Here is a 144,179-nt window from a genome sequence, read left to right as displayed (position 1 = left end):
ATCCCAGAAGGTGAGGAAAGAGAGAATTGAGAAGATGCAATATTTGAAAAATAACGACTAAGACTTTTCTAGCGCTAATGAAAGACACTATTTCCAGACTCTCTAGGGGAGTTAATACCAAGAAGGATAATTAAAAAACCCATAACTAGATACAGCAGAGTGAAATTAAAGAAAAAAAAAAAGGGGGTGAGAGAGAGGGAGAAGACTAGCCAGAGAACAAGTCAGATTACATTTGAAGAAAGAGAATTGGACTTAGAGTTGATTTCTGAATGGCCACAATGGTAGCCAGAAACTAACTGCCAGCAAATAATCCTACATCTGTCAAAATGACCTCCAAGATGTAAAGTCTTCATGTGCATTTTGCAATCTTAAAGTTTTGCATTTCATAAAATCCTATAAGCACAATCACCTACAAAATTATGCACAAATACATGTGACTTGAATCACTGCCTAATAAGTCCTCATGTCCTTGTAGTCTCTCATTTCTATCTTCCTCCCCACCAAATTATCACCACTCATAATTATGTAATACTAATGTCTCCATTGACACAGTTTTCCTTTATGATTGAAAAAATTAGGTTGGTTTATATTCATCATCAACAGGACATAGAATCAAGACAAAAGGATAATTTGGATAGTACAGCCCCATTTATACTTTCTCATCCATGTGCTTTTGTAAAACAGAATAACTAGGTTTATGTTTACAAGAGTGTTGTGAAAGATGTGCTTCCAAATACACTACTTGCTAGAGCCTTTGGGGAAAGCAATTTGGCAGTATGTATCGACAACCTCAAAGTGTTCATTTCCTTTGGTCTAGTGATTCCATGAGTGGGGATTCCGTCCAAGCGTCCAGGGAAGATAGAATACACAATACACACACAGTACGCAGCATCACAATACAGAAAAGTCATTATGCAAAAGGTATGATTCAGAATGTGTTTATAATAATGAAAACTTAGAAGTAACTTACAAGTCCAATAATTTAGGGGACAGTTTAAGAGAAGGTTTAGAAATTATGATTCAGTCATACAATGGACTATTTTGTAGCTATTAAAAAGGATGTTTACAGTAGTAGTAATAGAAGAAAATACTTATGATCCAAAATTAAGAGGAAAAAGCAAGCTACAAAGTTGTTTCTACAAGATGATTTTCTGCATAAAAATATTTCATGGAAACCTAAAAATGCTCTATTGGTTGCTCTTGGGTAATAATGTCATAGATGATTTTTCTTCCTCTTCTTTATTCTTTCCTATGCTTTCTAAAATATCTGCAACAAATATATATTATTTTTATTATCAGAAAATTATTTTAAAATCTAATTTTTATTTCCTAAGCTGGGTGAGGAGATGCACATGTTCATTTTATCATTTATTTTTATTCCTGCACATGTCTATAATATTTATGTAATATAACAGTTAACAAAACCAAATACAAGCAGATGACTTGTAGAGTTAGGATCTAACCATATATAATGTTACTTAACAGTCAGAAATCAAAGATGCTGTGTCTCTTGTTTTGGCCATTCACAGAGACTATAACTCACTAATAGTAAAAACCAAATGAAGCAGAATGGAGGAGAAAGAAATGTGTTATTTATAAACTAAACATTAATTTAATAGCTAAAAATTTATTTACATGTCAGGTTAAGAGTGCATCCAAATTGTCTATCTAAATAAAAATAATCTTGTGCTACATCCTAATTATAAATAATAGACTTAATAGAAGAAAAAGTTTATCTTCCCTACTTGTTAGAGATATGTCTTCTCTGAAATAAAACCACTTTCATAAATTATAATTTCAATATTATTTAAATCTCACACACACACACACACACACATATACATGTGTTTATACACTTACCAAGAATTTAGAACAGAGAGTCAAAAATGTGGAAAATACAAAGCAGAGGGAAAAGACTGAAAGATACAACGAGAAAGTCTAACATACATTTTTTAAATAACATACATTATTAGAATATATAACTATATTCTAAATTATAACTTTAAAAAATTATATAATTTTAAAATTACGTAAACATGACTTGAATGAATATGACAGTATGAACGTGGCTTGAACATTACCTGTCTAGGGGGTCCCTGAGGGTCAAGAGTGGATAATGGAGAAGGCAGTGGGAAAAAGATTTTGTTAAAAGCAAGTTCTTAGCCATGTGGATTTCTTCTATTTTATCCCCCTCCACTCAATCCTTCCTCCTCTGTGTTCTTTATCACTAAGAGTCATCCTGCTCTCTCCTTCACCTCCCACATCCAGTTACCAAGTCCTGCTGATTTTACTTTGCAAACATTTCTCAAATATGTCCCCTCTTCCTTATCCTGCTCTCATTGCCATATGGAGGTCTCGTTCCCTGCCTGGACTGTCACATTAGCCTCATGACTGGTCTCCCTGACAGCTTCCACACAGCTAGAGTGATTTATATGAGAGACATACCTGATGGCATTATTTCCAAGCATTCCTTCAGTTCCACAGATACTTAGTGAGCACTATTTAGGTACCAGGCACTGTTTTAGGTACTGAAGATACATCAGTGAATAAGACAGGTTCCTACACTCAAGGAACTTAAATTCTAATAGGAATAGTGATTGAAAGACATGCATGGACGCCCCTCTACACCCTGACCCCCCACGCTCTCCAGCATCCTATCTGTATATACCGCTCCACGCATCAGATCCTGGCATCTCCTGGCTCACGGTTTGTGTTCAAATGGCGTCCAGCTTTTTGTGGTTCAGCTTAGGCATCATTTCTTCCCTGAAAACCTTTATGAGCTTCATGTTAGGCTAAGTAGCCCTTGTCTGTGCCTCATAGCACCATGTGTATAACTCTACCATAGCACTTCCCGCAGTTTATTAAAATTAGATGTATATGTGTCTCCTTCATGAGGCTGCAAGTGGTTTGAGGAAGGAGATTTTATCGTAATCATTTTTGTACTTCCGATGCTCAACGCCAATGGAGGTAGACAAGACGGGAAGCGGGATTAGTAGGTTAAAAAGAGTTGGCTGTGATACTGGTTTAAGGTATTTAGGCTGACGGGCCAAGCGGCACAGGAAGGCTCCTTTAGGAGGGACAGTAGAAATGTTATGAGAAAGAAAGGTTGGCGCAAAAAGAAAAGAGCTTGCTCGTGGTTATAGTTGGCTCTTCCTCAACATTGGCTTGTTTATGAACATGGACACGACAAGGGTGTGAGCTTTCCTATTAACAAAGGAGGCTGCCTGTTCTAAATAGACAACACCCTGCAAAGGACAAAACCAAACTACTTCATTGTTCCATTGACCCTTGTCATTGGTCTCCTGGTCCCTGTGAGAGTTATGGGAGCAGGAAATGTGGATGCTTTGATCTGGTCATAGAGAAATCTAACCCCCATGAAAGTAAGGATGAGGTGATCCTGTCCAAATTTATATTCTCTCTTACCTTGTACTATTATTTAAACTACTTGGCTTTTAAGCTCTTTAGTAAGCAATTAAGAAGCATTAAATAATTAACCAGGAGCAGCATTAAGCCAATAATGATTATCCTCAATCCCCAAATGGAGAGAAAATTGTAATGAAAAAAATGAGTTATTTTAGTGAATGAAGAAAATAGGCAGCGCCCCCAACCACAATCACTAGTTAAGCCATTAACTGAACAAGATCCACTCTCCTTGGGCAAGGTGACATTGAATGCCAGCAAAGAACTGAATCAAATGAGCATCAACAGCACAACCAAAAGCCACAATGCAATCATAAGATGGGTGCAGGGGTGCAGGATCTGTATCCTGTTATGTTCTAAGTAGTAACAGAAAAACCCACCTTGAATATATTTAATCAATAAAAAGGATTTATGGGATCATAAAAAGAAAGATTCAGAGGTAAGGAAATGAACTAATAATCAGGGAAGGTTAACACTGTAACCGATAACTTTAAAATTCGGGCGACTTAACACAATATACATGTTTCCCCAGGACACTGTTCAGTCCAGTGTTCCTGGGCAAGCAATAGGCCTGGGAAGCTATCCTCCAAATGGTTACCCAGGCTCCTTCCATCATGGTTCTCCAGTCAGCCATCAGATAGGGAAAGAAAATGGACGACCACTCGTGAGGGGTCAGCTTGAAAAGAGAGACATCAGTTTGGCTCACATTCTGTTGGCCATATCTAATTGCAAAGGAGTGTGGGAAATTAAGTTGAGCTGTGCATCCAGGAAAAAAAAGGAAACACTGGCAAATATTTAATCACTAATTGCCAGCTGCGATGGAAGCTAACTATTTTCTAGCTTATTTCCAGAGAGAATAGAGCACCTCGGTCCCTGCATTCTAAGCAAGAGACTGAGATTCACCTTGATTGGATTGCATGAGTCACAGGCACATCCCTGAACAGATGAACTGAGCAAGGGACTGCAATGGGCTGGTGGCCTTCAGCCCCCCAGAGCCCATCTCTTGAGCTGGGAGTGGGGTCAGCTTTCCCTAAAATGTCTGGACTGCATGAGAAAGAGGTAAATATCAGGAAGAGAGTGTAAGTACTATTAGGAAACGGGAACAGATGGTGGTTAGAGAACTAACAACGTCCACTGAGGGTCCTAACTCCAGAAAAACTGGGATATCAAAAAGAGGTGCCAAGATAGCTCAAGGATCTGCAGAAAACTATGGGAGAGACGTGTGACCTGGTTACTGAAACTTGGGCTTGACAGGCACTTGGGCACTGGGAATGAAGCTAGAGCCCTGTTCCCAGCGAACCTGTGTAGGGCCGAGAGAGTAGAAAGGAACAAGGGTGGCTGTCCTTTATGCTGAGCACCTGTCCTTGGGTCCCTTAGGTTCTCTTGAGCCTGAGGACATAACTAAATCCATGGAGAAGAGTGGCCCCAGTTTAGATTAGAAGGCTACAGAGGCTGGAAATAAGAGAAGTTGGTCGGTTAACATTCCACCATCTTTCATGAATGACGTAGAGATGTATTCAAGGAAATGAGCATATACAAATTTTTTTATTTTGTGAGATCAGCCCTGTGCTAACATCTGCCAATCCTCCTCTTTTTGCTGAGGAAGACTGGCCCTGGGCTAACATCTGTGCCCATCTTCCTCCACTTTATATGGGACGCTGCCACAGCATGGCTTGCCAAGCAGTGCGTTGGTGTGCGCCCGGGATCCGAACCAGCGAACCCCGGGGCCATTGCAGCGGAGTGCGCACACTTTGCTTGTGCCACCGGCCAGCTGGCCCCTGCGCATATACAAATTTTCCCATTAAAAACACCAAAACTCTATTCATTATTCTGGAAAGATAGATTTGTTAACCTATTGTTTCTTCTGCTAGTACTTTCAGTCTGTTTATTATTTCTGGAGAATGTCTCTAATCACAAAGGAACGGATTACACCTTTTGGCCCGGCTAAAGTAAATTTATTCATCGTCCATTCTATCATGTAAGAATATAAAGAGAACTTTATTTCTAGAGTCCCACATTACTTGATCTTGTGAAATTTTTATTCATTTTTAATATTCTTTGTTTTTCAGATTCACGGCAGTTAAATGTGCTGTGCGAGACCCTCAGATTGCCACTGTCTTTTAAGTTTTATGTTTGGGACTTTGCTGTCATCGGTCCGCAGAAAGAACGTTCAGGAAATTTTCCCTATAAAGTTAAAAGTGCTTTGAAATCTAGAGCACATTCTTGAAACACCATCTTATTTTCTGGCCAAACCTGTTAGGTGAGGTTTCCCATCCTTCACTAGGATCCAGGCTGGGTGTCGACAGCCCAGGGAATTGGGAGGGAGGAACAACACACAGAAGAGGCACAGGCTTCTGGAAGAAAAGAATAGTGGAGCTTTGTTCTCTCCCCCACCACCCCAGCCAGGGGCAACTTCAAAAAGAGATCACCATCTTTTAACTCTGTCAAACCTGGAAGCTACACAGCTCAGAACAATGCACCAATTCAACAAACGTTTATTCAGGGCCTATTGTATTCCAGGCTCTGTTGTGATGTGAAGCATCCCCCAGAGAGAGGAATAAGAGTGTAAATAATTTAAACATCATTCAATAAGTATATAATGAATATTGGGACAACCACAGAATTATTTTAAAAGATGAGCTAGAATCCTATATATTGACAATGCAGGGTACCCAAGATATACAGTTGGGGGGAAAAATGTTTGCAGACAATGTCTACTATGGTTCCTGTTTTGATTGTTTTTAAAGTATAAATAATGACCAGAGTTGGATGTATGGTGGAGCTAATGAAGTTGCAGTCTCAGGAGTTCTCACTCCAACAGGTCTCTGAACTTAATTTTGTAATTTTCGTAGAGTTTCCAAAACAGCGTAAGAGTGAAGTACAAAACCTGAATCATTCTCTGATATTTATGTACACGACAAACATTACTGCCAACCTTGCTTATCTTGGGCAATCAGAGTATGGAAATTTTATACTTTTCTATCATTTAAAAAAACTGCCTCCTGCTCTTCCTTTATAGTCATCCCTTTCCTCACCCACAATCCTTGGCAACCCTCCCTGTGTTTCTACACCTTATCTCTGAGTGACATAATTCACAGGCTTTGTAAACAGAAATCCATTATTCAAATAGTAGATATTATCGCTACCCTACGTGCCAGCCAGCCCTGCCAGCCAGCTCGTAGGACACCCTCTGTCATCATCTTCCTCCAAGTTCTACTTTCCCCAGTTTTCCTACTGACTAGTATCATGACCTTCCGCTTCATTCCTTTTAAGCTCTATTCCCTTAGTCTCCATGCCGTCTCTATTTCTCTCCGACTCTGCCTATTTTCGGACAAAAAGCAAAACCAAAAAATTATATATATATGCGTTTCTAGGACAGAGACTATATTTCTTACTAGTGATGAAAGTTCTCTAGCCCAATAAATGTGTCTAAAATCTATTTAAAACTTAAGACAAATAAAAATAGCTAGTAAAATCCCTAAAACCAACAGGAATGTTTTAACTAGATTATGTGCTTTTTTGTATATGTTTCCCTTAAGGGGTAATCTTTGGTGCTCAGAGAAGTTTAGGGCTATTTATTACTGTCTAATAAGGGGATTTTTTTGGGGGCTGACCCGGTGGCGCAAGCGGTTGGGTGCGCGCTCCGCTGTGGCAGCCTGGGGTTCGCCGGTTCCAGGGTTCGCCGGTTCGGATCTCGGGCTCGCACCGACAGACTCACCGCTTGGCGAGACATGCTGCGGCGGCGTCCCATATAAAGTGGAGGAAGATGGGCATGGATGTTAGCCCAGGGCCGGTCTTCCTCAGCGAAAAGAGGAGGATTGGCAGATGTTAGCACAGGACTGATCGTCCTCACACACACACACAAAAAAAATAGTAATAATAAAATAAAATTGGCTTTTTGGATCAGCTACACTTTCTTAAGCATCTTAACATTTTTTATTTTGCATTATAAATCAAAATGCTACATTCACCCAGCAGTTCAGTAAAATTAGTAGACTGTAAACTATTTGATCATCATGGAATCAGTGCATTAATTATCTCTGGTTAAACCTCATTCATGTGAATTGAATATAAAAGAAGCATAATTTAACTATCCATTGCATTAGTTCAAATTAGGTTCAGTTGCATATAACAGTTGGCTGCTTTCTCTTGCAAAGGGATTTTTACAAGTAGGCAGTTTGGGGTTGGTGTGGCAAGGTGCCCCAAATTCCCTCAGGACTCAATCTCCTTCTGGCTGTCAGCTCTAGGATCTCTTAAGGTATGGCCCTTGTACTCATGGTCTAAGAAGGTAACTAGTGCTCCAGCCATCTTATCCATGTTCCAGGCTGGCAACAGATGAGGAGGAATAAACACATAACACTTTCTTTATAAGGAGACTTCCCCCAGAAGTACTACCCAGTACTCTTACTTACGTCTCTATGGCAAATACCTAATCATCTGACTCAGTCAACTGCAAATGAGACAAGGAAATGTCATCTTTTAACAGGACTGCAACGCACCGACCAAAAATTTGGGATCTGTTACTAAAGGAAAAGGGGATGTTAGATTGGGGGAAGAAATTTGTACTTTCTGCCACTGTCTTAACATAAATAACATCATGATTTAAAGATGTTATATCTCTTTTGAGCTATACTTTGAATTCGGTTAAAAGGTAAAGCACATAAGAATCTGATTTAAAAAAGTAAAACCTGGTTCAATCAGCAGAGTATATCATTGGAATTTAAATCGATTCAGTGTCAGCCATGCACAAATGGGCTGCATTTGGGGAGAGGTTGCTTGAAGGGATGTGGAATATTTGGGGAGCAACCACTGCTCCCTGTCTGAACAATTGTGCTTATTGAGATCTGGAAAGCGCATATCAGATCTGTGTGTTGACTGCAAAATTCAGTGCTGGAGGACAGAGAGAAGCAGGAGGAAAGATTCCTGTCCCCAAAGGCATTTCCATTTGGGCTGGGAGACAAGTTAAATAAATCCTTCAACTTTTCACGTATTCACTATACAAGAGCTCTCGATACAATAATAGAAGATAATCCACGTCAGTGTGTGATTTTTTTTTTTTTTTTTGCCAACCAAAATGGTATAGACCATAAGTACTATAAGTGATTGCATGTGGTTCTAGTGATGAGGCGGTAAGAGAAGAAAAGCTTTGAAAAGGAGTAAGGAAATCCAGGTTGCAGATTGGGAATTAACATTTGTTGAGGGCTGCTTTACGTCAGGTGCTTTACATAATCTATGGGATAAATATCATTATCTCATTTTCAGATGAGGAAGCTGAAGTTCAGACGGGTAATTTCTCATGGTTCAACAGCCAGCCAGGAGAGGGAGCAGAATTTGAACACAGGTCTATTCCAAAATCTATGCTCTTTCCACTACAGACTTCCACATGGGGGTTGCGTAAGTGCATTGTAATCCAAGCCTCACCAGCTGGGAGGTTCTGGATGAGTCACATGTATATATATTCAGATTTTACTAGCTCCAAGTCCCCATTACTCATTTAAGAATTCTAATTTCACCCAACGAATCAGTCTGCACTGCTCCGCGCACTGGCCTCTTCCACCTGGGAAAACGCCACCACTGGCCTTGACTGCTCCACGCAGACCCCCACTTCCCTCCCAACCATGATTCTTTCAGTCGTGACAGTTGAGCAGTCTCGCTGTCAGAGACTGCCCCTCCACTTCCACATTACGCTCAGTGGTTTGGGGCCACAAGGTGGGAAGTGATTCGGTGGCATAGCACGGTTGATTGGAGCATGCGTTTTGTTCACTCAAATATTTAACAAAGGCTCAATTTTATCACTATCCCTCTGTGAGAGGGAGAGGTGAGCAGGAGCTGTGAACCTGGCTCTTGCACAGACGCAGCTGTTGCTTTAGTGAGAGGAGGCAGACAATAAGCACGATAATTGCTAATTGTGGTAAATGCTGTTAAGAACATAAACAGAGCACCGTGATAGGAAATAATCACGACGTGCAGTAGGAACGGGGGTGGTAGGGATTTTTGCATCTAAAGTGTTAGAGCTTCTAATAAGATAGCTATTTCTTTGCACAAACACAGCTTTTTTCTTTTAAACTCCCCAGAGCAATCACTCATACCAGGGTAGCTGAACAGATATGGAATGGAGCGCCAGTTATGACGCCTTCCTTGGAATCGCCATTTCCCTCCAATGCCCACGCACGGCTGCAGAATCCACTTCATCCTCCCAGCCTCCTCCATCCCTCCAGATCAGTGGTTCTGAAACCCGGCTAAGTTATCAGAATTGCTAGAAGCTCTTTTAAAAACAGATTCCTGGGCCCCGCCTCTAGAAACTAGAGTTAGTTGGTTTGGGATGGGTCCCGGGCATAAATATGTTTTTAAATTTCCAGGTGATTGTAATATGTAGGCAAGGGTGCAGACCACTGTTCTAGAGCAGAGGTTCTCAAACTTGAGCATGCATCAGAATTGTCTGGAGGGATTTGTCACTGCTCTGCGGGCGAGTTTCCATTGTGTTGTCCAAGGACGTGGCCTGGTTGCCTCAGTAAACTCGCTGTGTCTCCTGATTTTATCATCTGTGGTTCTCATGCTTAGGGCAGTACTTCTCAACCTTTAGTGGACATATGAACCACCCGGGGACCTCGGTAAAATGCAGATTCTGGGTGGTTGCCAGAAGCTGGGGGGAGAGGGAAATGAGGAGTTGTTTTAATGGGTATAGTTTCAGTTTTGCAAGATGAAAAGAGTTCTGGAGATTGGTTGTACAGCAATGTGAATGCATATAACACTGCTGAACTGTATGCTTAAAAATAGCTAAGATGGTAAATTTTGTGGTATGTGTGTTTTAGCACAATTCTTTAAAAATGCACATTCAGTAGATGTGGGGCAGGGCCTGAGATTCTGCTTTTTTTTTTTATAAGCTCCCAAATAATGCCACTGTTGTTGTCCCAAGGAGCGCACTTGAAGAAGCAAGGGTTTAGGTGCATCAGGGTCACCTGGGCGACTTGACTTAATGTAGGTTCTCCATCCCCATCTCAGAGATCTGATTCAACATGTCTGACATGGGGCTCAGGTCTAGCTGCCCTGAATTCCCCACTTTGAGAAACAATCCTCCATGGGCTTCACCTCCAAAGATGAGATAGGGAGATAGATTATTTATGAATGCAAAACTGATTCTGGTATTTTATTTCTCATCTGAAATAATTCTGTGTGTTTTACAGTTCTGTAGAGTACAGTGGCCTTCCCTAGTTCAGAGGGCTAGGAATGGACAAGATCTTCAACTAGAAGAGGAGGTAGACCCCAGAATCTGATCAGCGAGCACCCCCTATGGCAGGCTGTGGGTTATGACTGTCCTGGAGCTCCTGGAATACTATGTCCCCCAGAAGATCAAACCTCAGGGCTCCACAGTGAGCTGTCCCTGACTGGGTATTCCCCAGGCCTCCTGTCCTATGACCAAACCAGCCCCCACCCCACCCCATCTCCAATTCAGAGCAAGACTCAATAACCCACCAACCCAAACTTATTCCAGGGAAGTCTGGAGAGCCCCAGAGTCATGCAAAGATATAATAGTTACTATTCATATGTATCTGCTATATGACAGGACCTTAGCCCCATCATCTCATTTAATCCTCTCAACAACCCGTGAGGCAGTCACTGTTATTATGATTTTACAGGTGAGAAAATAGAGGTTCTGCTAAGTTAGGTAACTTACCCAAAGTCACAGAGCCAGTAGGTGACAGAGCCAGCTTTGTCTGCAAGGATGCCCGGGCTCTTTACACTGCGGTGACCGGCTTTCCATGGGCCGGGAATTTGAGCCAAGAGTGAATTGGAGCTCAGGAGCACGAATTAGCAGTAGGGCTGTGATCTGTATGCTAGGAAAGAGCCCTCGGGTCAAATATGCTTCTCCAGTGCTCACTGTCCCCAGCACATAGCTCTCCGTAGGAGGATGTCTATTCAGAGTAATTCACACTGAGGGGTAAATGAGGCTTAGCTTTTCTAGCAAAAGATGAAGTTTTGAAAAGAGTAACTTGCTAACCTAAATGGGTCCGTGGTTGATAGAAAATGCAAGAGAAATTCTTTGGGTGGGGGGGAGTGTTGGGAGGTGTTGAGGGACTTTCTTCTTAGATAAGATCCTTCAAACTGAAAGGGACCCTAGGTCATCTGGTCCCAGTTTTCTTTGTTTAAAGATGAGTTTCCATAATGCAAATTGAAGTATGGACATAATTTAACATAAATTCTTCCATGTCAGTTTCCAAATTTTCTTTTTCATTTAAACCCGCCCCCCTTTTTACTCTAAACAGAAATTGAAGATGAGATGATTAGAATGTAGGTCTAAATATTTATTCAGCATTTATTGAGAACCTATTTGCCAGATTCTGGGCTCGAAATACAAAAATCAAAATAGAATGCATGACCCCAAGAAACTCCCAGTGTCCTTCATGTTGGTGCTGAAGAAGCTCAGAGGAGGAAGCAATACAATACCTGGAAGAGACGTTTTAGCTGAGCCTGAAGGATGGCAGGTGTCCCAGTTTACTAGGGCAACAAGCAGGGGCAGGAACCTTCTAGGCAGAGAGCCAGGGAAGGGCAATTGAAAACCCACAGCAAATCATTTTCCAGGGAGGCAAGGGGTGTGTGAAGAAGCGACAGGATGCAGAAGTAGACCAGCAGGCAGGGCCAGAGAGGTTTTAGGGATAAATGAAAGTGTGACTGTTAGAGGTATTAACAGAGGTGTGCAGACTGGGTCAGCTGGCCGCCACGTAGATGGCCAGACAGCACCCAGGCCTGGGACTGCGGGGGCCCGAGGAGGGAGGCTGCTGGCAGGGAAGGCAGACTCAGGAAACACTGGGACTCGCTTTCCCTTAGCCCTCATCATTGTACTTTGTAGGAACTGATCCTCCAGTCTGGGATCTTAGATTGAACAGCAACATCAGAGAAACGACCAAGGAAGATATAAGTAAGCAACTGCCAGAATTTGAATCTGAAAGGAATATTAATACCTTAACAACAAGTAGGAGAAGTATTACAGTTTATTTTTTTAAAGTATTAATGCACTCGAAGTGAAGTTTGGGTAAGTTAAAGGTTTTTTTCCCCTCCCTAGGTAACTCTGTTGGCTATTTCTGAAAGCGCTAATAATGACAACAAGGCAGGTGTAAATTCAGCACGCGGTTCAGGCCCGCCCTTGCCAGGCACTCTCCTCAGCCCTTTACGGGCATTGACTCTCCACACTGCTCCTTCCCGCTTCCTCTCAGCTATGCCAAACCTGCTGTCTCAGCAGCGTTGGACGGACTTTGCAAGCTTCCTGGCAGCCTCCGTGGGACCAGGAGGTCAAAGTGGCCTGATTCCTGTTTGCCCAAACACAGTATTTTTTTCAACCTGTTTTTCAACTGCTTATACGTAGAGAAATAGGAATTTTTCTTCCCATCACCCCTCCACCAACACACACACGCACACAAATGCAACGCAATAGCAATGACACAACATTTGGAAAAGATTTTTCAAAGTTATTTGGCTCTCAGAAGATCACTATGTCACAGGGAAAGAAAGGCCTGTGCTCCATATAGAATCACAGAGTGTTTGTTAGAGTCAACTCTGTAGTTGAAGAAACTGAAGCCCCAACAGATTAAGTAGCTTGGGTCTGGTGAGACAGCCAATTAGTGGCAAAGCTGAAACCATAAATCAAATCTAACACTTAGCGAGGGTTTTCCGTTGTACCTCTTCTTAACTCCCTCTCAAGCCATTTAGAAGAGAAGTATCTGGAGAAACAGAATGAGCAAAGTAGAGCTAATTGTTTAATAATCAATCACCTTAGTCCCTTGATTAACGATATAAATAACATCCCCTGAACGTCTTACAGGGAAAGTTTCTACCGAACCATGTTAGTTTGGTCAGGTATTTCTTCTTTGATTCCTGCAGCCAACCTAAAGAAATGGCCCAGAAGAAAGCCAAATTTCAATCTGAAAAGGCATCATAAAGGCAGAGAACTGCTGCCAATCTGAGCATTTAAGGTTCCCAAAATGGAATCAGATAATACATGTTAAGAGCATTCACAGTTCAGGAATCTAGGAATTTGCATTTACTTTACAAATATTAAGATAATATTTCTGGAAAACTGGAGCCACATCATAAGGAATATGTTTTTATATTTTATCTACATGCAGCACAAAATTCATTTCCCCATCTTCAACCTAAAATCTGTGTAGCAAACCACGCTTTGCTGAAATTACTTTGCTCTGAATCTAACCCAGTTGAAAAAAAGGTGCCTGAAGCCTCAGATGGGAAGAAATTTATCCTCTTAAAACCAGGTCTCCTGCCGGCCCCGTGGCTTAGCGGTTAAGTGCTCGAACTCCGCTACTGGCAGCCTGGGTTCGGATCCCGGGCCCGCACCAACGCACCGCTTCTCCGGCCATGCTGAGGCCGCGTCCCACATACAGCAACTAGAAGAATGTGCAACTATGACATACAACTATCTACTGGGGATTTGGGGGGGAAAAAAAAGGAGGAGGATTGGCAATAGATGTTAGCTCAGAGCCGGTCTTCCTCAGCAAAAAAGAGGAGGATTAGCATGGATGTTAGCTCAGGGCTGATCTTCCTCAAAAAAAAACAAAAAACCAGGTGTGTTGTAAACAGAGGATGCTAACACTGGAAAAGAAGGCTACCAGTCAGGGTCTTTGCATTTCGTACTCTATCCTGCCACATTCCACAAAGTGGATTTTTAGGCATTGGGAGACATGTTTCAGGATCAGAGAAAATTTAACTATTTGCCCTTTAAAATTATGATGATATGGTTTTATATATGCTGACTTGCTACCACCACCAGGATTAGATTTAGTTTTTTAATTCATCTGAATTGTGGTGCATTATAATTAACTAGTTTTTTGTTTTTGTGGGGGTTTTTTGGTTCTAAGAAGATATATATCATCTAAAGAAGAATGTCTCAGCTACTATTTGGACCCAGTTATTCCACTTCCAGGAATTCATCCTAAGGAAATATTTCAGACGGGAAAAAATGCTAATCATGCAGAGATGTTTATAAGCAACTTTATTTATGATAGCAAAAGGCAAGAATGAGCAACAATTCGACAAACTATGACAGCAATTCAGTTAGAATAATATGTAACCATTAACAACGATACAGGGCCGTGGCTTAGCGGTTAAGTGCGTGGGCTCCGCTGCTGGCGGCCCGGGTTCGGATCTGGGCCCGCACCCACGCACTGCCTCTCTGGCCATGCTGAGGCCGCATCCCACATACAGCGACTAGAAGGATGTGCAACTATGACATACAACTATTTACTGGGGCTTTGGGGAAAAAAAAGGAGGAGGATGGGCAATAGATGTTAGCTCAGAGCCGGTCTTCCTCAGCAAAAAGAGGAGGAATAGCATGGATGTTAGCTCAGGGCTGATCTTCCTCACAAAAAAAATAAATAAATAAAAATTAAAAAAAATAACAACGATACATAGAAAGCATATAAGAAGCAATCGCATGTGAGTGTTACACCTCCTATTGAACACTTTGGAGTTTACAAATTGTTTGTGTATTACATCGTCTCACTTGTTCTTCACAACAGTCTGTGAAATAGAGCAGCTCTCCCCATTTGCTGATAAGAAAACAGACTGGTAGAGCTGAAGTGGTTTGTCTAGGGTCACTCATGAAATATTCAGCACATTGACCACAAAGATTTAAAAACCACAGGAACGCAGATCAAGATTGGAAAGACCATGACAAGTTGCAAACAGTTGCTCCATTAAAACAAAGTGTTTTTCTCTCTGGGTATATGTGTGTGTGTGTCTTTTTGTAAAAATCCTTTCAAACACTGAATACTTCTAAGATTCTCCTAATCATTGAGGCTATGTTCCTCAGCTTCTTTATCAGAAGTCAGAACCTTAGATTATCTATGACATAGGGTTCCTTTGCTTTTTGCAGATCTGAGGTGGCCGAACAAGTGGTTTTTATGTCTGGTCTGCCTACTATGTCCCCAATTCTAGAACTGCTATGGCCACAGGGGAGCCTGACCCCACTCCATCTTGCTTGACACATTCAGTTATATGCCCGCTAAAGGAATTCCTCTCTCAAAATCAAGTTCTCAAGTCCTTCATGGTTGGAAGTTTCCAGAGCTACTTTCAGGAGAAGTGGCTTGTAGTAGTCAGAGTGAGTTGAGAGCTATGTGAGACAGCTTTCAGCTCGTGCTCCTGTTTTAATGACAAATCTCTCATCTCCAATGTTTTGTTCCCTCTGTTTCTCTTTGTTCTCTTTGAGTCTCAAGGTCTTTTCTGGGACATACGCCTTCTCCACTGGGAATGTTCCTTCTAATTTGAACACCTCCAAAGATGGGGCAGGCAGCGTGTAAGACAGGATGGTGATTCCCCTTGTCAACACAGAAATAGACATTCACTCTCATGGAGACCATCCCTTCTCTGTGACAGCATGAACAATTTCTGTTTAAAAATCATCTGTAAGCAATTGCCGCCTGGGTGCAACTCGATTGTAAACACCAATATAACCAGAGGAACTGAAATCCTGAAACAGTTTTCAGTTATGTGTGGGAATCCAGGATTACAGTGTGTGTGTGTGTTTCAAAATTCTCTGGTCTTACGGACTAAGAATACTTTCAAAGATCCCAGTTTGGAAAACATTGCTCTAACCCCACAGCCTTTTGGCTGCAGTCCTCTTTCTCTCCTCCTTTTCAGCATCAAGCTTCTTGGAAAAATTGTCCACTCACATTACCTCCATTTCTTTCGCTGAAGCATTCTGGCTTCAGCCCGGCCACTCCACCAAGACCGTCCTTCCAGCGACTCCTTTGGGGAAATCAGTGGGCACAGTGCAGCACTTACTTCAGCATCACCGTGCAGCCTTTTGACTCCTTTGACCTTTCCCGGCTCTTCTCATGTCTTCATAATCCAATATGTAGCGTCCCTCCTGAAGCCCCTCCATCCTTACATTTTCATGTACATTCTCCCCTGGGCCGGTCCTCGGTCAACGACAGATAGGAATTGGTGATAAATACCCTGACTCCCCACCCTTCAGGTAGGACAGCTCTCAGCTGCATATTCTTCTCTGTTTCCAAGATTTTCCCTGAGAGATTTAACCTGTTGCCCATAAGGGTGACTTGCTTGACAACATGCCTTTTTGTTTGTTTTCTTCTCCTCCCTGTTTTACCTCCTCATTTCCCTACCACTGTTTCTTGGGATCACTTCCCAAATAGACTACTTGCCTTCAAGTACTTGTCGCAAGATCTGCTTTCGGAGGAACCCCAAATAAGACATTGTATTTCTTCTTGGAAGTAGCTACTTCTTTGGGATGCCAGAGATGTAGGGCTGCTAGTCCTTCCATTGGCTGAATCCAACCAAAAGGCAGGAAACCCTGGTGACACAGTGTACAGCAGTCGGTCACTAAAAGGGTAGAGCAGGGGCCAGCCCAGTGGCGTAGCCGTTAAGCACGCATGCTCTGCTTTGGCAGCCTGAGTGTTCGCAAGTTTGGATCCTGGCTGCACACCGACGCACTGCTTGTCAAGCCATGCTGTGACGATGTCCCATATAAAGTAGAGGAAGATGGGCACGGATGTTAGCCCAGGGCCAATCTTCCTCAGCAAAAAAAAGAGTAGGATTGGCATCGGATGTTAGCTCAGGGCTGATCTTCCTCACAAAAAAATAAATAAATTAATTAAATAAAAGGGTAGAGCAGCACAGAGAAGGTTAGGGGAATGCAGCTGGAGGAAATGGGGTGCAGCAAATGGAACATAACCAGTGCAGCACCATTAGAGGCAGACATGCTGGCTCACCACAGTTCTTTGATAGAATTCTGTGTGGCCATTCAACTATGGGGGCCCCAGGACTCATTAGGTATTTCTTGATTTTTCTATAATAGATACATTTTACTTTTACAATGGGGAAAAAATTAAAGAAAATGCATATAAACACATTAAAATCATGCTTTTAAATGAAATGAGTCTTCTTTATTATAATTACACATTGTAAGTTTGTGACTCAGAATAGCCTAAAAGTTTCATTTGGTCTTCATTTGGGGTCCATTGTGATTAACCCATGACACTATAATTAAAATGGCAGAATCGCTATATAACAGTTACTGCACTGTCTCAGCTTGGGGCCCAGATGAGAAAACAAGCAAATCTAGTCTCCTAATTACACTGCTGAACAGGATCAATTACATAAGCCACGTATGGTTAGGAAAGTTCTGCTGAGGGGAGGCAATAGTAAAATATAATTTCAAGTCTAGCTCATTCTTAAATATATTTTGTTAAATTCTTCAGGATAGACAAACTTAAGAAATGTCTGGCCATAGAAGAAAAAAGGCCAACAAGAAACAATACAATGGGTATTTGTTAGAATACGTATTGCCAACCCCTTTTCTCCTCAAAAGAGTCATTCTTTCACTTTTTTTTGAAGTTTTGGTTCAACCGATGTCAGAATTCCTAGCAAGAATCAGGCAGGATTTTGCTCTTTAGATAACGGTGTGGTTTATTCTTCTGTACATGGGTGCACATTACACAATACCCACAGCAGATTTTTCTCTCCCTGTAATTATCTCCCATTAGGACACTGGAGCACAAGGAAAAATCAGGGCATTGTTAACATTTGGTCTGGACTAAATAAATGCATTTGATTTTTTTTTTTTTTTTTGTGAGGAAGATCAGCTCTGAGCTAACTTCCATGCCAATCTTCCTCTATTTGCTGAGGAAGACTGGCCCTGGGCTAACATCTGTGCCCATCTTCCACTACTTTATATGGGATGCCACCACAGCATGGCCTGACAAGTGGTGCATCGGTGCGCACCCAGGATCCGAACCCTGGGCCGCCAGCCGCGGAGTGCGAGCACTTAAGCGCTACACCACCGGGCCAGCCCCGCATTTGATTTTTTTTATTGTGGTAAAATATACATAATTGAAATTTATCATTTTAATCTTTTTTAGGTGTACAATTGATTGGCATTAACTATGTTTACAATGTTATCCAACCATCACCACTATCCATTTCCACAACTTTTTGATCTTCTCCAACTGAAACTCTGTACCCATTAAACAATAACTCCCCATTTCCTGCCCCCTCCCCCCAATCCTTGGCAACCGCCATTCTACTGTCTGTCTCTACAAAGGTGACTACTCTAGGTACTTCATATAAGAGAAATCTAAAATCTTTGCCCTTTTGTGTCTGGCTTATTTGATTTAGCATAATGTCTTCAAGGTTCATCCATGTTGGAGCACATGTCAGAATTTCATTCCTTTTTAGGGCTGAGTACTATTGTATTTATATATATGCCATATTTTGTTTATCCATTCATCTTGGGTTATCCTACCTTTTGGTTGTTGTCAATAATGCTGCATGAACGTTGGTGTACAAATATCTACTTGAGTCACCCACACAGCATGTGTGACGTGCATTTAAACCTTATTGATGGGCTGGCCCCGTGGCTTAGCGGTTAAGCGCGCGTGCTCTGCTGCTGGTGGCCCGGGTTCGGATCCCGGGCACGCACTGACACACTGCTTCTCCGGCCATGCTGAGGCTGCGTCCCACATACAGCAACTAGAAGGATGTGCAGCTATGACATACAACTATCTACTGGGGCTTTAAAGGGAAAAAAATAAATAAATAAAATCTTTAAAAAAAAAAAAGAAATATAGATAGAAAATTGGTGTAAACAAGGAGAGAGGCTTAAGGCAAAGGAAATAAAGGTGCAGCCTAATCACAGGATATAAATATCATATACCACAACCACTGTAACACATCCTGCATTTCTCCTTTTATAGATATTTGTCTTAGTTTCCTGGAACTGAACATAGGTAGGTGAAACTGGGGAGGCTGAGTTAATTTGAATGCTCTCAGAATGATTCTTAACTTGAGTGAAAATTATTTCATTTAACACTAATTTAAACTCTTCAAACTTATTCTGTGGGTTTAAGTAAACCGTTAATTTTCTTACTTAAAAGTGGACTTCGTTTCTTAAAAAAAAACACCTATTTGTGTATTCACGTAGCTGCTATCCCTGGCATCTAGGAACTTTGAGAGAGACTTTTGTTTTGGCATCAAATACTGTCAGATTTTTTTTACAACCTACACGGTTTTCTATAAACACAGCAAGCACATTCCCCCTGTCACAGGGTGAGATGAGACAAATAAAACAGACAGTCAGTTACACATCAGCCCACATGACCCCAAAAGGTGATACTTATTTTAAAAACCATATGGATGAGATGTTTAGTAGGGCAACTGTGTAGCTCAAGCAAGCTTTAACTGTTAAGTGGCTGGTACTACTCTTCGCAGCTACCAGCTCCAACTGTTGCTAGGTAACTATTTGAAATGGACATCTACCAACTATTAACTGCCATCTTACTTTTCTGCTCTATCATTCCATGAACAGATTTGTAATTCCTAAATTCAGTGTAACATCCGAAGTCCAGGAGGGAGGAGAGAAAGAGAGAGAGAGAGAGAGAGATTTCAGACTATTAGTGCCTATTTATGGAAATACTTAAAAGAAAAACAACATGCCAGTCATGAATGACTATTTTCTTAATATTTTCCTTGTTTTAGACCCCAAATTTACCACCTTCCAAACCGACATGTTAGTGTTTTCATATTGTGTTTCTTTACATTTTTAAAGGTTGTGCATCTTGGTATTTGTCCCTAATCCAGTAAGTGTGTAATTTTGATATAAAAGAAACAAAAACTAAATTTATGCTGTTGTTTGGCTCATTTAAGAAACTCTTTTGGGAGCATGATGAGTTAATGCAAAGTATGCTACGGATCAATTAGTATTCCACGCAAGGGCATAATCTTTTTGTGAGCAACAGTCCACTTTATGCAACCCTTTCATTGGCTAAAATTAGTTGCTTAAGAATGCCTTAGAATGTCTTATAAGGAGAGTTATACCATGAAAAATTATATACCTTCATTTTTTGAGGGATTGAGGAATTGGTGAACAGATAAAAGGCAAGGAGGAAAAGATACAAAGAAAATCTATTTAGTTGGGATTAGATTCATCTGTGAAAGGAAAGTCAAAATAAGAGTGAGGTAACCATGGCAGAAGTTTCTTTTTCATTCTATGTAAATTAGCTGGTATGGTGGCTCCACAATTGTGAGAAGATAGGCTTCTTCTATCTTTTTGTTCCCATTGTCCTCAACCCTTGTCTTCCACCTTGTTATGGTCCAAGATAGGTGTTCCACCGGGCATCATGTCCTATTCTACCCAGTAGGAAAGAAGAAGAGTGAAGAGAGAGGGCCACCCCTCCCTTTAAGGACACTTACTGGGAGTTCCACATTCCACTTCCAACTAGAGCACAGTGTTTACCTACAGTTTCTTTTCCCTGTAGTCTGACAGACTCCACTCATTTCCAAAGTTACTTCCGTTAACTCTTTTCCCCCTCCCCCCACAGGGAGGGTGTTTCATACATTTGTAATAGGGATAGTTTTGTCACATTCTGCATTCCAACCTGAGATTCCCTCGACCTCCTAAATGGTTTATAAATTTACATACATCAGGTTCACTCTTTGTGCCATAAATTTCCATGGGTTTTGTCACATATCATTTTAAATATTAACAAAATATATCATTTTGATATTATTTCAATAAATTATATTTAATAATTTAGTATTTTAATATCAATTTAATATAAACAATAGCAAATAATTTGCTCAGGGTTGCACAGCTGTTAAGTGGCAGAGCTAGTATTCAAACCCAGATGAGTGGGTCTCCAAAGCCTTTCCTTCCATCATGTCATTTTCTTTTTTCAAGAATCTTAAACTCTGAATCTTCTCATATGATAGGGAAAACTTTAGATTTCCCCCTGTAGAGTCACTTGCTCTTTCCCGTATATTGGCATAACACTTCCTAGATATCAGATCAGGATTGAAGAGTGGGTAGGGGAAGGGTTTGTTTTTGCAATTGCCAACTGCCACTGGATGAAAATAGCACATTGACAACTAGTTTGATAATAGATCAGTGAAGGGGCATAGACTAGTCAAAGTTGTGGATGGGGCCTCATTAATAGTCAATTGTAGAAACCCATCCCATCACCCATATTTCTTTTCCCTTGTATTAATATCTTGGATCAGTCAGCACCTATTTGCAATCTCTGCTACCTTCAGCTGCCTGACAACCAGCTGATACTTCCATCCATCCATCCCTCGCCACCTCATTACCCTGCTGGACCCTCTCACCTCACAGCTTATGATGTTCCCAATAAGGTCTCGCCTGACTTCTGCTCGTGATGGCTGATGGCTGTGGAGGCTGAAAGAAGATGGGGCCGGTGCTGTGGCAAAAGAAGGAAATGAGCATTGTGTCAAAAGGTTGTAGTCAGAGGCAGAAAACAACCTACCTTTTCAGAGAAATTCAGCTAAAATTCAAAATAAAGCCACTGTGTTTTTCTCTCTCCGGACTTGCCACTGCAATGCATTCTGTGGTAGAGAACATTAACTGTCTCCTTTTATTGATTCACCCCTTCTTGCTCAGTACCAGAACTGTTGCATAATATCAGGCTCACGGCCATCCAGAATAATGTCTTCCAGACTCTCTAGAAAACTATTCTAGTTGATCAAGTTGCCTCCCACAGGGGTACAGGTTAACAACAATCTGATACTGCTATACTTGTATACTGGAATTGAATGATTAAGTAAATGCATGGTGGATGGTGGGAGCCAACATTCCCACCGTTGGAGCAAGGGAAAGTGGCTGGAATGATCAATGTGGTAATGGATTAGATGTTAGAGACATCTGTATGAACTCATGTTTACCTTAATATAGATACAAATGGTTGCATATAGAAATATTTATGGATATATGTAAATACATATGTTACATACGTAAATACACGGGTTAGTACATACACATATAGTTCCTTTCTCTTTCAGCTGAGAAGCAAAGACACCCCAGTAACAATAAAGCATATTTATCACCCAGATCTTGATTTCTAATAAAATTCTAATCCAATAAAAGGAACTAGGGTTCCTTAGAGAAATGACTGATTCTAGCGCCGGCGCAGAAAATATACAAGATGAGCCTGGAGCATCTTGTAGAGCCAGAAATTAAGGAAGTGCTCTAAAACAGAAAAAAAAAAAAACCACAATGAAGGAGTATGTCAAAGGGACAAGGAGCCAACTGAAAGAGCTCCCAGTGGCCAAGCTGGAGAAATTTGAGCAAGAAAATTAAGAAGGATTTATTGGATTATAAACCAGAGTATTAAAAAAAATCCTTGAATCCAAACTGATGTATATGACTGAATAAGCAGAAACGTCAAATAATTTGTGTAGATACTCTGCCCTCAAGGAAGAGGACCATAATTCCCTACTCCTTGAGTGTGAGCTGTGTAGAGTAACTTCCTTCTGGAGAGTACAGAATGGAAAGAGGAAAAGAGGGCAAAGTTACTGTAAAGTTACAGAAGAGAAACCTGACAAATACCACCTCAGCTGGGGATCAAGGTTAACATCAACAGCGATAAGTCATGTTGGTAGTATAGACCCTTGACATGATGTGATGGAGATGGCATTCTAATGCTGTGGGCTTCCTCTCAAGAATACTTACCCCCAGTCTAATGAGAAAACTCTATGAACAGCAGCAGAGAACTGTCTGATGCAGCACCAGAAGATGAGAGGATGGCGCAAAAAAACCAGGCACGGTTCCACTTTGCTGCACACAGGGTCACTAGAAGTCGGAATCCACCCGACAGCACTAACAACAACGAGAAAAACATTAGACAAATCCCAATTGAGGGACATTCTGCAAAGTGACCAGTACTCCTCAAAACTGTCAAGTTCATCAAAAAGAGAGAAAGTATGAGAATCTGTCATTGTCAAGAGGTGCCTAAGAACACACGATGACTAAATGTAATGTGTTGGGGTGGGATCTTGGCACAGAAAAAGGACGTTAGGTAAAAACTAAGGAAATATGAATAAAGTGTAGATGTGACAGTATCAATATTGATACATTATTGTATCACTATATTAATTGTAACAAATGTTTCAAACTAATGGAAGATGTTAATAGGGGAAACTGGGTATGGAATATACGGGAAGTCTCTGTACTATCTTTGCAATTTTTCTGTAAATTTAAAACTGCTCTAAAATAAACCATTTATTTTTAAGACAATGATATATGAAAAGTTCTTGGCACATTGTAAACATTCAGCAAGTGTGTGTTGACCTGAACTAGTTGTATCATTGGTACAATTCCCCAAACTGAGGGAACAAATGGCTTCCCTGCCCTGGGAATTCTGTATAGTGAGCTAGCATTACGGGAATTTCTCCAAATTCCTGTGGAGTCAGTTCCACTCCTGAGAGGGCATATAGAACATGTTTTTAGAAAGAAAACAAAAACAGCCTTTTTTTTTTTTTAACATCTGGAGTCTGGAACAAATATCAACTTGAACATCAGAGGCTAGGGAGTGACATCTGAGCACAAAGCTAATGTTGAAACCAACTCACTTCACAAGAGATAACAGAGAAGCAGCGAATTGACTGATTAGTCACACCACCCTGCTCTAATTGTGATTACAAAAGCCAAACTGTTTTTATGGGCAACACCCAATGAGCCAGACTAAACAGGAGGAATTAGGGAGTGTTTACATAGGAGTGCTGAATGATGACACCAGACTCATCCTTCAGAGAACCTTCCCCAAATGCAAACCCAACAGCCTGGAGCAAAGGAGGGGAAAATAACTCTTTCAAAGAGGTTAAGTCATCAAGTGACAAGAAACCCAAGACCCATAGCCAGTGAAGGGAAGGAAGGACTCAGGAGAACAGGGTTCTGGAAGCGCCCAACAAGATGCCAAAGAGGAGCCTCTGATAGAGGCAGGGTTTCTAGTCCTGCTCTTAGAGAGCTGAGGTCATGTGTTTTTTCTTGATGATTTCTGAAAAAGCATTTCTTTTTCAGTAATTCTTTCCTCATTTGTATTTTTCTACGTTGCCTTTGTTAACAATCACAATTAAATAAGCAAGCACACCAAATAAGTACCAAATAAGAACTTGATAGAAAACAAACGAAAACTATATATGGGTGTGACTCTTCATAATGGGTTTGTTATGGAGGGATCCGAATTGTTAAAGTTAATAACTAGTGTGTTACAATAGGGTTCTGTTTTACTTTAAGCAGTAGGTATTAGAATCGGTAAAACTTTCAGACACCTAAAACTAAATTCATTTTCCTACAAGTGAGAGTGATTGATGATGAAGGCACAACATCTCCAAAATTAAAGTAGACACATTTTGAGTGAATTTTTTTTATTACTAAGAATTATTTTGGAGTGAGTTTATATCATACAAATGACCATTTTGGTCCTGTATGGCTCATGTAGCATGTCAAAATTTTGATGAATAATAATTGTATCTCACATTTTTATAGCTTGTACATTTTTTAAAAATATGGCCAGAGCCACACATACATATACATATATATATATATACACGTATGTATATATATATATTTTGTGTGTGTGAGGAAGATCAGCCCTGAGCTAACATCCATGCTAATCCTCCTCTTTTTGCTGAGGAAGACCGGCTCTGAGCTAACATCTATTGCCCATCCTCCTCCTTTTTTTCCCCAAAGCCCCAGTAGATAGTTGTATGTCATAGTTGTACGTACTTCTACTTGCTGTATGTGGGATGTGGCCTCAGCGTGGCCAGAGAAGCGGTGTGTCGGTGCGCCCCCGGGATCCGAACCTGGGCCGCCAGTAGTGGAGTGCGTGCACTTAACCACTAAGCCACAGGGCCGGCCCTAGCTTGCACATTTTAAGGAGTGTTTGATACACCTTATCCCAGTGTCTGTCACATTGACATCTTTTTCCTCTTAGACCAATTTAACTTAAGTCTTAGGTACATAAAACTAGAACTTTCTAAGAAATAACCCCAGGGTGAAGAATACCATAAGATATTAACAATATTGAAGTAGGTTAAAATATCTGGAATTACAGAGAAATCTAGAAATCATTATATCTGTGGTCCTCTGACTTTGCTCTTTCGTTGATTTCGTTCTCTGGTTGTGTCAGGAGATCCATGAACTGAGGCTCTGCTACATGAGTCTCCATCTTGGCTGCACTTTAGAAGCTTCTTCAAAAAAGCGCAATGTCCAGGCCACACCCCAGATCAAATAAATCAGTATCTCTGGAGGTACGATCCAGGTATCAGTATTTGTAAATTTTCCAGGTGATTCCAAAATGTAGCCAAATTTGAGAACCACTATCCTTATATTAAAAGGGACTTCTTGATGAAAAACAGGGTTCTGCGATCCATCTGGCAGATGGATTTTGGGGTCATATCATTTCCAGTAATGTGTGAAGAATCAAAAGTACAATTAGACTTTGAGAAAATCTTTTACAGACACTGAATAAAGGGTTCCCCGACTTTTGCAATAGATTTGGGTGGAGGAATCCATTTTAAAATTAAATGAAGGACAAGCGTAATGAAATTAATTAGTGAATTACTTGCAGACCATATATTTCTGCTAAGACAGCAACTTATTTTGTGAATTACTGGATACAGATTGAGGAATGAGTTCTTGAAAGAACATTTACAGTAACTAAGTCACCTGCTGTCATAACAAACCAATATCTTACCTAACAGCCTTTCAAATTCAGAAATAAATCAGTAAACACTTTAAAATGAGTTGTAACAAGCACAAGATATAGACAAATGACTTTGGGGAGTCAGTTGCTCAAGACTACTCAAAATTCTTCTCTAAATCTAGCTCTGACATTGACTCACTCATTGATCATTAGGGACTTAGTTTTTCTGCTTTCATTTTCCCATCGATAAAATGGAGTGTTAGCATCTGTTTCACAGAGGTATTAAAAGAATTATTTATAATTCGCTTTGAAGATGAAAATACATGTAATTATATTCCATGAGCGTTCCCATGGAAGTTGTTGAAGATATAACTGAAGTCCATTGTTCTAGCTAAAAGTTAGACTCTCTTTAACCATATGTTCCTTTTCAATTCTTTGTCCATTCATTGATTCAATAAATATTCTACTGTGACCTAGAATGTGCCAAGGCCTAGGTTATTCAGTCGTGAAAAAAAAATTCCCTGTCCTCATGAAATTACAGTCTTGTGTGGGGAACAGCCAGCCAACCAACATATACCAGGTAGTGATAAGCGCTTGGGGAGGGGTAGGAGGAGATGGGTAAAGTGATAGAGAGTTAAACAAGGTGAGTGGTTAGAGAAGGTCTCTAAGAATGGTTACAAGAAAAAGTAGGGGAAGGAGGTTCATGCAAACGTCTTAGGAGAGAGATTTCCAGAGGGAACCATAAGAGGGATGTGCTCCAGATTTTCGAGAATAATACAAATGTCTTCGCAACTGGGGTGGAGTGAGTGAGGGGATTTACTTTAAATTAACATCAATCCATGCATCGTAAGAATCAAAGCAATATACCTAGACTTCTTGTCCAAGTATATCCCAATGGTTTACAGGTCAGCACAGGAATTCCAAAAATGGAGCCCTGCACATTCTTTTCTTAGTCAAATATTTATTAGTATTCATTATTTTCTAGATTAAAAAAAAACAAATTTTGTTCTCAAGAAGCATATAGTTTAGAGAATATATACATAATTTCACTCTCAGTTTGGATGAAATGAAATTATATTACTATTAAGTTTATGTTAGTGTTTAGGCAGATTCTATGGTGATGCTATGTCATTTTTTTTTTTTTTACCTAGCAAAGTTGCATAATAAGAAAAAAGTGACTCTTCAAAAATAATGACACTGGGGGGCCGGCCTGGTGGTGTAGTGGTTAAGTTTGTGTGCTTCGCTTTGGTGGCCCAGGGTTTGCAGGTTCGGATCCCAGGTGTGGACCTATGCACCACTCGTCAAGCCATGCTGTGGCAGCATCCCACATACAAAAAATAGAGGAAGATTGGCACAGATGTTAGCTCAGGGACAGTCTTCCTCAAGCAAAAAGGGGCAGATTGGCAACAGGTATTAGCTCAGGGCCAATTTTCCTCACACACACACACAAAATAAATAATGACACTGCAATGAGACTCCAAAGGAATAATTTCTATTTTCTCTATGATCTGAAACAAGTCACTAAGTTTATTGACTAGGCTAAAAGATCATTCAGAAGAACACAGTGAATGCTTTCTGGGAGTTTATATCTTATAGAATATAATACTGACAAAGGAAAACATATTAAGATGTTTATAATCAAAATAATAAGAAAAGTTTTGAAAAATATTGAATATTTCAGGCAAACTAAAAAGTATAGGTAATAATATAATGGATAGTGCATTTTGATTAAAAATAATCTATAATCTATATTTTGATTTCATTTATGTCAGGTTAACAGCAATACATGCTTATACAGCCTTGATCTTTTTTTTTCTTTCTCTCTCTTTAAATTTAATCAACTCTTGGTCAAAACTGTTTCATCTATACCCAAATGACAGATATCATATCATTTTATCTGTAAAATTTCATTATGTACCTCTAAAAGATAGTCTTTAAAAAAAAACAAGAACAACTGAACAATACTCCTTTATATCATTCCACATCTACTCAGTGTTCAAATCTTCTTTATTGTCTCATAATTTTTTTTAGTTCGATGGATTTTTAAAATCTGTGGCAAAATACACACAACAGAAAATTTACTATTTTAATCATCTTTAAGTGTACAGTTCAGTGGCATTAGTACATTCACATTGTTGTGCAACCATCCCCACCATATTTCCAGAACTTTTTCATTTTCCTGAACTGAAACATCATATCCATTAAACCAAACTCCCAATTCCTCCCCCTTTCTCCCCCAGTAGTATGACAACCACCATTCTAGTTTCTGTCTCTATGAGTCTGACCACTCTAAGTACCTCATATAATTGGAATCATACAGAATTTGTCCTTTTGTGTCTGGCTTACTTCACTCAGCATAATGTCTTCGAGGTCCATCCATGCTGTAGAATGTGTCAGAATTTCCTTCCTATTTAAGGCTGAATAATATTTCATTGTATGTATATACCACATTTTGTTTATCCAGTTGTCTTATAATTCCTTTTAATTGTTCTATTTCAGTCTTTATTGCAAATTCGCTGAATTCTTTGGGACCAAAACCGCACAGAAAACATGTGGTAGTGATATTTTTCAAAACCCAAAGAGATGAGGAATCTAAGAATCAAATGACAGAATTTAAACCTTTTATCAGACCTTTGTAGGAGCTTTAACAATCCAAAGTTAACCACGTCAAAAATGAAAACAAACCGCTCTCCACAGTTGTGGGGCCGGGCTCCTCTTTTGTTTAGTGGCTGTGGTATCTGTCACACGGAAGCTATCATCGCAGAGCACCCAGAACCAGTGAGGTTGGCTCTGTGTGCCCAACTTGTTTGGTTGGGAAAGAGGACTGTGCTCTGTCACATTGATTCAGTGCCCCTGGCAAAGACACTGCCAGTGTTTGTTCCCAGACAGAATTTCCCAATACATCTGAAGTCAGCTTGTAGAGCAATAAGATGCTATGTGCCTGCATCATCATTAAGTCACTTCTAATGCGGTCTCTCGAAAGAATAGATAAATGTCAGACAGACCGATGTGAATAGATATTGTGTGTTATTCATGTCAAGCAGGGAATAAAAATCTGAAGATTCTGATTTCATTATACTTATTTATTTATTGATGGGGTGAGGGTCTTGGAATTACAGTTCTATGGCTTTTCCCAACTTCTTTCCAACCTACTCTAAAAAATATTATACTGGGGCCGGCTGGTGGCGTAGTGGTTAAGTTCTCACGTTCTACTTTGGCGGCCCCGGGTTTGCTGGTCCAGGGTTCGCAGGTTCAGATCCTGGGCGCGGACATACTCACCACTCACCATGCTGAGGCAGCATCCCACATAGAAGAGCTACAACTCTACAACTGTGATACACAACTGTACTGGGGCTTTGGGGAGAAAAGGAAAAAAGGGGAAGATTGGCAACAGATGTTAGCGCAGGGCCAATCTTCCTCAAAAAAAACATACTATACTAAGGTCAGTATCAGGATCATATGGTGATAATACTGTGTAAAATCATTCTTAACATACATTAATTTTTAAATATTTTAATTGGATCAACTAAACTAGCAAATTGTGTCTCGTTTCACATACTTGCAAAATTTCCATCATTGACATGAAATAGAATAGTGGCTAATTATTTTAATAACTTTTCTGCATTTTGTAGCTCTTTTGTATGCGTACATATACAAACCCCTCCTGTAGCAAAAGTCCTTATAAATGAGAGGAAGTAATAATATTCACTTCACATTGGAGTCTGGCCTCACCAATTTGAAGTCTGAGTAAACCTAACATGGTATAAAATAAAGTTCTCTAATCAGGTAAAAGCACTATCCAAAATATGCATAAATGGAGAATCATAGACCATTGATGTTGAATGGAATTTAAAATTATATAATTCGGTGGCTGAAATTTCTTTCAATTCACAAATTGAGAACCTGATGAAAGTTTTGGATCTTCTCCCCGAAAATGCATATAATTTTGCTTATAATTTCACATGTTCGTGGACTTTCTGATGCACATTGTCAGACTCCAATGTAATTCAACTCCTTCCTTTTCTGGTTGATGGAATTGAGAATCAGAGTGGCTATGTGACTCACCCATAGCCACAAAGTGAGGTAGGGTAGGAGTTCACTCTAGTTGCAAAGCGATTTTTACAACACTTGGTTATGAAACTTCTAAATAAGAGTTCACCTGACTTAGATAATTGATGTGAGAGGCACCATTGCCCAAATGTATCTCCCCACCCCGCCTCTGACTGTGCCTCAAATTCTCATATGCCTAATTCTCCTTTGGGACTCTTGGTCACCTTACCTGCCTTGACACCTTTATGCATTTGCCTACTTCTCCAACGATCAGCTCTGCAGAACAAGAGGAGGGACAAGAGAAATTTGGTGTCAAAAAAAGGGAGGTGGGGCAGAAAATTCTTTGCCAGGATTAAAGTGAAGCAAAGGCAGCATTTCCAGAACTTCATCTCTTCAAATATTTTTTTCAGCTAGAAGTAAGAGTTCTGGAAATGTTTTGTATTGTAACACTAGGCAACCATATTCCCGACATTGTTGACATGTATTTAAAAATCCCCAATTTTATGAGTTTCATACAATTAACTTGGAGAAACTGCACATGTTGGGTAAGGGTTAGATGAAGGCCAAGAAGGAAGCTTCGATTGACATTCCAGGAAAGACGGGGATTTCCTTGTGAACATATTTGCTCTCAAGCAAATCACAAATGGAAATATAGAAATATAACAATAAGTAGAGCAAGCGCTTTTTGTGATTGCTTGAACAAAATATACATTCTTTTTTGCATGATTTTCTTTTGAATTACAACTTATTCTAATGATAATGATAATATCTACTACAGAAAATTTGGAAAACAAAAAAGGAAGAAAAATTGCTGTAATTCCAGAAAGCAGAGATAACAACTACTGACAATTTGATGCATATATTTTTGGGCTTTTTTCTGTAAATGTACACACATACATACATATAGGTATGTATGTATCTATTTATATCAAAGTAAGGTGATGCTTTATATAAAGAATTGTATCTTGATATTTTCAGAAAATGTTACAACATAGGTATATTTTAAAGTTATTAAATTTTCTTGGAAAACAATTTCTAATGGCTACATAGATTCTATCATATACGCATGCCAACATTTACTTAACTGTTCGTTACTCTACTACTGAAAATCCAGGGTGTTTTCAATTTTTCCCACTAAATATCCATGTATGTAGGTCTTTGGGTGCATCTCTATTTCTTTACAACAATTCCCAGGAGTAGAACATTTCTTTAGGTTTTTGCTGCATATTATTAAATGCTCTATACAAAGTTGTACCAATATACTCCTAGCTGTAATACCTGAGAGTGCCCTTTTTTCCTATTCTCCCAATAATACTGTATGTTTAAAAATCTAAGCCAATTTAATATATTAAATGTGGTATCTTATTTTAATTTGCATTATTTTTGAGTACTTGAGGTTAAACGATTCTTTTCATGTATTTATTATCTCTTTGTATTTCTTCTAACGTAAACTGTTTTCTTTGCCTGTTTTTGTCTTATGGTATTCATCATTTGCAAACCAATTTGTAGGAATTCCTTATATATCTTGAATATAAACCCTATGTTGTAATGTACAGTCATGCATCGCTTAATGACGGGGCTACATTCTGAGAAATGTGTCGTTAGGCAATTTTGTCCTTGTGTGAACATCATAGAGTATACCGAAGGGGAACAAAATTTGCCACCTCAGAATGTGTCTCTTTAACGTGAGGATTATTTTAGGCTGGTTATTTTTAAGAAACAAAAGATTCAGAAAGTTTTGCTTGTTATCTTCCCCTCAACTGCCTAAAAGAATTCGGATAAAAATATCTGTCTCAGGGGGCCGGCCCGGTGGCGCAAGCGGTTAAGTGCGCGTGCTCCGCTGCGGGGGCCCGGGGTTCGCTGGTTCGGATCCCGGGCGCGCACCGTCGCACTGCTTGGCAAGCCATGCTGTGGCGGCGTCCCATATAAAGTGGAGGAAGATGGGCACAGATGTTAGCCCAGGGCCAGTCTTCCTCAGCAAAAAAAGAGGAGGATTGGCGGATGTTAGCACAGGGCTGATCTCCTCACAAAAAAAAAAAAAAAAAAAAAATCTGTCTCAGGAAGCAAGCTACCACCTTCGCATCACATGAACTAGGTGATAGACAGGGAGGAATCTAGAAAAGCCTGTTTGTTGGGCTCCCCTCTGTGTTCTTCTGTTTCTGTGTAGCCAAACACTTGTTTTCCAAATGTTGCTCCTTTTCACCTACCTGTGAATTGCCTTCCTTCCCTTTGAAATTTCTGACTCTTCTCACCCCCGACATCTTCTTTTGCCTTTAGCTGAGGATGGTATTTAAGATGAGGGCTTCAGCCTTTTTGGTGAGTTACTTGGTTTTCCTGGGTTTCTCCCATGTACACGTTATTAAACTTTTGTTTTTTTTCTCTTGTTAATCTGTCTCATGTCAATTTAATTCTTAGACCAGCTAGATGAACCTAGAAGGGTAGAGGAAAATTTCTTCCTCCGCTACAGTACTTACACAAACCTAGACGGTATACCCTACCACACACCTTGGCTATACGGTACTCATCGTATGGGAGCACTGTCACATACGTGGTCTGCAGTTGACCAAAATGTCATTATGTAGTGTGTGCATGTTGAAAATATTTCCCTGGTTTGTCATTTTCTTTAGCTCATGATGGCACATTTTTCCTCTAATGTATCATGCAATGTCACCTGTGTCCCCCAGCTGATTTGAACTGAACTGCTTTACAGTGGGGGCAGGCCTCCTCACATTTATATGGTGGGGTGAATGGAAGGGACACAAATGAGGGTTTTGGGAGTTAAAGCTGAAGTTCTCGAGTTGACATCCTCACCACCTCTAGTTTCTCCCAGATAGTCCCATTCTAATTGCTGAGATAATACATTTTCTCAATAAACACACAAATTTTAGTTTCAAAACTGGTTACAATACAGAATCTGGTTGTGTTGATTTGTGTTTTTTTTGTTTTGTTTTGTTTTTGGTGAGGAAGATTGTCCCTGAGCTAACATCCATGCCAATCTTCCTCTATTTTGTAGATGGGACGCCACCACAGGATGGCTTGATGAGTGGTGTGTAGGTCCACGCCTGGGATCTGAACCTGTGAATCCCGGACCGCCGAAGCAGAGAGTGCGAACTTAACCGCTACGCCACTGGCTGGCCTGATTTGTGTCTTTTTAGATGCTTTTTAGACTGATTTTGAGCATTCTTAGGTGGTTGGCTATGGTCGGAAAGGCTTCTGGTACATAACTGCGTTTTTACTGTTTTTCTCTATCTGCTTTTGGCTAGGCAACCTTGTCCTGAAGCCTCTCTCCTTCTTGCTTTCATTGCAGTTCCTTGAAAGGCTGCAAGAACTAAGCACACTTTACCATCCTCTCCTTTGTTTCCAGGACTGCCCACTTCTCGCCCCACCTGCTTTGACATAACCATTTTCTTTGACGGTCTGTAACTTGCAAACTCACTTCCAGGTTAAAATTTCTATGCTAAGAGTCTTTTAGTTTCAAGGAAGAGAAACCAATTCAAGGGTGCTCTAGCAAAAGCAGAGGATTTATTATAAGTCTTTAGGGCAGAGAAAACAGCTAAGACTCGAGAAAACTAGGCAAGAAACTAAAATGTTGGAAATCCAAGAAATATGCTTTCTTTCATATCTGCTATCATTTCACGTCTGCCTTTTTCTTTCTCGGTGGACTGGCTTTTCTTTGCTCCCAAGTGCCTCTGATAGTCTGGAGGTAGCTACCCATGGTTTCGGATTTAATCTATGGACCCACAGAAAGACTGACTTTCCCACTCTCAGTCCTAACGGGTAGCAGAGTATGTCACCCCAGAATATGCCACTTTGGCATAAGGATTATTTCGAGCTGAAGGCAATTGAGAAGAAGCAGATACAAGAAAAGCTCCTTGCTCTCCCCTATTTGGCTAAAAGCAGGACATAAATTTACAAAGGTGTCCCTCTTCCCCTCTCTACCAGGAAGGACAAAAGTTAATACCCAGAGACAACACTAGACCTTCATTGATGGAGAAGGCACTGACTTAAATGTGCATAACAACCCCTGACTCCTGCCCTTGACTGGCCCCCCACACGCCTTTCTTATGTCTTTAGCTGAAGATGCTGTATCAGCCAGAGTTCTAAGGCGCCATTTTGAATTACTCATTTTTCCCTGCATGTTTCCCATGCATACATGAGGTATACATGTTAATAAACTTCTGTTTGCTTTTCTCTTGTTAATCTGTCTTTTATTACAGAGGTCTCAGCCAAGAACTCAGAAGGATAGAGGGAAAAATAATTTTCCTCCTCTACAAACCTAAACTGCTAGGATAAGGCTCCTACAATTTTTCTAGTTTACTTTGAGGCATATTTTCATTTAATTTGTACATCATGTGAAACTTGTTATAAAAAAACTTATTCAAAAAAGCCAAAGAAAAAAGAGTAACACACTTAATAATATTCCATACTAGAACAAAACCCAAACGCCTAAGACATAAACTTAACACTCTTAGTTTTGAACATGTAAATTAAATGTTAGTATAATTGTATTCAAGAACCACCAAGACCACGGAACGATACTACCTTACAGAGGAAGAAAAGGACTTCCTCAAATTGTTCTTAAACACCTGAGGGGCCACTGTAGTTAGGGGACAAAGGAACGAAACTGAGGAGTCTGCCAGCTGCTTTATCTAGACTTGCATCAGATCTGCGCTGGGAATTTTGAAACAGTATCTTTTTAAGTTTTAAGTCTCCAAAGGTTTTGAAGACTATCTTAATCAACAATAGACGATTCTTTGTTTTTACACCCTGATGACGGCAACAGAAGCAGAGCCTTCCCAAATGATCTTGTGTGCAGGCACCCTGCACAGGGCCTTATGAAAATATTCATTGGATTAATAACGAAGTTCTGACCAACTGTCATGCTTATATTATGACACACTATATATCGTCCCTTATATTGACATGGCATTATTCCAAGGCAATTACATGGGATGAAGTGGAGGAGGTAGGAATCAGGTTTTATTCTTCTGTTTTACAGAAGAGTAAACAGAAACTCTTTTTTGCTACAAGAGTAACAAAGGAACAGGAAGAACATAAATGGTAACTTTGGCTGCCCTGTCTTTTAACAAATACATGGCTTTATTATAAGAATAATTAAAATTATAGTGCTTTGGGAAGACTTCACATTTTTGTTTGATGCTATGCTGTGCTTAATGATATGTGTTATATTATGTCACCGTAGACTTTCTTTTATTTTAGAAATACAATGTTTCACAAAGAGGATACAATATCCCTGTGTCATTTATTTAAAAGCTAGCAGTTAACTAGATTTGTTTTTTAAAATGGGAGATATTTATCAAAACTGTGTAGACAGAAGCAAGTTCTTAAACCATTTTCTCATTGATACCAAATCTCATGAACAAACTTATTACATTTCAGACTAGTAACTAAAACTCCACTACCAGGCCTCACAATTTGTGCACTGCACACAGCACCTTTGGAGGGAGGGGCCGCAAGCTGAAACCACCAGAGCTTCCCTCACCGTGCCATGGAGTGGCTAGGTCTGCTGGAGTGGTGCCCTGCTCTGCCTTTCACAAAGACACCCATAGGCACCTTTCACAAAGACATACCATATGGTGGCTCTCTGTCCATGGCTTACCTTCAAAATTAAGCACAAAAAAGGGCAGGGGGCATCCTCTCTGCTCCCCATCCTTCCTATTCCCTCCTCCTGGACATGCTTCTTCTTAAAATGCCAAGTGTGCTATAGTTAGCTTCATTTGTCATAACTATTTCACAGATGTTTTTCATTTATCTTTCACTGGAATGATTTTCCTTTTTTTTTTTCCCAGAAAGAGGATGTTTGCACCAGAACTGGGGCTGAGAATGGTGGGGGGAGGGGGGGAGGGGACTCATAGACACTGCTTCTTACAGACCCCCAGGGCAAGTTCTGGAATTCTAGGTGATGCTGCGGCACATCCGTCCGCCCTCAGCGAAATAGACTGGATCCTGCAGAATATCTTCAGCTGAAAGTACTTCCAACAGATGCTAAAAATACATTGCAGTTTATTTTTCTCAGTAGGGAGCATATGTGTTCCCACTTGACCTGGAAACACAAAGAGATGCAATGTTAAATTTAATGCTGCCCATTCCAAGATAAATTTGTTTTCTGTAGAGCAAGGGAAAGACAAAACAACAGACATATTGGTACAATTTTGCCTTTGCTCTCTGGGGGAGTCAGTGTGTCTTGAAGAATTTTTTGTGTTCCCTGCTGGTGGTTAAGCGACCACTCTCCACTTCTTAGCTAATGCTAATACGAACCAGCTCGAATTCAAATCGGACAGTGAGTCCAAGGCAGATTTATTAAATTTGGAGGAAAAGGGGTGAGGAAGTTTAATTTTTTTTACCCAAAAAAAAGATGTCAGATTCTTTGTACCTAATCTTAGCTTGCTAATTTAGATTTCCATCTTTTTTTTTTTAAATGCTCTTCTCAAAAAATGCTCCCTAATTGAAGTACAGATTTTTTTTTGATACTTGTGTTAAATCCTTTCTCTCTAAAGCAAGCAAACAAAGAAACAAACAAATCATATGCAACTTATCTACAAGTGGCATAGAAATTCTGTTTCCTGCTATAACATTTAATGACAGATGTTAAACCCAGTTCTTGCGGTGGGGGATACTGTTTGCTTAGAGCTTTTGGTTGCCCAATATGACATTCTTCAATGTTGTAAGAGCAAAGTTCACTTTTTCCTGAAGACCGGGTGTCAGCCCTGCTCTCCAGCTGGGATTTCTTCTCTACGGCTTAAAATACACAGTCAGCTGACAGTGAACTAAGACCCATTCCCCTCCACCCCACCAACCCCCCAAGAAAGAGCACAGTGATTAAAACATGAGCTTTGGACTCTGCCTTGTGTTGAGTCTGGATGCTGCCACTCAATAGCTCTGCCTTCATTTTTCTTCATCTGTAAAATGAGGATCATAATGGAAGCTACTCACAGCTATTGTGAAGATTAAATGAAATACCGAATGAGAAGCGTACGGCACAGGGCCTGAGTACATAGAAAACCTTTAATACATGTTAGCTATTGTTACTGGGCATTATCCTTGGATACCTCGGTTAGTCATGGCCAGTATCAAAGAGTTCAGATGACATGACCTCCCAGATCCCCTGTGGCTAAACTGTCCTGTTGCAATTCTTAAGGCTTTATTTCTAATCTTCTTCTTTGGAACAAGCCTAAAACCTTTTAGACGGATGTCCCTCTGTTTTCCTTTTTCTATTTTTCCCTTCATTTCCTCCACTTTTATCTCTAGCAAAACCAGAGAAAGGGGTGGCCTGATTAAAATTCTGGAAGTAAGAGTTTCTCTCACTTACCTTTAGCTAGATAGGAGGGGGCATTCTTGTTGTTATTGTTTATATAAAGCAAACTATTAGCTGGATCTAAAATTACAAGAGAGGAAAAATGTGGGAAGCCGTTTCTCTTTTATTGTTTCATGATAAAGGGGCAGCATATACTCGGCCCCTCCAGACTTCAAGGAGAGAACTAAGGAAATTTTCTCATGAAATGTAACCCAGCTCTGGGTCTCCTTTGCACTGAAGGCTTGAGTGCTAGCCAAATTTCCCCTCAAGACTAAACAGGTAGCTTCCATACTCCGAAGTTAATTAGAACCTCAAGCCCGTGAATGTCACCTCTGATAAGTTAGTAAGCATTTACTGAGTAAATGAAATCAGAACTCTTGAAAGTCTAAAGCAGCTGAAGCAAGTCAAAGGGCTGCATTTCTGAGAAGCTGCACTTTCTGAACTCCTGAAGAGCAAAAGGAGAGCAAGATCAAGGGCTCTTTTTAAGGACCAAGTAGTTTAAATAACTGTACTAGTTTCCTAGGATTGCCCTGGGTTTAAGCCCAGAATGTCTCCTATCTTGGGAAATCCTTCAGTCTGTGCACAACGGACATTTGGTTGCCCTAAAATAAAAACTTAAGTTGTGGTTGATAAAAATAAAATTCAGTGGAAAATGGTACTTATATGATTTTCCAAATTCAGCATCTTTAAGACAAATACAATAATATAAATATAAGTTGAAAAAGCATAATGACTAAATATTCTCATAAGAAGATCCATATTTAGGCAATTCCCGGCCAGTTTGTCCATGTAGTTATCGTGGTTTATTTGACAGCACTTATTCTAATTGCAAACTTGATTCCTACAAGGCACTAATTAGCCTTTATAAGGCTCTTTCTGAAAACCCAAACCTTAACATGACACCAAACATCCCAGGGGCCAAGAACGGAGAAAGTTTCCAAAGGAAGTTGCTTAACGTTTTCAATGATGGGAGGTCAAGGAAGGAGGAAGGGTGAGTGGACCTTCCAGAGAGCGATGCTGCTGGCGTGGTGGGGATGGAAGCCAGATTACTGGGCCCAAGGAGCGAACTAGTGGAGAGGAACCGACCAGCCCCACACCACTTATGCAACATATTTGACAGGGAAAGGAAGTCAAGCAATGACGCAGTAGCAAGGTCAAGAGAAAAATCTGTCGGGATGGAGGAAAGTCGAGTGTGTTGAAGGCAGAGCAAAAGAAACCAGGCGTGAAACCTTACGTGGAGCCTGTTGCGAGTCTTAGCAAGAGTGAGAGCAGAGGATCTCGGCTGGTGGGCCATTCAGACTGTGATACCAACAGGTACTGAAATGGAAGATTCTGGCCCAAGTGCCGAGGATCCTCCCCTCTAGCTAGCCACATCTTTTAAGGCCTCGCTCAAGACTCAGCTACTACTGCCGTAAATGACTCGTGCCCTAGCAGAGGGTCTGGACTCTGGGAGAAAGCCAATTGCAATCATATGGCAGCAGCCAAAATGAAAACAGTCTCAGAGTAAGAAAAACAGGATAAATGGAAAGGTTTTGGAGTGTACAGATTAGGTCCCTGACACTGGATAAACATCCAAGGCAAGAAAACTTCGAGTAATCAGAGTTCCTCTTCTCCAAACTGAGATGATTGTTTTTTGCTATTAGGAAAACCCCAACATGTGCAAGGCCACCCCTAACATGAGCAGGGCCTGGAGCAAGAGTACAAATGGAGGCCCATATACCCTATGCCTAAATATACAAATGTGCTACATCAGGCTACAAATGTGGCAATGCCCACGCCCCCTCTCATCCTAACCTGGGTTCCATCTGGCACACTGAGGAGCCTGTGGGCACACAGGGACCATTGAGCTCCACCCACACCCAGAGGCCTGGAATGTTCCCATCAGCAACCCCTGAGTGACTGAAAGACTGCCCCACCTTCCCCAACTAGGCTTGAGGCCATTTGCACTGGAATTCAGGGACTCATACCAAGCATGTTCTAGACGGTCCAGGGGACACATCCATCATACCCGTTGGCCCATGAGAAACTTTACGATAAGGGGTGGGGTGTCGCAAGACGAGAACCAGGTTGGGTGCCCAGGGCAGGATCCTTCTTGCCTGGGTTGAAGAGCCACACTAGACACAATTTCTTTTCCTGGAGTTATATTTTATCATTGCATTCTCCTGATCTGAACTCTTGGACAAGGCTTTTTATGTCAAGGCTTCCCACAATATTGACTGTAACAGTCCACAGCAGGCTGAGGGGCTCAGAAAGAATGTTCCCGAAACCCAACAAACTCATTCACACCCGGCTTTGGTGCTCTAGGGAGCAGCGAGAGGCCCCAAACGGGGTGTTCTCTGATCCTTTCCAGCTCTCTTTATCAGATAAAGCAAATTACAGATTACCTCCTGACAAAGGAAGAGCAGAGTGTTCAAAGATCTTAAGTAAAGATGGAAGTATAGTTTTCTGATGGCGTCTAAAGAGGAACTGTTTTGCACAGGTTATTTAGATGGAATGCAAATCACTTTAGGACTTCAGTTTAACCATTTAAAGTGGGGTAAGAGCTGATGCCTTCTTCTGTCTCTTTCCCCAGACTGAGGTTCAAGTTCGGGCTGGAAGGAGCTAAAGGGTGGAGGCTTTGGGGTCTGACTCAAGAATACCATGTAGGCAATGCATTCAGGGGATTAATCCCACAAGGGGAGTCAACATACCTGCCTCTACCCTTTACCTGGCTGGCTGATTGGGAAGTTGCTTACCTTGGGCCTGTTTCCTCCTCTGTGAAAAAAAGGGTCAGCCTAGATGATTTAGAATTTTTCTTGGGGTAGGGGGCCAGGGGAATCCTTGAGCAATTTGATCTCCCAGGAAGTCCTTTAGGTGAACACGGTTAGCTCTCCCTGTTAACATACCCACATTTCACCTGTGGTGTCCCAGCCTCTGGGACCCACCTGGCTCCTGGGAGCATCCTCCAGCTACAGAATGTACCACCCAGACTTGATAACCATCACTGGGGCAGATTTCCAGCCTGAGATGTTCCGTTGCTCTCTTTGAAGACACAAACTATTACTACTCAAATACTTGCACGGAACTTGGGTGCCCAAATGACAGCAACATCACGTGTGGGAGAGAGCCACAACGTGTTCAGTGGTGCATTTAACCAATTAAATTCAGTTTTGTGTCTTGGAAAACTATTGGCTTCATTAGTAAGCAATCTGGAGGCAGTGATGGAGGCGGTATCTGGAGGCTTGATAGGTTTCAAGGTTTTGGTATATTCTGAAGAAATTATTTACTTAATATAGATGTGATCTCAAAGAAACTGCTTCACACATAGACAAAATAAACCTTATAGTTGAGCACTGGGCAGTGAATTTCGCTTGAAACAGCTGTCATTTTCGTGAACCTACAGCACTACAAGAACTATACAGTTGAGGATACGGTATTTGTTTCCCGGGGTGGGTTGTGAGGATAAATGGGATACCCCAGATAGAACACCGTGCGCCCCCCCTCCCCCATTAGGCCGGCGAGAAGCCTGCTCAAAGCTTTCCCCAGGACAGCTGAGAACGTCTGTCTCAGTTGGGTCTGGCACAGAACAGGGCCTCAATAAATATTTACCAAATGAATGAAAGGTTGCCTGCTTTTCTCCGTCTTTTGTTTAGTCGCACTCTGGTTTTAAGCTCCTACAATGAAACCCAGGTCCCTGAATTCTGTCAGTTCCATTAAGGAGTGAGTGGAGGGGGAAGGGGGTAAAGAATGAGCAAGGGAAGCCAGCAGACCCGACACGTGAGGGAAGAAGAAAAAGAAATCCTTAGGGGCTTAGGGCCGACAAAGAGCCAGACGCTGGCGAACCCAAGCAGGAGCGCCCCGGAGCCCCGGAGCCGCGCCGGGACGGGCTCCCCGCGCGCCTCCCGCCGAGCGCTGCCCCCGTCGCGGGCCCGCACCGGGGCAGGCGCCCCCAACCCCGCACCCGCGCTCCTCCGCCGCTCCCGCCCCCGGGGCGGTGCCGGGAACACGCGGCGCCTCCGCCGGTCACGTGGGGCCGCTCCGCCGGGCGGCGCTGCCGCTTCCCGATCGCGCCCTGCCAGCCCCAGGGACGCGGCGCTCGCGCTCCCGCCCGAGTCCGGGGACGCGGCGACAAGGAGGCGCCGCCGCCCCCTCCTCCGGCTGCGCCCCGGCCCTGCGCCCGCACCATGCCCGCCGCGGGGCCGAGCGCCGCCCTCCTCCAGCAGCTCGCGGAGGCGACGACGCTGCGGGCCGCGGGGCCGCGGCTGCGGGGGTAGCGGGCCGGCGTCGGCACCGAGGCGGCGCGAGGCGGGCGGAGCGGGAGGAGGAGCAGCAGGCATCCTCCGCGGCGCGGCGGGCGGCGGCCCTGCTGGCTCGGCGCGCCTATGGCCCAGGAGGAAGGAGAATGCGCGCTGCACTCCCCGCCGGCCGCCGCCGCGTGCTCGGCGCCACCCGGAGCTGCTCGCGTCGCCGCCGCCCCCCAGCTGCGGGCGCCCGGCCGCTGGCTGCGCTAGGACCCCCAGCCGCCGGTCGCCGAGGGGCGGTGGGAAGGGAGGAGCGCGAGCGAGAGGGCCCCGGAGACTGGCGCCCGCCCGGGCGCAGCGCGGCATGTAGCTGCGGGCTCCCGCGCCCGCGCGAGGGTGTCGGCCCGGGGCCCCGCCATGGCTGGAAAGGACAGTGGGAACCTGAAGACGGTGAGGCTGTGGCGGGACGCCGCCCTGCGCGCCAGGAAGCTGCGGAGCAACCTGCGCCAGCTCACCCTCAGCGCGGCCGGGGCCGACCAGATCGACTCCCCCGACGCCCCCCAGCTCGTGCTGCCGGCCAACATCGGGGACATTGAGGTGCTGAACCTGGGCAACAACGGCCTGGAGGAGCTGCCCGACGGGCTGGGGTCGGCGCTGGGCAGCCTGCGCGTCCTGATCCTGCGCAGGAACCGCTTCGCCCGGCTGCCGCCGGCGGTGGCCGAGTTGGGCCACCACCTCACCGAGCTGGACGTGAGCCACAACCGGCTGACCGCCCTGGGCGCGGAGGTGGTGAGTGCCCTGCGGGAGCTGCGCAAGCTCAACCTCAGCCACAACCAGCTGCCCGCCCTGCCCGCGCAGCTGGGCGCCCTTGCCCACCTGGAGGAGCTGGATGTCAGCTTTAACAGGCTGGCGCACCTGCCCGACTCCCTGTCGTGCCTCTACCGCCTGCGCACCCTCGACGTGGACCACAACCAGCTCACTGCTTTTCCCCGGCAGCTGCTGCAGCTGGCGGCCCTGGAGGAGCTGGACGTGTCCAGCAACCGGCTGCGGGGCCTACCTGAGGATATCAGTGCCCTGCGTGCCCTCAAGATCCTCTGGCTGAGTGGGGCTGAGCTTGGCACCCTGCCCAGCGGCTTCTGTGAGCTGGCCAGCCTGGAGAGCCTCATGCTAGATAACAACGGGCTGCAGGCTCTGCCCGCCCAGTTCAGCCGTCTGCAGCGGCTCAAAATGCTCAACCTCTCCTCCAACCTCTTTGAGGAGTTCCCTGCCGCGCTGCTGCCCCTGGCTGGTCTGGAGGAGCTCTACCTTAGTCGCAACCAGCTCACCTCAGTGCCATCCCTCATCTCGGGCCTGGGCCGGCTTCTCACCCTGTGGCTGGATAATAACCGGATCCGCTACCTACCCGACTCCATCGTGGAGCTCACGGGTCTGGAGGAGCTAGTGCTGCAGGGGAACCAGATCGCCGTGCTGCCAGACAACTTTGGCCAGCTCTCCCGGGTGGGCCTGTGGAAGATCAAGGACAACCCACTGATCCAGCCCCCCTACGAGGTCTGTATGAAGGGGATTCCCTACATCGCAGCCTACCAGAAGGAGCTGGCTCATTCCCAGCCGGCAGTGCAGCCCCGCCTCAAGCTGCTCCTGATGGGCCACAAGGGTGCAGGAAAGACCTTGCTCCGCCACTGCCTCACCGAGGAGAGAGTGGAGGGAAGCCAAGGCGGAGGGGACAAGGAGAGCTACCCGCCTTCACCTCCTCCCGTGAGCAAGGGCATCGAGGTGACTAGCTGGACTGCTGATGCTTCCCGCGGCCTGCGGTTCATCGTGTATGACTTAGCTGGTGACGAAAGTTATGAGGTGATCCAGCCCTTCTTCCTCTCCCCGGGAGCCCTCTATGTGCTGGTGGTGAACTTGGCCACCTATGAGCCACTGCGCTTTCCCACCACCGTGGGCTCCTTCTTGCATCGGGTGGGGGCCCGGGTGCCTCACGCCGTGGTGTGCATTGTGGGCACGCACGCAGACCTGTGCGGTGAGCGGGAGCTGGAGGAGAAGTGTCTGGACATTCACCGCCAGATCGCCCTGCAGGAGAAGCACGACGCGGAGGGGCTGAGCCGTCTGGCCCAGGTGGTGGACGAGGCACTGGCCTGGGACTTTGAGCTGCGCTCTGCCAGCCCCCACGCAGCCTACTATGGTGTTTCGGACAAGAACCTTCGGCGGCGCAAGGCCCATTTTCAGTACTTGCTCAACCACCGGCTGCAGATTCTCTCTCCAGTGTTGCCTGTTAGCTGCAGGGACCCCCGCCAGTTACGGCGCCTGCGGGACAAACTGCTCTCGGTAGCTGAGCACCGGGAAATCTTCCCCAACTTACACAGAGTACTGCCTCGATCCTGGCAGGTGCTGGAGGAACTGCATTTCCAGCCACCTCAGGCGCAACGGCTCTGGCTAAGCTGGTGGGACTCGGCGCGCCTGGGCCTGCAGGCGGGTCTGACGGAGGACCGGCTGCAGAGTGCCCTCTCTTACCTGCACGAGAGCGGCAAGCTGCTCTACTTTGAGGACAGCCCGGCCCTCAAGGAGCACGTCTTCCACAACCTCACCCGCCTCATCGACATCCTCAATGTCTTTTTCCAGAGGGATCCTTCCTTGCTGCTGCATAAGCTGCTGCTAGGGACCAGCGGAGAGGGTGAGGGTGAGGGGGAAAGCTCCCCACTGATGGCGCTGCCCACCCCGAGCCAGGACCTGCTCCGGGCCACCCAGCTCCATCATTATGTGGAGGGCTTTCTGCTCCATGGGCTCTTGCCAGCCCATGTCATTCGGTTGCTGCTTAAGCCTCATGTCCAGGCCCAGCAGGACTTGCAGCTGCTGCTGGAGCTGCTGGAGAAAATGGGACTCTGTTACTGCCTCAATAAACCCAAGGGCAAGCCTTTGAATGGGTCCACGGCCTGGTACAAGTTCCCATGCTATGTGCAGAACGAGGTGCCCCATGCAGAGGCCTGGATTAATGGGACCAACCTGGCCGGGCAGTCTTTTGTGGCTGAGCAGCTGCAGATTGAATATAGTTTTCCCTTTACCTTCCCACCTGGGTTGTTTGCACGCTACAGTGTCCAGATCAACAGCCATGTGGTGCACAGGTCGGATGGGAAACTTCAGATCTTTGCCTATCGAGGGAAAGTTCCTGTGGTGGTGAGTTACAGACCTGCCAAGGGGGTCTTGCAGCCAGATACTCTGTCCATTGCCAGCCATGCATCATTACCAAACATATGGACGGCATGGCAAGCCATAACCCCGTTGGTGGAGGAGCTGAACGTCCTACTTCAGGAATGGCCTGGACTGCACTACACCGTGCACATTCTCTGTTCTAAGTGCCTTAAGAGAGGGTCGCCCAATCCACATGCTTTCCCAGGTAAGCGGAGAGAGGGACGTGGCACTTCTGTGGTGTGTTTTAAGATGCATTTTTTGAAGATATTTGTTTCCCATTTGACAGATTATTGGCTTAACCTTATAGCCTCCCCAGGAAAGCTTTTCAAGATAGATACGGGGAGATTTGGGGACAAGCCAAAGGCAGTAAGTATATAAGCAATATGAGATGCAGTCCCAAGAATCAGACACTCCTGATAGAAAGACTCAGAGTTCCAAAGTGGTTTCCAGACAAAACATTTTGGATCTCCCTTCCCTCTTCCCGATTTAGCCCACCTTTCATAGAAGGAAATTTCAGATGGTTGGACAGAAGATGGATCATGTCTGACGTTAGCCTCTTGCTAAGTCTGGGTTATAATGCGTGTTAGACACATCTGGAAGGGGTACTCTGAGTTTGAGATGTCTATTGTCATGTTCTTTTGTTTAAATTCAGAGTGTGATCCTAAAGTAAAAATTATTGCTGTTTTCTTCAGAAATTCCAGAGAAGAACATTTTGTAATCAGGGTAAAGACAAAAATTTCAGTCTGTAATGCATGACTAAATCCTGGGGTGGCTGTCTCACCCGGCGCACTCTAGGGCATGAAAGAGAGATTACTGAAGTCTCTGAGGGGAGTTTCCTTGGGTGTTCCCTGGCAATTTTGTGCTTTACTATTGTCTTAAGGTTTGGTTTTTGGTAAGTGTTAGGGAGTGGAGATTTTTGGAAGTACTTTGTAAGAGATGGAAGGGACCAAAAGTGACAAGAATTTTTTCTCTTTTGGGGAGTGCTTTCCAACACACTTTTTTTCCTTTCCATTTTTAAACCATTATAGATGAGTGGGAGAATTCCAGGATTAGTTGGGATTTTTTGAGCCTGGTTAATTGGTATCTTGAGTCTTTAGTTGGGAATGTGTCGATTTCTTTACTCTTTGGAGCAATTCCTTAAACAAATCTGATTTTTGTGGAGCAGGCGTGGTAAACAACATTCCAGGTGTCCTAAGGACAGACCCAATGATAGCATCATTGCCAGTTTATCCCCTCAGTCTCCCATCCCCAGGGTACACGAGCAATGATGAAATGGAAGCCTGCATGCCACTCTGATCTTTGTCCTAGTCTGAATGCGGCTCGTAATAGTATTGGGAAGGAATTGGACACCAGTATTTCCAAAGGTAACATCTTCCTGTTGCCCTAGATCTAGACTGTTTAATTCTTCAGTTTGAAAAAAGCCGCCATATTCGGTTACCAGTCAACTGAGCCATCCATTCTGTCTGATTATCTGGTGTCTTGTCACAGTCCGTGACTTGGTAGACTCTTCAGTTTGCTATATATTTGCCATTGTATTTTATTCATGAAAGCAAATACTTCTCTGTTGTGTTACTCAATTGAATAAAGTGGTTGAGAGTTACCTATTCACAGAGTAGCTTATTGAAGGAGCTACCTAAAGCCAGTTCTTAATCCAAAGGTAGAACGTTAATAAAACTGATGTTATTAACAACAAAGGGAAAGACATAGGTTATTGAACAAGTAAAGAACTGTGAGAAGAATTCCAAGAACTTTGAGAAGTAAACAATGAGGCTCGAATTTGTTTTCTAACCTCTTTATTTTTTATTTTTAACAGTCATAAATTCCACAAACAAGCTTGTCCCCAGATGCAGAAATGACCCCATTCTCTTGCTATTGTTTTGTGTATTTGTCTTTCAAAGGAGGCACACCTGGTGTGCAATCCAGGATCTGAGGAAGAGACAATTTTTTTCAACATAAAAAACAAATAAATGGTTGAAAATGGTCAGATTATCTTACATATCGAGAAGGAATAAATCATCAGTTGTTTTTATAATATAGACCGTACATTTCTGTCTTATTTATGGTCAGAGAAATAAGTTACCTTTTTTGCTTCGTTTAGGATTGTATTTCTTCCAAAAGTAGCAGAGGGCACAGAGTAGTTGAAAAAGATGGTTATAGCACATTCATTACATTAAGTAACTATGTAGGTGATGGATGTTAACTAGACTTCTTGTGGTGATCATTTCACAATATATGCACAAATATCGAATCATTATGTTGTACACCTGAAAGTAATATAATGTATGTCAAATATACCTCACTAAAAAAAAATTAAAAATAAATTAAAAAGGAAAATGGGGAAAAACACATTTTCCTCTTTCATATTTTTCTGTCATAGCCATCATTTATTAATAACTGTTATAATTCTGAAAGATTTGGGAAGGGATAAAATAATGAAACCTGAAAAGTGATGTAGGAACAGAATTACAATGTTGGGTGTTCAGTTAGTTAGGGCATACATTTAAAAATCTGTTCATCGAGTCCCTAGATTATTAAAACATATTTTAATTCAGCAGAAACCTTTGAATCTGTTGGTAGCCTTTTGTGTTTTTAAGAAGACATTTTGCTTTTTAGAGACATTAAAAAAGTTGTTTACTTAGTTTTACATGTTATTAAGCGTCAAGTTCTGTAAACTAACAATTTTTTATACAATAATGGAAAAAAACTGGAGTTTTTATTTTTTCAACTTTGGGACATTAAGATTAAATAGCAAATTAGTATCTCCTTTGATTTTATACAAAATAAACATAAAGTTGCATTAATACCTTTAAAAATTTTTTTTGTGAAAAACCTGCTTTGGCCCTGCTGTTGTCAATAGGACCTTGAGTTTTCTGGCCTGAGCTGCGCCGAGAGAGTTGGCTTAGGGAAGTATAATCCTAGATATCTCTTTTCTGATTTTGGTTTACAAAAGAAATGCAATGTTTTGGAAAACTCTTAGTCAATAACCATTTGGTTTTAAAAGTTCTTGTAAAAAAGATCTAATCACGTTGTCAGAGAGATTACCTGTTTATCATAGTTAAGATGAATGGGTTGAGTGACAGGAGATGCTTTTGGAAACCCCAGGGAGGCCTGTGATGGAGCCTAGATGCCAGGTGTGTGAGTTGGCCTGCTCTCTGTGGGTACTGACTGCACCACCAGCTTCCTAGAGCCAGGCTTCCCTCCTCGTCACTTGGCCTGATGCTCTTGTCCTAGAATAAGTTTCTTCTTGTGGGATATCTATTTATGCTTTTGTTCTTTTTTACCAGTGTGACTTCTAAAACAGCAAAGCTGAGTACTCCTGAGGTTGGATGATGTGTGGTATATTGAGTAAGACGTGAAGGCTGGGACACAAGTCTGCAGCAAGGTTCTAGTGCTTTGATATTCCATTTAAGTGGCTGAACAAATGCTGTGTGTTTTCATATTGGAAGAGTGCGTCTTAGTGTGTTGAACTTGGGTTGAATGTGGTTTTTCACTAAATATCCTACTCTCCAAATTGTTAAAGATCATTTGTACAAATAATTAGGAAGCAGGCTAAAGCAGAAGACAGAGAATTCTTATGTGGTCTTCTTTATATTTGGTCTCTTTGATTCACTCAGTTAGTTGCTCAATGCCTTCCCACGTCTGTCTCCCAAGTCGAATGCCTTTTGCCCTTGTTCAGTGTCTCGCACACTGCATACCTCTCTGAGGTTCCCAGCATATTTTACCTTGTTCTGTTGGTGTTTGTGTGTGTCATCATATCTCTTTGATTAGGTTGCTCACTTGCCTCTTCCGGGCAGGAGACATGCCGAGGCTTTGTAGCTTCTATAAGAGTCTCTCAGATGTTTGCTGACTGATTGGTCTTTTGTGAGAAACATCTTTTTTTCTTTGTTATTCACATACTCTGTCAAATTCCCAGGTGGTACACTAGTGATCATCTTGCTTAGTCCTGTGTGCCAGCTTCCCTCCCCTGTCCCCTGAATGTCCCTCTGGTGTCCCCATTGTGACCCTGTGACTGGTCTTTCCCTTGAATGGGCCCTTCATTTTGACCACTGAAGCAAAGCAAAATTCTTGCCTTATTATATCTCAGTTTTAGAGTTCCTGGAATTTGAGCGTGACCTAGTTGTTTGGATTGAATTAGTCATTATTTTTAATTTCGCAAAGGTTATTAAGTATCTTTTTAGTTTAGTTTTATTAATATCGATGCCTCTTGGCTTTTATTTTTGTGAACAGTCCTCTTTGAACTCTCTTGGGCTTTGTTTCATATCAAGATCAAAACCTTAATCATGCAGTGGGAGAAAGAAATACTGTACATGATAGAATTCAAAGACTTGAAAGGCCTTTGGAGCGTTCAAATTATTGTAAATATTAGTTGCCTCTTCTTTAAACTCTAAAATAGATCTGAAGTCCATCTCTGCACAAGTAGTTTAGAATTTCCTAGAGAAAGTATTTTTTATTTGTTAACAGACGGTATATGTCATCCTCTGCCCCCTGCTCATCTTACTCCCCAGTAAACCTCATCTGACTATTTTAGTTCTTAGGCATTTACTTCATCTTAACACCTTAAACATTTATAGGGCATACTTCACAGGGTTGTTTTGGGGTTAGGTGAGAGAATGTGTTGAGGAGAACGATGCTTCCGCCTGTGTCTGTACGGAAGTGATGGGCTTCTCCTCCATTATACGGGAGGTGGATGGGGGTGACATTAGAGTGAACATTTCTGGTTGCTTTCTCCATTCACCCATTAACTTGCTTCTCTCCAGGGGAGCCTGTTTTCTTCAAGGCCCTGGCCATCTATCCATTAGGATGCTTTTTCTTTTTTTTTTTTTAAATCCATGGGCAGGTGCTTGCCTCATCTCTTGCCCTCTCTTGTCTCCTGCAGCCTTGCTACTCGTGTGCCCCGGGGGTGGAGAGGAGAGCTGCTTTGTGCTTCCAGGCTCTGTGGAAAGCACACCAGGTCCAGTCTGCTTGGGGCAGGCCCAGCCAGGTCTCTGTTCTTTCTGGTTCAGCTGCTCTGATTGCAAAACTGGTTGCTGGGTGGTCATCAGGTTTATTACCTTCCTCTAGGGGCTAGCTACTTTCACTCTGGCGGGGAGGGATGAGGAGGCCCCATTTTGGCCTGTACTCCCCAATCCTACACTAGCTTTAATGAAACCGACCCTCTGATCCCCATTTGGCTCCTGGTGTCTGTGTAGCCGGTAGAACCCAGAGTGATTGACAGGCATCTCAGACAACCACAGAATACAGAGGATGACGTGTCTTTGTGGAACCGTAAAGACCCTCTCCTCTGTAAGGTAGGGCAGTATTACTCTACCATTATGTACTCACGTCTCTGAGTTCTGATGTTTCGTGTGCCGGCTCAACACTCCCTGGACCATGCCTGGCACAGGGCTGAGCAGATAGAAGGGGCTCAAAGCGGATTGGTTATTTTTAAAGAACTCAAGAAATTCTAGTGTTTCTTAATTGGTTCCTTGGCAAAGTGCTTTTTTGGGTTGTTTATGATGTTCTTTATCTTCAAGTGTGTACTTTAAGATAAGCGTGTATAATTTTCCCACATGATTTTTCTGGTACATATATTCCTGCCCTCTGTAGATATCTAAGTCTTACGGAAATGGGGGAGGGTGTGGGCAAGGGGCAGCTGATCAGGATGCCAAGGTGAGTGAACTGCAGGAGCTGCTGCAGAAAGCCATCTACCCCCTGACCTCACACTCGCCCTCCTTGAGGCAGTGAGCACCCCCTCCCCAAAGCCTGCTGTTCCATAGCTTGCTCTTTCTAACTAACCCCCAACCCTCCCTTGACATTGGCCTCCAGACGAGGGAAAGTGTAGATGGTGAGGAGAGTGAAGGTGTGATGGTGGCAGTGCAAGAAAGAAGACATTTTCCATGGTTCATACCAGCTGTTTGGCCTTCTTCCAAGTGCTGTTACTTTCCAGAAACTCCATACAGGGTGAAGTTGCTAGTTTGAATTCATGGAAGACCGTGGAAGAGTTGGCTGACTGTCCTGCACACAGAGGTAGTTCCGTGGGTACTACATACTATGGGTAACAACTCCCAGACACTGTTGCCAGCAGGGCTGACTTATTTGTGGAGAGGGAGGAGGAAAAATTTTTAGTTATTTTTATTTTTGGCACTGAATGCTTGAAAACATTTTCCTTTCCTCAACATAATCTCTAAGCTGAAAATACTGATGCTTTCTTAAAGAGTAAATTAGTGAAAAACCACCAGCAAATTTTGTTTTTCTTTAACTGTAGATTTACGGAAGGCAAAGAATACCAATGGAGAAAGCAAGTCGGATGGGGGGAGAATGGGAGTAGGATAGAGACACTGGGTGCTGGCGGTGGGTTCGCATGGGCATCGTGAGCCTGGAGGCCAGTTCATTGGCCTCAGGAAGGAACTTCCTGCTCTAGACAGGCAGCCCTAGGCACCCAGGCTGTTCCAGCTGTTTCCTTTGCTTTTGCAAATTGGTGCACAAGGGCACTTGGTAGAATGCAGGAGGAAAGGAAGTCCTGTCAAGACTGCTCTTAGGAGGTTCCTGTTTTATGTGGGCCTTTCTGCTTTTTGGCTGGGGTGGCTTACTGAGTCTAGCACAGCTGTCCCTTCTTCTTCTTCTTCCTCCCTTATACGGAGGTGAAATTCACATCACGTGAAATTATCCATTTTTAAGTGAACAGTTCCATGGCCTTCAGTGCATTCACGATGTGCAACCACACCTTGAGCCAAGTGCTTCTTGAGGCAAGGAACAGATTAGGTGGATGGCTTCCTTCCTGGGGTCAATGGACTGGGAGTTCTTTTGTCAGGCTCTCTGTGGCAACTCTCCTTCTAAGGCATGACAGAAGAAGAGAAGGGCTTTTTAGGTTAGGCCTCGAGATGCCGCATGTTGATGAACATCTTTTACCATGGCTGCAAAGAGAATTCTCTTACTTCGTGTTGATGAGAGAACAGAAAGTAGGACATGGGGCCTTTTGTTCTGTTCTGTGGCGTATGTGATTTTAAGGGAGGAGCTGACACATAAAGAACACATTAGAAGAGAAGCACAAATAAGTACTGTGTAATTACTATCTTCTGTAGAATGCTTGTTTTCCACATAAATTTTGAGTAGAACTCTGGAATGATTGGCAAGTTCGTGGGTGGGTATGAGGGTTACGGGGATGGGGTTGCACTGATACAAAGTTATGTCATTACCAGATTAGAGAGACAAGTGTACCATAGCTGGATTCTGTCGTCAATCACTGTTGAATACCTGCTCTATGCAGAAGTCTGTACTGAACCAGGAGTTTTAGGAGAATAAAATAAAATACATGCCTTGCCCGTGGGGAGCTGAGTTGGGCTTTTGGTTGATGTAGTTGTTGATTCTTGTAATAATGTGGAATCTCACCACATATGGAGAAATTCATTTGCGTGCTTGAGGAATTACTGAAAAAAACCCTGGCTTTTGATTTTCCCAGAAAAAAATATGATCATACTGAGAAAAACCAGCTACAACTTTGAATTTGCTTGACGTAGATGAGTCGGTGGAAAGTAAAGCCGAAGTCATTCTTTTCAGTTGATTTTCAGATTGGATCATTTGTTTGCAAGACATCTCGGGCAGATCTTGAGAGGATGCTGAAAAAGGAAAATGCGTTGTATCTGAGGATTTCTAAAAACTTCCCAAATGAATCAGCCTTTTTGAGGGGGAAAAAATGCCTCCTCTTAAGGAATCTTTACATTTCTCAGTCATTTCTGGATTTGCTTCCTTTTTGGGAGGGATTAAAGTCATCAGTGATTTATGAACACCGACGACTGTGTGAACGGTGACTCCAGAGATGGTATAAATTAAATTGGATACTGTCATAATAAAAATATGTGGCTACTACTTATAGATTTCTTTGTTGAAAGACACTTTGTTGGCGTGGTTTTCTATTCTTAGCATATTAAAAAGTTAGTTGAGAGAATTAAAGAGTTAATTTTCTTAGATCCTCCCCATTGCTAAAATGAAGCATATGATGTTAACATTGTATTAATACCGTGTTACAGTAGGAGTGGATTTTGGGGTAGTAGAACAAGCCTCCCTTTTCTCTTTTTTTTTTTTTTTAAAGAGGGAGTTTAGGGGGCCGACCCCGTGGCTTAGCGGTTAAGTGCACATGCTCCGCTACTGGCGGCCCGGGTTCGGATCCCGGGCGCGCACTGACACACCGCTTCTCCGGCCATGCTGAGGCGGCGTCCCACATACAGCAACTAGAAGGATGTGCAACTATGACATACAACTATCTACTGGGGCCTTGGGGAGAAAAAGGGAAAAAAAGGGAAAAAAAGGAGGAGGACTGGCAATAGATGTTAGCTCAGGGCTGATCTTCCTCAGCAAAAAGAGGAGGATTGGCATGGATGTTAGCTCAGGGCTGATCTTCCTCACAAAAAAAAAAAAAAGAGAGAAAGTTAAAAAAAAAGGTAATGGAGAGAGAAAATATAAAATTAGAAAAATGATATTTCTCTCATATATTGTTGTTTGACTTACCAATTTTATTCTTGTTTCAGTGAGATTCTTATTTGCTTCTTATGGGGGATCTCATTTAATCTTCCCAGCAACACTAGGGGGTAGGTATTGTCATTGTCCTTGTTTTCAGGGGGAGAAATTGAGGTTCAGAAAGTTAAGTGAATTCCCCAGAGTTAGAGCACTCTGGGGTATCAGCCCCGATCCTCTGCTCCTCCCTATGGTCCCGTCCTGCCTCTCAAGGTTAAGTAGCCCACTGCTTTCCAACAGACACAAACTCACTTCTTCCTCCCTCTTTCCAAGTGTCCATTCCGTGTCACTGAGGGCTGGGGACTGTGGTCAGTGTTGGGTCTACAAGGCTGATAATGCATGGGACCTGCCCACACGGAGACCAGTGGAGGTCACTGTCAGGTGCAAGGGGAGATGGGGTCTGAGAGAGGGGTTCCCGAAAGGGCCACCCTGCAGCTGAGTGGTAAAAGGTGATTTGCAGTTAACCTCATGGAGAAGTGGGGAAGGGTATTTTAAATTAGAATGGCATTTAAAAAGAAAGAGGATACAGATAGTTCAGCATGCCATGCCTGGGGTGGGTGTGTGTGCAGAAAAGCATTTAGCAGCTGTAATAAGGAAGAGGCGTCTTTATTTAAGTTACATTTAAGGACTGGTATAAGTTTGCTAGTGACTACTGCTGGCCCATAAACTGGAGTTTTGGAAGTGTTGCCCTCGCCTGCTCCTTTTTCATCAGGCAGGGCTCTGGTTGAGACCGTGCAGGAGATTTACGACTGGGAGAACGGAAGGGTAGTTTCAAATGATTTGCTGAGACTTGTAATCAAGTTATTGTCGGGCTGACAGAACACCTGTCCCGTAGATCCATGTCTAAGTGTGCCGCTGGTCACTTTCTCCATGTCTGAGAACCGACAGAAAAGGAGTGTTGGTTATTCTAACAGCCAGATGGTCGCATGCCTCTGTAATCCCCAGGAATGTACCCGAGAACATCGATTTTCCTTCCCCTAAATCTTACCATAACAGATCCTGCGATAAAGGCCAACTTGGTTGTAATACAGTTAACATTTTATTGTGCGCTGTTTCACTGTCTTTACTTTGTGCATTTTTTGTGACATCACAGACTGACTGAAAATACTGATTTTTATTAATTTTGCACTAATGGAGTGCCATATTTTATATATTTCATTTGTGTGGACACCACTTACACTATGACAGTGTTTTCTTGCATCTTTCATCAGATCAGCGCTCGAGTTTTGTCTTCCGCTTGTCTCTCAATTCATCAAAATCTACTTAGTTACATTTTAATTGAAATCCAAGGGGGTGCAAGATATTTTTAAATTTTACTTTATATTTTGTTTATATTTACTTTATATTTTGACTTGAAACACTTGGAATTTGGTGTGACATTTTACAATGGAAGCATTATGATATTATAGTGGTTAGTTGCCAGGGCTCTTGAGGTGGACTCCTGGGTTCAAATCCCTGTTCCACCACTTGGTAGCTGTGTGACTTCGGGCATCATCATAGTTTCTATCTCATAGGGTGGTTCTGAGGATTGAGTTAGTACATGTAAAATGCTAGAAGAATGCCTGACACATGGCAAGAGCCCAATACATGTTAGCTGCTGCCGCTGTTACTCCAATTATTCCAGAAAGCACAAGTCTGAACACATATTTGGAAATCTGTTAAGCTTATGGATAAAACTCTTCTTTTTTCATAGAAGGAGGGTAATACAGTGTGATCATTCTTCATAAACACCTTATGCTCTTTTAAAAATGCTTTTTCCCCCTTATTAAAACATATATTAATTTGGAGGGTAAAAGAAAAAAAAGAAAAAACCATTCAGCTGATATTTAACATAATTACACATTTCACCCTCTTTCTTTTCAATTTTTCCCCCTTGAGCTTAGGTTTATTGAACTATATAGTCATAATCATATTGTATAAATAATTTAAATATTTTTTTTAACCTAAGTATTGTGAATATTAGTTTCATGGTATTAGTATCTACAATGTAATTATAAATGCTTGCAGATGAGTACATCAAGGGGATTTTTACCTTTATTTATTTAACCATTAGACACTTAAGTTGTTACAAGTTTTTGTTGTTATGAGTAATTCTGTGATGACTATATTTATAAAAGCTCTTTCTTATTTGGGCAGTGATTTCTGAAGTGGAATCATTAAGTCAAAAGCAAAGAATGTCTGAGGTCCAATACATGTTTGCATTGCTTTCCATGTGGAGGACACAGTTCATATACCTAGCTGCAGAGGATGCAAGATTGATTTCACTGTATTTCCTCAGCACTGGGTATCATCTCACAATTAATGGAAAACAATATCTCCCTGATGGTTCAAAATTTTAATTAGTGAACATGAATGTTTTCCTCTATGAGTGTTACCTAATTGTGTTTCTTCTTTTGTGAATTTTCTCATCATGTCTTTTGGCATCATCTTAGTGGTATTTTTTTTTTTAATCACAGTGATTTCTTTTAATCATGGAGTTCAGTTTATAACACTTTATGTATTAGAGAAAACCTTTTGTCTATCGTACTTAAGTCATTTATTTTCTAACTGGTTTGCCTTTTTGATGTTTGAAAAACTTTTGATGTTTCGAAGTTTTAAATTTCATTTGATACAATGTATCGATAGCTTCCTTTGTGATTAAATGAAATACCATTATTTTCTAAATACAGAGAAGTAACAGGAAGAATCACATAGTGAACCATAATTTTTCTACCCATGTAACCTCTACTGACAATAAAAAAGTAATATCTGTATGTGGATGGTATATCGAAAAGCAAAAGCCCCTCTCTCATAGCCCCCTCCCCGGGTCTCTTTCTCCTCTGTAAAATATTTCTTGTGATTTCTTTCAAGGAAAAGAAAACATATATTTGCATATATTTTAACCTGAAAGAGATCGTGCTATACTCATTGTTCTGTACCTTGCTTTTTGTCACTTAAAATATATTTTGCAGATGCTTCTATATGAGCAGTTACAAACCTACAAACCTGTACACACACACACACACACACACACACACACACAGCATAATTTCTACCATTGGATGTTCTGTTTAGTTAGTTCTATATTGACAGACTTTTGATTCTTTCCAGATTGTTTTATAGACTTTAAGTAAGTTTTCCACCTTCCAGAATTTTGAAAAATACTCAATTTTATTTCCTCAGGATTGGTAATCCCTCTTTGTGCCCAGAACACTGTTGAGAGGCAGTTAGAAAAAGACAAATCTTTGAGTCAAAATGATGGGACTTAAAAAGGGGCTTGGGGGTTATAAAAGCTCAACTTTGTGATTTAAAATAAGGATAATCTTTTTAATTGACTTTTGTGATGCATATTAGAATACCATTGTTTTCAGCATAATTATGCCTTTCACAGCTTCATTCATCCATTCTAATGTGATGTAATATTTAGACGTAGCAATAATTACAAATCTTACATGTCTGCAAATAAATATACCACTGATCAAAACAAGACAGTGGCAGCAAGAATAATGCTGTGTCCATGTGAGAGATTAATGAAAAATAATTGATAATGAACTGTATCACATTGACTCAAAACATTGCTTCTGCCTTTCTACCTCAATGATCATCTAAAGGGAAATCCCCCTGTGCCAGTGGGGCGGTTTTCATTTCTGTCGTAGAACCAGCCCCAGAGTTCCACACTATTGTATTTTCTGGACCTAAGCTTGGTGTGTCATGCACAGGAAATATGCCTTGGATGTTTCATCCTGGTACCAGCAGGGGGTTAAAATTTAAGAGATTATTTGCAGTATTTGCTCTTGTGTGTGTGTGATGAATAAAGAATGGGTCTACCCCAGCACTCTAAAATGTGTTTGACCTATAAAAACAGTAAACAGTTAAATCCTCTTAGAGTTGCTTTTGTGTTTAAAAGATACTGAATTGTATATATTTTTTAAAGCTAACAAAATCACCAGTCAGGGTCTTGGAAAAAGGGTTTTTTCACAGGGCTCATTGAAGTGTTTGGTCTTTAAAATCCTCCATCTCATATTAAATGTCCGAATCAGGGCAGAGGGTTTGGAGGAAAAGAGCGTGCCACGTTTTCTGAACGTGCTATTAAAAATATATATTCTCTAGGATGCTCTTGACTCCCCTTAGCCGCATATCAGCATGGCATAGCTGTGGTGTCTTGATTCAGGGGGCTTGCTGCTCATGAACTGCATGGGAAAGACCTAAAAAGAGAAATGTGAATTTTCCAGAAGAACACTATGATGCCAAGAATAGCTCACTGGTCTGCTGCGAGCTGGGCTGTTTTGTGCGCAGGGTACAGTAACAAAAATTGGGATGCACAGCCCCTGTAGGATACATCTGTCCCCTTCGCTGCCACTGCTCACCCCCAGATGGCTCCTGAGTGGTGTGGCCCTGATTGTTCCCCTCTCTCGACTGGGGCAGGTGTTCTTTTGATTTGTTTCTTTTATTAAGCTTCTGCAACTAGTATGCCTTTTCCCCTCCCCAAGAAAAACATACATGTGCCCGCCCTCTGGTTACCAAGTAATGTAATGTGCATTCTTCCTGGTTGCTACATTGTTTCCATCTTTTTCTTGGTGTAGGGAGAAGGAAAATTCACTTGTTTTCTGTTTGGTCATTTCAGGCATTTGCCTTCGAGGCTGTTGGGCCAGGCTTTACCGCGGCCAGACAGAACCTGTCAGGTCTGTGTTAGCTTCTCATCCTCTTCTTGAAAACTATTGCTGCGTCCGAGCCATGTCTGTGTGCATCATCAGACACGGTGCAGCATCATAAGCTCACCCAAATAGCAAGGATGATTGCATCTTGTTGATTACCAGGGCTGTTAAAATTCTCTCTTGCTGAGCCAAAAAAACAGGTGACTGTTTCCAGGAACTGATAAACTGCTGCACACCCGGCCCCAGGTGTTCCCCGTGAAGGTTGGAGTATTGATGCCATTCCTTTTTACAGTTCGTAAGTCTTCTGATTCATTGTGCCATTTGTGATTTGAGACATGTTAATTTGTGGGAGGATTTCCATTGGAATCAGAATCCGCTGTAAACCAGGAGGAAGAATCTGGAATGAGAATGGTGTACACTGTTCTTTGTTAGAAAAGAATCCTGGTCCTTCGGTTGTAGACAAATATTTGCTTTTGAAGAATCTGGTGGTGTGTTGGTGGCTTTATTCCCATCCATGCACAAACACATGCTCTCTTGCCTTCTAAGGATGCAGGTGCACGTGTTATGCAGAAAATGTTATAATGCTTGGAATCTGGGTGTCTGCTCTTAAAGTATGAACAATTTTCTGCTTCATCTTCCTCCTCCTCTGACTTAGCTCATTTCTGTAATGGGATAAATCTTCACCCCAAGGATTCTACACAGTTTCCTGTGGAGGGTGACACAGGACAGGTGTCCCTTTGGCTGCAGCTGGAGATGAGTACTGCCATGCAGCTTTCCTACTTTATGCTGAACCAGCATCAGAGAAAGAGGCCTTACATCTTTTATCTTTCCAAGCCAGTGGATTAGAGAGTAAAGAAGTCTGGACCTCTGTGAAGCCACCCTGACCCTCGGTTTCTTCATCTGTAAATGAGGAGAAATAATTCTGACAAACGGTTCCTAAGCATTTGCTCCTGCTGTCACAGCCTCCTTAGATGTTGTGAGGATTAAATGAATTAATGGATGCCAGGTGTCCAGAGTAGTTTTTACCCTATAGTAAGTGCTCAGTAAATGTTGGCTCATGATCTCTGTTTCCAGGTTAGGGACACTTAAGACACAGGAGGGGTGGGTAACTTGGCCAGGAGCACACAGTACATGGCAGGGCCCAGGATCTTCTTCTCCTGAACCTGTGCTCTTTGTCACCACCCTATACTGCGTCTCAGGAAATGGATAGCTTTCTGCCTGTCAAAAATGAGAGTTGTTTGAATGGAAAACAGAATAGCGTGTGTGGAACTCTATTGTGGCGGACCACCAACATTCACTGGGAACCTGCAATGGCAAGGCATTGGGCGGGTCGTGGGGAGTCGGACGTGAACAGGCTCTGATCCCTGGAAGCTGTAGGGAAGGGGAGCCAGCAGTAAATGTACAGTTACAGTGCTGTGTAACAAATGCCCAGAGGAAAAGATCTCCAGAGTCCGGGAGGTCTTTTACCAGGTGGGTGGGCTTGGATGGGTGGGAGCAGGTCTCCAGCCAGGCCATTGAAGTGGAGTAGGGGAGTAGAGGAAGCGGGTGGTACAAATTATGGTACGGGGAGCCAACTGTTTTACTTAACCGGGCACATCCCATGTACATATTTTTTAGCCTATCTACCTGATCAGCTAAAAATTTTTTCACCAGAACAGAACTCTTGGTGGCTCAATATAAAGCTAAAATATTTTTATTTGACATGACGATTTTTTTTTCCTAGGGTGAGAGGGAAATATTGACGAGTCCAATGGGGATGTTTTACGTTTTGTAAAACTTTCGTACAGCATTTACGTTTTGTAAGACTGCTAAGAGCAACAGCACGGAAGATGGGCTTGAAGGGAGTGAAAATGAAGTCGGGGGGCTGCTTTGGGGTGATTCAGCCAGTCAGTGATACAGGCCCCCAGGAAGGTCCTTGGGAATGGAGGAGACAGTCCAGGGTGTTACTGGGGGAGGTGGCGTCCTGGGCCCCTCCGCCTGGCTGTGAGATCTTGGACATGCCAGGGAACCTCTCTGGGCTTCAGTTTCCTCCTGGATGAGGCGGAAGGTATGTCTCTTTGATTTGGGTGTAGGGGATGGGATGACTTAACCACTGTGGGAAGACAACTAAGGCATTTATTTTTAAAACAGAAAGCAGAAGTGATTTGTTAAGATTAATTTCCACAGGACTGATGTACGTTGCCTGCTGACTTAATTGGTTTATTAGGGTTGTTTAGGTACTCTCATATGATGGATACCAAGTGAATTCTGGAAGATTTATAGTCTTACCTTTGTAAGTAATGTCATTTGCAGCAGACTCAAGTTCCCCATTTGTTCTTAAATTTGGAAGGGTCATGTAGAAATAAGAGACTTTATAAATATCCAGTAATCTTTCACCACTTTAAAATATTGAAAGGATAAATGATGTGGATGGCGGCTTGGTTTGCATCATGAATTATGTATGCAATGTGCCCTGGAGTTCTTTATGGCTGTGCATAACGAATCATCTTTTGTTCTAGCTGATTTTCAGTGGTGGTGCTTGTAAAAGAAGAGGTCAGAGCGGATGCATTAAAGAGATCTGTTTGGTGCAGGATGATCGTTTTTTTGCCGGCCTATTCTGTTAGTTGCTTTTGTCTGTGCTTTGTTTATTCATTATCAAATTGGTCCACAGTAGGGTAGGAACCAGGACAGTGGGAGGAGAAGCCCCTGGCGTGTTGACAGCTGCGGCTCGGGCTAAGGACAGAGTGTAGAGCGGACACCTTATCTTGGTTCGCTGCGCTTCTAAAGCCGCTCTTCTTGGCACCCCCCTCCTCCTCACCGCACCCTCTTTCAATTCCTCAAGGCAGTGGGCCCCACGAAGGTCTTCATGCTCTGTGTAAAAAGCAGATTAAGCCTTAAACTACTTTTTAACCTAATAATAATAAAATAAAATAAATGGGAATAAATGATTAAGAACCTGCCCATGATCGTTTCTTCCACTAATTTTCTCTAGACTCTAGATGCAATTAGAGAGGATTAAAAAACATGAAACACAGCAGAGAATTAGTTTATGCTTTTTCTTTCCTCCCTCCTCCCCCTCAGCAAGAGTCATTTAGGATCTGAGTAAGATATCAAAGGTACTGTTTAAATTTCCCACATGAAGTCATGATGACTCTAAGTGGAAGCCAGTTGGAGCATTGTGTATTTTAGCCATTCGTAATTTCTTTCTATAGTGAAAGTGGCTACTTATTTGTGCGAGTCAAGCTCCCAGACACAGGTGTTGTGCCTGGCTCATCTGGAATTCATTAGAAAGGGCCTACGCATGTATTTCGTTGTGGGGTGGTGAGCTGTCTCATCTTTCAGGAACTCAGATGATCGTTTGTGGGATGATCCAAGGCAAGCATCTGAATAGTTGGGAGTGGCCCCAGATTGAGGCTGGAGCCTCAGGTTTACTGGCCACCTCTGGAAATGCACATCCACTGAGGCTTGTTCCGATGTGTTAGTCAGAGTCCCTTCCAATTTATAGTCAGTTGAAAAATGGTGGGGCTCTCCTTCTCAGTGGCTCGTTATGGTTTTTAGCTCATACTAGATTTAAAAAATCTTTGCAAAAAAAATCATTTAACTCAGTTTATCTGTATTATTAACTAGAAGACATGACATGGTAACTCATGCAATATAGAGAAATGGGATAACATCCAGAGGTAACACATAGATAGCTGTTTGTCAGGATGTTTATTCGCTTAATCCTATGTGCATTCAGCAGGAATTTACTGAGGCCTTCCAGCCAGGTACGGGCGCCGTGGGAGATCCAGCAGGAATCACCCTCAGAGCCTGTCCTCAAGGACCTTGGTCTTTCTAGAAAGGGAGATAAGGCTTGTGCACAGCTGCAGTACATTGTACAATGAATCTTGACAAAGCGCCGTGAGAGTTCAGAGGAGAAGAGACTCCTTCCAACTGGGTGGGTCGTGGAGAAACTGGAATTGCGCTTAGTGGTGGGAAAGGCATATTGTGAATAAAGGACAGAGTTAAAATGGTCTTTTTTTTTTTCCTAGAGAAATCATCAAATCCCTGGGCCTTTAACTAAAAAAGTCTAGTGATTCACAACTTTGGAATTACCATTAGCCCATTCTCACGTAATAATACTTTGCATTGCTTTTAAAATCTTGGGGTTGAATTAATAATAATAGAGTAGAAACATTGTTTAAAAAAATTTTTCTATGTAACACATAAGGAGGCACATATGTCTCTCCTTTTATTTTTACGCTATTTTAGAAACTTTTTTTTTTTGCTGTCTTAGGAACGATTAAAAGCATACTTTCAATACTGTGAGATTATACTTTTAGCTTGTGCTATAAAAATGTAACAGAAAGTTTATATGGTGAAGAATTTTGTGGGTCTCCCTACGCTCCTCACCAATGTGATTTTAGTAAAACCATAGCCTTTGTTTTATTGCGTTCTCTGCCAGCACAGACTTGAGGAGCTCAGTCTATCTGCTTTACTATCTTGTTTCCTTCCGTCTGAAGGTCTGTTTTGTTGCCCCTCCTCTATTACACTAATGCATCTTAGTAATACAGGAAATACTGTGACTATATCATGTGTAGCTGAACTACCGGTATGCTGAAAGTAGGTCATATCAAGCCACCTCTCTCTCTGTCTCTCTCTCTCTTTCTTTTCTTTTTGGCCCAGTGTCACCTTTTAAATTTATAATTTTTTGCAAATGATGGAATTATACCTTTAAAATTGTCTCGTATCAGATATATATCTGCTCATTCTCTACAGAAGGCTTTATACAAGTAAACTGTACTTTCTTGACTCATGAATTCATATCAAGATTTTATTTTAGGATTCCTCAAGGTAATTGCTTGTTAGGGTAGCTCGCAAGACCAGAGAGATCCAACAGTAAGATGAACATTTTCCATCACATTAACACCCTTCTGTCTTCCGCAGAAAATAAATGAAGCAATCACTGGGAAGGATGTGTCAGAGATTGGAGAAAGAGAAGAGAATCTGGCCATTTAGTATCAGTGACCCTTTTTACCAGCTCTAAGACTGATCTTTACTAGGTAGCCATAGCTCCCTCTTCTAAGTCCTCATTTACATGCCTGAGTTTATCTTCTGAAAAAACCATGATCAGTTAGGGAGAGCACTAGGGGCAGGTAAGGTGCCTGCTGAGGGGCTGGTACTCGACTGGGTGAAGAGGAGCTCTCCTAGGTTCCCTGGCTCTTGTTCTCTCTGCTTCCTGCTTAGAGAAAACAAATAATAAAACCACTGCAGCGAGGAGTAAAGCTTTCCCAAAACTGACAGCCAAGTCCCGGGGGACCCAGCGTTGGGCATCTTCATCATCACCTCATTTGAGGTTGGCACTGTTTGGTGCTTTTCTGTGCACAGTGAGTGAGGAGGGGTGTGGAGGACGTCTCTTCTGTTGTAGGAATAATCTCTGTCCTCATTATTCTGTCTTCCCCAGGAAAATAATAGGACATCAACTGTTTTATAGAAACCAGACTTCTGGCCTTTTTGGACTATGAAAATTAAATTCGTCTAAGATACTGAAGGTCAGATTTGGAAACAAAAACTAGTAGGACTAAGGGCTGTATGGTTTAATATTGGTAACTCGATTTTTATAATAATTAGTAGGAGTTTCAGAGAAGTTGTAGACAGCTCACCTTTGACAGCCTAAGATTTGACGGTTGAGTGACGTAAAATTGTACTCGATAGCCACTTTCTACAGTGAAGAGAAGTTGTCCAGAGAGCAGCTAATATCACAGGTCATTTGCTGCTTTTCAGGGTGGCTCTGCTTCTGCAGGGCTCTCCTGGGCTGTGTCCCTCGTTGGGTTAGTGGTCCGTCCGAGTTAGCTGACGCCTAATCTCCTCCCCCTCCCTCTCCTTCACCGGTTGTCTCTCTACCCATTTTTCATCATCCTATCCGGGAATTTCCAATTTTTGCCTTTGCAATTTTGTTTCTTAAACTAAGTGGAGCTAGGTTTTTGTGAGGAAACAGTGTCTAAGCTTCTTATTTTGAGTGTGCAACTTTTTTTTTTTTGTAATCTAGGTGGACTCCTAGTTGACTTATTCAGAAACTAGATTTGTTTTTTAGTAGCTAATATGTGATTCATACATAAAGCCAAAAGAAATCTCAAGTAATCTTTTGGATGAGAAAGTTTCAGTGCTATGTTTTATAACCTTGTGATATCTCATCTTAGTTCCTGTTTTCTTTCTCCCTCCTTTCCTCCCTTTTTTCTCTCTCCCTCCCTCCTTCTCTCTCGCTCTTTCTTTCTTTTTTTAAATAGAACCTAGAGCCTCTAGGTGAGTTTAAAGGTTAAATGACTCCCAAATGACTCCAAGTCCTAGAGCTTTTATCCTGGGATGCAACTGGGAAAATTCATTTTACGTGATAAAATAAATTTCAAAATCATCTGCTAGATAGCTGGTACAAATTACAGGAAGGGAATAGCTAATTTCATGCTTATTGTGGTTCTGTAGATGATGTAAATAGATGTTTGAGTATTTTAGGAAAAAGAAATTTGAAAAGTGATGTCACCAAACCGGTTTTTTGGTACTATTCTGAATTTTGACTTGTCTGAAACACATCAAGGTCAACATAAGAGTATTTAGAATATGAATTTGGTCCAAGGAACATTAAATATATTTTTACTTGGTAATTTTTAATATGAAGACGTGTGTGAGTTGAGGGATGGGGGTAAGAGGTGGAGGAGTGGGGGCGGGGCCATTTTGTTGCACAGTTCCATTGCAGGCAGTGTGAACAGTGCCCCTGGAGTTGTGCAATGAACAGCCCTCACGGCCATTAGCAGCAGACCTGGTTGGGGGGTGAGGTGGAAATATCTTTGTCCATTCATTTATTCAACTGTAGGTATGGCTGGTAGGAGATAAAGTCCAAACTCAGAGTGAATCTGGTCACAGTCTGGATTTAGGACCAGCACCCCAGGGGGATCAGTCTCTCAGGCAGGCCAAAGCTATTGGAATCCAACGACCAAAGCAGAGGTTGGGAACTTTTTGGTGACGTGGTCTGGAGAGACCTAAGGAGTAGAGACCAAGAGTCCAGGGGATCATGGCTGGTGGAATAAGAAAAGAGCATTAGTGGTAACAATATAGATGACAGGGCATTCTTGGTGAGGTCAACTGGGTAGGCATTCTTTATGCCCCCTCTAAGCAGGAAGTAGATGAAGGGCTTTGGAGCCCCACTGGTGTGTGTGGAAGTAACCACTGTTAATTTAAAAAAGAGAGGAGGGGATAGGGAGAGCAACAGCATCAGTTGGAGGTCTTATGATGTATCCATTGGGAGTGAATTGTCCCATGGGGAATTGGTCACCAGTTATTAAATTATTTAAAAACAGGTGTTCTAAGTTGAAGGATTTCCACTACCTGATTTGAAGACTTCTTTCGAAGGTACAGTAATCTAGACAAGTGTGGTATTGGTGTAAGAATAGACAAGTAGATCAATGGAACAGAATAGACCCATATATATGGTTAATTGATTTTTTTTTTTTGAGGAAGATTGGCCCTGAGCTAACATCTGTTGCCAATCTTCTTCCTTTTTTTCTTTTTTCTCCCCAAAGCCCCAGTAGATAGATGTATGTCATAGTTGTACATCCTTCCAGTTGCTCTATGTGGGATGCCGCTTCAGCATGACTTGATGAGCGGTGTGTAGGTCCGTGCCCAGGATCCGAACTGGCAAACCCCGGGCCGCTGAAGTGGAGCACACGAACTTAACCACTACACCACCAGGCCAGCCTAGTTAATTGATTTTTGACAAAGGTATAAAAGTAATTCAAGGAGGGAAGGATAATATTTTCAACAAATGGTGCTGAAACAATTAGATACCTGTATTTATAAAAATGAACTTCAACCCATACCTCACACCCTACATACAAATTAACTTGAAATGAATTCATAGATCTAAATGTAGGAGCTAAAAGTATAAAACCTTGGGGCTGGCCCAGTGGTGTGGTGGGTAAGTTCACATGCTCCACTTCAGTGGCCCAGAGTTCCCATGTTCGGATCCTGGGCGCGGACCTATGTACCACTCCTCAAGCCATGCTGTGGCAGCATCCCACATACAAAATAGAGGAAGATGGGCACAGATGTTAGCTCAGGGTCAATGTTCCTCAGCAAGAAGAGGAAAACTGGCAACAGATCTTAGCTCAGGGCTAAGCTAAGATCTATTGCCAATCTTCCTCACCAAAAAAAACAACTATAAAATCTTAGAAAGAAAACATAGGAGAAACTCATTGTAACCTTTGGATAGATAAGGATTTTTTGTAGCATAGAAACTATATAAGAAAAATTTTGACGTATAAGACTTAATCAACATTAAAAACTTTTGGTCTTCAAAAGACCTGTTAAGAAAATGAAGAGGCAATCCGTAGTTCAGGAGAAAATATTTGCAAAATATACATCTGATAAAAAACAAAACTCTTATGACTCAATAATAATAAAACCCAATTAAAAACTGCGCAAAAGATTTGAATAGACACTTCCCAAAATAGGATATATGAATGGCAAATAAGCATATTAAAAGATAGTAACATCATTAGTCATTAAAGAAATGCAAACTGAAACCACTAAGAGATAACTGCTACACACCTCCTAGAATGGCTAAGATTAAAAAGACTGATCATACCACCTGGAGGGTATTATGTTAAGTGAAATAAGCCAGACAGAGAAAGACAGACACTGTATGACTTCACTCATATGTGGAATATAAACTAACACATGGACAGAGAGAAGAGTTTGGTGATTAGCGGGGGGAGGGAGTTGAGGCATGGGCACAAGGCGTGAAGGGGCACATTACGTGGTGACTGACAAATAATGTACAACTGGAATCTCACAAGTTATAAACTATTATGACATCAATAAAATAAATTTAAAAAAAAGTATATTAATGGTTTCTTAGGCCTGTGGGGAAGGTGAGGGTAATGGGGAATGACTAATGTGTGAGATTTCTTTTTCCCGGTGAAGATATGTTCTAAACATTAGATTGTGGTGATGTTTGGGTAACTCTATACTCAAAATCATTGAATCATATACTTTAAATGGGTAAATAGTATAGTATGCAAATTATGTCTCAATAAAGCTGTTAAAATATTTAAAAAAAAAAAAAAAAAGACTGCCCATACAAGTGTTGGTGAGGATTTGTTACAGCTGGGGCTCTCCTGCATTGCTGCTGGCAATGTAAAATGGTATAACTACTTTGGGAAACAGTTTGGTAGTTTTTTATGAAGCTAAACATACATTTACCATACAGCTCAATGACACCATTTGTTGGTGTTCACCCAAGGGAAATGAATATCTACAAATGTTCATAACAGCTCTTTTCATGATGGCCAAATGCTGGAAACAACCTGTCTGGTGAATAGATAAACAATTGTGGTATTACTTAGCAGTAAAAAGAAATGAACTACTGATAAAACAATATAGATGAATTTCAAAAGCCTTGTGCTAAGTGAAGGAAGCCAAACACAAAAGAGTACATATTGTATGAATCCGTTTATAAGAAATTCTAGAAAAGGCAAAACTGCTGTAGTGACAGAAAGCAAATCAGGGGCCGGTGGTGTGGGGAGGGGATGGACTACAAGGGGAACTTTTTTGGGTGGTGGAAATATTCCACATCACAATTGTGGTGGAGGTGACAAGACTGGACACATTTGTCAAAACACATCAAATTCTACACTTAAAATTAGTGAATTTTATTATATGTAAATTATACCTTATTAAAGCTAATTTAAAAATAAGTTCTGATTAAAGTGATTTTGTTAGATATCCTGAAACATACATTTTTTTCACATTAATGTAGTATATGCCTTGTGATCCTATCCTTTGTATATGAATATTTTGGTAAGGGAAACATGTTAGGAAGATAAATCCAGATTTTCCCAGCTTAGTTTGGTTATATTCTATTAGATTGAACTGTATGAAATTTTTGATATCCAGTAATTTTTGACCTACAAAATCTACAATTTCATATGGTTCAAGTAATAGAAGAAATTTTGTTTGCTTTCTAATTCATTGCAAAGAGTTTGGCAATGGTTACAGCTCAAAAAAATTAGCTGGCAGTGGTTAAGTTTCAAGAGTTTTGTAGGACAAAAAGCCCAAATCTTTATTCTAAATAAATAAATAAATTTATTCTAGATTTTGTATTTCATTTTCCCTCATTTAGCTTTAATTCAGTTTAGTAGATGCTTCATATGTCTCTGTATGGAACGCTTTCAGGGTGTTCTACTTAGAATTACGGTGGATGGGGCCGGCCCGGTGGCGCAAGCAGTTGGGTGCACGCGCTCCACTTCAGCGGCCCAGGGGTTCTCCGGTTCAGATCCCGGGCGCGCACCGACGCACTGCTTGTCAGGCCATGCTGTGGCGGCGTCCCATATAAAGTGGAGAAAGATGGGCACAGATGTTAGCCCAGGGCCAGTCTTCCTCAGCAAAAAGAGGAGGATTGGCAGATGTTAGCTCAGGGCCGATCTTCTTCTTCAAAAAAAATTATAATTACAGTGGATGGATATGAAGATGAGTTGTCCCTGCCTGAAAGAATTTAGGTGATGAAATTAAAAGACATGTGTAGACTGTCAAAATCGCCACTGTGAAACATAACTCTCAGTTGTTCTTGTCTCCATTGTAGTAATTATAAGAAAGTCTTCGGGTTTTCTTACTGAAGAAAGAAGTGGTTGTGGATTTGTGTACGTAAACATGTGAGCCTGAAGAAAAGATGGAAACAAGACCAGCAATTTGTGTGAAAATTAGAGCTGTCTGCCAAGAGCAAGCATCTCTTAACGTTTTTCAAGAAAAGTCTGTATAGCTTGCCGTGACTTAGTAGGTGACCTCACACTGACTCTTCCCTTAGGTATTTGTTGAGTGCACTGAGCCGTTAGTCAGTCGTAAGTGAGACGATCAGTATTTAAGGAGGCTGGCTTCTGGGTGCTTCGTGGCCTTATTTGGAGTGCTGAGGATGTTGGGCAAGTGGCTGTCACTTCATTCTAAGACTAAACCTCATTGTTTGCTGAGATGGTGGCAGCGGGCACACTCAGCATCAAATGAAGAATGCTGGGAAACTTATAAAGACATATTCTAGAGAATTCAATACAACAGTGTGTCCAGGCTGATCAACTTGATGCCCTGTTTTTTTAGGTTTCTAAGTGGAGACCCATCCAAGCAAAATGGAAAAGAAGACAATGCGTGCTTTACCTTCCTGACTGTGGCATAATTTCTTCTTCTCTTTTTCTAATAATTATATACAGGGGACTGCGATGGCAGGTGGTTATCCTTTTTCTGAGGACCGGAGCTATCCTAGCCATCAGAGCTGAGACTGTTGACACTCAGCACATAGGCTGTTTTCTTTGGACATTTGCCACAGAAGAGTGTGTCCCCAAGAAATGATGTTATGTACGTGGGATGGGTTTCCATGTTTTGTTCTATGCTCTCTCTATGGAGTCTCAGGTCTGTGCGTGTATGTTCCCTCTGACAATAGCTTTTGTTCTTGATCAAGGGTTTGTAGCTTTGAGAGGGAGCAGGCATAGCCAAATTAAGTACCTTCATAGTTTTTTTGGTGGCATTGTGGGGCAGTAGAAGAAAGTACAGGTTTTAGGGCCAGCCAAATGCGGTTTCAAATCCTAACTCCTCCACCTGAGGTGTATATCCTGGGCAAGTTATTTAATTTCAAGCTGGCATTTTTCTTACCTGAAAGATGGGATTAATACCAGATGTCACTTAAAACTGTTGAAAAAGAGACACTAAATGCTAATACTCTTTTTAAAATAATCATATAGTAAAATTGACTGTTTTAAGTGTACAGTTCTATGAATTTTAACTCATATATAGATTCATATAATCGCTACCACAATCAGGGTGCAGAAAAATTCTATTACCCCAAAAAACTCCTCCTGCTGCCCCTTTATAATCACACCCTCCTTCTATCACAAAGACTTGTTCTCAAAAAGGGTCTTGGGGTATAAATTATGCTTAATTTATATTTTGTGTCACCCCAAACTTAGGAAAATCTTTAGCTTTTGATAAAAAAATACGTATATATATTAAGAATCACTTTTCTATGTTGTGGCAGAAGTGTGTGTGTTGGGGGGACTACGTAATTTTTTTTCTTTTTTTCCTTCTCTCTTCACCTCTTTCTCAGGAAATACTTAAGTAATCCTGCACATTGGAAAAGCTCAACTCCAGAAAGTCTAATTCCAAAACTACTTCCTCTGCTTTGAGATTCTTTCTAATGAAATCATACATTGATATGAAATTTAGCAAAACTGTTCTGTACCACATTTAACATCAGCTCCAACCAAGGTTGTAAAATATCCACTTTGTCTGTAAAATCCCTCTATCTTTTGAGGCAGAGTTCTTTGAAAAATATCTACCCTTAGGTTACTTGCGTTCTAATTTAAGAGACAAAAGTAAGAGAAGACTTCCTGTCTGTAATGGCTTGAATTGTGCCCCCCCCCCCCCCAAAAAAGATGGAGTCTTAATCCTTGTACCTCAGAATGTGACCTTATTTGGAGATAGGGTCATTACAGAGGTAAGTAAGTTCAATGAGATCCTTAGGGTAGGCCCTAATCCAATATGACTAGATGTCTTTATAAAAGGGGAAAATGTGAACTCAGACGTGCACACAGGGGAGCCGTGTGAAGATAAAGGCAGAGATCAGGTGATGCAGCAGAAGCTAAGGAATGTCACAGATTGCCAGCAAACCACCAGAAGCTAGAGGAGAGGCGTGGAACATTCTCCCTCACACCTCTCTGGGTTGTGACCACCCTGCCAGCACCTTGATCTTAGACATCTAGCCTCCAGAACTGGGTGACGATACATTTCTGTGGTTTAAGCCACCAGTTTGTGGCATTTTGTATGGCAGCCCTGGGACACTAATACACAGTCCTTAATAAAAATGATTTTTATGATAACAATTTCTTTTTGTGTTGGAAGAAAGGACACCTGGTGTTTGATAAATTGGGAGTCTCGGTGCTAATGACTTCTCAATAAATAACATCTGGATGTTGCCTCATGCTGATAACCACCATGTGTAGAACTCATTACTTTCTTTACTCTCTTTTAAAGTGACTTTCATCCTTATTGTCTATATCACCTCTCTTCCTTCTTTCTCTCAACCTCCTCTCACTCCCTTTCTCTTCCCGACTCTTTTTCTTCTCTCAGGAGGGCCTAATCTGCTTTCCCCCAACCCTGCTTCCCTCTTCCCCTTTTGCTGTCCTCAGATGTCTTATCACTCATGGCTGCACAGAGAAGACAGGAATTGAATGATATTGACCTTCATCGAGTCCTCTCCCTTGACAGGAGGAAATTAATGATTGATAAGTGGTGAGGAGTGACTGCTTCTTAAGCTATTACATTTTTGTAATCCCATCAGATACCAGGTAGAATTCTAGACAAGATTCTGCTTTGGGGTTTTAAAAAATATAATATTTGAAGACCCAAATTCATAGGACATCTTTGGTTAACCGTTTACATAATCCGCTTAAAAATTCTTTGATCCCGGGCCGGCCCCATGGCTTAGCGGTTAAGTGTGTGCGCTCCGCTGCTGGCGGCCCGGGTTCGGATCCCTGGCGCACCGACGCACCGCTTCTCTGGCCATGCTGAGGCCGCATCCCATACACAGCAACTAGAAGGATGTGCAGCTATGACATACAACTATCTACTGGGGCTTTGGGGGAAAATAAATAAATAAATAAAATTATAAAAAAAAATTCTTTGATCCCACTGGGACCTCCAGAGTTTGTTGACTTTATCACTTTTACATGGTCTTTCAACCCCTGCTCATGTCCTTACTTCCTCACCCAATTTAGATATCGTGGTCCGTTACTGAATATTCACTCTTTGCATACATCCACTCTCAATTCCCTTATAGTTTCCTTGCTGCGTAATCATTTTGGTGTTAGGTATTTGAACGTAGCTGGAGAAAAACAACCACAACCACACTGAATGCCTTCTCCTTAAATGTATGACATCACGTCTCTCAAGTGTTCCGGAGAGCTGTGAGATGATCCTACTACACCACCCTCGTTGGTTTACTTTCTCACTCTCTGGGGTGACGGTTTCTTGCCTTCTCTCCTTTCATGCCCAGCAGCCTTCCCATGTCCCCCTGTCAGCTGTCTTTGTTTCTTATTTTACTGAGAAAAAAGAGGGAGTAGGAAGAGAACTTTCTCATCTACCCATCACTACATTCACCGGCTTACTTGTATCCATACCCGGTATACCTTCTTCACCTTGCCTGTTATGACAGATGACCACCCCTGTTCCTGGCCACTTATTCACGGGACACCACCTACCCTTGTCCACTCTGAAGCCCTTCGTTCTTACAGTGACTGCCCCCCCCCCACTTCATCAGTTTTCCCTCCTCTTGATCATTCCCATCAGCATCTCATCAGATGGTAATATCTCCTTTCTTAAAACAAATAACCAAAACTTGTGGGGCCCGCCCAGTGGCACAGTGGTTAAGTTCGCGTACTCTGCTTTCGGGGCTCGGGGTTTGTGGGTTCAGATCCTGGGTGCAGACCTACACACCGCTCATCAAGCCATGCTGTGGCGGTATCCTACATACAAAATAGAGGAAGTTGGCGCAGATGTTAGCTCAGGGACAGTCTTCCTCACCAATGAATAACTAACTAACTAACTAACCAAAACATTTTTTACCTTAAAGTCACTCTGTCTGATGTTCTCCCCGCCCCTCTGTTTATAGTAAAGTTCCTTGAAGACGTTGTTTATCCTCCATATTTACTTCCTTGCTTCCCATTCTTTCTTTGAATCTCTTTCAGTCAGACTTTGTCCCATTTCTCCAGAGCTGCTTAGGTCTTGGTCCTCAGTAATGTCCGTGTGGTCAGTGGTCAGTTCTCAGTCCTCTTCCCGCTTGACCCCACTGTTGTTCCCTCCGTCCTTCTGGAAACACTGCCTTCCCCTGGCTTCCTGTGTCCTCGCTACTTTTGGGACATCGTACGCCCAGTTGTCTTCTTACCTCGCCTGATGCTCTGCTCAGGTGCCTTCACTGTATGTGCTTCCTCATCCCAGCGTCTGAGTGTCACCACCAGGAATAGGTCCATCCTCAGACTACTCTTCCCTCTCTAGGAGGGATTGGTCAACTTCCTATAAAGGGCCAGATACTAAATCTTTTAGGCTTTGTGGGCCATACAGTCTGTCACAGCTATTCAACTCTGATGGAGCACAAAAGCACCTGTTGACCTTATATAGATGAGTGAGAGTGGCTTTGTTCCAGGTCAACTGTTGATGGACTCTAATATTTTAATTTCATATAGTTTTTATGTGTTGAGAAATATTTTTAGTTTTTTAACCATTTCAAACATGTAAAAACCATTATTAGCATACAGGTCATACAAAAACAGGCTGTGGCCTGTAGCCATAGTTTGCTGATATCTGTTCTACATCAGGAAGCGATGTCGGCCAATTCTTGGTCTTAATATACCACACATATGCGGATGAATGAAAAGTTTGTACTTCCGGCTCCAACTGTCCCTTGAATTTCAGACTAACAGATTCAGCTTCCTATTTTATATCCCCACTTGAATATCTAATGGGCGTCTCATGTCCAAAATAGAACTCTTGATTTTTTTTTTTCCCTTTTCAAAGCTGCTTCTCTCCCCATTGAGTGAGTTCAACCTCCTTAAAAGTACGAGGGTGGTGCAGCCAGCCCAGATTTAGAACTGCGGTGTACTGGAGAGGAGGGGTGGGGACTCTGGAGTCAGACTTGGGTTCAAATCCCAACATTCTGCTCCTTGCTAGCTATGTGACCTTGCGAAGGTTACCTGACCACTCCTACCCTCTAAATATGAAAAATACCTACTCTAGAGGGGTGTGAGGATGATGAGTAATGTGCCTGACATAATGGGTAGATCATTAACAGAAACCATAGTTAAAAGCTGTCTATATGTAGATATCGGATGAAGGAGAAATTTTTTTTGTAATCTACATAATGGAATAAAGATACCTTACCAAACCAGAGTGTAAATTAGAACATTAAAGAATACAGAAGGACACTCAGGTGGGTAACAATCGGTCAGGTTCCAGCTTCTACATGGAGAGTAAATCTGTAAACTGGATTTCTCATGAATCTCTTGCCAGTTGAGCACTATTGGAGGGTGTTATGGGTTGAATTGTGTCTCCCTCAAATGCATATGATTGAAACCCTAAGTCCTGGTACCTCAGAATGTGACCTTATTTGGAGATAGTCTTTACAGAGGTAATCAAGTTCAAATGAATACATTAGATGGGCCCTAATCCAGTATGGCTGGTGTCCTCATAGAAAGGGGAAATCTGGAGACAGACAAGCATACCGGGAAAACATGGCCATCTACAAGCCAAGGAGAGAGGTCTGAGACAGATTCTCCCTCGCAGCCCTCAGAAGGAACCAACTCTGCCAACACATTGATTTAGGACTTCTAGCCCCCAGAACTGTGAGACAATACATTTCTGTTGTTTAAGCCACTCAATTTGTGGTACTTTGTTCCCTAGGACACTAATATAGAAGGGGTCAGGAGGACTTCTGCAGCATGGCTTGAGTTATGGGTCTCCACTGACAACCCTCCATTGTTATGTGTGTGTGTGTAACACTTGTAACATCCCCTAGAGCTGGTGTTGTATAGAATATACTTTGAGGAATGCCAATAGAGAAATCTTGCTTACATTCATTGTATTGCTCTTTTGACTTAGAATGCTTTATCAATTATGGATATTTTCACTTTTCTTATTTCTATTTAGGTCTTACCCATGAACATTTTTTTTTACAGTTTTATTGAAGTACAATTGACACCCAATAAACTGCACATATTTCAGGTGTACAGTTTGATCGGTTTTGATGTTTGTATACACCTGTGAGACGATCACCACAATCAAGATAATGAATGCATCCATCACGGTGAAAGGCATAAGCATTTTAAATATAGTTGTAATCATAGTATCATGTAATCGTTTTGAGTAGCATAGACCTGTATAGCTTTTAGGTCCTCGTAAAATACATGACTCAATATCCAACGCTTCTTAGCCGCCAAAACTGGATGGGCGTAGAATTTTCTTATATACCAAAGAAGAGGTGTGAAAAAGAGTACTTTGATATATATTTAGATGACATGGGGACATCTGAATCTGTTTCCTTTGCTATAAAAAAGCTCAATCTATTTCATAGAGCTGTTACAAGGATTAAATAAGATAATGTGTGTAAAAGTGCATAACAATGCCTAGCATATAGTAAGCACTTCTAAACAATTTCCTTCCTTCCCTTCCTGGTTCCTGAACCACCCCCTGACCCCCTCCCAGTCTGAGCTCAGATACTAGACAGATGGCTGTTGCTCTGAGTTGGGTCAAGTGTTGTCAGGCTTGGAGGCAGGGAAATGGCCCAGCTCAGTAAACATTGGTCATTGTATTACAGCATTTTGTTTGGTGCAGCTCAGGTATTTGAATCATCTTGGTTTTCCTTGATCTGTTTAGAAAATATTTGACCAAAAGTTGGTGTTTGTGGATTATTGACAGCAATGTGTATGTGTCAACAAGGGGGGCAGATCGGCAGATGGAACTTGCCTAGCTGTAGAGGAAAACTTGCTTTAGGCTTTAGATACTTTTAAAATTAGTTTGTAAAAGTCATTTTTTGTTAGGCTAACAGTTAAAAGTCATTTACATCTATTGAATTCACAAAACAGAAGACTGATTAATTTAGAACTCATTTTTAATCAAAATTATTCTTAGAATTAATTTCATTATTTTAATTCATTTCACTTGGCCATTATCTGTACTCACTTTTTTATTTAATTTTATATACATACTACTATATATTTATATACATACTACCTATATATTATATATATGCTACATATGTATATATAGTATATATAAACACATATATGTTTTTGTTTATAGTTGCATGTATATTATTAAATGTGGTTCAGTTGACTAGACCATTTGTGGCTGGATAAGAGGAAGACGAAAGTACCTAAACGCAGCAAGTTCACATGTTTATTTCAAGGCAGAAAAAGTTGGCATGTTTTGGCTTGGAAGATATCTCATTAAGAAGTCAGAGATCTGAAAGGAGTATAAATTAGAAGCACTCCTGCCCTGTGTTAGTTAACCAATGAAAGTTGGATTGACTGCTTAATAGTTAAACAGTGGGGCCACATCTGGAATTTATTAATCTTTCATGAACTTTCTGTTTAAACTTTTATTGCCTTGAATTGATAGGTTTTTTTTCCACTTTGTTTAATGGGCTGAATTTGGTTTTGGCTTTTTAAGATTTTTTTTTTAGAATTGGCAGTGCTTTCCAAAATGTTTCCTTCTGCACTACCTCCAAAACAAAATGATAAACAGGTTGACTTTTTTTGGACATATTGTGAGATAGTGTTTTTACTTTCCTGACTTGTAAAAGTGTCTATTTTGAGTAAGTTTTAATGTTGGGTCCTGAAAGATGAGAACTTGAGTGTACTTATTTTTCTTTATCACCTAGAGAATCATGTTGGCTGTTAGGAAAGTGTATAAATGAAACCATGTGGCTGCATGGTTTTCTGTGCGCAGTAATAGACTAATGAGTGGCTGTCGTAGGGAATCTGGCTCAGAGGGTTGAAACTTGATGGATACCATCCATTAACTCATCAATTTATCACACATCATGGGGCATGTGCTGAGTGCCGTGACTGTGCTCAGTGCTGGGGATGGAAAGATGAATAGGCTAGGGATAAAAGGCCAATTTTATTTTTTAAAGTGTCAATATTTTTAAACTGAAACATGAGACCTTGTAAGTAAAATAATGTTAAGCTAATTATGCAATTTTAAGTCTTTCAATTATTGTCTTTGATAAAAATTATGTTCTAGGTTTCCCGCCAAAGGATCCCAAAGCCTTACCTAACGCACTTGGCCATCATCATGCCTTCTTTTCTGTGATCTGAGGCAATTCTAGCAGGAAATACGTACACGTCACCTTTCTTAGCTTCCTTTTCTCCCTGCCCTCTTTTTGCTTTCTCTCCTATGATCTCCAAATCGAGGGGAGATAAAGCAGCTCTTCACGAGAAGGTTCACGTGACTTCTAGGCTAGAGCTGTTTCTGTGCCAGGCTGTGCAGATCACACCTGGCCGGGTACCATGAAGAGGATAGCGTGAGCCTGGGCAGGTCTGTCTGGCACTGTCCTTGCCTGACCCCACCTGACCAGTCTCCTCTGTGGCCTGCCCTGCTCCCTTGGCTGCTGATGCAAAAAAAAGCTCAAGGTATAAAAGGAGAGTTAGTTTTCCAAATATGGGCCCAAAATCTTACTTTCAGAGCTGTTCACATGAGGAGTGTGTGGAGAATCCCTCCTCTCAGCAGAATTGGTGAAGGCTGCTCTCTAAATATCTGAACAGGCAAATTCTAAGACTGTGCCAGCTCGCAAAGCTCGCAAGTGATGAAGATTATTTGGCGTTATAAATGATTCGGCATATTTCCTATTTTGTCTTTTTGAATATGTTTTATGGCTGGCATTCTCTGACTCCTCTCAGGTTACCTTGACAGTAACTTGCTTCACATGCAGATAACGGCAGAGAGTGTAATGACTGTTCTTCACAATTGTTCAGGTATTTGGTGTACATGTGAAGATGGTGTGGCATTAGTAAATCTCCTTATCCCGATGACCCTGACAGAGCACCCCCTGCATGCAAGCCACGTTGCTCTCTGCTTTCATGTGGGTTCTCGTGAGGTTATCATCATAGCTCTGGGTTAAGGCCATTGCTGGAAGTTGGGGGAACTTCAGCCGAGCTTGGGGTTTACATCTTAAGCTATGGATATTGCTCCTAAAGAGGGAATGGTGAATGATGTCCAGTCAAGGAAGCACACTTAGAATGCTTAGCAAGTTCATGAATCAGGGTTATAGAATCTGTAGAATGTAGAGAATTCTAGAATAAAAAATTCCGTAATGTTTATCTTCATTGTGTGGGGTAGGGATGTTACTGGCTAAGTTAAGATTTAATGGCTCCTTTGCCTGTGTCTCTGAAAGCACGTGGTAAGGACCTCTGATTTTCCTCTATCACCCGCACTGTTCTTGTTCAGGTCTGGGTCTCACCAGTGAGCCCCTGGTGAGCCCCAGAGGCCATGTCTTACTCATCTTTGTTCTCCCAGGTCCTAGTGCAGCGTTAGGGTTGCCAGGTAAAATATAGGATACTCAGCTAAATTTGAGTTTCAGATAAACAACAACTAAACAACAACTAAGTTTTATTCTATGTATGTCCCATATATACATATAGTGTTAAATTTGAATTTTAGATAAGCAATGAATAATTTTTTAGTATAAATATTTCCCATGCAATATTCAGATTTAATTGGTAATCCTGTATTTTTATTTGCTAAATCTGGCAACCCTATATTATGTCCATTACTTAGAAACATTTTTTTTGAACCAACGTAGGTATAATTCTATAATGTGACCACAACTAAGGCAAATCAAGGTGTTCACTGGACTTGGTCTCTTCTGTGAAATGTAGGATGGGAATTGCAAACAGGAGTAATTACTCTCTACCACCTGTAGTTTTAGTGAAGATGCACCATTTCACCTACAACGAGATAGCCTTGACGATAGAAATATGTATCGAGGGCTTGAATTAATGCATTTGCTAGTGCTTCTTGTCTTCTATGAGCCAGGCACTCCTAGTCCAAGAGTTTTATATTAATAAGAAGCCGTCTTTGGAGATTGTGCATATTATCTAATAAACTAGTTGTCTGGGATTATGGAACTGTAATTGAGTCAGGTACTGGCCCCCTTCTCCCTTCTCACTCTTTCTGTTCCCATCAGTACAGCTCTCCTGTGCTCCCCTTCCTTCCTGAAAGGCGGGCAGGCGCAGGCAGGACAGGGGGTTTGTCATCTGTTGAGTTAGACCGAGATTGCTTCAGAGCCAGCTGTGACGACGTGGGGTGTTACAAGTCTGGTTTTTTTGGAGTGTGTGAGTGTATATGTGTGAGTCGGTGTATATACACAGTATAAATAAGCATGAGTGGATGGTAAATTCCCATTTAGGAATTCCCATGGTAGGAAGAAGTGGAGTAGGCAGGGGAAAGTCAGGGACTTGAGGGCAGAGACACAGGCTGGTCAGGCAGTTGCTGCTGCTAAGAATAGAATCGGGACCCCTCACCTCCTTTGGATTATATTAGTTTTTTAGGCCATCTCCCCATCCACAAAGACTCTGAAATAGGTCTGGGTGTAAATGTTTTTATGGACATGTAAACAGTTCTGACCTTAAGTATTTGGAAGTGAGGGTTCATGCCCTCCTCTCAGAATGTAAGTTTGACTCATGAGGGCTAAAAACAATGATAGCCTAATATAAGCAGCAGTTTAACAGACTTTGTTCTGACGTTAGCCAAATTAGAGCTCTGCATGGTGGGGCGTGCTCTGTTGGCTGTACCCTATTAGGGAAAGCAAAAATAGAAAGATTTTTCTCTAGTTGAGAACCACATCAATGTACGGGTATTAAAAGCATCAGTGGCAAATGGCCACAGGAGTCGGAACCTCAGCCTTTATGAGGGGCGATAGTGTCCTGAGAACACAGAATTTGCAAAGAGACAAAATGCTCCCGTTGGTTTTGAAGGCATTGAAACCAGCAGATGCTAGATACAAGACCTCATGTGGTAGGTTTTCAGTAGTCATGCTAAGGACACATGTAACGTGCCAGGCACATCTGAAACCTCAGCTCCCTGGAGGAAAGCATACTGGTGGGGGTGGCTGGCATGATGCTGGAACCAGCTCTCCTTGGAGGAAGCTGGTGTCCCACCCCCCTCCCTGCCCCTCTAAACTGCTCTGCAGAGGTGTTTCTGAGGAGCATTCAGTCCTTGGCAGGGATGTACTTGGTGACCCGGATTTACACTTAAGCTTCAGCTGTGCCCAGAGAAATAATTTTCTCTCTATCCCTGAGGACTTACTGAGAATGGAGGACATGGTGATTGTTCTTGAAGTCTCACTTACCAGAAAACCTTTTTTTACGGGAGGCATCGAAACTTCCCATTTTCCATTTACCTTAGTTTAACATTACTGCTAGTGTTTTGCTCAGATTAACTTCCTGTATTTGTTTTTATTCTAAGTTCATTCTTTGGTTAATGTGTTACTTAGTGAATGGAAAGAGAAAAATAAGGCAAGAGGAAGGGGTATAATATTAAAGAATAGAGTCTCATTTCCAGTTCTGTGTTGCAACAGTAGAAAAGTACTTTAAATGTTCTATTCCCTAGTTATGTAATGATGCATTGAAACTCCACTTTATGGCATGACATGATCGATGAATTTGGTTAAACTGCCAAGTGAATTAGTCATCTTGTTTAGATCGCAACTCTGTAGGAAGAGTTGGCAGAGGCTGTTTTGTGGGATCCAGACCTCACTGTAAGAGCGTCCTCCCGCACCTGTTCATGTATTTGTGGAGCGGTTGTTGACTGTTCATCACGTCTGCGTGAGGCCCAGTGCCCTCCTCGCTTACCAGTGTAGGACTCATTTAAATGACAGAAACTTTGCAAATATTAAGCACTGGGAGAATACTAAAGAGCAATCTGTGGGATCAGACAACCAAATCTAGTTCCTGTTAATCAGACCCCCAAGACGAAATCATAGCACAGATGAAAAGTGCAGATCCTTGTTGGTAGAGTTCGACATCCTGAAAACAACGAAAGCTTCATAAAAGGGGAAAGCAAACTTTGTACTTTTAATTTTCTGTTAATTCATCTAGCTCTGGAATTTTTTCTAAGCCCTTGAGGGAAACTTACATACATAACTCTAGGTAAGTTTTCTGGATTATGAAGTAGAAGAGGTTGTCTCTAAGGAAAAGCTGGTGGGCTGTAGGTGATTAGTTCCAAGGGTCTTAAAACCACTGATGGAGCTATTGGGGTATACATGGTACCCGCTGGAGGAGGGAGTGGCTAGTTTGGAGATAGACGTGGAAAGAGGAGAGTTCTGTTGGGATTACATGGTGAAGGGTTAGGTAGGTTGGTGTGTAGTATGGTGGCCTGGAAATTCAGGGTCTTCAGATATTATTTCTACTAATAAACTCTGTGACTTTGGACATCTCAACTCTCTGGTCCTGTCTCCTAATCTTTAAAATGAGAGGCTGGATTAAGTGATCTCTGAAGTCTCTTTCAGTTGAAAAATTCTGCTATTTTTTGGAAATACACTATTAGGAAAGCAGGGCGTTGCAGTCTCCCTCTCTAATATGGGAGGTATTTTCAGGTTGGGTATCAGCGAGAGTTACTATTGCTACTGACATTTTCTAAAAAGTGAGAAATTATTAGTATGTATTGTCACACTCATGTTAAGCTATTTGTGTTTCATTTAATGAAAGATAATTTTAAGTGACTGTTAGTATTTACCATGGGGTGTAGATGAGAGTTAATAGTTTATAAGTGCTGCCTAGTTAAATAGCTTGCAGTTGCCACTGGATTTAAAAGTTTACAATCTGATTTTTAGTTTTGGTAGCCTCAAAACTAGTCAAGAATAGATGATTCATATAAAATTATCTTCATTAGAAGAGGCATAGTATTAGTTATCAATGTTGTTCAAGGTATAGATTTCAAACTCTCTGTTAGGTTTAAGTAGTTTAATTTCTTTTGCTTTTCTAAAAGTTTCTAACATCCTAAGAAAGTCTGGTGGCTTCTTCAGAGACCTGGCTGCTTTCTGTCTCAGAGTATTTAAGGAAAGTACATTTTCTCAAAATGGAATTTTCCCTGGGTCACACCAGGCAATCAGGGCTTTGGCCAAAAACTCTCTCCCAGGGTCTAGTTCCCTTTGAGCGAAGGGGAAAGGAGATAACTTTTGCCCTTGCTGAAAAGTCAAGCTTATCTACCCCTACCTGTCTGCAGTTTAGAGAAAGGAATCATTTATTTATACAAAAGCATAGTTCCCTTGACCACAATAAAGCAGCCACTTAGGCTGCTCATTTTGTGTCCAGGAGACACAGATGCATTTTCAGCCCACAGGGGACTCTTTTGGTGCCAAACCTGGACTGAATTCTGAGAGAACCATGAAGGTATAAATGTGTATCTGGGTAAATATTTTTATAATAACCCTACATTCTTCTTACAGACGTAGATATATAAAATAGTACTATATAGTAATATGTATTACTATGTATTATATTACTGTATCATTCTGGTAATAAACAATACTGACATAGAATATATATATACATCTGTATGTGTGTATACCTACATACACATGAACATATGTGGGTGGATGAAGGACTAAAAGTCAGTGAACCATTAATTTTTAGACTTAATTGTTTCAGAGTGCTGTACTTTCAGCTGTGTACCTTTACCATGATATCTGGAGGGAGATGGTTAATTAATCACTTGGCAATTTAAGAGGAAAGTAAATATAATGGTGACTTGAAATCAGAAGTAAATCTCCCTGTCACTTGCAGGAAAAAAAAAGAAAGGTTGTTTGATTTAACATCTTTTTCCCAAACCAGTTCTACAGTGTGGAGCCCGCATTGCTCTGTGTTTGCTAAAAGTAGTTCTTTGGACGTTTATTTCTGTGTTAAGTAGCCTGTGGGCTGTGGCTTGCTGCAGTAGTCTGCATTCTTAATTTGTTTGCTTTAGAAAAAAAAAAGTCCTAATATAAGGACAAAAAGCTTTCTCAGTTCTCTGTTGAATATTTTACTTAATGCTTACAAATAATTATCCAGCTCTGTTATTAGTCAGAGGGCTTATCTTCATTTCATGGAGCATTTTAATATTTCACTTTCAGGTTTAATAAGGGGGGCTTGACTTCCCAGGAATTCTGTTTGCTCTTATATTTGTGTCCCTTTGTATTAACGGCTTTCACTTTTACTCCTTTGCTTGAGATGGAGAAGGAAATGAAATCGGGTAAATTTTTTCATTTTGAAGCCCGGCTGGTTCTTTATAACATGGAGAGCAGAGTCCCTCCCTCAAAATGACTAACACGTGTTCTGCCGTGTGTAAATTGGGGTCATAATCCTTTCTTTGAAGACTAGGAGGAGTGCTGTTGTGATAAATGTGCTTGGAATGATTAAAGGTAAGACTGTAGCAGGGCACAAGTGGCCATTTCAAGCCTTTTGGTGTCAGGTGGGACACCCTCTGGGTCCAGCTAGTGGAGACTGAGAAGCAGAGGGATTAGCCGGTTCAGCCCTCCAAGTCAGTGTAAAACAGTCGTCCCCGCCCGGGTGAATTTCCGAGCAATCCTGTTGTATTGGGGTCTAGGTTGTGCCTTGTCTCTTCTCACCTTTTATCAGAGGTTGGGGGAAAGTATCCCCAGATTGGAAGAGATATTTGTATACTGCTTTATATCTTACCTGTTTGCACCATACTAAATATACTGTCCTCTCAATGTCTGCAGATTTTTTCTTAAGCACAAATGTGGTGGGAAATTGAGGTTCTTCAGCGACATGGGCTGTACCGAGTATTGGTTATACTAAGCAGGCTATGCCATCAAAGAATGATTTGACTTTAGACGCCTGCTATTTGAAGTGGTTGGGGGTGGAAATATTCCTTCCACCATTTATGATAAGGCAGAATTTTAGTCAATACACATTTTCTGAAGGTCTAGAATGTGCAGGGAGTTTATGCAAATTTGGTGTGTATACATATGCAATGAGGTGTCTTCATTCAGGTAGTTAATACATGACAATTTTAAATGTAGGTTGTTCTTATTTCTTGGTATATAATCACTAGCTGTCTTATCAATAATGAATTCCTATTCTATTTCAATTTTCTTTCTACAATTTTAAGTAAATCCTATCTAATTCTGAGAATCTTCATCTCCCAAGACATTTTTAATGAGTTTCTTGGAAACAGAAAAGAAAAACCTTGTGGCTATCCCTTCCAGGGACAATAAAATATGTTTATTGTCAATGCATAAAAGTAGAAAGAAGAAAATAAGAATCACTTGTAATCTCACAAACTCTATGAGAGTTGGAAAGCCAATGGGGATTTTTGAGTTCAGAAAATTTTAAATTAGGTACTTTTAAAAGACTCCAGAGGGTGTGTGGTGAATAGGCAAGGGAGAAAGCAAGGAGGTGAGGTAGGACTTTTGCGGTAGTCTAGGCAAGAAACGATGGTACCTTGCACTGCATACTAGCAGTGGAGCTGCTGAGAAGTGGTCATATTCTAGATCTGTTTGGAAGATAGAGCTACAGGGTTGATGAATTTGCCCTGGGTTATAGAGAAAGAAATAAGTATGGAATGACATAAAGGTTTTTGGCCTGAGCAACCAGCATGATGGAGTTGCCGTTTATTGAGCTGGGAAAGACAGGGAGAGGAGGAGATTTTGAGAGGAAAATCAAAAGTTGAGTATGGGAACTGTTTAGTTTTTTATTATGGAAGTTTTTAAAAGCTATTATTGTCTCATTCCATCTTCTCCATAGGGATAAATGTGCTTTTATTAATGAATCTCAGGACAACACTAAGCTTAAGATATGGAATCATTAAGTCAAGGAAAGAAAAATTCAGGATAAAGACCAGAAAAGGCTGGTTAGGAAAAAGCATCCCCAGGAGCATGATATGGGCCCCAGCAGGAGGGTCTTAGAAAAGGCAATTTAATTAAACTGTAGCCTTCTAATTGAGAACCTTTTCCAGACAGCCTCACAGATGCCGTTTGCGATCTTTTGTTCCTGTGTCTGGCTATAACTGGGTGTGCACCTAGGTTTGAACTTTGCTACCTGACATGCTGTGTGATGGGGCTAATATTGCTAAAAAGGAATATGGATTTTCTGGTGCATCATAGGCAGATCAATTATAATCTTGCCAATACTGGGGTTCACTGTGAAGGTAGCTTTTTCTTTTTTTTTTATGAAACTGTTTCTGACTTTTATATGAACTAACCTAGAAAACCCCATGATTTGTTCAGCTGAGAAAAAATGGCAATTGAAGCAGAATGTTAAAAAAAAAAAACAATCCACTTTATTTTCTTTGCATACGGGTGAAAGCAGGCCAGTTTCAATCTCTGTCCCTGGCTTTAAGGGAAAAAGAACATCTCTGCATTCAAAATACTGAAGGGGGTTATAGCCTAGTCCGTTTTGAATGTCCTCATAGTCCTCCTTTTATTCTGAATGAGTTCTGTTTTTCTTCCTTCTTTATCTTGTGTTGTTGTTGTTCATACCTTCACCCAAGAGTTGCTTTGTTATGCTGATAGTATTTTGGCCTTTTAAAAATAAAGCAGCAACCCAAGTGACCAGTTTTAGAACTTATATTTGCTTATTTGGCAATGTTTATGGAGCATCCCTATGTGCCAGGCACTGTTTGAGGGCCTGGGGATGCTGCAGTGACAGGCAACACCCCTGCTGTCCAGGAGTTCAAAATCTAGTTGGGTGTGTATGTAGAGTGGTGGGGATCAGTAATCCAGTGTGCAAATACATAATTTTAGCTTTGAGTAAGTATAAGGAGAGTCAGGGCATAGGGAGTGATGGGCAGTGCATGGGATTGTCTGAGAAGGAGGCATCTGAAGCCAAGATCTGACCTTGCATCAGCCTCCTGGTTATGACAGAGAAAGTGGATGGGAGCTAGCCCTACCTCTGCAGAATTATAGCATCTTAATTGTGTAGTTTTAGATCGTTTCAGATAAGAAGCTGGTGGAGTCATGCTAATTGTAAACAAGGGCAGGAGTGATGTGTGTGCCCACGCATATTTTATTTGTATTTTTGTATAGAAACCTGGTTAAGTGTGAATAGGGTCACATTTTGAAGAAGGCTGTACTGTTTCCTAAAGTGAACAAGTAACACATTTGAAGCCTGCACCTGGTGAGAACATTTGTGTGTTATTTTACCCATTTTTAAAAGAAGTAGTACTATTGGGACAATATTGGAACTTAGAGTCATATCATTTTTAGAGCTAAAATGGAACCTTTGGAAAGTCTCCAGTCTGGTTTCTCTCATTTGTTTGAATAACAAAGGTGAGACTGATAGATTCTGCCTGGGGTTTCCCTGCCAGTTAGTGGAAGGGTGGACACTGCAGTTCAGAGTTCTTTTCCTCTCCATCTATCAGGCTTTTCCGGATGATTAGAATCTGTGTCTCCATGTCTTTCAGCATAACATCCATGCAAGTAGAGTCCCAGAGAAGAACAGATTTTTAATTGTATTAAATTGATCCTACAATCATTTATAAAATGGTTTCTGCTATTTATATTTTGTGCTGTTTAGGCAGGTTATTCTGCCCCAGATCTAATGATAAAACAGAGAGGTAATTCTTCAGTTTCCAGCTTTCCATTTTTGGTTTGTTATCACTGACCTTAGTGTACAAGCTAAATTTAAGAGAAATACTAGTCTTTCATTTATAGCCTATATGGACGAATTTTCTAGTGTTTGTGGGGAGCGGACACAAGGTGAAGAATGGGAGGAAGTGACCCCATCTCTCCCTTGCCTTCCTTGTCCATCCTGGACCTATCCACCTTTCTCTCGTTTTCTTTCTCTCACATGGACCACTCCCTCCCCTTTCTCTTTCACATTCTTACATGCAAACCAGATGCCTACTTTCTTGTTTTCATATTGGTTCAAACCATGCTAATTTGCAAATCAAAATTGCCAAAACACAAGAGAGAAATTGAGAGAAAATATGGAATGTCATGAGCATCCGTACATCTGGAAGTGGGGTTGGGAAGAAATACAAGGCAGCATCCTGGGATTTCCTTGAGACGGTGCTCGTGGTGACCAGGATTAAAGCAGTGCTTCTCAAACTTGAACATGCACACGATCACCTGGGCATCTTGTTCAGGTGGATGATGCTGATCCAGGAGCTCTAGGGCGAGGCCCGAGCTTCTGCATTCCTCACAAGCTCCCAGGTGCTTCTGGTTCTGCTGGTCCAGACCACACTTGTTAGCAAGGCTGTGAGAGGTGGACTTCTAGTAGGATTTACGCATGTCTCCCAAGTCATTTTCAAGTTGAATGATTTACTGTGTGCTGAGCAAGTGTTAGTATCAAAAATTAGATCTTGAAATATGACAGTCTCTCAAAATGTATGGAGGAGTGGGTAGCGCTCTTCTAAGACCTTTCTCTTTAAAAGCTGTGTCAGGCAGTCTGTTTACTTAGAGCAGGTTATTAAAAAGGAAAAGTCTCGGGCCCGCCTGGTGGCGTACCAGTTAGGTTCATGACTTTGCTGCAGCGGCCCGGGGTTCGCAGGTCCGGATCCCAGGCGGATGGATGCACCACTTGTCAAGCCATGGTGTGGCGGCATCCCATATAAAGTAGAGGAAGATGGGCATGGATGTTAGCCCAGGGCCAGTCTTCCTCAGCAAAAAGAGGAGGATTAGCATCGGAATGTTAGCTCAGGGCTATCTTCCTCACCAAAAGAAAGAAGAAGAGAATTGGCTTTGGATGTTAGCTCAGGGCTAATCTTCCTCACCAAAAAATAAAAACTAAAAAAAAAATAGAAAGGAAAAGCCTGTTGACACTCAACCTCTCACATTGCTTTGCGCTTCACTTCATTCTTTCACTGTAGAATCAGGCCCAGATTATTTTTAACTGCATGCCTTGCTGAGACCGAGGAGGGGTTTTATTCCTAGTACTGATGCAGAACACATACCCCCTTTCTTGAAATTCAGAAAATCTTACGTAGAGCTGCCAAAATAGGATGGCGTATTTCCCAAAATTATGGAGCAATGTAAGGGGTGATATATTCTTGGATTAGAGTAGTAGGATCGAGGCTTTTGGACTAGTCAACACACAGAGAATACAAGGTGGTAATGGTGATGTAATTGGGGTCAGGGAGACTTCATAGAGCAGTGAAGAATGGGGTTTGGGGACTACTTATTCCTGTTCAGTCTCTCTGCAGCTTGGAGTGAGCTCCTTAAAGCCCTTTGGGCCTTTGTGTTAACTATTTCTAAAATAAGGATCCCCGACTTGACCATCTGACAAGGTCCTTGCTAGCTCATACTGCCTCTTGCATTAGGTGTGCTTGCTTGAGGGGAGTGAGTTAGTGTTTTATATGTGGTGGGTTCATTTCCACAAAACAACAAAAAGGATCTTTATACAGTCTGCCATCAGTATTTTTAGCAAATAGCCTTAAGGAGATGTTACACATTTAGTTTGATGATCTTTAGTAGGGAGCTTTGCTTCATAATTGCCCTTCATTTTATTACTGTTTTTTATTTAGGGTTAAATTAAGACATTTAAAATATTACTACAATTAAGCTTTTTAATACCTAAGTTTACATATAATATTACAGTTTTTATGCCTTGCTTAGTACAAACCCAATAGGAAAATATACTTTTGTATAAGAAATGGATCATTTTTACAAAAGGATGTGTAACGGATATTTATAAATAGCCAATTCCTTTAGGACTTTTAGAAGTGTTACCTTTTACACCATCTTTTTAGGAGGCCACTTATAACATAAGGCAAAGCATAGCACTAAATTAGACTTCCAGGCAGGTAGAAGTGCAGTAGAAATGCAGTGAGGAGGGATTTGAGGGGGCAGGGATGCTAAGTACCAGGAGCATCCAACTAATGGCATTGTCCCTAAAGGAATGTTTGAGAAATGATTGTCCATTAAAAAAGATTGGGCCTTAGAACAGTTGGAGGACACTTTGCTCTCATGAGTAGTATGACATCTTTGGTGGTGTTGTGGCTGGCGATGTCACGGCTGCCCAGACCTTGGGATTTGGACAGGGCCGTGCAGGTGGTACTGAACCATCTTGTTACATCCCTGGAGTCTCCCTGATCATGGGGGAATTGGGACAGTTGGGGCTTGGGTATATGTTTTGATGGTTAATAATCCTTTTTAAAAACATTGAGTTACATGGTACAAATGTATATGTTCTTTTCCCCATCTACTAGAACTAATCATATACTAGAATGCATCCAGACACTAGTGGGGCTCTATCAAATCTTTTTTTTTCCCCTTCAATTGTTGTGCTCTTTTTGATTTGATATCAAAACTATGGAAATACTTATCTGGGACAGGTCAGGTTCAGACATTAAAGATAGTGGATCTTCTACTGTAATTCTAAATGAATTTAGATGTTCTTTATCTCTTAGAAACAGTTGGATTCTACAAGGTAGGTGATTGTTACTCCTTGAGTTTATGTTACAAAGATATCTTGAGAATTTTCCATTGATATATGTGATCAATAATGTGTTAAATTGTTTGAGCCAAACTAATAAGAATAAATAAAATTGCCTTTGATTGAGAGGGTCTTGGAGGTCTTCATAGTTTGTTCATATGCAGTCATCAGATCTGCGCAGCCAGCTTGTGAGATGAGGAGGGTGTAGACTGGTAGGCACAAGAAGACTGAGGCTTAAGGCAAGTGGTTACTTGCCCAAGGTCACTTAGCTCATAATCTGTAGAGTTGGGACCAGAATTAGGATATGTGATTTCTAGTTCGGTGTTCTCTCCGTGATACCTTGTGTGATGGTTAATTTTATGTGTCAACTTGACTGGGCTAAGGCATACCCAGATATCAGATTAAACATTGTTTCTAGGTGTGTCTGTGAGGGTGTTTCTGGAAGAGATTAGCCTTTGAATTGGTGAACTAATTCAAGCAGGTGGCCCTCCCCAATGTGGGTGGGCACCATCCAATCCCTTGAGGGCTTGAATAGAACAAAAAGGCGGAGGAAGGAGGAATTTGCTCTCTGCCTGACTGCCTAGCTAGGACATCAATCTTCTGCTTCTGTGCCCTTGATTCCCAGGCCTTCAGACCTGGACGGGAATCTACGCCATTGGCTCTTGGCTCTCAGGCCTTTGAACTACACCGCCAGCCTTCCTCGGTCTCCATCTTGCAGACGGCAGGTCATGGGAATTCTCAGCTTCCATAATTGTATAAGTCAATTCCTTATAATAAATCTCATTTTATATATGTGTGTATATGTATATATAATTTGCATGTATAATAAATTATATATATATAATGTCTCTTTCTCTCTTGCTCTCTCCTGTTGGTTCTGTTTCTCTTTAGAACCCTAATATACCATGTTAAAGGGACAGTCTGGCTCATTAATGATGAGAGCTTTCAAGTGTATAGCCCTTTACAGTTTGACAGGGCTTTTACATAGATACCAAATTTTCTTCACAATTTTGAGTGGTAACGTTATCTTTAAATTATTTATATTGAATGAGACTTGAGAAGAAACAGCTTTATTTTTCCCTTTCTCAGTTAATTTTTACATCAAATCTTCTAATCTTGAAATCCTTGTTTCTTTTTATTCTCTCTTTTCTTATTCTTGATGTTCTTGAAAGGAGAAATTGTAACAGTAATTAGTATCTAGAATAGATGGCTCCTATAGGAAATAGGCTTATTGATCTCATAAAGTTTAGTACTCTAGTTTGTCAATATTATTCTCATTTCTGAATAACATTTGTCTTTGAAAAGTAGCAAGTGATAATTGAGTTAAAGTCTCTTTCATATGAGTAGAGTTAAGCATCAAACAAATCCTGTGTCTAGCATAATACATTGCTTTGCTTAATTTGCATTGTGTTAGACCCGAGAGAGAGTCCTCTAAAATATGAAAATATGACTGGTGCTCAGGAAGGGGAAAGAGAAAGTTGGAGATGATATATGGAATTTTGTGTGTGAGATCTGTTAGAAACAGTAGGGTGTGCGGGAAAGAGGGACAGGCTTCCTGCTTTGCTTTGTAAATTTTTTTGATTTGAAAGCCCAGCAGGATAATTTAAAAAAAAATTATTGACGTGTAATTTACATAAAATAAAGCGCAGCATTTTAAACGTACTGGTCGATGAGACGAATTTATACACGTGTCTAATCACCACTACAGTCAACACTGTAGATGATTACCATCATTCCTAAAAGTTCCTTTCTGCCCCTTCCCAGTCAGTCTTTTCTCATCCAGTCTCTGCAACCACTGCTTTGCTTTTTGTCACTAGACATTAGATTTGCATTTTCTAGAGTTTCATATAAATGGAACCGTAAAAGCACGTCTCTTGTCTGGCCTGTTCACTCAGTAATGTTCGTGAGATTCATCCATGTTATTGCATAGAGTAGATTGTCCTCTTTTTTGCTGAGTACCTTCCATTCTATGACTGTACTACAGTTTGTTTATCCATTCACCTGCTGATTGACATTTAGGTTGTTTTCAGTTTGGAGTTATTATAAATAAAGTTGTTATGAACATTCATGTACAAGTCTTTGTGTGTCAGATGTATGTTTCATTTCTCTCAGGTAAATGTCTAGGAGTGGAATTGCTGGGTCCTGTAGTACCTATAGTGTATATTTAGCTGATTATAAGAAACTGTCAAAAGTGGTTGCACAATTTTATATTCCCACTGGAAATGTATGAGAGTTCTAGCTCTATTGGGGTATTATCTTTTTATTTTTAGCCATTTTGGTGGATGTGTGATTTAATTTGCATTTTCTTGATGACTAATGTTGAGCATCTTTTCGTGTGTTTATTGGCTGTTCACATGTCTTCTTTTGTGAAATGTCCATTCAGACCTTTTGTATATTTTCTGTTAGGTTTTTTGTGTTCTTATTATTGAGTTCTAAGAGTTCTTTATATATTCTGGATGCAAGTCCTTTGCTGCATTACTTTTTTTTCATTTTTAAAATTGTGGTAAAATATCCATAATGTTTATAATTTTAACCATTTTTAAGTGTACATTTCAGTGGTATTAAGTACATTCATATGGTTGTGCAACCATCACCACCATTCATCTCTAGAACTCTTATTTTGCAAAACTGAAACTCTGTACCCGTAAACAATAATTCCTCATTCTCCCCACCCCCACATCCTGGCAACCACCATTCTACTTTCTATCACTATGAATTTGACTCCTGTAGGTACCTCATATAAGTGGAATCATACAGTATTTTTCTGCCTTATTTTACTTAGCAATAATGTCCTCAAGGTTCATCCATGTTGTAGCATATGTCAGAATTCCTTTCCTTTTTAAGGTGAGTAATATTCCATTGTATGTATATACTACATTTTGTTTATCCATTCATCTGTCAACAGACACTTGAGTTGCTTCCACATTTTAGCTGTTGTGAACTACTATACTAGCTACTATGAACATGGATGTAGAAATAATTATTTGAGACCCTGTTTTTCATTCTTTTTTTTTCTTTTGTGAGGAAGATTAGCCCTAAGCTAACATCTGTTGCCAATCCTCCTCTTTTTGCTGCAAAAGACTGGCAGCAAATGGATGACCAAAAAGATGAGCACTGACATCTGTGCCCGTCTTCCTCTACTTTATATGGGATGCCTTCCACAGCATGGCTTGATAAGCGGTGTGTAGGTCCGTGCCGGGGATCCGAACCCATGAACCCCGGGCCACTGGGCCACTGAAGTGGAGTTTGCAAACTTAACCACTGTGCCACCAGGCTGGCCCCTCATTCTTTTGAGTATATATGCAGAGATGAGATTGCTGGGTCATATAGTAATTCTATTTTTATTTTTATTTATTTATTACTTTGTTTGGTGAGGAAGATTGGCCCTGAGCTCACGTCTATTGCCAGTCTTCCTCTTTTTGCTGAGCAAGATTGGCTCTGAACTAACATCTGTGCCCATCTTCCTCCATTTTGTACGTGGGACACTGCCACAGCATGGCTTGATGAGTGGTGTGTTGGTTTGCGACTGGAATTTGAACCTGCGATCCCCGTCCGGAGAGCAGGAACTTAACCACTAAACCACCCGGCCAGCCCTTAGTAATTCTATTTTTAATTTTTTAAGGAACCGCCATACTGTTTTCCACAGCAGCTGCACCATTTTATGTTCCCACCAGCAGTGCACAAGGGTTCCAGTTTTTCCACATCCTCACCAACCCTTGTTATTTTGGTTTTTTTTTCTTTTGATAATAGGTATCCCAGTGGGTGTGAAGTGGTATCTTACTGTGGTTTTGATTTGCGTTTCCCTAATGATTGGTGCTGTTGAGCATTATTTCATGTGGTTAATAGCCATTTTTATATCTTCTTCCGAGAAAATCAAGTCCTTTGCTTCATTGCTTTTTAAAATCTTTTGTCTTGAAAGCCTAGCAGGATATCTTATTTGGTCATCTGTTTCAAGAATACCTAAAGAGCTTGGGCAACTTAGCAGAGCATTTGCATCATCATTTAAGAACTGCAGTGACAAGAACATGTAGTTACTGATTACATGTTCATAACAGTTCATATTTCAAAATACTAAATGAATATTTGTAGACGCAGAGCTTAGTTCTATTTTGCCAAAGTCACAAGGCCACTATTCCCGCATTGCTCTCTCTAACCCAGTTCAACTTGTACAAAAATACCTAAAAATTTTTTTACATGGAACTATGCTTTAGTCTCTACATTAGGAGAGAATGATACATACATATGCAAAGAGCCAGTTTAAGTAAACAACAAGATGACTATTACTGTGGAGAAAAAGAGGAAAGAAGAAAGGTTGGTTCACTTACAGAAAAATAATGAAATTCAGAGGGGAAAGGACTCAGATTTTCCAGACCCATGTAAGGAGAAGGGGGACAAAAGAAAGCCGTCTTCACTTCATTTGTTCTCTCCTGAATTAGTACTGTGCATAAAGACCTTGAGTTCATGGATATATGGATCGATATATCCAGGAAGTGTTTAAAATGGAAAGCTGGGTACTTTTTCTAAGAATTTTAGAGCCAGTGATTAATTACAGCTTGAAAGAACCCACAGAAGTAGATTTTTTTTGAGTAGGACACAGTCTGGAACCTGACACTACTCAAACTACACATTTTGTTGGAAACAACAAAGTAGCCTGAAATTTGCATTTGAAATAATAAAATTTCCTCCTGAATCACAGCTTGCATGTAATTGTTTAGTTGTGTTTAAAAAGAAATCCTTCATTTAGGTGTTTGGTTTTCTCCTACTCCTTCCTCTCTGTCTTTCATGGTATATGTTGTTTCAGATCAGATACATCCTAGATCAAAGTTCAGCAAACTTTTTCTGGAAAGCGTTAGATAGTAAATATTTTTACTTTTGCAGGTCATAGAGTTTCTCTGGCAACTACCCAACTCTGCCATTGGAGTAGAGTTGGAAAGCAACTTTCCATCTTGGAAAGCAGCCATGGATAATATGTAAAGGACTGGCCATGGCTATAGTATCAATACAACTTTATTTACAAGAGCAAGCTGCAGGCCCAATTTTACTGATCTCTGTTCTAAATAATTTGCAGGGGGCCATGAAAAGTTTAGTCTCAACACATGGTTAATGAGGGCTGTCTCTGAATGTTGGCTCTTGTGCATGGTATCATTGGGGTCCCAGATATTCTTAGAGGGTTAAATGATCTTTTAAAGTTTTAATTTGAAACCTTATTCAGTGACTAGAATCATGAGGGAGTAAGAGAGAAAAGCTTTATAAATATTTATAAGTGCTAGAAATTAAATTGCTGAAATAAAAATTTGTTCTCATAAAAAGATAATTACGAATGAAATTCAGTTTCAGCTTTAATTTCCTGTGGAAACATCTTCTTTGTGAGGAAAATTGAGGAATTAATGGGCAAATGTTTCCCAAGTGTGAGCGGTGTGGCTTTTACAAGGCCCTGTGAGGGCAGCTACTGGAATGGCTGTCACACAGTTCCTGCTCTGAGATACTTACCATCTTAGAAAGATGCTCATAGCCCATGAGAGGATATTTATTTATTTATTTATTTTATTTAATTAATTTATTTATTTTTTTATTTTTTTGTGAGGAAGATCAGCCCTGAGCTAACATCCATGCTAATCCTCCTCTTTTGGCTGAGGAAGACCGGCTCTGAGCTAACATCTATTGCCTATCCTCCTCCTTTTTTTTTTCCCCCCAAAGCCCCAGCAGATAGTTGCACGTCATAGTTGCACATCCTTTTAGTTGGTGAATGTGGGACGCGGCCTCAGCATGGCCAGAGAAGCGGTGCGTCGGTGCGCACCCGGGATCCGAACCCGGGTCGCCAGTATCGGAGCGCGAGCACTTAACTGCTAAGCCACGGGGCCGGCCCGAGAGGATATTTTTTTAAATGTGTGTTATTAACTTGGGGGGTGTGGTATTTTATTTTAAAATAAACTTTATTGAGGCATAAGTTACATACAGTAAAAATGTACCTATTTTAAGTGTATGATAAATTCCATGAGTTTTGACATGCAACCACCATACCAATCAAGATATGGAACTTTTCCGTCTTCACAAAAGGTGCCTCAACCCCTACTCCCCTCCCAAACTCCAACCCCAGACAAAGATCTGCTTTCTGTCACTGTAGATTCGGTTTGCCTGTTCTAGAATTCATATAAATGGAATCATATAGTATGTACCCTCTTGAGTCTGGCTCAGAGGTTACCAAACTTTCTCAGCTTATAACATCCTTAGAGAATAAATAATTTTTTTTTCCTTGTGCCATAAGTCAAAAGAAATACCTAACAGTTCCATTAGGTCCAGAGAACTCAGTAGAAGTACTTTGTATGGTGTCCTGTAGTTGTTGCTATGTTTCCATCAAAACTTTAAGATATCCTGGAGTATGCTTGTGAGTTCACTGTGGTGCCCTGGGGTGACTTTGTGCACAGTTTGAGAATGACAGGTCTAGCTTCTTTCACTCAGTGTAATGTTTTTGAGATTTATTCATGTTGTTACATGTGGTAATAGTTTGTTCCTTTTTATTGCTGAGTACTATTCCATTTTAGGAAATACCACAATATATCCGTTCACTTGATGGGGGACATTTGGGTTGTTTCCATTTTTTAGCTACTATGAATAAAGCCACTCGAAGCATTCATGTATAAGTCTTTGTGTAGGCATATGTTGTCATTTCTCCAAGGTGAGAATTATTGGGTCATATGATAAGTGCATGTCAGACTTTATAAGAAACTGCCAAACTTTTCCAAAGCAATCGTATCATTCCTGCCAACAATGTGTGAAAATTCTAGGTGCTCCAGTACTTGGTATTGCCAATTTTTAAAATTTTAGCCATTCTACTGGGTATGTTGTATGTCTTAGTATGGTTTCAGTTGGCATTTCCCTGATGTCTAATGATGAACATCTTTGCATCTGCTTATATGCCATTTGTGTGTGTGTGTGAAGTGTCTATTCAAATCTTTTGCTCATTTTTAATTGGGTTGATTATCTTCTTATTATTGAGTTGTAAGAGTTTTTTATGTATTCTGGATACAAATCTTTTGCCAGATATATATGTGTTACAAAGATTTTCTCCCAATTGATGGCTTGCCTTTTCATTTTCTTAACAGTGACTTTTGAATAGCACTAGTTTAAAATTTCCATGTATCATTTCTATTTATCTATTTTTTTCTGGTTAGTGCTTTTTTTTTTTTTTTTTTTTTTTTGGTGGGGAAGACCAGCCCTGAGCTAACATCAGATGCTCAGATGCAAGTCCTCCTCTTTTTGCTGAGGAGGATTGGCCCTGGGCTAACATCTGTGCCCATCTTCCTGTACTTTATATGGGATCCCGCCACAGCATGGCTTGACAAGTGGTGCTTCGGTGCGCATCCCAGGATCTGAACCTGTGAACCCCGGGCCCCTGCAGCAGAGCACGCACACTTAACCACTGCGCCACCGGGCTGGCCCCTGGTTAGTGCTTTTTTTTTGCCTATCTCATTAGGAAGATTTTCACTTAAATTTTCTTCTATAGTTTTATAATTTTGACTTTTACATTTAGGTCTGGGATCTATTTCAAGTTATATTTTATGTATCCATGAGATACGGGTTGAGGTTTGGTTTTTTCCCATACGGATATCCAGTTGTTTCAGCACCATCTGTTGAAAAAACTATATTTTCCCTTTTGAATTAACTAGACTCTTGTCAGAAATCAATTGACCACGGGTGTGCTTGTCTATTTCTGAACTCTGCCCTGCCCCATTGATCTATTCTCATTACCTTGATTATTGTAGCTTTATAAGTTTTTAAATCAAGTACCGTTATGGAGAGGATGTATTTTTAAGTTTGGTTTCTTTTATCAACTGTTTTCTCAAATGCTTTATTTGAGTTACTTCTGAAAACTGAATTAAGCATATTTCTTTTTAGACTTGCACGTTAAGCTGACTTTAAAGGCAGGGAAAGTATACTGAGTCTATAGGACAGGTGACTTTGCTTCAGTGCCAGCTCTGATGACCTTGGGCCTCAGTTTTCTTGTCTGTGAAATGAGAAGATTGCTCTAGAGGACTCTAGAACTGCCCCCACCAATGCCCCATTTAAATCTAATAACCTGTAATTTTAGATGGATCCTAAATGATTTTCTCTTTTACTTGTAACTGTGCTGTGATTTGAGTTTTAATAGCCGAGCAAAAACAATACTGAAAGCCAAATAGCTTAATGAAAACGGTGGCTGACGCTTAATAATAACTTAGTACCCTTTTAGTAGAAATGCTTCAGGAAAGTCTTGAAGCAGAACTGGACTCTTTAGTTTATTTTAGGAGCTCTTACAGTCATTCCTTCCTTGGACCTTTTAGGTTGGCATTTCCCAAAACATAACTCTAAGCTTTAACTCTTAGTTAATGGCTCCACAGGCCAGAGGCGGTGGGGCCACCTCTTGTATCAGTGTCCATGGATAAATCTCAGAGTTGGAGGGAGTTTCAGGTCGTCTGGCCCCCGATCTTCAGTGTGGTCGTTGGACCAGCAGCTTTCGCGTCACCTGGGAACTTATTAGAAATGCAGAACCTCAGGCCGCACACCAAACCTGCTGAATCTGGTGTGCACGGGTGTGTGCATTAAAGATTGTGAAGCACTGTTCAAGTTGGACAGTGAGAATCTTCTCTAGGCCTTCCCATCTGGCCTCTGGACACCTCTGAGGATAAACCCTTTAGAGACAATCTGTTCCATTTGTGGATAGTTCTATTCAGGTTTCTTTTTTATATTGATCTGAAGTATATTTTTCCTATACCTTCTAGTTTAACTCACAGTCATCCATTGGTACTGCCAATGTGCCAGGCACTGAGAATACAGAGATAGGACAGTCTTATTTTTCAAAGAACTCACAGTCTAGTATAGAAATAGAAATGTCCGTGAGTGGACTATAGTGCAGTGTGATAAACTCAATGAAGATTACCCATAGGGTGCTGAGGAAGCACGGAGGAGGCAGTGGTTGATTCTGTCAGGATCACGGTGCTGGGTAAGGTCTCCCGGTGGAGGTGCAGCCAGTTGCACAGGGTCAGTTGGGGTCTGCTAGACATGGGGGCAGAGGAGGGGTTCTGGGAGAGAGACAAAGGCGGGGGGCATTTCAGACAGAGAGGGGAGGTTTGCAGAGGCCGTGGAGAGATGACATGTGTTTGGGACACTGAGAAGTCATTGCTTGTGTTAAAGGGGCAGGGGCTAGAGAAGTGGGCAGAGGCCAGATCACAAGGGCCCCTGCAGTGGCCAAGGAGTTGACTTGAATCCAGGAGGTTGGGGGAGAGAGATTTGCGTTTTAGGAAGATATTTGCTAGCTGCAAAATGGAGGGTGGACGGAAGGGCGCTAAGATGGAGGCAGGGAGCACTCTCATTGCTGACAGTCTAAAAGAGAGATGATGGAGGACTGAACTAGGGGCGAGCAACTAGAGCTTTGCCCTTGGGGCCATAGTGGACCTGCCTCACAAAGCTCAAGAAACAAATGCTTTCCCCCACGTTCCTCACTTTTGTTCAACAGCTGCTTATTAGGGGCCAGTTATTTCCAGAGACTGTGTTCAGCTTGGGAGATATACAGCTAAAGAAAGCATGGGCCTCTCCCCTCCCAGGGTTCACTGTCTAGTGGGGCGATGGACATCTCAAGTTGTTCCTTCTTCAAGTGGTGTTGTTTTCAGTGCCTTTCTGTTTTGCTTTCTTCCTCATGGAGATGATCTAGTGAGTATTCTCCTTAAAGGACAGTGTCCAGAACAGAATTAAGTCCTCCAGGGAATGTAGAATACCTGAGCAAGGGGCCCTGGGCTCTTCCCTCCTTTCTATGGAAGTGGTCTAAGATGAGACACGGACCTGCTTCTTTGAAGGCAGTCTAAGATCACTTCAGCTTTTTGACAATTATAAATAGAAGGTATTTATGAAATTCCAAAGAGGGCCTGACATGTCTGTGCTTCCATGTTATTTCCCATTCTGTATGTGATGCTTTGATTTCACTGCATCTAACTGTATGTTCTGTTTTCCTATTAGACTTCTTGTTATACATTTCCTGTTGCTCCAGCCTTTTGAGATTTTTTTTTTTTTTTTTTGGGAGGAGATCAGCCCTGTGCTAACATCCGCCAATCCTCCTCTTTTTTTTTTTTGCTGAGGAAGACGGCCCTGGGCTAACATCTGTGCCCATCTTCCTCCACGTTATATGGGACGCCGCCACAGCATGGCTTGCCAAGCAGTGCGTCCGTGCGCGCCCGGGATCCGAACCAGCGAACCCCGGGCTGCCGCAGCGGAGCGCGCGCACTTAACCGCTTGCGCCACCGGGCCGGCCCCCGAGATTATTATTTTTTTTAATCTCTGGTTTCATCTTGTTAATTCATTTTCTTGGTTATAAGCCAACCAAATGATTTATGAGCTCTCTTGTATATTTTCATCAACATCATCAACATGAGGCTAGGCCCTGAGTCTGAGTCCTGTTAGATGTAGCCTGCTTCATGCTCTGCCTCCAGATGCGAAAAAGGTGGCATTTTTAGTCCATAGGGGAAATAAACTCATCACTAAGTGGTGTTTAGTACAACTAGATACCTGTTGGAAAAAAAGAAAGCTGGAATCCCTCCTCATTCTTTAAATAAAATAGATAAAAATAAACTACAGCTGGCTCAAAGATTTAAACTTAATAATGAAATTGTAAAGATTATTAGAGGAAACATGAGTAAATTTTAAATGTATCTTGGAGTAGAGATGGAAAACTTTTTTTTTCCTTAAGCATGTCACAAAACATAAAAGCTATAGAGGAAAAGACTAACTTTCCAAGAAGGAAAATTTCATGTGAAAATTAAAATGTTCTGTTTGGCAAAAATCCCATAAATGAAGTCAAATGACAAGAAATGTACTGGGAAAATTATTTGTGGCATGTATGTCAGAGGGCTAATTTCTTTCATATAGAAAGAATTCTTAAAAATCAATAAGATGATGATGAACAATGGGGTAGTTGAACCAGTATTCATTGATAGAAATAAGCAAATGAAAACATACTAAACTTCACTCTGTTTAAAAATTCAAATTAAAACAATGGGATATAATTTTTTTTACCTATGAGATTGACCGTGATGAAGTTTGATAATACCCATTATTAGTGAAAGTATGAGGAAATAGGCATACATATATAGTTGATGAGTGTTTTTGAAGGGCATTTGTACAATATCTATCAGAATTTAAAAGTTGCATATCCTTAGACTCAGTAATTCCACCACTAACCCTGTAAATATTTTCCAACAAGTGCGTAAAAATCTGCTACACAGATATTTGTTATAACAATGTTCGTAATAGGAAAAAAATGAAAGCAAACTATATATTCATCATATATACATACAGTGGAACGCTATGTGGTGATTAAAAATGTCAGAATTCTCAATGTACTGATTGTGAAAGATTCAAAATATTAAGTGAAAAAACAAATCAGTGTGTATAGTCTGATATCATATGTATTTTATTAAAAAGATACAGTATATCAGTTAGGAAGGTATTGGCTACAAATAACAAAAAGCCTGAGTGGGTGTATTGACCTTATGCAACAAGAAGTCTGCCTGTGTTGGCAGTGCAGAATTGGTACGGGGTCCTGTCTGTGCCATCTGTGCCTGAGGCACGCTCTGTTTCTGCTCTGTACTCTCAATTATGTGTGGCTCTGTCTGCATACTTTTCCCTTTGTTGCAGCAAGATGGCCACACTCTGTGAGACCTCATATCAGCATTTCCAGGTAGGACAAAGATACTAGGAGAAAAGTGGGAAGAAGAGGGATGGCTCTTGTATCACAAAAGCCAAAACGTTTCCAGAAATCTCCAGCAGACTTCTGTTTACGTTTCGTTGGCTAGAACTGTCCCATGGCTCCCCAGATCTTCAAGGGAATTTGTGAAGGCAAGAGTTTTAATTAGGCATGTGTTTTTCCCTCACAGATAATACGGGGTTCTGTGAGTACGGACCAAGAGGAGAGGATTATTGGGTAGACAGTTTAGAAGTGTATGCCCCCCCCCCACATTTGTGTTTTCATACAATGTTTCTGGAAGATGCCTGAGGAATGGATAACAGTATTTACCTCTGCAGAAGAGACTGGCAGTCAGGAGGATGAGGGACATTTATTTTTCACTTTATAGTCTTCTTCTTCTTCTTTTCTTTTTTTTTTTGTGAGGAGATCAGCCCTGTGCTAACATCTGCCAATCCTCCTCTCTCTTGCTGAGGAAGACGGGCCCTGGGCTAACATCCGTGCCCATCTTCCTCCACTTTATATGGGACGCCGCCACAGCATGGCTTGACAAGCAGTGCGTCGGTGCGCGCCCGGGATCCGAACTGGCGAACCCCGGGCCGCCACAGCAGAGCGGGCGCACTTAACCGCTTGCGCCACCGGCCCGGCCCTATATTGTTCTTTATTGCTGAGATTTTTTTTTTTTGAACTATAAATATGTGTTAACTTGAAAGGAAGGAAGTTGACATCAATCCATTGTCAGAACCCCTTGGGTATAGCTGTCCAACCAGTTATTTAGAGCCTGTGGGCTTCAGCCTCAGCTGTAAGATGAGGGGTTAGATTAGATAATATCTTAGACTCCTCCTAGGTCTGAGCCTCCTGCAGTTAATTACACAATCTCCAGGAACTGAAGAAGAGGACTGAGTCAGCTCCTTTAGTCACAAAGGAAACCTAGCACTTTAAAGAGATTCTTATTTAAGTCTTTATTATGGACTGAATTGTGTCCCCCCCAAAATTCATATGTTGGAGTCCTGACCCCCAGTGCCTCAGAATGTGACTGTATTTGGAGATAGGGTTTTTAAAGAGATAAGTAAGTTAAAATGAGGTCATTAGGGTGGGCCCTAATCCAATATGACTAGTGTCCTTTTAAGAGGAGATTTGGACACTGACGTGCGTAGAGGGGAGACAGAGGGAGAAGACGGCCATCTATAAGCTGAGGAGAGAGGCTTCAGAAGAAACCAACCCTGCTGACACTTTGATCTCGTACTTCTATAGCGTTGTGAGAAAATCAATTTCTGTTCTTTAATCTGCCCAGTCTGTGGTACTTGGTTATGCCAACTCTAGCAAACTAATACCATCTTCTGTCCCTTTAAACATTTGTGGGGTAGATCTATATTTTGCAGGGTCTCCAGGATAGTTGAGATTGCACTAGACTTGGCTACTCCATCTATTCCCTTCCCCAGTGAAAGCTGGCTCCCAGGGAGTCTAGCCTGGGAACCTGGAAATACTGAACGTGGGCTGGGAGAGGAGACAGGTCTCTGGCAGGAAGAAGCAAATGTCTGTTACTGTGAGGCCAGCGCCTCACTCAGCGCCCACCTCATCCCCACGTTCCTTGGAGCCCTGCCTCCAGCTTGCTCGCCTCTTCTCTGATCCATTTTCTTTCCTTGAACTTCAGGACCTATGGATGCTCTCCCTTGCTCACCTGGCCTCTGACTGCTAAATCCATCTTGACCACAAGCGGTTTTGCCTTTCACAGATGGTCTCTACTTATGCAGCTGGTGAGATTCGAGAGCAAGATCCTGTTATAAGAGTTACCTTATAATATATACTGGCAAGAATGATATTCCACTTCTTATGGAGCAGGAAGGAGTGTGTGTGCGTGTGTGTGTGAGAGAGAGAGGGAAACTGCCTTCGCCCTTCACGCCCTCAGCCCCAGCCCTTGGGGTCTGAGCACCTTCTCCAGCCCAGCACTCTCTCTGAGCCGGGCCTTGACCTGGGGCCAAACGAGGGCCCATTTTCTGCACTGCAGTGGGCAGTGACTCCAGGGACACCTGTGTCCCAGGAGGGAGCCAGGCCTGCGTTTCCAGCAGATGTTCAGTTGACTGCAGGTGAGTAAGAGGCTCGGGGCATGCTTCTCCCTGCTGAGCCCCGAAGAGGGAGGCCTCATTTGTGAGGTCTGCCTGCCTGTGTACCAGTTTCTGCTCACAGAAGCCTAGAGCATGGGTGGGACGGGGTGGCCTCACTGGTCAGCGTGTCCACCTCGTGCACAGACTGGTGTCAGAGCAGAGAGCCGCAGAGGTGCAAACATTTAGGTCTGACTAAAGGGCATGTAGTGGTGAGCTCCTGGAGGGTACTGGTTTTGCTAAGTGGGGAATGAAAAGCATTTTTATTTATATAAACAATTAAATCTCACCTTTTTTGTATGATTTACCATTGTTTTTTCCCTCTAGGGAAATTTGCCATGATAGAGAACAGAGTAACAGGCCACATTATGCTCCTGGCTGAGTTCTTTGAAGCTCAGGGAGACAGATGTGTCTCTGAGTGGGGGCTTTACTGGCCATATATTCTCTTTTTTCAGCCCTGCCTGTTCTCTGTGCTAAGCGTGGGGCTGAGCTCACAGGTGACACTCTCCTTAGTGCCAGTGGAATTCGGTACCTTGAGTCCAAGCACGAGGATGGAGACTTAGGGAAGTGGTGGGATGGTGGCTGGGGAGAGCACAGGACATGTTTGTTTGGCCTATTTAAGAGATCGTTCTGCTTCATGCTAAATTTGCGAGCAGTTTAACTTGAGAAGCCTAGAAAATTCAGTAGAAAATACATTTTCACAGTATTTTAAGCCGGAACAGACTATTTTAAGCTGAACACACCCTGGAGATAAACCAGTTCAGCTTCTTCCTTGCACAGCTGAAGGACTGGGGTCCAGAAGAGTCAGGGTTTGTGGGGGACTGACAGGGAGCTAGTGCAGCCCTGGGGTCAGAACCCAGGTCTCTGTCTAGCTCCTTGCCCTTCTCCTTCTGTGAATATTTTTCTCGATATAGAGAAATACATTGTTAATCTTCAAGCCAAAGTTTTAAAAGTTGTTTTTATAATAATTTATTAGAGCTACATAATAAGTTGCAAATAATAGCTTATAGTCAATGAAAAAAATGAATACTCCAAATGAAAGCCATTTATTAATTATGTTCTAGTCAGAGCTCTTGAGCTAATTTAAGGGGAAAAAGTAGGATTATGTCAAGAGTAGAGTGACCCCCAAAATCCAAGGAAAGGAAACGAGTCCAGGCCTCCCTTGTGTGAATTGGAACTTGAGACCTGTCTATGTCTCTCTGTCCCTCCATCCCAATCTCTTTCTGTGTCTCCTGTTCTGGGTCCCCTGCCTGACAGCACTTCTCCTCCTCCCCCACCCCCCGCCAGTCTCTTGGTGCCTTGTCGTGTCTGTCGTTCTATTTGTCAGTACCACCCCCACTCTGCCACATCTCCCATCTCCATTCCCCTGATTTGGTGCCCCATCCTCTGGCTCTTGGTCCCCTGTCCCCACTTCAGTCCTGTCTCTCATCTTGGTCCCCCTCCCATCTTCTGTCCCTCCGCCTCAGGTGTGGTCACCTCTCAGTGCCACCTCTGTCTCTCCCTAAGGTCTTGCTCCGTTTTTCTTTCTCCCCTCAGACCAGCTTGCTCTGCAGCTTGCGCATGATCCACATGACTGCCCCAGCCTCTCTCCGCTTCGGTCACCCACACAGACTAATTCTGTCTCTCATCCCAATTTCTAGTTCCCCAGGGAGCCGTCTGATCCGCCTACTGCAGTTTTTCTCAGCAGGCTGCAGGTTGCTGCCACACTTAGGAATTGGCTGCCCATGGTCAGGTGACCAGCCCTGGTCTAGTCCCGAGGCCAGGGTCCCGGCGGCCTCAGGAGCTCTGGGTAAGGCAGCCGGCCTTGTGCTAAAGACTTGTGTACGTGGTCTCATTCAGGGCTCACAACAACCCTTTGAGGTGGGCAGTATCCCCCATAGGGATGTGCAAACTCAGGCCTGCAGCTTTAAAGCCATTTGCCCAGGGACCCATGGCGAGGAGGTGGTCGAGCTGGGGGCCAGCCTCCGAAGCCAGTCCTGCACCCTCCTCCTCCTCCTCATGCTGGGCTTTTCTGAAGTCAATCAGTGCATTCCTAATAAGTCCACATGCTCTGATGCTAAGTAGACCCAACTGTCTTTTGCACATGTTTGGAAGTTACTATTAAGGCACCTGGGCTGTCACTATGGGCTTGATGTCAGTAGTATTTTATGAAAACCTCGCTTGAGAGCCTGCGGGGTATCTGCTAACAGCTTCACGTGCTTGGGGCCTGAGGAGGATTTCTTTGATCTAGGTCAAGTCGTTGTATAAACACCAGAGTAAGGCTTAAACATTGCTAGCTGGTTTGCGGGGTTTTTAAAGGCCCCTCCCGCCCTTTTAAAGAAAATGTGAAGCTCTGGCATCAATCAAATTTTGACTCGTCAGTGGTGACTGACTTGTGTTTTCGTAAGCCCTGGCATCCATAAAGATTTTGTGTGGACAGAGAATTGTAAGCGTATTCCGGAGGGAGGTGATCATTTCTACACCAGCCTCCTTGCTGAACAAAGGTTGTAAGTACTTCTTCACCTTCGGTGAAATTTGCCATGATGAAGTCTGAGAACCAAGCAGTGCAGGGGGGGAGAAGGCTTGGGGGTAAGTGACCTTCCATTTCCACTCCCTCCTCCTCTTCCTTTGACCTCCTGCCATGGGCCTTGGAGGCATCCCTAAGCTTTGCATGAAGCCACTAATCCCCCACAGTTCATCCCATCTCCATCTGGCAGCTGCTCGCTGTCACACCCAAGGCCAGGCAGGGAGTGGCCTGGGACCCCATGGGCGGCCAGCAGGGAACATCTGTGTAACTGAGACCCAGATACCGTCCCCACCCGTTGTGACTCAGTGCTCTCTCATCTCTCAGCTTTTAAAGGAATATGGGTAGGGAAGGATGCTGAAGCTGGAGGCCTTGGCTTGCTGGAGAGCTTTTCCCTGGCACTTGTGCTGTTTTTTCCTTAATCAAGTATGTGATTTGGGTTTGTGAAAAGCTTCCAGGGGCTTTTCTTTTAGATCATTTAATTCCATGATGCAAATGGCGCCTCGGCTTGAGTCTGGAATCACACTTCACACTTGGCCAGAGCCCACAATTGGTTCAGTGACTGGCCAGCTGGCTGCGGTTGGCCCCAGGGCACCCCTGACTCTGAGATGCCCTGAGAGCAGCAGCCGGCCCCAGTGGGACAGCCCAGGGAGGATCGCAGGGTCGAGATGTGGGCACTAGACCTACCCCCTCAAGGGACCGAGATGGTTTAGGAGATGGGAGGTGGGGTGGCCAAAACCAAACAGAAGGATCCCATGTAAAACATTAATGTGTGCTGTGAGTCCATTTATGTAAAATTGTTTGTGAGTGTGGGTGGGGGAGGGGCAGGGAAGAGAAAGACATTGAGATTAGATGAATAAAGAAACTGGGAACAAATACAGCTCTCCCTCTGACGTGACTGTGAGATAATATACTGTCAGATGAAAGAAAAGAATGTTGCACTTATGTTTATGGGATGATTCTGCCTGGTGGAAAAGAAATCAGCCAAAAAAACCGCTGGTGTGTATGTACGCTTTATCAGTGCGTCTGAACAAGGAGACAGGACAGGAGACGCACACAGCAGTCCAACCCAGGCTCTAGGGGAGGCGAAAGGGGGGGGAAGTGAGTACCCTCTTCTTTGTTCGTTTTATAATAACTTACTTAAAACCAGCACATGTTATCTTTTATAATTAAAAAAATTAAAGTAAGATTAAAAACACAAGAAAGTTGTTCTAGGGAGAAAAAAGGAAAAAAAATTAAATTTACACTGGGGTAGATTATTTTGTTTTATGTTTAATAGCTTGTCTGTGTAAATAGTACACGAGGCTCTATGGGGAAGAGAAAGCCTTTTCTCCTGACCCCAGCCATCCATTTCCTCTCCTGGAGGGAGATTCCTGGGTATCCTTGCAGAGATGCTCCATGTTTTACAAATACATATTTGCATGTATAAATAGAGGAAGCGAGAGTCCTCCCCCCTCCCCCAAAATGATAGCGTAATGTAAACACTGCTTTGTGTCTTTTTTTTGTTAAAAATATATACTGGACATGTTGATCCATATAGAGCTGCCTAGTTCTTTTTCTGTTGGCTCTATGATATTCTATTGTGTGAGCTGGCTGTATTTAACCAGGCTTCTAGCAATGAGGATTTAAGTTGTTTTCAGTCTTTGACTTGAGCACAATACTGAAGTAAATACTTACAACTATATGCTTTGACATTTGTGGATCTATCTAGAGTATAAATATCTTGCAGTGGAATTGTCAAATTTCTCTTCAAAGAGCAGGTACAAATTTACACTTCCTCCGGCAGTGTATGGAAGTGCTAGATACTCTTTATAGAACAGGTGCTGCCTCGGAGGTGGAATGTAATGCAACGGTGGCAACGGGAATTTTAGGGGAGGCCTTAGGAATGTCAGGGCCTTTTTGATTGCTCTTCTCACAGGCACTTCTCTTTCCAGAAGTTATTTTTGTTCAAACGTTAGGTTTCAGATTAATAAGGATCTAACAAATAAACATTTATTGAGCTGCTGCTATGTGCCAGGCATAGGCATAGATCAGTTGCAAATATCATCATTTAATTCTTGTAGCACTCCTCTGAGGTATATATTTGGCGTTGACTATCCACAGTTCACAGATGAGAAAAATGAGGCTCAGAGATGCTAGGTAGCTTCCCTAAGGTCACACAGTGCATAAGTGGCAGAGCCAGCCTTTAGACTTTGTCCGAGTACACGTGCTCTTTTTGATCCTTCTCTCTCTTGGAAAATTTGAAATCTCTGTAGCTCTTGCATTGCGGCAGATCTGGTATGCGTTGAGCAATGAACTAGCTATAGAGGACGGATGTCACCTGTGGTTGGCCTATGATGTGTGACATTGCTTGTGCCTCAGAAGTCCCTTTTAATACGTTTGTGGGGTGTAAAGAGAAAGTTTGCTGTTAGATTATATGGGTTGTCTTTATCCACAAAAATTCTTTTTTGTCTACTGACTCTAAAGGAGAAGACACTGCCCTGAAGCGGTGCTGTGAATGCTGGTTTGGCTTCCAGGCCGAACCACAAAGCCCATATATCCTACAATGTTCTGAAAGAATACTGATGGCCGCAATGTCTTGGTGCTCTCAGTCCATAGCGAAATGCATAGGTGAGGGGGTGTGGATAGACGAGGGCTGGTGCCACAGCGGGGAGGAAAATAGGAGAGGCAAGAGGTCCCACATCTGTGGGCTGGGACAGGGTTCAGGGGCAGGGCTGCAGTGAGGCTGGGACCAAGGATACAGGGCGATAGGGGGCTTGCTCAGGTGGAATTGTTAAGAGCATCATTGCTAAGAAGAAGGGGACCATTTATTATTTTTGAGTCAAATGTTTGTAGGTTGGCAACTGCCTCTAATTTTTGTTTCAAATGGCCTTATTAGACTAATGACTTCTGATACAAATTAAAGAGCTTGGAGATAATTGGTGTAATTTCTCAGCTCAAGAAATAAGGAAATGTTTCCTCCTGTAAAAACCAGGGTAAATTTTCTCATAGCTGATAGAGATTATGATGATAGTTATTCATTTTTCTGTTCATTTTATCAAAAGTGGTGTCATTTCTAGTCCAAGTGGAGAGAAGATGGTGCTTTTTCTTTTGTTTGTTTGGTGAGGAAGATTAGCTCTGAGCTAACATCCATTGGCAATCTTCCTCTTTTTTTTGCTTGAGGAAGATTGTCCCTGAGCTAACATCTGTGCCAGTCTTCCTCTGTTTTGTATGTGGGTCACCACCAAAGCGGAGTGCGTGGAACTTGAACCATTCAGCCAGGGGCTGGCCCCCTTGGATGGTGCTCTTTTGAGCTAATTTTGTGAGTCGACCACTAGGTTACTCTGTGCTTCAAGACTGAAACGAGCCATTGTCCTTATCTCTTCTTACCCTTAGCCTTGTCTTCTCCTGGAAGTTTGTTGGGATAGTGTTGGATGCGCTAAAACTTACGTCTCACTTCTAAGTTATAATATTCTTAACCTTGCAATAGGCAGAGAGTAATTCCCTGATGTAGAAGAGGAAGGGGTGGAGGGAGAAGCCAAGCTTACACGTCTCTAGTTGATTTGAGCTGGGTGGGAGTATGTTTCCCTTGACTTACCTTACCACAGGTGTCAGCTCTTACGTGTCTGCCCTTCAGCAGCAGTCATTGGTGTATTTCCATATTATTGCTACTCCTTGATGGTTTACAACCGTCAATTATCTTTAACTACTTTGACCTACTAATTTAATAGCCATTGGAAGGTAGTATCACCTACCAATTATTATTAGGTGTTAGATAGATCTGCTGTTATTACTATTAGAACTTTCTACATCATTGAGTATAGCTTCAGCTTGAGTTTCATCCAAGAGAATATACTCTTTCCTTTTACAAATATCACAATGAGGCACAAATGAAATAATCATAAATATAAGCTGGAAAAAGTATCTCAGCAAAAAGATACATGCTTATGTGGCATTTCTGCCTTCTATGGATTTGATCTATGAGATTCCCTGATTTTTTAGTTTGAAACTCATGGGATATGGTAAATAAAATTTGTTCTTCCCAAAATCTGTCAATCAATTCATTTTCTTGGGGAGGGTAGTCATGTCGTAACACCAACTGGGGTTTCTTAGTTTAGGTTTTTGTTTAACTATAGGGTTTTGTTTTGTTTTTGTTTGTTTTTAATTGAGATTAATTGAGATATAGTTGAGATAATTGCCATACAATAAAATGCGCAATTTGAAAGTGTACAATTTGGTAAGTTTTGACATATGTATATACCCATCACCACAATGAAGATAATGAACAAATCCATCTCCCACAGGAGTTTCCTCTTGTTCAGTCCTGTCCCTTCCTGTCCCCACCCCCACCCCAGGCAACCACTGATCTGCTTTCTGTCACTATAGATTAGTTTGCATTTTCAGTAGAATCCTACAGTGGAATTCTATATGTACTCTTTTTTGGTTTGACTTCATTTACTCGGCATAGTTATTTTCAGATTCATCTATGTTGTGTATATCCATGGTTCATTCCTTTTTATTGCTTGAGTAGTATTCTGTTGTAGGGATATGCTACAGTTTGTTATCTGCTCACTTGTTAATGGACATTTGACTTGCTTCTAGTTTTTGGCTACTTCACATGAAGCTGCTATGAACATTCATGTATAAGTCTTTGTATGGATTTATACTGCCTTTTTTTGGGTAAATTTCTAGGAGTAAATAGCTGGATCACATGGTAAGTGTATGTTTCAACTTTCCAAGAAATGCCACCAGCAGTGTATGAGAGTTCCAGTTCCCCTCCGTCCTCACGAACACTTGGTATAGTCAACCTTTTTCATTTAGACATCCTAAAAGGTGTGAAGTGGTATCTCATTTTGATTTTGTTTGCATTTACCTAATGACATTGAGCATCTTTTCATGTGCCTATTTACCATTGATATACCTTCTTTGGTGAAATGTCTTTTCAAACTTTTGCCCATTTTTTAAATTGAGTTGTTTACTTTTTCCTTATTGAGTTTTCAGAGTTCTTTATGTATTCTGGATACATGCTTTGCAAACATTTCCTCCCAGTCTGTGTCTTGTCTTTTCATTCAGTGTCTTTGGGAAAACATAAATTTTTAACTTTGATGAAAAGCTTACCATTTAGAAAGAAACTATTTTATTCCCAGTTTCAAAAGTACTTCAAAAACTGTAGCCACACTTCCACTTTCTGCTAAAATAGAGCACTAGAAACTGTATTTGCTCTTGCATCTGAGAAGAAAAAAACCCAGCAAAATATATAAAATAATGATTTTCAAGACGCTGAGCATCAGGCAACAATGATCCTGGGGTATGGGAAACAAATGAGGCGAGCTCATAATTGCCCCAGCTTGGTGCCTTCAGAGTGTCCAGGCTGTGGTGCAGAGAGGGGAAACTGAGGCAGAGCCCAGTAGAGCCCCTGAATTAAGGCAGAGTGACTAGAGTTTGCAGGACAGAGGACTGAGAGGAGAGAACTGCAGAGGTCTACGGAAAGTTCCCTGGTGAACCGAGCAGGGTGCTGATGAGCATGTGTGGGAGCAGACTATCTGAGACCCGGAAAAGGAGGAGAGGTGCTAAGATCTTATTTCAGCTGTAGTCTCCTCCTACCCCACCCCCAGAGCACTAAATAATTTGTGGTACCTCTCTTTCCCCTGTCTCCCCCACCTCTGTCACTCTCAACCCATTTTCAACTTCAATTCAGAAGGGAGCATTTTTAGCTACACTTAGAGGTTTCCCTAAAAAGTCTCTGAGCTATGTAATCCTCAAAATTTAGAAAACATTTCACATTGTTGGCATTAGAATCTCCCCCAAAGAATCTTGACTTTGGTGTGACTTTCTCTTTAGTTTGTAAAGGATGCAAGAATCAAATAAGACAGAAAAGCAGGTGGCTTCCTGGAGTGCTTCTGGTTTTTGCACCTGCACCTGGTGTGTGGAGGAGGCAGTGCCGTGCAGAGAAGTTGGGAAACCTGCCCTAGCTGGGCCTGTGTGTTCCCTTTGGAAGAAGAGGGTGTAGACTTTGACCCTAACAGCCTGACTGTGCGCCACACCAGAGTCAGATTTGGAACCACAGACCTGAGGGAACTGGAGAGGCCGTCTTGTATATGCCCTCAATTTATGGATTCATCAGTTGATTGGCTTAGTTATTCACCATATATCTAGGGCCTGCTGTGTGCCAGGCATTGTTCTGGATGCTTGGGATTGAAGAGGGGAGGAAGACTATCTTCTACACACTCTGGATCCTTTCTGGCTGGGATACAAATTAAATTGACATAAGAACAAAGAGCAGGAGAAAATCAAACAAAGTTTAATAACGTGTACATGGGAGAAACTCAGAAAATAGGAACTGAGCAACTCAGTCATTCTGACTAAGCTGCTCTCTTAAGTATTTTCAGCTAAAGGCAAGGAAGTGTTGGCGGGTAGTGGTTTGAGATTTCAGAGGGAAAGACAATTCACATGGAGATGGAAATGCAAATGTTTGTCAGACAACTTTTTACAGGGCCACCTATAGAAAATGTGGCTGGAGAGACACAATTTTTGATAAGGTGGGCTTGTTGGCTTTCTTATATCGTATCTATTTTACATTATATTACAGCCATCATATGGTAGTGGCTCCTTCCTGAAACAGACTTTCTATGTTAAATTCTTTAGGCAGTTTGGGAGGGGAAGGTCAAATGTCCTTCAGAGGGAGTAATCAAGGTAAAGAGACATATTTTGAGGTGGCCAATTTTGATCTCCCACAGGATCCAACAATGAACAAGGGAAATCCCCACACTTGTGGAGCTGACATTCTAGTAGAAGAGACACACCATCTACCCATCTATGTCAGGCAGATAGAAGTACTGTGAAGAACAGTAAAGCAGGCAGTGGGGTGTAGAGTGACCAGGAGGTGGGGATGCCATTTTATACAGGGGGGTCAGGGAAGTTTTGTTTGAGGTGGTGATAGTTGAGCAGAGACCTGAATGAAATGTGTATGGGGGACGGGGTTGGGGTGGGGGACTACGTGGTTAGGACAGGGTCCTGGAGTAGGAGCATGCTCTACAAGGAGGCCAGGGAGACTAGAGCAGAATGGAGAAGGAGCGAGGGGCAGGAGGTAGATGGGAGCAGATCACATAGAACCCTGTAGACTGTTGTGAGGGCTTGGGTTTTTGTTCTAAGTGGCAGAGGAGGCCCTGGAGGTTTCTGAGCAGAGGAGTAACATGATCTGATCTGCATTCTGAAATAATCCCTCTAGCTTCAGTGGGGAGATAGACTGAGGGCAGGGAGATCAGCTGGAATACCTCTGCAGTAGTCCAGGTTGATGGTGGCTGGAGTTAGGGAGCTGGTGACGTGTCAGATGCTGAGTGGGTTTGAAGGTAGAGCAACAGGAGGTGAGAGAAAAGGGGAGGTAAAAATGACTCCACATTTTTTGTCCAAAGTAACTGGAAGAATAGAGTGGAAATGTACAGATATGGGGGAGCCTGGGAAAGTAGTAACTTTCGGGAGGTGGGACCAGTGGGAATCCAGAGTTTGATTTTGGACAATCAGTGTCCAAGTGGCAATGTTTAATGGTAGTTGGATCCTGGTCTGATATTCCGTCAAGAGCTCAGGACTGGAGGTAAACTGAGGCCATGGCAAGGCAAGAAGCCCGGTTAAGTGGTGGTTTCCCTGTAGACCGGGCTGCCCCCAGAAGTGGCTTCTCCATGGCTGGCTGCCCTCTCCTCTGACAAAGCTAGTTCTATTTCGCAATTCCATACTTTCCAACTGGCTTTAATGCTGTCCTGATGATGTTCTTTCCTTTGTCTGTCTGCATTTAGGCTTCAGTTTGGGAGCCAGCTGCATCTGCTTGCAGGATGAGGTGCAATTGAAATATAAAATATTCTTTCTTGTCCACAATTACAACTTTTAAGAGGTTGGCATGGCTCAGAATTGTTTGGTTTTGACGGTTCATGCAATTTAATGCTTTTCAGGTCATCATAGATGGTTTTTGTTTGTTTAAAATGGCCTCAAGTCCAGGTTGGATCTTCTGGGAATGAGACTTGGGAAGGAGGAGTAGATAAAGGAAAGCTCGTGTTGGGGGAGGCTCCCCACTGGAACACGTCCCCCTGTAGTGTTTCTTTATGCATGTGGGAGAGATTATTCATGTGCAAAATGAGGAAGTTGAACCCCCTCAAAGTTCCTTCCAGCCTTAAGGCTCCGTGGGTCTGACTCTAAGTCTGCTGGATTTCTCTCTCTCCCGGGCCCCTGCAGGGGCTCCTCAGCTACCCCCCACCCCCACAAGCCCCACATTCACTCCTCCTCCTTCCTGCCTCCCTCAGAGAAAAACGAATTTGCAGAAATTCTTGTCATCTTTGGACACGAGAAGCAAATATATGGTTTCTGATCATTCTTAAGGACTTCAGATGGCTTCCTCAGCACTTCAGAATCAGGTCGATTTTGATAAGGCTGCTGGGCCGGTGATTCAAATTTCAGTTCAGGTCGTAAAAGTTCCTCCCATTTTCAGTTGAAAGGCAAACGAGTGTTGGAGGGAGACAGTTGTAGTCGGAATGCTTTTATGCTGTCTGCCTTAACTTCTGTGAACCTGGAACCGTTTCCAGTAAGAAGTAGGTGACAGGCTATCCAAATAAAGAGGAACCTTTTGAAAGCACTTCAGTCCAGCCATGTGGGCTTTTTATAGTCCTGACTTGTGTTTGGAGAGAGGGAAGGCCAGTGGGTTTGGCCTGCTCCTCCTCCTCCTCCCCGCCCAGCACACTTTGATCTGTGAAGCATGTCTAATCCTCAGCCAAGTCTGCTGGAACTTGATCCAGAGCAGCAAAAAGGGAAATATTTTTCCTTTCTTGGGTGGATTTGTATTTATATAAACCCTGAGCAGTGAAAATGGAGCCAGGTGGCAGGCACACGCGTCTGAGGAGAGGCGAGTTGGAATGAATGAATGGCGGGAAGAGACAGGGCGGTCTGGCCCTCTGCCCCAGCCAGATTTGACTTGGGTCAGACCTTTTAAGGGTCAGTAAGGAGAAGGTGAAGTCATCACGTGCATTTTCTGAAGGATGTGCTTATAGGTAAGGCCATTATAGAACAGCTTGGGCCAAGCCAGCAGCCCATCAATTAACTCCTGAGAGATATAGGTATGAATATGAATGATTCCTTCATTTCATTTCTTTTGTCATTACTGGGAGAACAGTGTTGTGGAAGGCCTATTTGTTCTCTGTAAGCTCAACCTTAGAAGCTTTATCTTCTCACAGTATGTGCCATTAATGATTTATTTGCATGGATTTGTCTATACGCTTTTGGACCAGCCCTCGCCACTTCTCATGGGTAGTGAGTTTTTAAAGTTTGCTTGCCATCAATATGAATGCTGTCTTGTCATAAAACCACCTCATTGAAGCTTCCAGGGGTGCCTCGTGGTTCCACCTTTCTAGGATACAGGGTGGTTCATTTGTAGACGTTCTAGAGAAATCTGGTACAGGATCTGAAGACAGGATCTCTTTTCTTGTGTTATTGCAACATGTATATTATCTGGGCTAATCTGGGACTGATGAAGATGCTGAGAACAGCGAGTATAAAGAACTTTGATATCAAACAGTCTTTTCTTGTGCTATTGTTCTCTCTTTTAGAACCCAAAGCAAAGCCCTTCCTAGTAGGCGCCTCAGCTTCCTGCAACTTCCCTGGAGGAATTTCTCCTGCGTATTAATAAATGCCACGTGAGCCAGGTTCACCTGCAGTCCCGGGATGTTCATTCTGTCCCTCAGGAATATTTATGTTGTGTCTGTTGGAGCCTCACACTGCAAAGCGGAATCTTCCTGAAGTTCCTACCAGGCGTCTCGTCCCAATGCTGTGATGAACGCTTGGGAAGGAACTCCTCGGGACCCTGGAAGAGTCTCGGCAGAAGAGCAGCCCAGAGGAGGGGAGGGAACTCCGGTTCACAGCAGGTGATGGAAACAGAAGGGCCACAGGAAAGGGAATTTCAGTAGCCAAGTGCGAAGGAAGCGGTAGGAAAGAATGATACAGAGAATTGGCCGTGCGTAAATAAAAAAACAAAAAAGAGGTTAGGAAAGGGAAGTGTTGGCTTGTAATATGAGAGAAGTGACAAAACTGAGGTGGAAATTTGAAAAGAAATTGTTAGCTTTTTTTTTTTTTTTCTCCCTTGGATGAACTTTTGCCAAATGCTTTGGGAAGCTGTGGTCTAAGGTGATGACTTTTTTGGTGTGAAAGAGACCTGAGTGATTATCCATCAGGGAGGGCCCCGTGGGCCGAATGCAGCTCTTCTCTGCGTAGGGTACCTGAGATAACTTAGCCACCCCGTTCTGTCCCTCAACCAAAAACAGAAGCTTTATTTAATTTTAAGCAAACATTACTATGAGGACAATCATCTTCTGTCTGGAACTGGGCTAAACAAGGAGAAGCCCAGCTTGTTTGCTCCAGACGGAGCACCTGCCATAAAAGGAAAAATCACAGGCGTCAGTCATGTGTGCCCAGCTTGGGGCCAGCCTGGCTTCCATTGCATTATTCATCAGGAGAGTCTGAGGACCTCACGGGTTAGGATCAGTGTGTGAGTCATAGAAGGATCTACAATGTGACCTTTATTTCTCCTTCTGCCCATAATGTCAGCACTGTCACCTCTTTGGAGGATGTTGGGAAGAAGTGAAGTGAAGTGAAGTGCTGGAATTTAGTTTGTTTAGTGCAAACAACGGCCAGGCCATGAAAGCTCACTGAAGGTGGGTACTGAGTTGCACCTCTAGTTCAAGGGCATCTCTAAGAACGCCAATTGGCCTGCTTCTGTTTGACTTGTAGATTGTACTCTCTTACTGATAAGACTTTCCAAACAATTCCCAAAGCTTCAAGGCATAGAAGCACATTTCTGAGTGTTTTTTTAAAAAAAAAGTCCCAGCGTTCAGAGTCAAAACTGGACTTGGGAATTCAACAAATGGCTGGAAACGGAGATGGCTTTACATTGTTAAATTGCTTAGAACTTGGTGGATTCCTACATTTTGAAGAATTATAGGGCTATATGGTGAAAATGAAGACACATTCTGGGAGAAGTTCACAATTTCTGATGGCATAAGTTTTTGCAGCTGCCTTTGAAATTCATACCTTAGGATGTGTCCAGTTATTAAGTGGTCCTATTGGTTTGACTCATTTCTAAGAGGAACTAGTTGAGCCAAAAGCAAACTGTGCTTTCAGGAAGAATGCAGCATCCCTGCAGTGTTGGGGACCACGCTCTGAATCCCAGAACTCCCTAAGACTATATGTGGCCAAGTGCTGGATGGTATCTGTGGGCACCCCAGCTGACTTCCCAGTGGCCCAGCAGGAAGATTCCTGCTGCATCTATGGGTACCCCATCCAGCTTCATACTAAGTTCAACAACATGTTCCTCACCCCCTCCAGCAGCTTCCGAGGGAATTTTATTGTCACTCAGAGGATAGTTCCTTTCCAGCTTCAGCCAGCTGTCTATGGACTAGTCTGGCCTGGGGCAACCCAGCACACTTTTCTATCATCCAAGGGGCTGCACATACCCTATCCAGTGAGCTCTGACCTCAGCCTTAGGGGTGTCCAAGTTTTTCTTCTATAGATCATCTCCCTCATCCTCAGGGTATTCTTTAGAGTTCTTTTTCCTCTTGGCAGTAAATTCCCTGTAAAGAGTTAATAATTCTTTATGTTAAACCTTACTCTCTGGTTTCTGTCTCCTGCCTAGGCCCTGACTGATCCATACAGCCGGTAAATCTTAGCCAGGATTGGAACTAAGGCTGACTCCAGAGCCAAACTACTTTTTATTGTTTCTTTATGACCAGCAATTTCATATACATTAAGCTGATTAGTGTGATTCAAGTGTTTTAGACTGCTTTTACATTTTGATAAAAATCTATTTTAAATGGCGAACAAATGTTATTTCACCATTGTTATTTTTTTTAAATGGAGATGTCTACCATGCAAATGGCTTTCTTATCATGTAACCCACCATGGAGGGGACTTGGACCCCCCTGTTTATCTTTTCAAAATAGCAGTTCATCACATTGCCCTCCAGGAAATTGTCCAGGGCTCTCTTTGTCTTCGAAGCCTTGTGATCTTTTGTTCATTCTCTCGTTCATTCACTCACTGACTCCTCCATCTACCCACTCATTCATTTTGGTAGTTCAGACACGGAGCCTTAGAGCCGGAGAAAACTCAGATGATGGAGTCCATTTCCCTCGTTGTTTCTTTCAGATGTGGTATAACCAGCTCGTAGAGTACAGGTGACAGGTACACAACTTCTTGAAAAGTCGTCTCTGGCTGTAGTCTCCACTTCTTCACCTCCCATCCTTTACTCAGGCCTCCTCAGTCACACATCCGTCCTCACCTCTCTGCTGAGGCTGCTTTATCCACGCCTCCAGTGACCTCCAAACCCAGTGGCCCCTTCTCTTGTTATTTTGCTTGTCCACTCAGCAGACTTTAGCGCAGTTACCCCTCCCTTTTCTTGAGGGAGTTTGTTTTCTTTTGTGAAGCCACGTTCTTGTTTTCCTTCTACCTTCCTGCAGTTCCTGGCTGGCCTCTCTTCTTTTCAGCCTCTGAATTTGGAGCACTCCAGGGCTTTGTGTCTCGTTCCTTTCTCTTCTGTATCTACTCACTTTCCTAGGTGACGTCATCCACTTTTATGCCTTTAAATATCATGTTTACTGATGACTCCCAAATCTCTCCCTCCAGCCTTAACTTTTCCTACAAATCCAGAATTGTATATGTAATTGCTCACTTAATTTCTATCACCATGTTTAACAGTCAAATCTATCTTGGCCAGAACAGAACTCTTCATTTCTCCCCTCCCCACAAACTACCTTCTCTCTTAGTCTTGCAGGTAGTACCGCCGTCCACCAGTTTCTCAAACCAAGACCTGGAATTATCCTTGGTTCTTCTCTGCCTCTTACCCCCACATCCAGTTCATTGGCAAGTCCTATTGACTGTCTGCAAAACATACCCCCGTCTCTCCATCTCCACCAACACCTCCCCAGGCCAGGCCTCCACCGTCTCTTACCTGGCCTCCTGCGTGAGCCTTCTGATGGGCTCCCTGGCTTCCTCTTGCCACCCTACACAGCACCCAGATCAGAAGTCATTGCTCCATTTAAAACCTTGCACATGGCTCCTTACCACTTAGAATGAAAAGCACACGTTTCTCCCTCGCCTACCAAGTCCCCACCGTCTGGCCCTCACTGCCTTGGCCTCCCCTTGCCCCATTTCCATTTCATCCCATGACCCAGCCACGCTAAGCTCTTCTCTGGGCAGCCAAAGTCTTCAGGACTCTGCTTTAGTGGTTCCCTCTGCCTGGAATGGTCTTCCCATGGCTTGCTTTTCCTTGTTGTTCAGATTTCAGCTTCAATGTCACCTGCTCAGAGAGGTGTCCTGGACAGCCCAGTGTGAGCAGCCACCCACTCACTCTCTATCATATCAGCCTGTTTTAATGATCTGGGTAACAGGTTTTATTAGTTATATACTTTGTTTCTTACTAGTCTTCCCTCTAAACTAGCAGCTCCATGAAATCAGGGATCTTTGAATATTTTAGTCCTTGTGTTCTCTCTGAGTCTGCAGCTGGTGGTTAGGATGCATCCGATGAATGAATGAGTGAGCTCAGTGGCGAGGCCAGGCCTAAGATGTTGGGATTTTCCTCTTTCATTTCTCATCTAATTTATACCAGGATGTCTTTTGCCAGTGAAGTAATTCCTGGCTCCAAGTTATTGATATCTTCCGTTTCTTAAAGGTTATGGTAAAATTTCCAAAATCAATTCCAAAACTACATTACCTTTAATTCATTTTCATTTCAAATTTACGTTTAAACCTCACCTTTAGTTTAAATATGATAGAAAATGCCTTTAAATGACATTTTAAATTTAGTTTTAAAATTTTCCATTTATTCTCATTGGCTATTATTAAATGGCACTTTAAGACAACTTTTATAAGTTGGGAAGGACATATTTCCATAGTTATGCATAATTTTTACTTCTGTTCTATGAGAAAGAAGACTGCCAGAGATGGATGGGCACAGTCCTGGGTCGGAGATGGAAGGCCCAGCTCTGTTTCTGCTCTTCACAAAAACTTGTTGGTTACTTCGTGCAGGCCCTTTCTCTTCTAAAAGCCGTTATAATTCATATTCCAAGGGCCGAGACCAAAGTCACTTCACAAAATGGAATTTTTTTATTTTTTAATCAAGACTACCAAAAAGTAGAACCTGGTCTATTTATTTTATTTCTTCTGAGCAGCGGCCGAGCAGGAGCCACCCAGCCGTGGTCCTGAGGGAGGCACTGTGGTGGGGGGCAGTGCTGGCGTGAGGGACCCTCCCCTAAAACGAGAAGAGGCGGCGCAGTCTGCAAAGGGTTGGTTATGTCGGAACCAACAGGGACTGAGAGAGCTTTTCTGCTGCCTTTTCTCGCCTCTGAAGTGCGCACGGTGGCATGTTTTTAAATTGAACATTTTAATGTTCAGTGTTTACTTCTCCTATGTACGTACTTTCTGCCTTTATTTTGTTTTAAGACAAGGTGTCCTTTTATCTCTATCTGACTTTCCTTTTCCGTATAAGAGTGACCATGGAGTTCTCCAGTCTTTGCTGTCTCTGATAACTTAGGGGGCTTGCAAAGTGGGGAACCTTCCTGCTCATTGATTTCACATGATGCCTTCTTTGCCCTGAGAAGACGTGGGAAACATGCATTCATGCATCTCACTGCAGCTACATCCAGAGTCACACGTAATTAAAAGACGGCAGTGGGGGGCAGGCCTGGTGGCGCAAGCGGTTAAGTGCGCACGCTGTGCTGCGGTGGCCCAGGTTCCCCAGTTCAGATCCCCGGCGCGCACCGACGCACTGCTTGGCAAGCCATGCTGTGGCGGCGTCCCAGATAAAGTGGAGGAAGATGGGCACAGATGTTAGCCCAGGGTCAGTCTTCCTCAATGGAAAAAAAAAAAAAGAAAAAGAGGAGGATTGGCAGATGTTAGCGCAGTGCTGATCTTCCTCACATACACACACACGCAAAAGACAGCAGTGGACTTTGGGGAGTTGGGGGCAGGGTGGAGCGGGGGAGTGTGAATTTTAGAATATTAGAGCTAAAACAGGTCTTGAAGACATCTAGATAATGCCTTATTTAGTAGAACCTATGTAATTGTTTATTTTTAAACTGTTTCCATTTCTAAACCACTTTTGCTATTTTGAGGGATATTCAACTTAGATCTTCATCCTAGATCAGGAAGTGGGTTTTATTTGCACTGAAAAGAGATATTTGGGTCTTTTAATATCGTGGTTTGGGTCATCAGTATGGTAAATTTTTAATATTTTGCATAATTTGCCCAGTATTAGAATTCTGATGATTAGCTGAAGAAGATGAGCTCATTTCACTTATCTTCTGTTGGTTTTTAAAAAGTCATAATAAACTTGGTGCTCTGTCCTTCCAGAGGGGGAAAAACAGTAAGAGTTTACCAGGATTTTAATGCTAGAAATCCTGAGCCAGAGTAATTGAGAACAGTTTTTCATGACTTGAATGGGCACAAGGAGACTGTGCTGTGGCCTTTACAGCTTCAGTAAATGCAGTGTTCTGTTCATCAGCACAGATTTCTGCATCTTCAGAAAGACTGACTGCACTGTAAACTGCACGTGGATAAAAATTCTCCAGCAAAAGTGAAAGCACCAGCATTTAAAGTTGGCATCTCCCTTCAGTGTGAAGCATACTTCAGTCTTTTTTTTTTTTTTTATTGACAAAGATAAAAATAAATAAACAATCTCAGCACCATTTAATCTCGAATGATCCATTTCACTCTAAAATCGTTGTGTTCTTTATCAGTTTATATTTCTAATTAGAATGTGCTGTCAAGTTTACATTTCCACGTAGAAATGTCAGTTACGTTGTTTTTAAGACTACAGAGAATTCTGTCTTATGAATGTGTCATAGTTTTTAATCATTTCCCCATTGGACATTTGAGGGGGTTACCAAGTTTTCACTGTTTTATAAATAGTGTTGCTGTGAGCAATCATTGTATAATTTTTGTCAGAAGCAAAGGCCCACTTCCTTGAAGCAAGTTCCTAAAAACGGAAATATACCAAGTTACACATATATTTCTCCTTACGCTACACTAACATATTTTCTGTAAGTGTAATTTTTTCTTTTTTTTTTTTTTTACAGCTCCCACCAACTTTGGGATTTATCTTTTTATTTGCTTTTGCTAGTGGTGACAGATGTGTAATAAATCTAAATGTTTTTCATTTGAAGTTTTCAAATTTCTCTTGAGGTGGTGTTTTGCATGTAGATAATTCCTGGTCTAATCCTTGTGTATTGCTTTACTGTAGAGAATCTGGGTAATGATCATATATTTGTATGAATTCTTTATATATTTGGAAGAGTAAGCTTTTTAAAAAATCTTATCACTACAGTAATAGTGTCAAGAACTTACTAGATGCTGGATACAACTTTCAGCGCTTTCCGTACGTTGTCTGATTTAATCATCACGCTCTCCCTGCCACAGGACAGTATTATACGGCGATTAAGAGTGGAGTCAGATAGTCCAGAGTCCAAATTCTGCCACTGCCGCTTCCTCCTCGTGACTGTGGTGAATTATGTAACCCCTCTGAGCCTCACTTTGCTCTTCTATATAATGGGGATCATAATTGTACTTACTTCATAAGATTGGCACCAGGACTAAGTGAGATAACACATTTATAGTATAAGCACATACTAAGTGATCAAGAAATATTAGCTGTTACTGGGATCATTATCTTTTCTTCTGGGGTTAATTTGTGTTTGTTTTCAGCCTGAGACATATGGCAGCATGATGATCAGGTAGTGTGCTCGCACTGTTCTCCATTCTGATAATGAACATGACCGGGTCTTTTGAGTCAGTGTTCCCCACTTTTCGAGGTCTTTTCCGATCTTGCAAATCAGTATTAGTCTCTCCTTCTCATTACTCCTCTAGCATCTCGTCACTTTCCTTGGGGCACCCATCACTTGGAATTGTAGCTCCATGTAGCTCCTCTCGGATGCCCAGACCCTCCACATCGGAGGCCCTGCCTCAGACTCCTGTATCCGCTGCGTCTCCTACAGCTCCTCACCCACACTGAGGTCTCCCTGATTAGATGCTCAATGAATGACTGTACTTGAGTTTGAAGATCAAGTTTGTGTTAAATAAGTTTGAGATGACTAGCTTCTATTTTGGTAAATGATGTATTTTGAACCACTCTTCATATTTGTAATAAGAAAGTCTTTTTAAGGAAAAAGCTGTTTTTCTTATTTTCTTAATGTAGCAGCAACTGGGCACATTTCTTAAATCCTAAGAATACTGGCACCATGCAGTAGCTTGTTGGAGTACACAGATGTCTTGGAAATTGTGAACTGTTCTGCTTGCTGCTCAGTACTATTTTATAGCATGAAGTGAAGTTTGTGTATGCGTGGAACTCCTTGGTGCCTTCAGCGTTTGTGCTCTGTTTCAGTGGCTGGCAGTCTGCTAGGGACAGGACTCAAACAAAACCAGTTCCCTGATCCTGTATGATACTGGGAATCTGGGGGTTGGGAGAAGGGGACAGTAAAGCTATTGGTTTAATAGAAATTGATAACCAGTGCTTCATAGTCTACTGCAGATTATTTCAAATTATCTAGCAAACTGGTCTGCTCACCAAAACCTATAACATACCCAGCAAGGAAGCCAGCTGTGCCAGGCTGATGCCAGGGATGGGTGCCTGGGGTGGGGGTTGACTCTGCGGTTGTTATCCTGGGCACTTGGGCAGCTGAAAGCCGACAGAGCTGAGGTCTTTGTGAAATTCCAACCAGGGGAGAGTTCTCAGGGGAAACCAGAGAAGCCCAGTGTATGTTCAAGCCTTGAGGGCAATCTTAGGACAGAGGATAGAAATTGAAAATATCAGGTGAGGAAGCAGGAGAGGGTGGTCCGTGACCAGCGGTGTTAGCAGGCCTGGGGTGTTCCGAATACCCTCTTGTTGCAGTTCTAGCCTCATGGTGCCTGGTGGCTTGATTGGTTTAAAGATGCCAGCTCTCTGTGGGACTTGGAGCAAATCTGCTAGACTCAGCTTCTGAGTTATGAAGTGGTTTTTGGACTGGATGACTTCCAAGGTTCAGTCCAGTCTAACATGCTATTACTTTGGCTCATTTTATTACTTTGATATCATTTAATGTTTACATTTTTAATTTGCATTTTTATATTTTGAAATCTTTTCCCAGCTGGTGTTGGCATATAGTTCTGATCCCCGTATGTCCATGATACAAGCTAATAATGCTAAATTAACTTTTGCAGTAATTCAGTGTTTACAGTGGTTTGGTTAAGGAACTCACATTACATTGAGTTCAGACTGTGCAAAGCCATATGAAAATGTTCAAACCAGGAAATCAATGTATTTCATAAAAGTACAAATATTTCCATGCTTAATACCTTGTTTAAAAACACTATTTTTAGATTGCTTCTCTGGGAGAGATGTCTTCTGACTTAAAGAAGTAGTCCCCGCTTTGGGGAGGTATTAGAGAGTGGTGGCAAAGAGAAAGTGCCCCAGAGATGGGTTCCCAAGGTCACATCCCAAGTCTGCCACTTGCTGCCTCTTGACTCTGGGTATGCCACATAACCTTTCTGAGTGTTAGCTTCCTTATTTGTGAGATGAGGATAAACCTTACAGGGACATTGTAAAAATGAAATGAGATGTACATTTAAAGCTCTTAGTTCAGTGCTGGCACGTGGGCGTGCTCTATTAATGTGAGTTCTGCTGAAGGTGAGGCGTTTAGAAATACAGTATTTTGGGGCAAAGGATTTTTGTTTCATCACATGTTGGCGTACACTTTGGGGTCTCTAGACTTTCAAATCAGTGATACAAAGTGATGGCTGCCATAGAGTTGACGTTCTGTTTCAGTAGCGTCTTTCCCCAGTTGGCATATGCCTTGTGTCCTTGGTTTGGTTTATTTACTTTCTAGGTTTAAGTAGGAGAATTTAGCCAATAACGTGTACCATCATCAGCCAGAAGCTATTTATTGAATATTCTCTGAGTGAGAGCACCGTGCTGGCCACAAGAACAGGGAGAGGGCAGGGTGGTGCTGGCTAAGTGGGTGGCGGAGAGGAAACCGAGGCACGGAAGTCATCACTGCTCTTAGAGATTTAAGGATCTGGTTGGAGAGAGAGTCTATCCAGGGCGTGCAGAGTACACAGATTTCCTTTGGGTATTGTAGTAATCCATTAAGTTAATTATCTGCTTTTACTAGACCCCCATTACTCATAAGATAGCATTGTGTTGGTTCTTTCAAATCTGCACACCTACCTACCCAGAAAATCCTCTTGCCAGTATGGGCTGTTTACCTTGATAACACCTTTAGTCAGATGCCTTTCCAGATCATTTATGCAGCATTATGCATTTATGCATTTATGCTGTGGTCTGCCCAAATCCCATCTGCCCCGAATCCTAATTAGGAACAACACCTCCTTGGCAGCCCTTGCTTCGCTGGGCTCCAGGGACCCCGGCTCAATTTGCCATGCCGTCTAGATCAAGATCTCCAGGGTCAGTCTGTGAAAAGGAAGGTGAGGAGAATAGTGGCAGATGCTGTCTTTGTCTGGAACGATGGCCTCCCTGCCATAACCATGAGAACATTCTCCATGGTGATGCAGATGAGAATTTAGGCAGTACCAGGGGAGCAGAACCAATTCTGCTGTTCTGGTTGCACATTTGTTCTCTGACTCCATTGTCTGTAGACCCCTCACTCCCTCACTACCTGCCCTTCTCCTTGCCTCCCCCATCCCTGAGTGCTGTGTTTCTCTGTAAAGTGGTCCCATTCTTAAGGCACATCTCACGGATGCGTTTTTCTCTCTCCTCCTGCAGGGGAGTTGCTGAGTCAGCCCAGACCAGAAGGCGTGGCAGAGATCATTTGCCCCAAGAATGGCAGCGAGCGAGTGAATGTTGCCTTGGTCTACCCACCTACACCGACTGTGATCAGCCCCTGTTCCAAGTGAGTTCTGAACTGGCCCCAGTCCTCACTCCTGATCCTGCCTCCGTGGTTGTGATAATAAAAAGCCAAGTTAAGGTACCTTTCAACAAACCTTGACAAGCACCGCCAGGGCAGACTTAGTTATCTGGGTGACGTCAACACCATGGCTTATGCAGCCAACTAGAAACTTTTTTCTTGTTTGTGATTTTTTTTTTTTTTTTTGCTGATAAAAGTCATAACATTTTTTAACAGCTTTGTTGAGATATCATTCACATACCATACAGGTCACTCAACGTGTATAATTCATTGGTTTTTAGTATATTTGCCAGGTGTATGCAACCAAAAAGAGCATTTTGTGATGGATAGTCTTAATTCTGTCATTGCAGAATTAAGTAGGCCCTCACTTCAAACAGCGAGGAACCATTAAATAAGAAAAGCCTATGGAAAATCTGTAAATGATTATTTTTTGCTGTGGGGCCCTGATTCTCTATCAGTCCTTGATAATCAGAGGCTGTGCAGTTTGCTCCCACCTTCCCCAAAACGGACTTCAAGACAGAGAAGGTACACGTGTGAACTAACTTTTGGATAGAATATTAGCTTAGTGTTATAGGTAAGACTCATCCTGTTTGGTTTTTTTTGTAGTATTAAGAACCAGATAGGCCACTTTTAAATTGAGATGAATACTTTGTTACTTGAAATCTTGAAAAATAGCAGCCGAGGTCTCCTTGGAGCAGATCTGGTTAATGGGTGATATCAGCAACATGACTTATACAGCAAAGTATTCCTGCAGGAAACTTTCGTTTTTCTACCTAGCTGGCCACATAGAATTTTTTTTTCATAGATAAGCTTTTTATAGGGAGGTTGGAAAGTTTGCATTTGAGAATGGTGACTTGTCATCTCAGCTTGAGAAACTTGTATCCGGCTGCATTCCAGAGAGCTGTGTGTGATAGAAGCTCATATCCCTGAGGGGTCAGCGTTGCCTTCTTTGGTATGCTCTCTGCAGAGCCAGGGTCTACGGTGGCATCTCATTCATTAGCAGCTGCAGTGGAAGGCTGCTGCCCATTTTCTCCAAACCAGGGACTCATTTTCAACAGAACATTTCTAATCTCTTCTTGCTGGAAAGTATCACTGAGCACCCAATGGAAACTCTCATCCAGTGCTGTTATATTCAGAATGCCATTTTAGCTAACACACACGAAGTATAATTTACCACAATATGACCCTAAGACATTGTGAAATCTTGAAGTGCTTCTTAAGATCACATAGTAACTTCATATTAAGCAGAATATCCCCTATCCTGAACGTATCGTACAACAGAAATTTTACTGTTCTTTGAATTGGTGTACATTGGTGCCTTTCTTTCAGATACACATAGAGTAAGGATAAGGGGATATTATGGAAACAGCAGGGTATGGAATGGAGGGACACCCTTGTTCAATACACTTTGCACTGGCATAGATTTTCCTGAGACAGGAGAGACGTTAACCTGTTGTTCTGCCATAGCCACGTGGCATTTAAAAGGTGAGAGAGAGGCAGGAGTTATAATATCCATTTGCCCAAGAAACTGCGGTGGCACGGAACCAGCCTTATCGGTGTTTCCTGTGGACTTCTTGTTGTGCTGCCACAGAAGGACATTGATACCAACCGGAAACGGTGCTGTCGGCCCCTCTCTGTCTCTCACAGTTTGTTATACCTAAATGAACAAGCAGCTTCCAAGACTTGGGTAATCAGAGCCACACAGACTCGGATATCTAGATGCTGGAGGGAATACCTTTAGGGATTGAACTGCTTCTGACCTAGCTATGGGAACAGTTTTATTTTCAAATGGGTAAAAAAAACTCTCATAAAAGGGATGGCAAATTCGGAGTATGTCTCAACTCTAAATGGAGGAATATTCTCTAAACAGGAAAGTTTCATATTTCTGGCAGGACTTTTCTTGGAAATTACCAATTTGTAATAGGGAGGCAAAGAAAGAGTTATCTCTATTGTGGCCATTTATAGAAAAGTCCACTTGGATTCAAAACCCCCCTTTGTGCCATCTAGTTTTATGCACACCTCTGCCCCCAAGCACACACAGCTCATGTCCCCTGAAGAAGGGGGAGATTGGGGGTATTGATGAGGAAAACTGTCAGAGGAGGTGGTCATTACGTTAACATAGTTTGCATCTGAACCTGAGAGTTAGACTTGGGGTCCCAGAAGGCACTAGAAATTAGGAGACTGAGGCTATTGCACTGGCTTTGCAGCTCCAGCCAAGTTACCTTAAGCAGGTCACTGCAGAGTGATCTTTTACTTCTCTAGCATCCCATAAAACACAAGTGGCTGGTCAAGATTGGGCTTTCTTAATCAGGAGTGTATACCAGAATTGCCAAAGGGAGGGGCCAGGCGTAAGTCTTTTACAACAAAAAAGAGCCACCCAGAGGCTTCTAATGTGTGTAGGCTGGACTTTCTGATCCCTCAGTTCTCTCCATGGTTCTAAGGCTGGGCTCCCTGCCCAGTGGGCCTTACTTTTTGCCGTAGGGCCTCTCTCCGGTCAATAACCAATTGGCAACACCAAGGCAAGACTGATCTGTGCTGCATGGATCGGCACCCTCCATTCCACCCTCAGTTCACCCTTGGAGCTGAACACGTAATTCGTTGTTGGAATCCAGAAAGGATTGAGACTGGCAGGAGGGCTGTTAATAATTATACCAGACAACAGGGATCAACCAGGACCATCCCAGCATAATCACCCCACTCCCAGGTCATTGGTCTAGTTCTTATGGTGGTTTGTAAAAAGACATCCCAAGATCCTCTTTGACTAGTTTACTCTTCTCCTTTATAGGTCAAATCAGAGACTTTTACTTAACAGCCTGCCTTTGACCATGTGTAAAATAATGGTGCTACAGTGTGCTTTATAAAGAAAAACTCTTGGCTGTTAATTTGATTGGATCTTCCTTATGAATTCCAAACTTTCCTATTTCTCATTTTAAAAATTTTCTAGGTGTTTTTTTCCTCTATGGAGAGAGACAGAGAATGAAGAGTAGGTAGTGGTTTTTTAAAAAACGTGATTTACTCTCATAAGTTGTCTTGGTGGTTGGTGGTTGAGGTCTCTACCAGCGTTCCATTGGGAAGAGGTTACACTTGAATGAAATGCCTCTTCTGCACCTCACCCTCCAGGGAGAAACAGGAGCAGAGTGGCTTCTTGTCCCCTTTGCTGATTATCAGGTAGAAATGTGAGTCATTTCCATACTTTGGCTATCCTGGGCTGATTATCAAGGATATTTGCTCGTGAGATGAGGTGAAAATTCACGTAGTAACAATTTACTGTGTTGCTCTGAATAATTCTAACCTCTTTAAGGATACGGATTTTATCTGATACATTTTTAAAAGCTTTATTGAGGTATACTTTTGTACCATAAAACTACCAGTCAGCGGTTATTAATATATTTATAGAGTTGTGCAACCATCACCACAATCTAATTTTGGAACATTTTCATCACTTCAGAAAGAAACTTCATGCCCATTTGCATCTCATACAATGCCTAGCTCCTTGTAGTCAGTAAATATTTTTAGTGTCACTTGCAGGAATGGTTTTGCTTCCTGGTGTGTTGGTATTAGACAAGATTTGTGAGTTTTAAAGAAATTAACACATTATCCTGGGCCCAGTTCAGTGTAAAGGGGCATGAATTAACTGGCACCCCCCACCACAGCCCCCTGTTAACTGGACCATAGAGAGGAAGCAGAGCTGCTTGGTGGGAGATCAATCTTCTTCAGAACTTATTTTTTTGGTATAGGTAGCAATTTTTTAAAACATAGACTTTATTTTTTAGAGCAGTTTTAGGTTCACAACAAAATCGAGCAGAAGGTACAGAGAGATCCCATATATCTCCTACCTCCCCCCGCCCCACACACACAGCCTCTCCCACTATCAACATCCCTCGCCAGAGTGGTACATCTGTTAAGACTAATAAATCTACACTAACTCATCATAATCACCCAAAGTCCATAGTTTACATTAGTGTTTACTCTTGGTGTTGTACAATCTATGGGTTTGGACAAATGTATAACAACATCTATCTACCATTACAGTATCATACACAGTATTTTCACTGCCCCAAAAATCCTCTGTGCTCTGCCTACTTATCCCTCCCACCCCCCTTAACCCCTGGCAACCATTGATTTTTTCTTTTTCGGCTTTATTGAGGTATAACAGAGTCACACATCGTGGTGATTTGATACACATGTACATTGTTACAAGATGCCCGCATCTAGTTAACACATCCATCACCTCACATATTTATCCTTTAGAACTTCTGAATGGCAGCCTAACTGACCCCTAGACATTAAAGAGATGCTGAGCCTTGGACATTAGGAGTCATAAGGGGCAAAATATACTTTCAATGTTAAAAGTTAGGGGAAAGTAGAAGGATAATTTCTTAAATTTATTTTTAAAAATTTTATTTGTGAATTCCTGTCTCCATCTTGTTGCTCTGCAGGTTGAGACACTTAATATTGCAATTCAGAAGAGAAGTGTGAACTTCTTTGGGCAAATGACAGCTTGCTGTTTGCATTTCATTTTTAGGTACCCTGTAGAATGTTTCTCTTTCTCATTTCCAAAGAGGTTTAGACCAACCCCCCCACCACCAATTAAAGTATATACTCTGATAAACTGCCAGATAACCCAATTTATCTACGGATTTTCATTTAAAAGGCAGAGAGAATTCAACTGGTTAGCATATGAAAATGTTTACCTTAAGGCATACTGGAATGCAACCCACATTCTTCCATGTGGTTTCTTAATGGACTGACCCTTGAACATACAGGAAATGGGAATATATCATTTTCATTTCCTGACAGTTGCCACTTCTCTTGTGGTGGTACCACGTCTGTCTGCGCTCCATCATATGTGGAGTGGTGGGACCGAAAAGGAAGTTAATTCTGATTTTGGCAGGTCATATGTTACAGAATTAGAAAAAATGGGCAGGTTTTAAAATTGTTGGGCTAAGCTCTCTCCTTTTCCAGATAGTACTACTAATAATAAAAGGCAAGGCTGAGACACTGCATTTCAAAACTACCTTTTAAACTGGGATTATTGCTTATATACTGTAGCATTCTCATTCAAGCAAGAGCCCAGTAAAATTCCAGTTACTTACTGTTTATAAGTATTTTCAAAAGTATAGTGATTACTTTGCATAGGAATTTAGGCAGTTACATTTTTATGACATAAGGATATTTAAGACCGTTGAAATAGCCTTTTATAAAAAGTAGGATGAGGACTCTGGCTCTTATCTCACCAAATAAACAGGCAAAGTATACTTAACTGCGCTCGGATTAGTTAGTTCGGACTTGATAAAAATTGTTTTAAAATCAATGGACCGAGATGAATTTGGCTTTTCACAGTGGAGAATTCTTCACTGACCACAGGATTTTAACACATGGAGAGTGGGGATTCAGAAGAGAAGGCTAAGTGTGGAGGTTGCCTGTGGGGTCTATCGCATTGATTTGTTTTTTTCTTTGCAAAGACTGACAGCTCATTGCCTTGCAACTTTTACAGGCTAGGAAGAAGAGTGTCTCTTTGATTATTTAGTCTCCCATCAACCACATTGATACTGGAATTTGTTCCCTCTCTGCTTAGGTATCTCCATACTTTCTTGGAAAATTAAGTGGAAAAGATAGTGCTTCTTTCCCTTATGCCATCATTTTTACTGTACCCAATCTGTGACTTTAGGAGGACCAATTTTTAAGGGTAAGTCTCTGGGAAGCAGAGAGGGTTTCTTAAACATATAAGGGCTTCCTAAGGACTTGGAGAGTTTAGGAAAAAAAGGGGGCTGGGGTTTGGGATGAAGAGACATTTTAAGATTACAAATCTTTTCCTTACCTAGAATCAAGACGCATTTAGGAATTAAAAGTATGGAAACCGCTTGATTCTTTTGTCTAATTTACTATAATATTGCATATATCAGTCATCTTAGATCCTTGTGGGAAAAAAGAAGTCATTTAAAAAAATTTACTCTAATTTTATGCAAGATTATAACATCAGGAAAAGCTCAAGTTGCTTAACACAGCAAATAACTTTTTAAAAGCAGTGTTTGTATTTATTTTCTCGAGGCAGTTTGATGGGCTCTGGAGCTAGACTTCCTGGGTTGAATCTTTACGATTTGTTAGTGCTGTGACTGTAGACATCTGTCAGAGGCAGATTACAGAGCGTGTCTCATGGCGTTACTATGAGCATGTAGACAATTGCAGGGAAAGCATTTAGCATTATTCCTTACACAGAGTGAATAGCGCTCAATAAATTCAGTTGCTCTTATTTCTACTAGGGAATATTAGTGGTGTACGCTGTAGATGGTGTATAAAGGTTGTAATTAAAAAATTCCAAAATGCAAATATAGGTCCTAGAGTGAAATCAACCCACTGACTTACCTAGCAATGTTTAGCTTATTAATTGAGGTGCCTACCCAAGGCACGCAGAACATATTATATGAAAAACTGGGCTAGACTCAGATGAAGGAGGAGGGATAAATTGGTGGAGGAAATAACAACAATCTAGGATACGTAGATGACACCAGCTTGCTGGCAGAAAACAGCAATGATTTGAAATGACTTCTGAGGAAAATGAAAGAAGAAAGTGCCAAAGCAGGACTGCATTTGAATATCAAGAAGACGAAAATCACGACTACAGAAGAACTACACAACTTTAACATAGACAATGAAGACATTGAAATTGTTAAAGAGTTTGTTTACCTTGGTGCAGCCATCAATTTAAATGGGGACTGCAGCCAAGAAATCAAGAGAAGACTGAGACTTGGAAGGGCAGCAATGAAAGAATTGGGAAAGATCATCAAGTGCAAGGAATTGTCATTAGAGACTAAAGCTGAGATTGTCCACACCCTCGTATCCCCAGTTACAATGTACAGGTGCAAAGCTGGGCAGTGGAAAAGACTGACAGGAAATAAATTAATTCATTTGGAACATAGTGTTGGAAGACAGCTCTTACAGGTACCCTGCACTGCCAGAAAGACGCATAAGTGAGTCCCAGAGCAAAATAAGCCTGAACTATCGCTGGAGGCAAAAATGATAAAACTGAGGCTGTCCTACTTTGGGCACACCATGAGAAATCAGGATTCTTTCAAAAGGACAATAATGCTGGGGAAAGTAGAAGGCAGCAAGAAAAGAGAAAGACCAAATATGAGATGGATTGACTCCATAAAGAAAACCAAAGGCATGAGTCTACAGGAGCTGAGTAGGGCTGTTGAGGACAGGACATTGTGGACATCACTCATTCACAGGGTCACCAGGAGTGGGAGCCGACTTGATAGCACACAACAACAACCCAAGGAAGGTAAACGTGTGTGCTGGATAGGCAGGTAAGAATGTTGGCTTACCTTCCCCTCTGCTGCCACAAAGAGGTCACGGTAGAATTCCCGAAGATCTGTTTATAAGGCCACCTGCAGTTACCCAGTTACAGCGATGCCCTAACCTCATCCTCATGGGATAAAGAGGAAATGCATGGTATCATTTCTTTCATAGTCTAGTCACAAATGCCTGCAGTGCCTGGATGCACGTCTCAGAACGAAACCCCCTGACTCATTGGATCCTCCTAACAACCCTGGAAGAGTCCCAGACCAAGCCATGCTCCCACAGGCACAGTCACTGAGTGGCACAGCTGGGCCTGAAATCCACATCAGGCTCCTGGGTTCAGTGCTGTTTTCACAGCAAGTTCTTACTTGCACATTTGTTTTACAATACAGTGCAGTAATGGAAAATTGGAGGTACAGTAAGACCAACAGATTAAGAAATGACTGCCATTGAAAAGAGTTTATACTCACAGTTCCCAAGAGGAGGGGGCATGCCATGCCATGGGGGGCTACACGGGGAAATACTGGGGTCTATCATGAGGCAGAGAGAGAAAGGGAGGAACTGTGGGCAAGAGCATGTATTGTGGTGTCTGCTAGAAGGTATGGGCAGGGCCAGGTGAGCAGGCCGAGGATTGGCCAGTTTGAATCATTTCAGTGGGCTCTGGGGCATAGGGCGTATCCCTGGTTGTCTGGTACCTGGTGCTGGAGTGATGAGGACAGATGGGTAGTGGCCCAGAGAGTGAGAGCCCAATAAAGGAGGTGGTTGGGTGTGGTCTCTGGATTAGCTGGTTTGTATCTGAGAAGCATGCTCAGAACTGGCTGATGCTGGGAGGGGCAGCTTCTCCAGGGTCAGCAAGACCCTAGATGTCAAAGCATCAGAACACAGAAAAGAAAAGGCATGGTAAATACACATGGTCTGGCTTCATTTTCAGGCTGAGATTCTACATACCTTGAATAATTTTGTTGCATCCCAGGAAGAGCAGGTTCAGTAACCTGAGAGGATTCTGGATCTGAGCCCCCAGGCTGACCTGTCCCTTCATGCTAGACCTCTGTTTCCAGTGTCCTACCTGGCATCTCCCTTGGCTGTCCTCTAGGCTTCATGGTTTCCCCCCAAGCTCTTCATCAGTCTGTGCTGCCTGCCTCAGGTGATGGCATAGCTTTGCACCCCTCTGTCAAGCTAGGAGCCTGTCAGCGTCAATGCTTCCCTCCCCTCTTCCCCATGTGCTGTCTTCCCCTGAGAACTGTTATCCCATCTTATCAGGGTGTCTTGACATGAGCGAATTTGGCCATATCACTTTCTCTCTGGCCCGTGCTTTCCTCTGGGTCCACCTGGCCCTGCCAAGGTTCCTGTGATTGAGTCTCAACTGGCCTCCTTCTCTCTAGTCTTCTTGTCCTTCAAACCGGTGTTATCTTTCAACGTCAGACCCTGTCACGTCTCTCCCTGTTTAAAAGCCTGGAATGGCTTCCTGGTGATTGTAGGCTGAAGTTCAAAATCCTGGGCATGACTCACAGTCAGACCCCAGCTACCCTGTTGACATGCGTGACACTCCCTTACTGTGGGAGAGGTGAGTCACCCCCCCCCCCCCGGCTGGCTCTCAGTCCATGGCTAGCTACCACCCCTTCTCTCCTCCTTGATGAAGGCCCATTGTCCTTAAGGCCAAAGTCCAGTGTCAACTCCTCTGAGAAGCCATCCTCAGTCCTTCTCACTGAAATCAGTGACTTTCCTTCGCATCTCCTTAGTCCTTCTTATACACCTCCATTAGAGCAATGATCTCCTAATGGCTTGGCTATCTTTTACCTGTGACTTTTTCATCACATCTTATTCATCATTCATACAGCAGATCTTTGTTGAGTATTTGCCTTCTACTAGGCATTGTGCCAGGTGTTGAGAGCGCAGAAATGACTAAGCCAGACCCTGCCTTCAAGAATCTAATAGCCTCTTTGGGGAGAATGGGGATCAAAGACATAACCAGACAGTCTTGTGGGTGTCTAATTACAATTAAAATGTGATACCTGCCACGATCTGTGTATCAACAAAGTCCTGTGGGCGCAGAGAAGAAAGAACTCTGCCAGGAGGAATCGGGAAAAGCTCCAGGAAGTAGCATTTGAGGTGGATCTTGGTGGATGAGGATGAGTTTATTGAGATGGAGAAGCAGTGACAGGTGGAGAAAGTTGGCAATTTGATGAGTCTTTTCTTTCCCTAAGAGCCCAAATGTGAAAAGTGGTATCAATGTGGAAAAGTGTTCAAACCGGTTTTCCTTTTCCTCCGTTGAACAGTGGAATATTCCCTCTAGGTGCCCTTGATTGGGTATTCTTGTGTTTCTCAGTCTTAACGTGTGGCTCGAGGGAGCAGACAGCCAGACGCAACTGTCTGTGTTTCCGAAGATTCGTTAGATTCAGTGAGAAAAACATTTACGTAGCACGTCTCCCATACGAACCCAAAACTCTCACCACTGGAGTACACTGCTTGTGGAGACGTGTGTTTTCACACTGCCGTCCTCTTCACGGTTAGATTTATTATATTAGTACTTGAATTTGAGGCAGTTTGCAAAACTTTCTCTACTAGGAAGTTTCCTATATTAATAGGCCGTCAGAAAGTCGTCCTGGCTGAGTGCCACAGAAATGTGAAACTATCCCGAGGGCTCAAGTAGTCCAGCCTCGCTTTTAGCTGTCAAGCATGCTTTGGAGTCAGATAACCCTTGTGGAAGGCTGGCTCTGCTGCTCTCTGGTGTGTTCCCCTCCGGGAAGTTATTTAACCTCTTGGAACCTTAGTTTCTTTCTTGTTAAAATGCAAAGTCGGATGGAGCTTCCCTGAAGGAGTGTTACGAGTTGAGGATTAATCAAATAATGCACCCTGGTGAAGGGTGCGATTCCTGATGGGGAGTAAGTACTTAGTAAATGGAAGGTGCATATTTTTGGTGCTGTTGTTATTAAACTTATGCTCAGCCGATTCTTACCTGGGCTGGAGAGAGGTCTTAGGTAGATGCTAATTTATCAGTTTCCATAAAATCAAGCAGCATTGAGAGAGAGGCGAGGTGGAGGGTGGGAGAAGTGGATCATCAGTTTTTTATGTCTTCGTATGTTTTTTAAATGTTGCTAAAACAGTTCTAAAAACATCATGTTGCATGTCATTATAGGAAAGTTGAAATAAGGGATGGGGACATTTGAACTTTTTTCCTCTAACCATTTTGTGTAAGTTGAATGCCGCTTTGTTTCATTAGCTGAAGATGGAGCAGTTTCTTCATTTTACATTCATCTTACTCCGGCTTTCAGTTCAGCAGCCTTGCTTGTATGACTAAGTGAAATCGTGCCTTTCAGTCCAGAGAGTCATCCATTCTCGCCTTCTCGTCTGTACAGTATTCCTCCTCCTAGAGGGTTATTTAGCGTGTGTCTGTGTGTGTTCATGTGTGTTTCTTGAAAGGCAGCAGTGCTGTGTTTAGAGTTTTGGGTTCCTAATTAGAAATCTAGTTAAGCTGTGAAATTACTATGGAATAAGTGGTTGTAGCTAATTAGTGTAGTCCCCTCTTTTTGTCTGAACTGAATTTAACTCAGAAACGGAAATGTTTGCCTAGCTTTCTAGTAAAAAGACGCCTTCCTTTGTAGGAACATTAATTGCCTGACATTTACATTTTAATAAGGAGTTCTAGAAGTAGAAATGAAAATCTGTGCAAAAAAATAGATACATGTTATCGCTTCCTGTTCTTATAATTGAGAATATCATTCTCTATTACCTTTGGTCATTTCTGTGCTTTCTTCTCATCTACCCGTGTAGGAAGAACGTTGGTGAAAAGCACAGAAACCAGTGACTTTTATGGCTGTGGAATTTCCATGGAGAAAAGAGAGCATCAGAACTCACCTGGACCATCTTTCGTACCTGGCCAACCCTTCACACTCCCAAGAGTGTCCGTGAACTTGGGTGCATAAGCGTTCAGGGGGCTCTCAGAGGAGGAGCACACCTGGCCTGTGGACGAGGCGGGGAGGGACAGAGGGGAGGGTGGGAGAGGATATGGAGCAAATGTTTTACAACCTGAACCTCAGAACTGTGATCCTCCAAGGAGAGCGCTACTTGAAGAAAAGCAAAAAAAAAAGTCGAATGGCTTCTCAGGGATTTTGTTTTCCGTGCACATATAAGCCATAGTTCCAATGCAGGTGGCAGGATTTAGAGCACTCAGATTTCAGTTCTGTTCAATGTGAAAGAGGGATCGACTGACCATTCATTGCTGTTCCATAACTAGTGTAAAATATGTATATGTTTATCTTTATTTTTATAATATGCAAATACATTTAAATTTATACAGTTTGAAGCTTCTAGCGCTAGTTAACACTGGGTGCAATATTCTGCATGAGAACTGTGCCAAGGTGGGGCTGGTTTCTTATTTTAGCATAAGACCTTTTTGTTCATTCTTTATTCTTTAATCCTTCTCAGATTAAAAAAAAGAGAGATCTCTCTGTCTGCCCATGGATTAAGTGTTGGTTCATAGAAGTTGCCAATAATCTGCAAGAACCTTAAACGTGCATTTCAGGCAAACATTTGTTTCCCTCCCCTTCTTTTAAATAAAGGTCCCTGCCTGTACACTGTTGGGCAGGGCAGTGGGATTATTCCTTTTCTTTCCCTCACATGTCACTAGTGCTGGGCAGTGTCCCTTCCTCCAGGTTTGGTGTTGACTGTGGGTTGTCACAGGTGATGTGCTGATGGAGGCCTGGTGTTGGGATTCTCCAGGGAGGGGCACAGATGGGTCAGCGAGTTCTTAGAAAACCTGTGTCTTTCAATAGCTTCAGATAATCAGGAGTCAGTACTAAAACATGCAAAGAGCTCTGCTCGTAAGTCCTTTTTTTTCTGGAACAGTCTGAAATTTAGCAGAGCACTTCGAAAGCCCTCCACATCTGGCTGTCAGACCTTAAGATAGTGAGTTGCCTAATTGGAAAGCATAATCCCACATTGGTTATTTATAAATACACAGCCTCTGATTGGACCCTCTACTGCCCAGAGCTAGTAAAAGCCTTGTTTTCAGATCTCCACAAAGTAAAACTTAAAAAACAAATTGCTCTCTCTTCTACTCTTAATTGGGGCCAAATAGCGTCTGCTGCAATAGTAACACATTCTTTGGAGAATGTAAAGGACTCTGTTTACATCTGCTTTCTCCCAAGAGTTGATTGAAAATGTGTAAAACTGTTTCTTACACAGTATAAGACAAGAAAAGGGAGTGGGCTGGTAGTATTCTTTCACTTCTTCTATAAAGTATTGACTCTTGGAATTCCACAGTATACAAAGTCTCAACGTATTTTTAAAGGAAATAACAAACAATTCAAGCAGCTATGTTGCAAAAAATGACAAATCAATTTTTGTAGACTATTTTGTTAACCCAGGGGTTAACTTCACTAACTCCAGAACCTCCAGTTAAACCAGTATGATTTCTTATGATCATAAAATCAAATGAGATCAGACCATTTCTGTGTTTTTTAATACCTGTGACACCTCAAATTTGAGATTGCCTTTTCTTTTAGAACCCAATCACAAGATTAATCTGGTTCATCCTTTTGTCACAGTTCTCATGCGTGCGTGTGTGTGTGTGTGTGTGTGTGTGTGTGTGTGTGTAAATGTGACCTGAATGGTAACATTTAATTGCTTTATGGGCCATTGAATTGTTGGGCATAAAAGTTTTCTAATTGGCATGAGATAGTTTCTAAACTGTCAAATTAACTGACTTTGACCCGTCTTTTGAAAAGACTCTTAAGTGTGTGACTTTGGGCTAACTCCCCAGGGGACCTTATTAAGTGAAAAAAAAAAAAAAAATGCTCCTTTGGGTGACGTTCCCTGCAAAGTATTTGCTATTATTATGAACATAAATGCCCATGTTCTTAATATCTGCTATTTTTTGACAAATGATGTTTTGTGCTGTCATCTGAATCCTAGAGAAGCAGTGTAAGAAGAAATCTTGGTGTCACATGTGTTTTAGCAAAAAGGTCATCATGATAGAGGGTCATGTGACCGAAAGAAGCTCCAGAAAAGCTTGAGAACTTGCTTCAGAGGGAGAGGAGGGTTGGAGATACAGAAAACACTCTGCTCTACAGGAATTTTCGCCGTCTATGCAGGAAATTCCGTTTTCTCTCTCAACACCTGGGAAGACTCAGCCAGTGGAGGCTGACAGGCAATTCGCTAAGCACAAGGGGGGTCTTTTCCAACCAAGTAGTCCCTTGCCTCGCAAACGGACACCCTCCAAGTTTGTTATGGTTTCTATTCCTGCAACTTGTGGTATCAAAGCCACTTCCTGGAATTGTAAAAGCGCTGCCAGAATAAATGTTTTCCCCCTTCTAAGAAAAAAAAAATGACAGTGCTCATATTTGACACTTGTGCATTGGACTCTTTTGAATGAATAAAAAGGAAAGGGTTGGGTGTAATTCCTGATGGGGTGTGTGTTATTTTTCATGCCACAGTTTGTGAATTGTAATTGTGTTTTCCCATTTAATTGTCGTAACCGGGCAGAAATTAAAAAAAAAAATTAAAAAATGTTCAATAAAAATACAAAGAAATGGTTAAGCAATTATATTTCCAGAGTTTAGTTATTTCTGTTTTTTTTTTTTTTTTTTTAGTTTCCATTTTATCAGTTAAGGAATAACTTTAATATTTGTAGTTCTTAAGTCACTGTTGAGCTATGATAGGTACGTGGTGGCAGCTCTGTTTGGGGATTGAGTCCCCACGGAAAACTGAAGAGTCCCTGTTTAAAACGCTGCCTCTGTTTTCAGGCTGGAGGTTCCACTTTTGAGTATCGGCTCTGTCTCTTAAATCAGATCCTTTTTTCAGTAATCTGCTATACACCTAAATCAAAGCTTATGGAATTATGATGGGTTTGCAAGTTCCCTTTCCCTGAACTTTCTTTCAAGGGGTCTTGGCAGAAGTCCTGCCACCACCTTGTAAATATTGCCCAGGGGTCTGTATTCTCATGCTGAAAGAGCTGATCTCAGGTGCTAGGTCAGAGGCTCTATTCTCTTTTTTTTTTTTTAAAGGGACAGTTGAGAAGATAAGGAAAAGAAAAGAATGTGGATGCTTCCTGCAGAAGCAACAGCCTTTAGGGAAGGACCTAGAGCAGAAAAGCCAGCCCTGAGGTGCTGGGGCATTAGGGGCACAGAGAAGAAGGGGCCCCCTCCACCAGGAGGGGGGCCTCATTGTAAGGCTCCCGAGAAGGTAGGTGAAGCCATTGGGTGCCCTGAATCCAAACGTGCCTCTGCCAGCTCTGCCACAATTTTCGAAAGGATAGCCAAACAAGAGGCGTGCCCCACGTGGACAGGCTTGCTCTTACGGCTGTGTCCAGGCAAGCAATTACTCAGTCCCAATGCCACTGCTGTCCCTCCCGTTGAAGAGAGTGCGAGAAGCAGAAGTCATCACTGTGGGCCTGGTCTTTCTTCACCAAGAAACTCAAGCTCTTTAAACTTGCTGAGCACGTCACAGATAAGCAGGTGTCCGTGGTCACAATTAGAAGTGCATAATTTATCACATAGATCGTTCCCTCCCAAGGCTATTTCTCCTACTTCGTTGTGAGCTTTGAAGTAGATTCCAACATTGCTTTGAATGCACTAGTGGTGGCGGCTCAGGTGCTAAATTCAAAAGCCCAGGGTTTCCTTTGCCCCTGACTGCTTACGTCACGCAGTGGTTCTGGGAACCGGGAAGGACATCACCTGGTGGAACTTGCTGTAGCCGCACGGAGTAGGGAGGGGACTCGGAGTTACTGGAAGAGGTTCTGTAAGGTAGACGACCCTTTGAAGTTATCTGGGTTTGATGGCATGAGAATATTCATCTGGTAACAGAAACCCTATTTGAGTATTTAAGCTTAAGAAGTACCTTCTTCATCTTTATATACAAGAAATATTTTTGCACGAAATGAATTTCATTCTAAACACTGAGACTCACTCAGTATTTCCCAAACTGCTCCATGCTTTATCCTGAGATACTAATACACCCTCCTCTGTAAAAGTGTTCGGAGGTGGAGTCAGTTTGAGAAATGCTGTGTCAAGTAAAGCTGAAAAGAGTTTTTGCTGCAGGACTCAGAACCTTTTAGATGTGGATATAAATTCTGAATGTCCAAAAGGGAAAGAGAATGTACAGGCTTTCCACGTGTATCTGAGTGTGGAAGGAAGCTTGCCCTAGAGTCTTCTGTGGACATCCTCTAAGACCAGTGTTTCCGAAGTATGGGACGTGCTCCGCCGATGCAACCCGAGGTGAGGCAGACACAGCATCAAATGATGAGAGTCACTTCTCTTTGGAGGCCTTCTGTGTTAGTAGGAGGCAGGATGGCATGGCGGGTAAGAGCCTCCCCAGACTGCCTCCGTTTGAATCCCAGCTCTGCCAGCCAGTCCCCTTGTGCCTCAGTTTCCTCATGTGTAAAATGGAGGAAACAACCTACCTCTTCCAGTGGTTATGAATATGAAATGAGACACTGTGTGTAAAGTGCTTCTGACAGTGCCTAGCGCTAGTAAGCACTAATCAAACACAGCTAATCTTATTCTCTTTACTTGCGTAGGTCTCTTTTTCACCAAGGAAGCAGGCCTCAAGCTCTGAGTCTTTGACAGTATCTAGCTAGAATTTTTAACAATTTTTGTTTTCATCATATTGTTATTTGCACTAGTGATAAAATGTTTGTTTTAAAAATGAATGCATTTAGGGGCTGGCCCAGTGGCATTGTGGTTAAGTTCACGTGCTCTGCTTCAGCGGCCTGGGCTCCACGGGTTTGGATCCCGGGCATGGACCTACACACTGCTCATCAAGTCATGCTGTGGTGGCCTCCCACATACATAATAGAGGAAGATTGGCACAGATGTTAGCTCAGGGACAATCTTTCTCAAGCAAAAAGAGGAAGATTGGCAACACGTTAGCTCCGAGTCAATCTTCCTCACCAAAAAAAAAAAAAAAATACATTTAGAAAGAAATATTTAAAAATGTATTAGGAAGAAATATGTTGAGTAAGTGCAGGTGGTACACAGATAGAGAAAAAAATGGTGAGCATATGGCAAAAATTATGAAAATGGTATGCGAATATCTGGGTAATGTAATGGAGGGACACAGTCTAATGCAACCCACGGAGAGACCAGGCAATTTCCCCATAAGCCTGTCCAGTTACAAAATTTTGGTCAGAAAAATTTATTGGAAGATTATAGAAGAATTATTATATTCTTAGAAAATTAGTATTTATTAAATTTGAAATTTCAAATAAGTTCTGCATTCTTAAGTGTTGTTTTTGTGCAGCCAAAGACTTTTCATATAAAAACAACTCTGAAATGTGAATGGGAAAATTGATTTGATTTGTGAAAACTTTAAGGTTTTTTTAGAAGACCCTTTTAGATAACACTTTCTTTTCTGAATATTTTACTGAAGCCAGACTGAGAAAGTGAACTCATGTTTTATTCACTCATCAAAGATAAAAGCAAAACCTCACTAACCGATTTGGTACACATAGAACAGAACAAATTGCTTGGATTTATTTTATAGTCACCAGTCCTTGAGAAATCATGGCATGAAATTAAGTTGGGTACAGGCCACATGCCCAATGAGTGTCAAGGGTAGATGTAATACCCAGCAAACTGGCAATGCATTCACTCTTTTCTCTCTTATTCCAAAAAGCATGCCAAGATGGCAGAGGAGCAGAACTTCCAGAGTGAAAGAGTAAGGACCTCAGGGGAAATTCTCGCCAGCAGAACAAAATTGGGAACATTGTTTTAAAAAAAACAAAACCACAATCAATCACTTGAAATCTCTGGAAATTGTCCTAAGGACATACAGCAAATGGAGAAATATTCATTCAAGAAGATCTACTGTTAAATATAAAATCAGCCAGAGTCTGTGACATCTGAGCGATGACCTCCCTACCCCGTCTTTCCTCATAGCTCCGTGTTCCAGAATTGCTACCCTGGGCTCTCTCCTCTGGGCATACATGGCCAGGAAGATGGAGATTGTCCCTCCCCTCAACTCCCTGTTGGGCTACAGTTTCACCTTGGGAGAGACAGGCTGCCAACAGAAGCTCTATTCCAGGCAAGAGTGGCTGAGAGGACCAGGGCCTCCTTCCCCTCACAGGCCGGAGCTCCACTGTAGGCAGAGCACGGCAAGAATACCGGGGGTTCAATTGCTCTTGCCGCAGATCTCAAATAGGGTGGAGATGACACGCCAGGAGAGAAAAGCCAAGAAGACCAGGGGCTACCACTTCTTCCTCCCTCTGTGCCTACTTGTAGACCAGGGGTGTCATTCTCACAAAAATGTTCCAGTGCACAGGCACAGGAGTTTCTCCAGAGGAAAGGGAAGCCATAAGGATGAAGATCTCCCCAGCTCTGCCTGAGGAGACCAACTGTGTTTGGAACAGAGCCTGGAGACCTGCATGCCTAAGGGTGTTGTCAGAAACAATGGAGATCTTGGTGGAGAGCAATAAAGGAGGATGGCAGCTCCATGATGCAAGCAAAACAGCAGAGCAGCCAGAAGTTTAATAGAACCAGGGACAGAGCCAAAAAGGGCCCTCCTGGGATCACAGTCAATTCTCGGGGTGCTGTAGGCTGCATCCACTCAGGAGTAATCAGAGGGGGACAGGGGCAGACTTCAAAGTATCTCCAAGCCACACACAGACCCATCATCACAGGGCAGAGCCTCACTGGCACAAGGGTTCCAAAGGCAACCTCTGAGCAAACACTGACTGAGCAATAAGCTACTTCAACCCAGGGGCTACTCCTAGGAAGTCAGGCCAGGCTTGTAACTAAAATCACACTCATTCCTGGGAACCTGGAAGACTGTCCATGTCCAGGGCTGAGCCCTGTCAGGCGTGATCAGAGAGCAAACTCCAAGCTTCTAGTCCCTGGCTGGATGTGGAGCCAAAAAATGTGAAATCCCTAAGTGTGATAGCAACCTACAAGCTACACATACATCCTACAGTGAAGGGTAAAAATCAAACTGACAAACGAGGGTTAAGCAAAACTTCTGACCTGTAAGTGACGGACATATGCAGACCCAGGGGCTACCCCTAGATAGCTAGGCTAAAAGATAAAAGTAGGAGAAAAAATCTGAGCATCAAAGAGCCCTGATAAAGGAGATTATGTAGGTAATGATAAAAACTGTATAACTGCGTATGTATTCTCCTTTCTTCTCTTGACTGATTTAAAACAACTGCACAAAGCAATATGTATATAATTGTTTTGTTGGTCCTATCACATATAGAAATGTAATACATTTGACAGCAAGAGCACAAAGGAGGCGGTGGATCTAAGCTGCATTGGATTAAGGAAATGACACCAGATGGTAGTTGAAATCCAAGGGAAGAAATGAAGTGAGCCAAAAGGGTAAATAAGAAAGTTATTTTGACAAATGTTATAGTATATACTTCCTCTTCTTTCTTCTCTCAGCTTCTTAAAAAGACATATTCTATAAAGCAATAGTTATAACAATGCATTGTTTTTGTAACATATGTAGATGTGGTATGTATAACAATAATAGCACAAAAAAGGGTGGAGGGAATGGAGTTATATAGGAGTAAAGTTTCTATATTCCACTGGAAGTAAGCTAGTATAAGTCTGAAGCAGATTCTGGTAAGTTAAGATGTATATTGTAAGACTTAGAGTACCCCTTAAGAAAATAATTCAAAAATATATTTAAGAAGTCATTCAAGGAGTTAAAATGTTACACTAGAAAATATCCACTTATTGCAAAAGTAGGCAATAGAGGAGGACTAGAGGAACAGAAAGGCATGTGACATATAGGAAACAAAATCAATATGGCAGATGTAAATCTAACCATATCATTAATAACATTAAATGTGCAGGGAGGAAACAACTCAATCAAAAGACAGAAATTGTCTGATTGGATTAAAGATTATGCTGTCTACAGGAGGCAGATTTTAATTTAAAGATACAAATAGGTGGAAGGTAATAGGATGGACAAAGATATGCCAGGCAAAAACCAACCATAATAGAGCTGGAGTGGCTGTACTAATATCAGAC

At 42.1% G+C, this 144,179-nt stretch overlaps 1 protein-coding gene across 3 annotated transcripts; it reads left to right on the top strand.

Moving 5' to 3' along the window:
* Positions 1–41,332: 41,332 nt before the first annotated feature.
* Positions 41,333–138,757, top strand: MFHAS1 (multifunctional ROCO family signaling regulator 1). Of its 3 annotated transcripts, XR_009216032.1 has the most exons (4): positions 41,333–44,862; positions 124,770–124,896; positions 130,490–130,600; positions 135,985–136,070. XR_009216032.1 is itself a non-coding variant. In XM_058525134.1 (3 exons), the coding sequence occupies exons 1-3, from the start codon at positions 41,886–41,888 to the stop codon at positions 136,016–136,018; spliced, it is 3,138 nt and encodes a 1,045-aa protein (XP_058381117.1). In that variant the 5' UTR covers positions 41,333–41,885; the 3' UTR covers positions 136,019–136,083. The 3 variants fall into 3 exon arrangements, 2 of the variants coding, with proteins under 2 accessions (XP_058381117.1, XP_058381118.1); XM_058525134.1 differs by lacking the exon at positions 130,490–130,600 and having other exon boundaries at positions 135,985–136,083; XM_058525135.1 differs by lacking the exons at positions 124,770–124,896; positions 130,490–130,600 and having other exon boundaries at positions 135,985–138,757.
* The last annotated feature ends 5,422 nt before the right edge of the window (positions 138,758–144,179 follow it).

This window comes from Diceros bicornis, chromosome 29 (assembly GCF_020826845.1).
Source record: "Diceros bicornis minor isolate mBicDic1 chromosome 29, mDicBic1.mat.cur, whole genome shotgun sequence".
In the NCBI taxonomy this organism is placed as follows: Eukaryota; Metazoa; Chordata; class Mammalia; order Perissodactyla; family Rhinocerotidae; genus Diceros; species Diceros bicornis.
This window is presented reverse-complemented; position numbering and strand designations above follow the sequence as displayed.

Bases quoted from the DNA above. Each gene is read 5' to 3' on its own strand.
- MFHAS1 (XM_058525134.1), top strand. From the start codon at position 41,886: ATGGCTGGAAAGGACAGTGGGAACCTGAAGACGGTGAGGCTGTGGCGG. The intron at 44,863-124,769 runs GTAAGCGGAGAG...CTCCTCCTGCAG, and splicing joins CAATCCACATGCTTTCCCAG to GGGAGTTGCTGAGTCAGCCC. The intron at 124,897-135,984 runs GTGAGTTCTGAA...CTACCCGTGTAG, and splicing joins GTGATCAGCCCCTGTTCCAA to GAAGAACGTTGGTGAAAAGC.